Raw genomic sequence first — 144,179 nt, forward strand, 5'->3', positions numbered from 1 at the left:
CTTTTCCACTGTAAAGATATTTTCACAGAAACAAATGTAATTTCGTTAACAAACCAAATAAATCATAACTACTTTATTACTTTGTAACGAGCCACCCGACACTACGTGTTCAAATGGTTCAAATGGCTCTGAACACTATGGGACTTAACATCTGTGGTCATCAGTCCCCTAGAACTTAGAACTACTTAAACCTAACTAACCTAAGGACATCACACACATCCATGCCCGAGGCAGGATTCGAACCTGCGACCGGAGCGGTCACGCGGTTCCAGACTGAAGCGCCTTTAACCGCACGGCCACACCGGCCGGCCACTACAGGTTCCGTTACACTAAATTACTCAGAAATTTTATGGTTTGAAGATGAGGCGATGTTCTTTTGTCGAAATATCGGAGGATGTCGAATACGACACGTTGGGGCGGGGGGGGGGGGCGGAGGGGGGGGGGGTGTTGATGTAGAGGAAGAGACGAAACAGCGAAGTCATCGGTCTCATCGGATTAGGGAAGGATGGAGAAGGAAGTCGGCCATGCCCTGTCTAAGGAACCATCCCGGCATTTGCCTGAAGCGATTTAGGATGGCCGGACGCGGGATTGAAACGTCGTCGTCACGAATGCGATTCCAGTGTGTTAACCACTGCGCCACCTCGCTCGGCCGTCACATTGGCGCATTCCCGTACGTTAACATCTTACATGCCGGAAGAAACCAAAAATTGACAGGGGGGGGGGAGGGGAATTACTGTCACTATTCTCACAACGAAGCTGTTGTTTTTTTCAGGAGGCGCCCATACAGTCATCCAATTATGACGATACAAAAGTAAGAAAGAAATCGCCGGTACGGCCGGGAATCGAAAGCAAATCCCTTCGTTTATCAATCCGCATTGCCGAAGGCACAGCTTGCGAGGCGGAGAAACAAAAGGGTTGCCTGGGTTTCTCTCAAGGTTATAGTCGGTAAAATTGACATTCCGACATTCCGTGTAGCAAAACAGAGTGCTACTCTGTTGAACCCACTAGTACGTCGATGCGTACATTTTAAGTAGGAACTCACGGGTTTCTTACGTCGAATAGAGGGTTGCTTACTGGAGCTCACAGGCGGAAGGATAACAGCTGGACGATTTACTGGACGCATCGTGCATGACGTCTGATTTAATTACTTCTGTGCTACTAACTATATTCGCAATAACTTTCGCATAAACCATCCACATATGTCGCTAAATGACCTACAAAATTATACCATGGTACCATGCATAGTTCAAGAGATATGACGTCATAAACACACATGCGCGAAAAACTACCATATTGTGTATGATGTTTAAATTTATTACTGCTTTGCTACTAACTCTATTCGCAACATATTTCGTAGAGAGTATCCACATACGTCACTGAATGTACCTGCACAAATCTATCGTTGTACGACACGTAATTCAAGAGATATGATGTCATAAACACTGAGATGTGGAAAAAAATGCACAACATGCATGAAGCTTTAATACATTTATTCTGTACTACTAAGACGCTCCTAGCGTCGAGTCAAGGAAATCCTTCATACCTGGCAGCGCTTTTGACAACTTTCAACTACGAAGAGCAAACGGGTATAGGCGAAAGTAAAAACCGTCTATAGAGCTATGAAGAGGAGAGTCGTTGCCATACAGACGTTCACAAAATCCTTTGTAAACAGGCGAAACAGCTGTGCCCAGCGTGCAGGAACTGTCTGGGATGATCTTACACCGAGTCTACTGCCTAATTTCAAAGGTGTTTTCACGAATTCATTGAAATGAAATTTTTTCGATACTGCACTACTAGAAGAGTTAATTTTTTTTCGTTTCTAATAGAAAATTGGCAAAATAAATACCTGGGTAGTGCTGGGTTTGTCAGCTAGTAAGATATATGGGTTTAGCATAAATTTAATTTACGAAGTAACTGTTGAGACCACAAAGTATGTAAGTAGGCTGTTTAGGTTTTTATATTGGTAACGCCACGTAGCGCTCTGTATGAAAATCACTGGCTGTGCTGTGTGCAGTCTGTGGCTGGTTTGCATTGTTGTAATATTCGCTATTGTAGTGTTGGGCAGTTGGATGTTAACAGCGCGTAGCGTTGCGCAGTTGGAGGTGAGCCGCCAGCAGTGGTGGATGTGGGGAGAGAAATGGCGGAGTTTTGAGAGCGAATGATCTGGACGTGTGTCCATCAGAGACAGTAAATTTGTAAGACTGGATGCCATGAACTGCTATATATATTATGACTTTTGAACACTTTTAAGGTAAATACATTGTTAGTTCTGTATCAAAATCTTTCATTTGCTAACTATGCCTACCAGTAGTTAGTGCCTTCAGTAGTTTGAATCTTTTATTTAGCTGGCAGTAATGGCGCTCGCTGTATTGCAGTAGTTCGAGTAACGAAGATTTTTGTGAGATAAGTGATTTGTGAAAGGTATAGGTTAATGTCAGTCAGGGCCATTCTTTTGTAGGGATTATTGAAAGTCAGATTGCGTTGCGCTAAAAATATTGTGTGTCAGTTTAGTGTTGATCAGAATAAGTAAAGAGAGTAATGTCTGAGTACGTTCAGTTTTGCTCAGCCGTTTGAAAATCAAATAACATAAGATGTTTATCAGCACAGTAATTCATTAATTTTTCTAAGGGGACGTTTCTTATTTGAGAAAACGGTGAGGACGCAAAACCTGGATCTACAGTATTTGCAGGATTGTGTCCTGTCATTTCGGAATCCTGAGGCGAGCCGTTGCTTACCGATCGATCGATAATGCTTCCCTGTTCACTATTTGTTTCACTGTCTACGCCATTATTTGCCGCCCGCTCCATTTCCCTATGCACAATTACCAAATTACTACTTTGATTGTCTGTTAATTCATTACACAGTGGTGCTGATAAGCAACGCTCGTCGTCACTATTATTTCTGAGTTTACTTTGGAGTCTAGTGTTACGTTATTCACACGCCATTATTGTCACAATATTTCACACGATAACACAGAAAAGCACAATTTGAAGAGCAAAATAAGAAAACACATTAACATAGCACTGAAAATAATATCTCGTTAATTGCAAGCGCAGCTGCGAAATACTTGGTGCAAATCTACATGCATGCCACAACTGTTTTACTGTACAACAATGAAAAACTACAACTAGAAAGGAAATTCTCTATATAATTACGCGCTAGTAATAAACAATAGCTACACTAATTACACAAAATGGTTCAAATGGCTCTGAGCACTATGGGACTTAACATCTATGGTCATCAGTCCCCTAGAACTTAGAACTACTTAAACCCAACTAACCTAAGGACAGCACACAACACCCAGCCATCACGAGGCAGAGAAAATCCCTGACCCCGCCGGGAATCGAACCCGGGCGTGGGAAGCGAGAACGCTACCGCACGACCACGAGATGCGGGCACTAATTACACAAACTACAAGAAAAAAATCAGAAGATTCCAGTGTGGTATCCTCGGCTAAGGGTCGACATATGAAACGTCCCCTTAGAAAATTTAATGAATTACTGTGCTGATAAACATCTTATTTTATTTTATTTTCAAACAGCTGAGCAAAACTGAACGTACTCAGACATTACTCTCTTCACTTATTCTGATCAACACTAAACTGACACACAATATTTTTAGCGCAACGCAATCTGACTTTCAATAATCCCTACAAAAGAATGGCCCTGACTGACATTAACCTATACCTTTCACAAATCACTTATCTCAGAAAAACCTTCGTTACTTGAACTACTGCAATACAGCGAGCGCCACTACTGCCAGCTAAATAAAAGATTCAAACTACTGAAGGCACTAATTACTGGTAGGCATAGTTAGCAAATGAAAGATTTTGATACAGAACTAACAATGTATTTACCTTAAAAGTGTTCAAAAGTCATAATATATATAGCAGTTCATGGCATCCAGTCTTACAAATTTACTGTCTCTGATGGACACACGTCCAGATCATACGCTCTCAAAACTCCGCCATTTCTCTCCCCACATCTACCACTGCTGGCGGCTTACCTCCAACATCCAACTGCGCAGCGCTACGCGCTGCGCTGTTAACATCCAATTGCCCAACACTACAATAGCGAATATTACAACAATGCCAACCAGCCACAGACTGCACACACCACAGCTAGTGATTTTCATACAGAGCACTACGTGCCGTTACCAATATAAAAACCTAAACAGCCTACTTACAAGTTTCTTGCTGGCCTGTGCAAGTAACTGAACGTCGAAACTCCTTTGCTTCTAGAGAGCAGTTATAGTGTTGATAAAGGAAAGGGATACAACGGTGGGTAACTGATTCACGAAGATCAACTGTTCTGTCAGGCAGCGGTAGCAATGGCCTTCGCGCCTGGTTTATCTAACAGCTTGGTCACGTGACTTTAGAGACGTTGCCTGCTGTAGTGCAGTATTGCGTAACTTGAACGCTCCGCGGTCAGCTCTATAAATAGCAACCATTGATGCTAAAGGAGAGGCTCAGAGGCTCAGCGGTAGACAGTTGTCGCAGCAGCAGCAGCAGCAGCAGTAGACAGCAGCATCAGACATGGGCATCGAGAAGTACACAGGCCGCGTTGCCCTGGTTACTGGCGCCAGTTCCGGCATGGGCGCCGCTATCGCTCAGGAACTGCTCAGGCACGGCATCAACGTCGTCGGTCTCGCCAGAAGAGTGGAACTGATCAAGGTCGGTCAGTGGAATAGCTCCTAACTAGATTTAAGTTCCCACTGAAGCAGAATACGAGAGGTTTCAGCAATTCATATCGGAAAGCTCGCACATGTTTCCTGTGTAGAAGGGACCATTACTAGACTGACATATTCCCGTTTATGTTCAGCAAGAGACGCAACAGTTCATCATTCTCGAAAAGTGCATAGTAAATTCTACATACAGTATCGACAGTAATTAACTGTCGCGACGAAATGTGTAGACATGCTGCATGTGTCAATTCTCTAGCTCTCCCAGTGAGACCGTATTAATGTTTGTACGATCACTAACTTAAGGTAGTAAGAGCAAGATGCCACTAATTAGCCAACAGAACGCCCACTCCAACCATTTCACTGTAGAAGGGATTGTTATTGTTGAGCTCAGGCATAGTGACATATGTTATCAAGATAAATCAATATTTGTTCCATCAGCTATTCGGCAATAGATACGACAATGCATCGTTCCTGAAACGTGTGTAGCACTTATACATACGACCTCGGCACTGAACGATCACTGAATCTTGCCAGTGTTGCATGTTGCATCTGTCTATTGTTCTAGTTTCTCGAGAGATTGGCATTTGCCTAAATTTTTGAATCAGCGTTACCAGACGTTGCCCACTTGCTTATTTATAGCAGTCTTTGGTTAAATAGTCAAAAGGAATTAAAATTGTTGTATTCTGTGGAGTCAAAGAAAATGCACTGAATGTTTAATAAAGTCATTATAACATTAATTTTAAGTAAAGCTTTCTTTTTAAATACCTTTTTTTATTTGCATGTAAAGGAAAATACATCCACCCTACAGCAAGTAACCTAAAGTTTGGCAGTGAACACATAGTGCATAGTGGAGCGATCACACTGTTGTAGAAATAATTCAAAAGCCAACATTGCTTAAATACTGATTACTGGATAGCCGATTTCAACACACTAAAGGTGCCACAATCGGATCTGAATATAGATTATAAACCATTTGTATCGTTATATCCAAATGCTTTATTAATGTTAATCTACTCTCAGATCCGATGATGGCACCTTTAGTGTGTTGAAACCGGTTGTCCAGTAAACAGTATTTAAGCGATCTTGGTTTTTGAACTATTTCTACAACCGAAAGTTGCCTGGGAGAGAAACGTGGAGGCTTCTAGGCCATTCTCCTTGAGCAGCCAAAATGTACGCCAAAACCTTAAAAATCAGGCTACTGACCTTAAGAACCATGTATTCGACTCGTGTGTTACATTTCGATTGTTTTTATATGTCGTCGCATTCCTTCCCAAGCCACCCCTAGATGCACTATCTTAATAACAGTATTCTTTCCTTTAGGACGTATACGTGACGTGCCCTCGACAGAACACACACAAAATCACACACACACACACACTTAGACTCATACAAAAAATACAGCTCGCACTCGCATCCACTGATGTAAATTTGTATACGTTTCACCTTGTTTAAATAGTACTCTTCTTTCGCTGTATGACAATTTTGAGATTGTGTCTCTTGTCACCTCCCGTGATCACCTTCCGTGATCAGGTGTAATGGACTTATTACCCTGGATATGTTCAGTGTGTTGATCGCTCATCGGAGTATATAGTTTCTTCCTGGTCTTCTACTCAGTTTTTGGGAAATTTCTTCGGGGCCAATTAGTTTACTGATTCCTAAATTCAATGCACCATTAATCTCTAACTGTTTCGACAATGTCCATAAATTTCCATAAAAGTCGAAATTATTTTCTAAGGCTCATTTCAACCCCACAGAAAAAAGTTATGTAATTAGAAAAAAGTAGACGGTGTAATAAATCGGCAGGTACAGACTGTAAAAATTACTTTCGTTTGTTAAATACTCTGCCCCTTTATTCATAATTTCATTTGCCTCATCAGACAGGTTAGATGGATCTTTCTCTCCCGTGACAAATTCTTCATTTCTTGATAAGTAACCGAGCGAGGTGGCGCAGTGGTTAGACACTGGACTCGCATTCGGGAGGACGACGGTTCAATCCCGCGTCCGGCCATCCTGATTTAGGTTTTCCGTGATTTCCCTAAATCACTCCAGGCAAATGCCGGGATGGTTCCTCTAAAAGGGCACGGCCGACTTCCTTCCCCATCCTTCCCTAATCCGATGAGACCGATGACCACGCTGTCTGGTCTCCTTCCCCAAAACCAACCAACCATCTTGATAAGTCGTTATATTCTAGTCTGTCTACACTTACAGTTTTTGCCCTCTACGGCTGCTTCTGATACCATCGAAGTCGGTCCTAGATCCCATCATTTTGTCCCATCTTGTAATCAGTGTTTTTCACATATATCTTTCTTCTTCGATTCTGCGAGTGACTTCCTCGTTTGTGATCTTATCAGTGGACACTGCAAACCAACCGTTATAATGCTATCAATAGATAGCGCGTATCGTTTTCCGAATTTTGCACACCAACCGAGAGCATAAACTCGCTAGACGCAATTTCTGTGATTCTCTTAAAATAGGACTCTGGTAGCTCTGGACTGCTCTCAATGACGCAGAACCAAGCGGTCATATAACCCTCTAATTCTGTCATGGTAGTGAGGCAGCGTACAGAGAGATGCATTTATTTTGACCTTCCCAAATAACATTTTGTCCATCACGTATGAAGCAAATGTTGCTTAGCTACCAGGGAGAAATTAAATAGCACGATTGCCCTTCTTGTATCTGTGTCCGTGTCGAAGATACGAGCAGCAGTGCGTCTGTTTTAATTTTTTTATTCGGTAATCCCGCCATCCTCGTCGCACACGTCGACTGTACTAGCCCTAGACATAGAAGTGGACACACCTCCGTAGTTAGTAGGAAACTTCTCGTGCAACCAATAATGCTCAAAAAAGTACTTTTTAAGTTAAAAAATTGTAAACGCCACATGCTGTTGTAAGCGTATTGTCATACCGCTGGATGGGTTGCGGAGTATCTTTGCGAGCGGCTGTTTCTTTTGAGAGTCGAGCACGGTACAGGAAGCTGCTACGTTGTGTTGTGGCTAGCTCTGCGTGAGAAAGGCATTATTATGGAAGTTAAAGTGTGCCTGCAAGTACGAGGGCTGTTCAATAAGTAATGCAACACATTTTTTTTCTGAAACAGGGGTTGTTTTATTCAGCATTGAAATACACCAGGTTATTCCCCAATCTTTTAGCTACACAACACTATTTTTCAACGTAATCTCCATTCAATGCTACGGCCTTACGCCACCTTGAAATGAGGGCCTGTATGCCTGCACGGTACCATTCCACTGGTCGATGTCGGAGCCAACGTCGTACTGCATCAATAACTTCTTCATCATCCGCGTAGTGCGTCCCACGGATTGCGTCCTTCATTGGGCCAAACATATGGAAATCCGACGGTGCGAGATCGGGGCTGTAGGGTGCATGAGGAAGAACAGTCCACTGAAGTTTTATGAGCTCCTCTCGGGTGCGAAGACTTGTGTGAGGTCTTGCGTTGTCATGAAGAAGGAGAAGTTCGTTCTGATTTTTGTGCCTACGAACACGCTGAAGTCGTTTCTTCAATTTCTGAAGAGTAGCACAATACACTTCAGAGTTGATCGTTTGACCATGGGGAAGGACATCGAACAGAATAACCCCTTCAGCGTCCCAGAAGACTGTAACCATGACTTTATCGGCTGAGGGTATGGCTTTAAACTTTTTCTTGGTAGGGGAGTGGATGTGGCGCCACTCCATTGATTGCCGTTTTGTTTCAGGTTCGAAGTGATGAACCCATGTTTCATCGCCTGTAACAATCTTTGACAAGAAATTGTCACCCTCAGCCACATGACGAGCAAGCAATTCCGCACAGATGGTTCTCCTTTGCTCTTTATGGTGTTCGGTTACACAACGAGGGACCCAGCGGGAACAAACCTTTGAATATCCCAACTGGTGAACAATTGTGACAGCACTACCAATAGAGATGTCAAGTTGAGCACTGAGTTGTTTGACGGTGATCCGTCGATCATCTCGAACGAGTGTGTTTGCACGCTCCGCCATTGCAGGAGTCACAGCTGTGCACGGCCGGCCCGCACGCGGGAGATCAGACAGTCTTGCTTGACCTTGCGGCGATGATGACACACGCTTTGACCAACGACTCACCGTGCTTTTGTCCACTGCCAGATCACCGTAGACATTCTGCAAGCGCCTATGAATATCTGAGATGCCCTGGTTTTCCGCCAAAAGAAACTCGATCACTGCCCGTTGTTTGCAACGCACATCCGTTACAGACGCCATTTCAACAGCACCGTACAGCGCTGCCACCTGTCGGAAGTCAATGAAACTATACGAGACGAAGCGGGAATGTTTGAAAATATTCCACAAGAAATTTCCGGTTTTTTCAACCAAAATTGGCCGAGAAAAAAAACGTGTTGCATTACTTATTGAACTGCCCTCGTACTATTATTTTGAATTAATGAGATATGGAAGTGGATTCAGTGAAAAGTGCATAAAGAAGTAATTAAAATATGCGCAGTGCCGCCGGTAATGTATTTGAGTATCCACCCGTTTGCGTGTCGTACCGTACAACATAAATCATCTGGCCTCCCAGAATGAAACTAATGTGAATCAGCAAAAAGGTTTAGCCAGTAAGGAGAGCAATCAAGTGCCAGTGTGTTGTAGAGAGCGTGAGAACATGCGTTCAATCATCGCGTTTCCACATCATCAAAATCAGCTGCGTCGCGACGGTTACGCGCACGCTCATACGAGTGAGAACTGTGAACCGTAAATTAACTTTTATGAACAGCGTTATATTATTATAGGTCTCAAGAAGGACTGGTACGAGATATCTGAGTGTACGTGACGAGCATAAGAACCCTCGTTCGACCATTCGGCTTCCGCATCATCAACAATCACCCGCGTCGTGTCGGTTATGCGTACGCTCGTCCAAGTGATAACTGTGGACAGATAACCATCATCATTGCCTGTGTATCTACTGCCGAAGATTCGGCCTGTGTAAGACTGTGAAGTACGAGTATGATAAGAAGATTGCAGCAATGCACTCATACCAATGGTCATCACTTAGAAGACCTTCTGTAAATGAACGTTCATGCCACCTTTTTTACCTTCGTTGACCTTCAAAGATCTCACTGTTACACATCATTGGATTCGTCTCGATAGCCGCTAACAGAAAATAAGCACCTTACTGTAGCATCCCATTAAAAAAGAAAAAAAAACAAAGTTGACCATATCCTAGCAACAAAAAACCAACGTCATATTATGGCCCCCGTTGTCCCATGCAACTTTTCTCCCACAAACTTTTCAGGTCCTATCATACTTTCGGAGTTATTCTTGGTGGCAACAGTTAGTGACTCACCCTGTATAAAAAATATATGTTTGAGGAAATTTAAGACATATTATTTGGTCTTAACTTTGTCAAAGTGCAGTGCCACGCCTCTTCACACAGCATTCTTCTATCGGACGGCAAACAGGGGTATCTGCCTCGCCCAGCAATTTCAGGGGGCGCCAAGAGAAAAAGAACCTTCAAGAAAAAAAGAACCTTGTTTCACAAAGCGCCTAGCAACCAGCACACGTTGATATATCACTATTCACATGATTTTGAAACGTATCCCTTTTAGTGTTGAACATTTTTAACACATTCTAAGTTGATTTCTGAATGCACAATAAGATAATTTTCGAATGCGTGATGTCTCTGCCAGGGGAATCCCTGTCGCATCTAGAAATAAGAAACTTTCCCGCAGACAAAAGGGGACGTGACTATAGTAGTTGAGCCACATAAACCGGAATGGGTGAATACCAATAGCTGTTTGTTTATGTGGTTGACTGGGTGTTTGAAAGATCAGTGTTGTTCTAATTACTAGCGAAATCATAGATTCAAACTATCAGAGTAGAAACAAACGGCTAACAGGAATAACAGATAAGAAATATTACAATTTAATCGTCTCGTTGTGTCCAATAAATTGAAATTTTAACAGAAAAGTTTTGTAAGATCGCTATACAACTAAGGGCCAGTTGTACAGGCCCCGGTTGGAACCCGTTTAAGTTCCATTCTCGAAATAGAGCGGAAAACGCATGGTATGAACACGTAATAACGCCTAACTAGAAAATAAACGCAGGATAACTGAACCGGTCGTTCTGGCGGGGTAGGTGAAGTTAACTGGAGAGTAATTTTTGACAATGGCAGGGGCAGTTACAGAATTAGTGATGACAAGATTGTTTGTTAGAACGAGGAAGGTGAAGAAATGAGGGATCACACGAATTATGTGGAAGAATATAACGATTCTAAATTTGTATAAAAATTTCGCACTGCCACTTTTGGATCTCTTGCTTGAGAAACTGGAGCGTGTGAATGAAATGTCAAACTACTTTCTAACATAAAACTTCTTGCTTTTATTAGGCCAAACAGACATTTGACGTTGGTACTTCGTGAATTTGCTGCAATATTAGAAAGGCTTATTTCGTTTTATCTAGCAGACAGTGACAAAATAAACGCAATCAAATTGAGAAACTACACCAGTCTTGGGTTCAAAAATGGTTCAAATGGCTCTGAGCACTATGGGACTTAACAGCTATGGTCATCAGCCCCTAGAACTTAGAACTACTTAAACCTAACTAACCTAAGGACACCACACAACACAACACCCAGGCATCACGAGGCAGAGAAAACCCCTGACCCCGCCGGGAATCGAACCCGGGAACCCGGGCGCGGGAAGCGAGAACGCTACCGCACGACCACGAGCTGCGGCCCCAGTCTTGGGTACTATTCGTATTAATAGCTTTTTCAGTACTAGACAACGACATTTCGATTTTTCGTGTAGCAATCCGTTTGACGAACTTTCGCAGAAAGGAAAGCAAGCCGTGTAAAGCAGTTGCAAGATTAGAGAGAAAAAATGCTGGGACCTATGGACTGAAGAAATGTGTACTGTCTTGCTTGTCTCTTGTCTTTACTGGTTTTATGTTTCATATATTTCATTTTATGTGACACAAAAGAGAAAGTTATTAGTTTATAGCCAATAAAGTGTGTAAATTTTCTGAGGAGTTCCTATTTTCCCGGCTACAAGTAATGTCTCGCAGTATTTTATTGTGCGATTTTTTAAAGGAGGTTGGATGTTTAACCGGGAGACTGTGAGCAGGAGAGGCACCACAGGACGTTTTTAATTTCCACTGTCCTGAATATAGGTTTGATGGCTTCCATTACAAAATATACACGTCCGAATTCCACAGAGCGAAATATAGTGATGTGCGATAGAAGAATGTTGTGTGAAGGCGCATTGCACTGCACTTTACTTTGGCATACTTACGTCCAAATAACATGTCTTACATTTCCTCGAAGATGTGCGTTTTATACATCAAGCTTTTCAGAAAGATGTGCGCTACGAAGTGAACGTGTTTTTGAAAAATCTTTTTTTTTTTTAATTTTTGACGTCATACCTGAAACGTTAGATTGTGGGGGGCGGGCACTATCAAGTTTTTGGCCCGGGTCGGAAATATAGACCCTGGGGTGTTCGGCGTGCTTTCCTTACTGCGAAAGAATCTATTACCTCCTCAAAGTTCATTTCATAGGCAGTTTATTTTCAATGGCTAGGATCGCAGGGCTAGATAGATGTTCTTGAAATCAGATCGATTTTAATTATTTTCGGTTTCCTGAAGCTCCGCTCGCAGCTTGCAGAAGTCGTCAGCAATGTGCAGTATACGCTTAAAGCTGTATGCTAATGTTAGTAAAAGCTTTTTGCAAATCATGCTTGCACAGTTGTTGTAACAGGTCAAACACACTTGATTTTTTATTATCTTCGGTTATTAACTTTTTTAATGCGGGGAGTTCCAGGCAAAAATCAAATACATTCAAGTCTTTCAAATATTTTCATGCTAGATTGGCTCCATTTTTCTGCACATTCTCAGTCGACATATTTAAAAATATGTAGCCACTGGGGAAGGCAAAATTTTCGTGTTGACTCTTTGCGCTCTCTTTCTTGTTTCAACTTGTGTTAGGGCCTATAATTTTGTCAAATACTACTTTTATATTGTCCATAACATTACTGCACATCCGAACCATCAGCTTCTAATTTTTCTAGTATTCGCCATGTGATGTATACTCCAGTCTTTCCATCAACTTCTATAAAATCAATAAAGCTATCCTTTGTTTCACATCCTGTTTCTGTTATTTTCATGTGACGATTCACTTGACTTATTTGTTCCGTGTGAGATACACCTGGAGTGCAGCCAAACACGATGGTGAAATAGTTCCTCTCCTCGATCTCACTGATAATGGTATTTCGGACTATGTTTGTCATTATATCGATGATTTCATTGTTTAGTGTGTTCGACAAATATGATACCTTTCCCTTATTTACGTCATCTAATATGTTCTTCAGAGTAAGATTGTATTTGGTAAGAAAATTTAATTTACTAGGTTGAGGAAAGTGAGATCACTCAATATTTCTTTAGAACATCTAAAATAAAGACAGTTTGTGGCAAGATCCATGATTGCGTCCATTATTACAAGCAGAATACGTCTCCATTTTTCTTTCTCAGAATGAATTAATCTTTCAGTTTCACGATCGATGCCCTGGCACGATTTCATTTGCTACAGACGGGTTCTCCTTTCAATAAAAGATTCTTTATGTGTTTGTGAAGCTTCACGCTCAGATAATTTTTCTAAAGATTTTTCAGAATTAATGAGACCCTCCCTACACAATGCTGATGCAGAAAAGCTGCCGTATAGCTTGCAGGTAGTACAGTAAATTGCATTTTTCGCTCTGGAATACACAAGCCAGGATCTTTTAATATTTTCCTGATTTTCCATTGTTCTGAACCACATGTGACATATCAGACGCCTACACATGCGTTCAATGGACCTAACCTCTATGTTATCTGAAAGTTTATCACTTAGCAATGCAGCTTGTTTGCTGATGAATGACTTCTGTTGGTCTGTAATTTTTTGTGTTCTGTCCATGTACCTGCGTCCATTAGATCTATAATTTTGTCTTTACTAACTGTCTGCAATAGTTGCTAGCTCTACGTCATCTTCCTGCTGAGATAATACGGACGATAAAGCCTCTTTATCATCATCTGAGACCTGAACCTTTGACTGTTCAGTCGAATTATCGTGTATGTCAAGATTACAAGAATTGTTCGAGAAACCTGAAGTCGTAGTATCAGAAGTATCAGAGAAGCTTAATGATGACCCTGCTCCGTGAAGTCATCTTCTCATTTTAGAAGTCGATTTATTTATTTCTTCAATTGTATCCTTAGTTCTTTTTCTGTTTTGAGCCACAGAAAGCTTCTTTCTTGATGCGCTCATCATTTGTTCTCTACTGAATGAAAATGTAAATAAATATATATTGTCACTAACTTCTCGTTCTTACATACACAATCATGATCATTTTTGTGTATGTGTGTATATACATACATCGAAAAAGTTTTGCATACCCTCGGTTCCGAGAGTTCTTGAACCTGTACGGAAAATTGGAATAGAGATCAACATAAACATCATTTCCGCCCTTTTTATTGCTCATGAAAACCACACATTACCTGTTGTACCACCAAACAGCAAGACCTTCAGAGGTTCAAAAAATGGTTCAAATGGCTCTGAGCACTATGGGACTTAACATCTGAGGTCATCAGTACCCTAGAACGTAGAACTACTTAAACCTAACTAACCTAAGGACATCACACACATCCATGCCCGAGGCAGGATTCGAACCTGCGACCGTAGCGGTCGCGCGGTTCCAGACTTAAGCGCCTAGAACCGCTCGGCCACAACGGCCGGCTCCTTCAGAGGTGGTGGACCACACTGCTGTACTCACTGGTACGTCTAATACCCAGTAGCACGTCCTCTTGCATTGATGCGTGCCTATATTCGTCGTGGCATACTATCCACAAGTTCATCAAGGCACTGTTGGTCCAGATTGTCCCACTCCTCAACGGCGACTCGGCGTAGATCCCTCTGAGTGGTTGGTGGGTAACGTCGTCCATAAACAGCTCTATTGAATCTACCGCAGGCATGTTCGATAGAGTTCATGTCTGGAGAACTTGCTCGCCACTCTAGTCGAGCGATGTCGTTATCCTGAGGGAAGTCATTCACAAGATGTGCACGATGGGGCGCGAATTGTCGTCCATGAAAACGAATGCCTCGCCAATACGCTGCCGATATGGTTGCACTATCAGCCGGAGGATGGCATTCACGTATCGTAAAGTAGTTACGGCGCCTTCCATGACCACCAGCGACGTACGTCGACTCCACAAAATGCCACCCCAAAACAGCAAGCACCTCCACCTTGCTGCACGCGCTGAACAGTGTGTCTACGGCGTTCAGCCTGACCGGGTTGCCTCCAAACACGTATGGCTGAATGCGTTTCGACACTCATCGGTGAAGAGAACGAGATGCCTATCCTGAGCGGTCGATTCGTCATGTTTTTTGGCCCATCTGTACCGAGCTGCATGGTGTCGTGGTTGCAAAGATGGACCTCGCCATGGAGATCGAGCGTGAAGTTGTGCATCATGAAACCTATTGCGCACAGTTTGAGTCGTAACACGACGTCCTGTGGCTTCACGAAAAACATTATTTAACATGGTGGCCTTCCTGTCAGGGTTCCTCCGAGTCATAATCCATAGGAGCGGTCATCGACTTCATTAGTAGCCCTTGGGCGGTCTGAGCGAGACATGTCATTGACAGTTCCTGTCTGTCTGTATCTCTTCCATGTCCGAACAACATCGCTTTGGTTCACTCCGAGACGCCTGGACACTTCCCTTGTTGGAAACCCTTCCTGGCACAAAGTAACAATGCGGACGCGATCGAACCGCGGTATTGACTGTCTAGGCATGGTTGAACTACAGAGAACACAAGCCGTTTCCCTCCTTCCTGGTGGAATGACTGGAACTGATCGGCTGTCGGACACCCTCCGTATAATAGGCGCTCCTCATGCGTGGTTGTTTACATCTTTGGGCGGGTTGAGTGACATGTCTGAACAGTCAAAGGGACTGTGTCTGTGATATAATATCCACAGTCAACGTCTATCTTCAGGAGTTCTGGGAACCGGGCTGCAGCAAAACTTTTTTTGATGTGTGTATAATATATGTTTTTATATTGATATCATATATGCACTTTTCACTGTAGCCTATTTAAGGCCAGTTATACAAACTTATGGTAAATCCACAGATAGCCGTCGGTGGAATAGGCTAACTCGGGGCGCACATTGTATGACGGCATTTTATTTTCCGGTTAGCTATCCCCGGAACAACGTATCCGCCAGTTAGGCTGACATCAAAAGTAGAGCACGCTGCGTAATATTGCGTACGTTATTCGTGTTTAAAGCCCCTATTACGCGTTTCACCTATGAAATACAAATCTGGAGCAGCGTGGCTAGTGTACACGTCTGGAACTGCAGAGTGGTTCACGTCTAACGATTTCACAATACATGTGGCACGTTCATGGTGTGAATCCACGCATGTTGACTAGAATAACCTGCGAAACTAGAAGGGGAATGAATGATTTCTTATAAAGCCATAATAACAGTCACATAAAGAACACGGCTGCGGTTACACGAATGCTTTTCGCAGTAAGAGCCTGCTGGGATGAGGGCATTTTTTATTATGGTAGGGTGCCTCAAGGAAAGCAAGAGGGTTACTCCAACGCCTCGTCCTCCTGACCTCACACCCCAATGCGTCCGCAGTTTCGCCAGCACCGCCATGGATATTCTACGGATTTGCAAAGAAAGGACACGGGAATCCTCTTGGAATCTGCACTTTCCGTAATGCGTACGATTTCGAAATCCTGAAACATTGGGAGAAAAGAAAAAAGAAAGAAAAAAGCACCTTGTGACCGCAAACTGGGCTCTACACAAGAAACCTACAGTGGTCGTATAGCAGACTTACTGCGCGGTGCTGTGACCTGAGGTTTATCAGATTTATATGCTTATTTCTTTCCGCTCACATCGTTTCAATGTGAGAATCAAGAACCGGGAGAGGGCGTCCGCAGACGCGTGCTGTGCAAGAGAAGTCGGTCTGCAGTCAGGGCATTGCACTGAAAGGGTAGGCTCGTGAATATTGCAGTAATGCCAGGGAGTAATTCGAATGAGAAAAAAAACAATGATGGACTCTTGCTACCTCTACCTAAAGTCGTTGACTGAACAGTGGAGCCATTAAAAATTAAAAAAAAAGCGCTGTTGTGAGAATTGGGAAAGGACAGTACAGAACAGAAGAAAGTGAAGCTGTACTAACTCAACATTCGAGGAAAAAAAGAAGCAATGCGAGAAGCGTTTGAATAATATGGATGGTTTTCAGGGAAATGCAATTCGTCGTCATATTTATAGTTACTATACGAGAAATTAACATCCGGCCTTCGATAAACTGAAGGACTCTTTTAAAGAATTTTCAGACGCTGCAAATCGTCACTGTGGTATGTGGTGCACGGCTTCTCCTTTAAATATAAAAAAAGTTAATAGAACGAAGTTCATACTGCAGAGAGATGACATTCTAGTGACGTCGATTTTTCAGAGCAATATCAAACGAAAATTTTGATAACATTGTTTGGCTAGATAAAACATGGGTAAATTCAAGCCATTCAATGAGCACTGGCTGGACAAATCATTCAATGTCTGGCACCATGCCACAACCCACTGGAATAGCAGACTGATTCTTCTCTATGCAGGTAGGTCTGCACGGTTTATGGAAAACTGCATATTGCTATTTAGATTTAAAAAAACTAATCACCACGAGAAATGAACGCAGAAACATTTCAGCGTTGGTTTAAGGATTCGCTTTTGAAAAACTTGAGCAAGCCCTCAGTAACAGTTATGGGCAACGCCTCAACTATCCTTGACAAGTCGCCTACAGTTGCTTCCGAGAAGCAAGACAGTATCGACAGGTTACAACGAAGAAACGTTCCCTAACCAGACGACTGTAGAAATCGTTTCTTCTGTATACTGACTCCTTGAGCAGCCTACAAGCTATCGACCACTGCTAACCTTGCCATCCTCTGGTAGCGTCTATCCAGGAGTCCATCTATGCCCTGGACCAGTCCCGTCGTCCAATGGTGTTTTGTGTGGATCCTAGGACACGTCAGCATCCCAGCCAATGAACTTGCCGACAGGCTGGCCAAACAGGCAACGCGGAAACTGCTTCTGGAGATGGGCATCTCTGAACCTGACCTGCGTTCTGACTTACGCAGTAGGGTTTTTCGGCTTTGGGAGAAGGAATGGCATAACAGTACACACAGCAAACTGCGTGTCGTTAAGGAGACTACGAATGGGTGGAAGTCTTCCATGCGGGGCTCTCGCAGGGAACCAGTTGTCCTCTGCCGGCTCAGCATTGGCCACGCTTGGGCGACCCACGGTTACCTACTGCACCGTGAAGATCCGCCTGAGTGTCGGTACGGTGCCCGGTTGACAGTGGCCCATATTCTGGTGCACTGTCCCACTTTGACTGCCCAGCGACGAAATCTTGGGTTACCGGACTCGTTGCCGCTAATTTTATCTGACAACGCCTCATCGGCTGATTTAGTTGTACGTTTTATTCGTGAGGGTGGGTTTTATCATTTGATTGAAGTTTTAGCGCATGTGCTTTCTCCCTCTGTGTCGTCCACCCTAGTGCTACTAGGGTGGAGGTTTTAATGTGTTGCAGAGTGGCTGGCTTCTCCTTTTTTATTCTCATGGTCAGCCAGCCATGGTAAGCTGCTTTGTCATTTTACTCTCTCCATCCTGTTTCTTGCGTTTCTGTGGTTTTCTTGTCCCCTTTTGTCCATTTACATGTTTTTTGCCCTTCGTCGTTCTTGTGGTTTTTCCTTTCATTCCGTTTTGAGTTGTCAGTCTCGTTTGTTTTATTATGTTTGTATTATTATGGAAAAGAACCACCGTGGTACAACAACCGAGTTAGAAAACTGCTGCGGAAGCAAAGGGAACTTCACATCAAACATAAACATAGCCAAAGCCTTGCAGACAAACAAAAATTACGCGAAGCGAAATGTGGTGTGAGGAGGGCTATGCGAGAGGCGTCCAACGAATTCGAAAGTAAAGTTCTATGTACTGACTTGGCAGAAAATCCTAAGAAATTTTGGTCTTATGTCAAAGCGGTAGGTGGATCAAAACAAAATGTCCAGACACTCTGTGACCAAAACGCTACTGAAACAGAGGATGACAGACTAAAAGCCGAAATACTAAATGTCTTTTTCCAAAGTTGTTTCACAGAGGAAGACTGCACTGCAGTTCCTTCTCTAGATTGTCGCACAGGTGACAAAATGGTAGATATCGAAATAGACGACAGAGGGATAGAGAAACAATTAAAATCGCTCAAAAGAGGAAAGGCCTCTGGACCTGATGGGATACCAGTTCTATTTTACACAGAGTACGCGAAGGAACTTGCCCCCCTTCTTGCAGCGGTGTACCGTAGGTCTCTAGAAGAGCGTAGCGTTCCAAAGGATTGGAAAAGGGCACAGGTCATCCCCGTTTTTAAGAAGGGACGTCGAACAGATGTGCAGAACTACAGACATATATCTCTAACGTCGATCAGTTGTAGAATTTTGGAACACGTATTATGTTCGAGTATAATGACTTTTCTGGAGACTAGAAATCTACTCTGTAGGAATCAGCATGGGTTTCGAAAAAGACGGTCGTGTGAAACCCAGCTCGCGCTATTCGTCTACGAGACTCAGAGGGCCATAGACACGGGTTCACAGGTAGATGCCGTGTTTCTTGACTTCCGCAAGGCGTTCGATACAGTTCCCCACAGTCGTTTAATGAACAACGTAAGAACATATGGACTATCAGACCAATTGTGTGATTGGATTGAGGAGTTCCTAGATAACAGAACGCAGAATGTCATTCTCAATGGAGAGAAGTCTTCCGAAGTAAGAGTGATTTCAGGTGTGCCGCAGGGGAGTGTCATAGGACCGTTGCTATTCACAATATATATAAATGACCTGGTGGATGACATCGGAAGTTCACTGAGGCTTTTTGCAGATGATGCTGTGGTGTATCGAGAGGTTGTAACAACGGAAAATTGTACTGAAATGCAGGAGGATCTGCAGCGAATTGACGCATGGTGCAGAGAATGGCAATTGAATCTCAATGTAGACAAGTGTAATGTGCTGCGAATACATAGAAAGATAGATCCCTTACCATTTAGCTACAAAATGGCAGGTCAGCAACTGGAAGCAGTTAATTCCATAAATTATCTGGGAGTACGCATTAGGAGTGATTTAAAATGGAATGATCATATAAAGTTGATCGTCGGTAAAGCAGATGCCAGACTGAGATTCATTGGAAGAATCCTAAGGAAACGCAATCCGAAAACAAAGGAAGTAGGTTACAGTACGCTTGTTCGCCCACTGCTTGAATACTGCTCAGCAGTGTGGGATCCGTACCAGATAGGGTTGATAGAAGAGATAGAGAAGATCCAACGGAGAGCAGCGCGCTTCGTTACAGGATCATTTAGTAATCGCGAAAGCATTACGGATATGATAGATAAACTCCAGTGGAAGACTCTGCAGGAGAGACGCTCAGTAGCTCGGTACGAGCTTTTGTTAAAGTTTAGAGAACATACCTTCACCGAAGAGTCAAGCAGTATATTGCTCCCTCCTACGTATATCTCGCGAAGAGACCATGAGGATAAGATCATAGAGATTAGAGCCCACACAGAGGCATACCGACAATCCTTCTTTCCACGAACAATACGAGACTGGAATAGAAGGGAGAACCGATAGAGATACTCAAGGTACCCTCCGCCACACACCGTCGGGTGGCTTGCGGAGTATGGATGTAGATGTAGATTCTCAGACTTTTGGCATTGTTTTATGCGGAACAATGGACTGATGACCTCGTAGTTTGTTCCCTTTCCCCCTCTTTTAATCCAGCCAACCAACCAACCATGTCTTCCACATTTTTCTCAATAAGAAACATCGCCTATGTCTTTTATTTCAACCATCCTGTGTGTTGTGGGAGCACAATAGTTGACATCGTGCTATGTCCAGCCTTCTGTGAGAGCCAATAGATCGAAACATGTTAATGCCAGTTTAGCACCTTACACAGACCTCAAAATTATGGTAGAAAAACAAAAATGTATGGTTATATATACAGTTGCAGCCAAACACTGCATCGATGTGATACAGCAATATGTATCAAACAGCTTATGAAACAACAACAATGCAAGGACCCTATCCCTGTGGCTGATAGTCGATATGGTCTTCCTCCAGTACAGGCAAAAACTTTACACGGGTCTGTGGAAGCGATTTCGATCACTGGTCGCCTGCTCCAGCAGACCAATACATGTTTATTTAATGGGATTATCACATATGGTCGATTTCAGCATACGGACGGTATTTGTTTATCGATATACTGGAAGCGAGAAACGAGGTAAAGTCTTATTGAGTTCTCTACCATGTAATGCTAGCGAAGTTTTTATAGTTTGTAGTTTTACAAGTGACGAGGAGAGAGAGAGTGAGACAGAGTAAAAGACTGTGCAGCCAACTAATACTTGGACACCACGACACTGTCGTATTTCTGGTGTAATAATGACAAGAACATGATGAAGGAGATTAGGACGTGTACAGAGGGATAATTTATAGACGTCATTCGATATCGATGAATTGTGGATATTATGCTTCTGAATTTCCTTGTACGGTCCGTGAATATTCTGCAAGGTTGCGAATTTTCTCTTGTACCTTAGTGTACTATTATTACCGTCGTGATAGCTCTCTGTCAGCCTTCTAACTAATGGAACAGTGCTGTCGGGTCGTGATAGGATTTAAAGAATTAGCAGAGGTCTATAACTTGGCGAGGGATATCTCTTTCTTATCGAAATCAGGTAGATTCAGATGCTATATATCAAATACTGGAAGATTCGTGAGAATACGGCAGATAAGCGATAATTTGGCGAAAGGTGTGTTGAGGGGTGACTCGGTACTGTTCCTTGTAAGTACTGTTCGCAAACATATTACAACATCTCACATACATCTCGTGAAGAGAAAAATTTGGGGCTAATACGAAAGTTTCCACAGAGAGACAATCAGTTGCAGAAGTTCTGTCTTTTGTTTTCTCGATAAATAAGAGAGAACGTTTTTAGGTGAATTTTGTGTGCCTCTAAGTGGATGGACTGACAATAGGTACACTAAATTTACATTTACATCACAAGCCATCGTACAGTGTACCACTACTAATAGTTCCCTTTCCTACTCCATTTGCAAATAGAGCGAGGGAAAAAGACTACCTATTCCTACCTATGAGTGCTTTCTCGTATCTTATCTTCGTGGTCCTTGTGCGAAAGGTACGCTGGTGACGGTGGAATCCTTCTGCGGTCAGCTTCAAATGCTGGTTTTCAATAGTGTTCCTCGGAAAGAACATCGTCTTCCCTCCAGGGATTTCCATTTGAGTTCTCAAAGCATCAACCCACTAATTGGGCGGGACGTAATAGGAACGCTTCTATAGGGCTACATTCTGTGGGAAATCTAGGTCTACAGTCTTATACACGTTTGGGATGTGGCGGTCAGTAGGCAGGTATTTTGTTATTGCTCATTGTGTCAGCCTTTCCAGGATGTTTCGAAAACCCATCTCACAACCATTCAGTTTGCAAGAAGGATGACATCAAGCATATTGTTCAACATGCTGGTATTTATCCCAGCGATATTTAAGCACCCAGTCCTTTTGAGAAGGATAGGACAACTATTGCCAGTCTAAATGTTTAACAGCTGTCTGGCACAGAGAGCGGTGGGTTGTTCGCCTGGTACAGTACAGTCCTGATGCGCGGGCGGAGGTTCACGACGCGGTAGCAGCTGTCCACATGCAATCCGATGGCGGAGACGTCGTGGTGCTGGAGACGAGAGTGAAACATCCTACACCTCGCATGTACCGAGCAGTATACCGGAATTCTAAGTGACTTACTTCCACCAGCAAGAAAAGACAACCGTTTTCAGATGTTTGACGACGGTTACCACCCAGTTTGGAATCAGGGGAAGTGACTACCTAACCTGGGGGAAGCTTACAGAGACGTCACGCAAGCATTTGTGATGTTTACCTGCCGAGGGTAATCCGGCTTCATCAAACGTTACTCATCATGCAAAGGGACTCACATGATCAATTTAAAATTCGTAAAAAATATCGTACGATGTATTTCCCATACTTCTGTTGGCTACAGTGCAACTTGTAAAAAGGTATAAGTATGCTTCATTCCCAGATGATGTCGCTACAGGTGCCCAGTATATAGGGGTAGGGTGTTACAGGTGCAGTGCGTCTGTTGCCGCCGCCGCCGCCCTGTCTTCTTGTACCTATCTCCTCACTGACCCCATCTTCGTTCTCTCTCTGTTGCCATTAGACCCCACACTCCACCATGGATAACCCCACCACCACAATCATTTACAACTCCCCTCTTGCAGTACCTCCTTTGGGCTTCCCCGCTCTGCTCCACCTTCCCTCGTCCCAGTCTCTTCCTCCTCCATCTCCTGTCTGACCCTGCCCCTACTCCTGCTCTTCATCCTGCATCTGTTCATGCTCCTGCCCCCACTCCCGCCACTTTCCCCCATCAGGACGACTTTGTCCCACTCTCCACTCACCCTGCTATGATGCCACAGGTTCCATGTCACTTTCTGCTCACCATAGTCGCCACCACAGAGCATCCACCCCCCCCCCCCTCCAAAGTGCCTCCACCTCACATGAGGGTCCTGCCTCCCTTCAACTCCCACTTCAAACAGTCCTTCACCCCTCCTCCCAGGCCACCCCCTTCAAAAAAAAACCAAATGCCTGACAGCTGACCTCACCTCCACCCTCTCCTCCAAGAAACCACTGCCCAGACCTCTTCCTTCTGATCCCCCCATGGACACCAACACTCCTCCCACATCCCCAGCACCCACTCTGCATACATTCACCCTTTCCAACCCTGATCCCAATTCCTCAATGCCTGCAAACTCACACTAGAAATCTGCAACTATATCCTCAGTGTCCCCATTGCTGGGTTTATCCCTCACAGAGACGCCATTCTTATCAAATCCCCTTCTCCCTCTTTCCACACTGACCTACTGAAGAAACTTCCCCATATCACCTTTAGCTCACAGTGTCTCTCACAGCTTTCCTTACCCACTCCTCTCCCCACTGGCCCCAAACACATCATCCACCAGTCCTCACTGTCATGATACAAAGCTCAGCCCCATGGTTACAGTGGCAGAGGTGTTGGCGGAATTGAACTCCCACCCACTCTGGAAATCAGCATGCATCTATAACAGCTCAGGCCTCACCTTCCTGATGTGCATGTTCACAGAGTCTGCCTCCTCCATAGATCATTTCCTCAGTCAGGGAGCCCTAATTTGTAAATGTCGCCACTCCCTTGAACTCTCCCATTCCCCTCCTCAATCCTACTGCTGCCAATGCTGTCTCCTCTACAATGATCACCTCACCCAAAACTGTAAAAGAAACCCCACCTACACCCACTGTAAAGCCTTCCACTTCCTTAATAATCTAACTTCACCTCTCCTCCTTCTGCAACATCTGCGACGAATCCCTCTGCATCTACTCCTCCAAATGCAAGGCCAAACCCCCTCCAGCCAACCCTGAGCATGCCATTCCTGTCTGCTCCATCGATAAGCCTATCCACCCAAAAATTCTGTCTGCCCACCAGGACATCCACCCCTCCAACTCCCTCACACCCAACAGCAGACGTCAGCAGACCTCCTTTGCTGCATGCTCTGTCTTCCATTTGAACACCTACACCACATACTTGCAGAACCAGGCCCACCTCACATTCACCCATCCCAACACCCTCATTTAAACCTCCCTCTTCCTCCCTCCACTCACTTCCCCCCTACCCACCCTGGCACATCAACAGTATTGTCTCCTGTAACTAACCATTCTCTTCCTCCCAGCAAGCAAATACCCCTTCATGCATACCATATCCCAGAACCGGGTGGACTCCTTCATCCTTAATGAAGCCCTCCTCCAACCTCACCGTGTTGTCCTCGCCCCTCCCTATCTCCTTCACTGCATTGACAATCCCCTTCCCCTAGCACAAGGTGGTATCACTGTTGGCCATCTCAAGCATATTCCTGTCCGGCCACAAGCCCTGCCAATGCTCCAACTGAAACCCTCATCCTCAGTGCCTTTTTTCCCTCTTTCACCATCACCTGTGCCACTGTCTATGTCCATCTAGCAGCTTCTCTCCCCAGTGAATCATCTCCTATGTTGACTGCACCTTCTCCGACTCTGTGGTTGCCACAGACCTCGACATCCACAGCTGCGACCCTGCCACCCTTTGGCGATGCCATCAGATCCTCGCTACCCTTCAAGGTAACCTTATTCTTCTCCCACAGTGCACCCAAAAGTAACTCCACCCCCATGTCATCCTTGCTTCCCGCAACCTCCTTGGTCACAGATGCCCTAGACCCCACTGGTAGTGACCATCTCCCAGTCCTTCTCACCATCTCCTCAGTCCATCGCCCATCTCCTGCCCCCTACCCTGCTGCCCCTCTGAAGTCCATCCATGACTACTGCCGAGCCGACTGGGATGCCTACCAGGCATCCATTGCCTCCCAGGTCGAAAGCCACTCACTTACGTTTCAACGTCCCACTGACATCACCCATGCCTTGTCCTTCCTCCAGAAGACCGTCACTGATGCTGCAGAGGCCTATGTTCCTATCAAGCTTATCCACCCTCACTGCCCTACTCTTTTTCCACAGGCTGTCCTTCTCCATGAATCCCACAGGCCTTGCCATCCTTCCTCCACACCCATGGCCGGGTTACACTCCTCTGCCACCAGTAATTATGACAACATGTACGTAACCTCTTAACAGCAAAGAAAAGCCAGGACTGGCATCAGATATGTACATGACTCAACACCACCCTCCCTGTCAACTCTAAGTATTCGTCTGCCTTCCACCACATTACTGGTAGCCATCCCGTCCCGCATTATCCCCTTCTACTCGACGACTGCCCCTCCCCTGACAACCTCAATAAGGCTAATCATTTAGCTTCCCACCGCTCTGAGCTCTTCTCCATTCCTGACGATCCCCACTGTGGTTCTGCCTCGTGCAGTGGTTTTAATAGTGCCGTCATTCTGGGGCAGATTTTTATTACTGTGGCCAACTTTTACCTTCTGCTTTTGACTTCAGTGCATTCTAAGTCCTATGCACTTCACAAACAGTGTTTTTATCTTTGTGCCCTTTTCATTAACTGTCTCTCTCCATGAGTCTCTGTGTAAGGGTGTATTTTAACCCCCATGGCCTCCCCCCATATTATGTGTGTTCCCCTTTTTATCGCCTTTTCTATATACATCGTTTCATCTTCTTTCATATCTGTAATGTCCCTCGGCTGAAGAGCAGCAGATTGTGTCGCTGCCCTCCTTCCCCCCCCCCCCCCCTGCCCATATGGGACAGCGGAATGAAATCACAATGAAGAAAAAAAAAACAGCCTCAGTAAGCACCTGAAGATGACGAGCAGTTATTTCGTTGAAATATTGTGCAGTTTCCATGACATTATCTGACACGACGTGCGTGAATCAATGAAGCAGTTATTACGTCGAGAAACTCTCAGACAGCACACTTACCTAGTTTATTAATAACAGAAGCCAGGAAATCAAAGCAAATGAGCATAATAAAAACAAAAGGGCATATTACTTCCACTTAAATGCAACAAATACCCATGAACTTGGCCTACAACATAAAACGCCAGCCCAGAAAAATTTCTGGCCCTTAAAATAGAGTCAGCTTTGCAAGAACAGGAGAACACAAGATACATCAAGAAGACTTTGCCTAAGTAGCTATACAAGCTATAAGGGATAATAATGTAATAGACTAGCTAGGCACCAGTTCAGATGACAATTTACAAATAAAATACAAATGAGAACTGCCAAAAAGAGGTAAAGCTAATATTAATTCCCTCAATTAACTAAACAATACAGAAGGATGCATATATATAGGTTCAGCAAACCCAAACACTAGGCCAACCGACTAGGTACTCCTATAAGACCATCCATTTAGGCACATCTCGACAATAATACAAGAACACAGTCCAAGAACTAATTCACATAAATCTTCAATAACTGAAACACATTTCAGCCAAACACAGTTAGGCCTTGCAACGCATGCACTGACAATAACGAGAAGGAAATCACGGAACCCTCCAACCGTCAGCACTGCTTCAGCTTCAGTCATAACCAGCATGCAAGCGACGGCACAACCTATGTTTTCGTCAAGCACTACCAGCATGACACTCCTCTGGCGCACCGCCACTCAAGAGCGCATACCACAGGTAGCATCCACTTGTGTAGCTTCCATTTGGGTATAGTCAGCTCGACCTCCCCTGGACACCAGACGCATAACCTCCACCCACTCGGAACAGGAACCGATGTCCGAGAATTTGTAACAAGATTCGCTGGCTGCTATCGCAGGCCTTGGTTCAAATGGCTCTGAGCACTATGGGACTTAACATCTATAGTCAGCTCGACCTCCCCTGGACACCAGACGCATAACCTCCACCCACTCGGAACAGGAACCGATGTCCGAGAATTTGTAACAAGATTCGTTGGCTGCTATCGCAGGCCTTGGTTCAAATGGCTCTGAGCACTATGGGACTTAACATCTGAGGTCATCAGTCCCCTAGAACTTAGAACTACTTAAACCTAACTAACCTAAGGACATCACACACACCCATGCCCGAGGCAGGATTCGAACATGCGACCGTAGCGGTCGCGCGGTTCCAGACTGAAGCGCCTAGACCCGCTGGCCACACCGGCCGCCTCGCAGGTCTTGATTCGATCACACTGCTGCAGTGCTGGCCAGGTGAATCACAACACTTCGCATACTACTCAAACCATATCAGTTGCTCCCTTACTGGCCGCAGCTCTTCACGGACTGCCTCCCTCTCTGCCCAAGGCTTCTCGCAGCCCGAGCGTGGCGAACTCTGGGTGACTGGGTGACAGGCAAACACATCGGAATGGGAGCGAATTTAACATGCCGTAAATCGCGACACAGTTGCTTAAAGCGAAAAATCCATTTTGTATATTCCACACATGTTCTGTATTAAAAAAATAGTTTATCCTCTACTACTACGCTGAGTCACGTACTTTGTTCAAGTGCATCTTCTTGTACATTATCCTTATTTTTGTGATTTCATTACACTGTGGCCACCAGTTTATAATTGTTTCTGACGAATTGTCTTTCTGTTCTTGAAAGTGACTTCAATGCATTTTTTTTCATTTTTTACTCTTATAAACTATTGTTTTCATACTGATGGTCAAATCGTACGTGTTGAAGGTGTCGGCGAAAGAAATTACTCTCAGTTAAGTATAGTAAAAGTTAAAATTAGCTTGATAGTATAAGCTGTTGTGTTCTTGAAATGCACTACTTTCTGGTAACAAGTACTTCACTATGTAGTGGTAGGAAGCATTGTCCGCTTCATTTCTTGCTTTGTTTTATGGTATATACGTCTTGTCTTTAAGTGTAAACAAACTGTTAAAACAGCATACCTGAAATTGCACTCTTGTGGGTTAACACTTTTTTCAGCCGACCCTTTCAATTACACGATAAGTACAAATGCGTTATCTGACGTGTACCACTACGATGCTAAGCGGGAATCAACGAACAAGTAGGCAGGCCGCTGTCGGGAAGAAATTTCCTATCGTCAAACTATTCTGTCAACAAAAAAAGTGCTGGTGGCGTGTGCTTTTGACCTGCTTGTAATAACTGTCTTTTAATCAGTCATTAGATCTCCGAAAAAAGGTTGCAGTATACTGCTCGTGTTCCCCTATCAGAAGTCATGGTTTGGCGGAAAAGAAATGGTTCAATAATTCGCGTTGCACTAATTGCTCACCACGCAGAGGTTTGAACGTAATGTAAATGCTCTAGATGTAACTCAATAGGATCTTCAAAATTGTAGCGTTCATTGTACCGTTACTGTTTACAATGTGTTCATGATCTTGCAGAAATCGTGGGATGCTCTTTTAAGACTGTTTGCAGATGATGCACTTGTCTATAAGAAAGAAGCAAGGTCAGAAGACAGTATAATTTGCAGAATTTTCTGCAGAGGGTTGATCAATGGTGCAGTCTCTGGCAGTTGACCCTGAACGTAAATAAATGTAACATATTGCGCATACATAGGAAAAGAAAGTCACTACTATTGATGAGAAACTGCTGAAAGCAGTATGTGCCGTAAGATATCTAGGACTAATTATCCGGAGCGCCGTTTGTTGGAATGATCGCATAAAATAAATAGTAGGAAAAGCAGATGTCAGAGATTCATTTGAAGAATCTTACGGAACCGCGCTGCTGCAATGGTCACAAGTTCGAATCCTGCCTCGGGCATGGATGTGTATGGTGTCCTTAGGTTAGTTAGGTTTAAGTAATTCTAAGTCTAGGTGACTGATGAACTCAGATGTTAAGTCCCATAGTGCTTAGAGCCTTTTGAACCATTTGAAGAATCTCAAGAAAATATAACTTATCCGCGAAGGAAGTGCCTTTTAAGGCGCTTCTTCGAGCGATTCTCAAGTAATGTTCATCAATATAGGGTCCTCACAAGGTAGGACTGACAGAGGAGATCCAAGGAAGAACGGCGCGTTTCGTCAGGGGATCGTATATTGGGCGCGAGAGAGTTCCCAGGATGCTTAACCAACCCCTTTGGCAAACAAGAGAGGCGTTGTGGGTCACTAAGAGGTTTACTGATGAAATTTCGAGAAAGCGCGTACCGGGATGTGTCGGAGGACCTATTACCTCCTGCCATATACATCTCGCACTATGACCACGACGAGCAAATTCGAGAAATTAGAACGAATACAGAGATGTACCGAAAATCATTCTTCCACTCGACATTCGCCTTAGCAGTGTGTGAATTGATCAACGGACACTATGGTTACTCTGTTTGAATTCGTGCACAGCTGTGTGTGTAGCAGAGGCCACTGTCACACAAGTATGAAGAGTTAAACGGGACAAAGATTTTCCCGTTCTTCTTACAAAGGCCGCTCCTCTCTCGTTAAAACCGATACGGTACATGGCACACTGCCCGCATAAAGGGCCGAAGAGTCACACAGCTGCAGACTGCCTGCAGTGGTACTGATTCCCACAAAACGGACCAGCGGCTGCGCCGTACATGAAACAACTTGTCTAACCACCCTGTGTTAGAGCAGCATACCAGTGTCGTGTTTCGCATAGCTTTGACATTATTACCTTATGAAGAACTTAAAAGCATTCTTTCTGTTTTTGCTTAGGCTCTTGAAGTGAAGGGGTCGCCGGGCAAACTGTACGCTATTCAAGGAGACGTAGGAAAAGAAGAAAGCATCCTCTCAGCTTTCAAGTGGATTAGGGAGAACCTCAATGGAGTCGACATCCTGGTCAACAGCGCTGGTGTCGATCACGAAACTGATTTTGTATGTACGTATGCAAATGTAAAACCAAATATTTCAAATTTGAATGTATTTACGTTTAATTAATTTGTAAATGTCAGCCTGCTTAGCGGAGTGGTGAAGTGCTTGCCTCCCATGCAGCGGGGCCCGGACTGGAGATTTTCTCGGCTCGTGGACTGGGTGTTGTGCTGTCCTCATCATCACTTCATCCGCACTACTAGCACGCAGGTTGTCCAGTGTGGCGTCGACTTGCACTTGGCGGCCGAACTTCCGGACTGGACCTCCCAGGCCGGTCGCGGTGGCCGAGCGGTTCTGGCGCTACAGTCTGGAACCGCGCGACCGCTACGGTCGCAGGTTCGAATCCTGCCTCGGGCATGGATGTGTGTGTTGTCCTTAGGTTAGTTAGGTTTAAGTAGTTCTAAGTTCTAGGGGACTTATGACCTCAGCAGTTGAGTCCCATAGTGCTCAGAGCCATTTTTTGGACCTCCCAGCCAGCAAAGCATACGCGCATTTCACTTTTTTTTTCCAATTTATGAATGGCCGGAAATGTGAAGGAATTCATTGTCAACTACAGCAAAAAGTTACAGATATTACAGCATATGTGTGCATTTTAATGTGGACAAAGAAATACTATGAAACACCACAAATCATGGACGCGAATCACACGTGTGTTGGTACTGCGACCATAATTAACGATTACTGGTCGGGACGGGTACAGCCTCAAGGCCTCTCGCCCACACTCGTGTGGCGAATAGCGGGCTAGCTTCTTGAACTGTTGTTCCACAGAAACACGACAAATGTTTAATACAATTTACATGATTCACAGAATTATTTCCTCTACTATGGTGTGTTAAAACTGTGGTGACAATGATATTCAGATATGTATTTAACGTAAATAGGGCTGGCGAGTTGAAAATTATGAATAGAAGGTTGAGCATCCTTAGTAGTTCATGTAACTTCATATTTTTAATCTGTCTTTGCCGCACAGAATATCGTCAAAACAGGAAGATTGCACAGGCATTATTGCTCTATAAGAATACTACAGGAAAATTAAAGAGACCTTTGGAGACAAGAGAACCACTTGTATGAATATCAAGAGCTCAGATGGCAACCCAGTTCTAAGCAAAGAAGGGAAGGCAGAAAGGTGGAAGGAGTATATAGAGGGTTTATACAAGGGCGATGTACTTGAGGACAATATTATGGAAATGGAAGAGGATGTAGATGAAGACGAAATGGGAGATAAGATACTGCGTGAAGAGTTTGACAGAGCACTGAAAGACCTGAGTCGAAACAACGCCCCGGGAGTAGACAAAATTCCATTAGAACTACTGATGGCCTTAGGAGAGCCAGTCATAACAAAACTCTACCATCTGGTGAGCAAGATGTATGAGACAGGCGAAATACCCTCCGACTTCAAGAAGAATATAATAATTCCAATCCCAAAGAAAGCAGGTGTTGACAGATGTGAAAATTACCGAACTATCAGTTTAATAAGTCACAGTTGCAAAATACTAACGCGAATTCTTTACAGACGAATGGAAAAACTGGTAGAAGCGGACCTCGGGGAAGATCAGTTAGGATTCCGTAGAAATGTTGGAACACGTGAGGCAATACTAACCTTACGACTTATCTTAGAAGCTAGATTAAGAAAAGGCAAACCTACGTTTCTAGCATTTGTAGACTTAGAGAAAGCTTTTGACAATGTTAACTGGAATACTCTCTTTCAAATTCTGAAGGTGGCAGGGGTAAAATACAGGGAGCAAAAGGCTATTTACAATTTGTACAGAAACCAGATGGCAGTTATAAGAGTCGAGGGGCATGAAAGGGAAGCAGTGGTTGGGAAAGGAGTGAGACAGGGTTGTAGCCTCTCCCCGATGTTATTCAATCTGTATATTGAGCAAGCAGTAAAGGAAACAAAAGAAAAATTCGGAGTAGGTATTAAAATTCATGGAGAAGAAGTAAAAACTTTGAGGTTCGCCGATGACATTGTAATTCTGTCAGAGACAGCAAAGGACTTGGAAGAGCAGTTGAACGGAATGGACAGTGTCTTGAAAGGAGGATACAAGATGAACATCAACAAAAGCAAAACGGGGATAATGGAATGTAGTCAAATTAAATCTGGTGATGCTGAGGGAATTAGATTAGGAAATGAGACACTTAAAGTAGTATAGGAGTTTTGCTATTTAGGGAGTAAAATAACTGATGATGGTCGAAGTAGAGAGGATATAAAATGTAGACTGGCAATGGCAAGGAAATCGTTTCTGAAGAAGAGAAATTTGTTAACATCGAGTATAGATTTAAGTGTCAGGAAATCGTTTCTGAAAGTATTTGTATGGAGTGTAGCCATGTATGGAAGTGAAACATGGACGATAACTAGTTTGGGCAAGAAGAGAATAGAAGCTTTCGAAATGTGGTGCTACAGAAGAATGCTGAAGATAAGGTGGGTAGATCACGTAACTAATGAGGAGGTACTGAATAGGATTGGGGAGAAGAGAAGTTTGTGGCACAACTTGACTAGAAGAAGGGATCGGTTGGTAGGACATGTCCTGAGGCATCAAGGGATCACAAATTTAGCATTGGAGGGCAGCGTGGAGGGTAAAAATCGTAGAGGGAGACCAAGAGATGAATACACTAAGCAGATTCAGAAGGATGTAGGTTGCAGTAGGTACTGGGAGATGAAGAAGCTTGCACAGGATAGAGTAGTATGGAGAGCTGCATCAAACCAGTCTCAGGACTGAAGACCACAACAACAACAAGAATACTTCATGGGAGCAAACTAATTTATACTCCTCAGATATTGTACGCCACGGTTATGCACAACAGACTCTGTAAGTGAGGCCTGGTTACTGAAGAGCAAATGCGTTTTAGGAAAGGATATTCAACTCCTTATAATATTTTCATATGGAAAATTGGAAATTTGTGGTAAGTTCTGTGGCACCAAACTGCTAAGGTCATCGGTCCCTAGGCTTACACACTACTTAATCCAACTTAAACTAAATTACGCTGAGGACAACACATACACCCATGCCCGAGGGAAGACTCGAACCTCCGACAGTGGGAGCCGCGCGAATCGTGGCAAGACGCCCTAGACCGCACGGGTATCCGCACGGCTTTTCAGTTTGACTTCTTCATGAAATCAATGATGCTGTAACCAAGATAAACAATTTTATACACAGTACAGTCACGTTCATGTGACCACCGCCTGTATTCGATGTCAACATGCAATAACCACTCACAGACGGCATGTGGCAGAACTAGCAGTGGAGGGTATATAGTGTCTTTTCGAGGGGTGCAGACAATAGGTCAGCCGCTGTCGTAGTGTGGAAATGGAGCGATTTATCTGACATCCGAAAGTATTTGACCATCGGCTTCCGGGCCAAGGGTGGGAGTATTTCTGAAACGGCTAAGTCTGTAAACTGTTCGAGTGCCGTCTTGGTTAATGTATGTCATGCATGGCAAACGAGTGCTACCAAAAACCGGCGACGGGGCGACTACGGTGCACCACGGGTCATCGATGACAGGGGTGGACGACTGCTGTAGAGGTGTATACGGGTGATTAGACCTGCAACAGTTGACCCACTGACCACCCAGATGAGTCAAGGCGCTACCAACAGTGTCTCCTCAACGACCGTTTAGCGAGTGTTGCTGCGTATGGGCGACCGCAGCAGGTGCTTGGTTCATGCACCCAGGCTGACTGCCGTTCATCTGCGGCAGAGGCTGGAATCTACTTGTCAGCACCACAATCGGACGTCCATTGAGTAGCTTCAGATGGTCTTTCCAGATCATTTTCTTGCTCTATCGAAAAAGTGGCTGTTGGAGTGAAACGTCTGAAGGCAGACAGTCTGCAACAATCGTTGGAAGAGTCCAGGCCGGAGGAGGGAGCGTTATGGTCTGGGGAATATTTTGGTGCCATTCTCTGGGTGCATCGTCATTGTGGAAGGCTCAACAGATCAACACAAGTATGCATCTACTCTTCGGAACCATGTCCCCCCTCCCCCCAAATGCAGTATATTTTTCCTTGGCACTATGGCAGCTACCAGCAGGACAGTACAACGTGTCACACAGCTCTCAGTGTGTCTCCGTCGTTCGAAGAGAGCCAGGATGAGTTTACCGTACTCCCCTGGCCCCCAAACTCCCCTGATTTAAATCGAGAATCTGTGGACCACATCGACCTGTCCGCACTCCGAATCCTCGACCGAAAACCTAGAGCTGGTGTCCATAGAAATGCAGTCGGCACAGCTGCACATCCCTGTCGGTATCTTCCAGATCATTGTCTCTGTTCCTGCCTATCTGCGTTGCAAAAGATGGCTATTCAGGCTTCCGACAGGTGGTCACATTTATGTTACGCTGATGTATGTTTTATGTAGAAAGACTTTGTAGTGACTTACGAGAAAAAAAGTATAGAAGTAAATAGAGCATAGAGGACAACTATTAAATCTGATTTCAGGACCCGAATGGATTTACCAAAACACTCGATTCTGTCGGGTCTCTATGGAATATGCAAAGAGGACTAAAAACAGTGAGCATAAATCTATACAGCGTGTTACAAAAGGGTACGGCCAAACTTTCAAGAGCCGGCCGCGGTGGTCAAGCGGTTCTAGGCGCTTCAGTCCGGAACCGCGCGACTGCTACGGTCGCAGGTTCGAATCCTGCCTCGGCCATGGATGTGTGTGATGTCCTTAGGCTAGTTAGGTTTAAGTGGTTTCTAAGTCTAGGGGACTGACGACCTCATATGTTGAGTCCCATAGTGCTTAGAGCCATTTGAACCATTTTTGAAACTTTCAGGAAACATTCCTCACGCACAAATAAAGAAAAGATGTTATGTGGACATGTGTCCGGAAACGCTTAATTTCCATGTTAGAGCTCATTTTAGTTTCGTCAGTATGTTCTTCCACCTACGCTCAGTGGAGCACGTTATCATGATTTCATACGGGATACTCTACCCGTGCTGCTAGAACATGTGCCTTTACAAGTACGACACAACATGTGGTTCATGCACGATGTCGAAGTGTTCGTACGCTTCTCAACAACAGATTCGGTGACCGATGGATTGGTAGAGGCGGACCAATTCCATGGCCTCCACGCTCTCCTGACCTCAACCCTCTTGACTTTCATTTATGGGGGCATTTGAAAGCTCTTGTCAACGCAACCCCGGTACCAAAGTAGAGACTCTTCGTGCTCGTATTGTGGACGGCTGTGATACAATACGCCATTCTCCAGGGCTGCATCAGCGCATCAGGGATTCGATGCGACGGAGGGTGAATGCATGTATCCTCGCTAACGAAGGACATTTTGAACATTTCTTGCAACAAAGTGTTTGAAGTCACGCTGGTACGTTCTGTTGCTGTGTGTTTCCATTCCATGATTAATGTGATTTGAAAAGAAGTAATAAAATGAGCTCTAACATGGAAAGTAAGCGTTTCCGCACACATGTCCATATAACATATTTTCTTTCTTTGTGTGTGAGGAATGTTTCCTGAAAGTTTGGCCGTACCTTTTTGTAAACCCTGTATACAGGTGTCTAAAGCTGGTCATGGTTTGAATAAGGGAAATCTTTTTCAGCAAAATGATAAAATACTGCTGCAATTATTAACTCTTCTGAAACCTACACGTTGTACGTTTAAGAATTTTTCCTTTTTTTCTACATATCCCCATAATTATCTCTGTATTAATTCCGTCTGTAACAATTTCTTTCTGTTTTATGCGACATCTATCCGCCGCAAATTCTCCTTCATTAATTTTATTCGGTCATTTCGATTCCCCACATAAATACATTTTTTCTTCAGCCACTCGTACATTTTAATCATGCCATTAACAAGCACTTAACGTTTGACCAACTCGTGTCTTGCCGTGTTGCTTTGCTCGATTCTTTCTCTTTTCTGGAATTTTGTTTTCTACGTTATTAGTGCAGCCAAGCATCCTAGTGGATTCTTTTAAGGGGAGACACGAAGCAGACAATAAACATAAAATCAATTCTTTTGTTTCATCAAAATCTATAAAACCACGTTAATTACTTACTTATCAGGTTTGCCAAACAAAACACAGTCAGTCTGCGACCTCGCCATTCAGCTTCCTCCGTCTTTCTCGCTCCATGTATTCTTCCCCAACTGTTCCCATCATCGGTCTGTCGCCTCTGATGTCTTTTTCCATCCCCTGCCCTGGCCGTCTCGAAACGCTGTGTGCCCATACCACTTCAGTCTCCTGTCTCTAATCACAGCCACAACGCCCAGAGATTTGTACAGCTACTGCAATTCGCTGTTTTTCCTTTCTCTGCAGTCGTCTCCAGTCTTCAATGTCCCATAAATCTGTCCCAGAGTAGCATTTTCAAACTCCAGGAGTTTTCTTTCTCTATTTTGTGTTATAATCCAGGGCAGGTTTTATTGCTGTCCTGCAGATCCCAATTTTCGTGCTTCTTGGTAGAAGCCGGGACTTCAGCAGCTTTCAGAGTGCAAAGCTTGACCTGTTTCATGCTTGAATTCTTACCTTTATTTCCTGGTCTCGTTTCTTTCACTGAACACTGCCCCAAGATATTTTTTGCTCTTTCGAAGATCTTACCATCCACATCCAAAGGTCTGTCATCATTCTCTCTACTCCGTGCTCTTACCCATATTCATCTTCAAGCCTGCTCTCATTGCCTCTTCCATTAACACTCTTTCAATCTGAACCAGATCGTGCTCATTCTGTCCTGTTAAAACTACATTATCCGCATAGATCAGGGTGTTGATCCTTCTCCCCAGTTGCATTCCTGTCTCCAAGCTTGTTACCTTTCCCAATGCTAAACAGGAAATGGGGAGAGCCAGGCTGCTTGTCGCATTCGGGTCCTCAACTTGAACTGCTCTGACATCTTTCCATTCGCTTTCACTGTGCTTGTTGACTCCTGTACATACGCTTGAGTTAGTTTTATTAGTTTCTTGAGAATCGTCGTCCTTCCCAGTTCTTGCTTGCCTGTGCACACAGTCATACGCTGTTTGGATGCATTATTGAATGTAGTTGGTGAACGGTTGAGTTTCTCTTTCTAAATCCTGTTTGTTGGAATCTAAGTACCTCCTTAGTGTATGGTGTTAGCCACTTCAGCAAAAACATTCTCAGGATTTTAAAAGCTTTGCGCAATAAGGTAATTCCTCCACAGTTACTGCATCTCACTATATCTCCTTTTCTAAGTGTTGGGCAGATGAAATACTGCTTCCATTCTGCCGGGATCTCTTCTCTCTTCCAAATTAAACAGATTAAGTGATGCACTCTTTCTCATAGGATATCTGTTCCCTCTTTCAGCATCTCTGCAGGTATTCTGTCTTTGAGACCACCTTAGTATTTGTATGTACTATTTATTGGGAGTAAACATTATATTTTTGGTTTTATCGTCTTTTTGTTTGTGATCTACACTGTCACTATGCCACGAATTACGCTGACTCATTTCGCCTGACGTATTTGCTAAACTATGTGCAATGCTGTGGTTGGTTGCTTGTTTGGGGGGGAAGAGACCAAACAGCTAGGTCATCGGTCTCATTGGATAGGGAAGGATGGGGAAGGAAGTCGGCCGTGCCCTTTCAGAGGAACCATCCCGGCATTTGCCTGTAGCGATTTAGGGAAATCACGGAAAACCTAAATCAGGATGGCCGGACGCGGGATTGAACCGTCGTCCTTCCGAATGCGAGTGCAATGCTGTGGATTTCGTTGTTTTGTAGCGGACAGCCTCATCTAGACAGTGGTTTGGTTTCACCTGGTCACGAATTATGTTTACTCATTTGGTTGGGTGTATTTTCGATACTATTTATAAGGCTGCAGACTTCGCTGCTTTTTATCAGATAGCGTGCTTTGGGTAATCTTTTGTTCTTGATAGTCTTTGTTTAATTGGCACGGCGTCCGCCGTAAAGAATACTCTTTTTAGTGTTCTTGGTAGTGCAACAAGTGGACGTGGTGTGTGTTTTCCTAGAGGAAAGCCGGAGGATTATTTAAGAAGCGTGCAAATGAAGGTAACAACAGGTTTTACCGAAAATGTGTATTTGATACTCAGAAACACGTGGTTGAATGTAACTCTGGAAACTGAAAGTCATAATTGTGGCAAGATATCTGTGAAGTTTGGGATATATTTTTTCAGCCCATTTCCTTCTCTGAAATTGTTGCGTGAAAACTGCTGTTTAAGTTACGTAACCATATTTAGAAAACTACCTGCCTGATGCTCAATTGTCTTGACTTGTTCAGCCGGTGAAACAGAACACTGGAGGCAGATGTTTGAGGTGAACGAGCTTGGCCTGGCCATCTGCAGCAGGGAGGCGGTCCAGGACATGATGAGGAGGGGCGTCGACGACGGCTTCATCATCCACATCAGCAGGTAGGAGCCAGCGCTTATGTGACGACGCTCGTAACACACACACACACACACACACACACACACACACACAAACACAAACACACATATCAGTACATATGAGATGGCGCTTAGATAATTAGGCTGGTATAGGCGGCCACACATACACATACACACACACACATGTACAAACCTCTGTGTATAATTCGGTAAGTAGGTACGGCAGTAGTGACTGTTGTGGAACTGACTCTAATAGTGATTCATCTGTCACTCGATCAGTCCTTTACCTCGCTGTTGACATTTAGCTATGTGTTGTTTCTCTTCTTTTAATGACAGCCAACGTGGACACTTACGTTCCCAAAATTCTTGGTAGGCACAAACCAAATGTTCACTGACATAAAGAGTTCGCAACCTCGATAATGATTGGAAACATTGCTACACTCTTAGTTCTCATATGACGTCTCACTCAGTACGTGGCATTGCACATTCGGACATACAGTATGGTTGTCAATTATACGGTGTGATATTTCACACAAAATGACCTCGATTTTAGTCCCACGTGGTTCGAACTTCAGGCTTCTTACATGGATGCAAGAACAGATCTAAATCTACAAAATATGTCGTCCCTTGATACAGAACATGAAAAAAATTATTAATGTGTCAACACAAGTCCGAAGACTCCTTGCCCACACTCATCGACTCACCCACACTGTTGTGGAATTTCATTGAAAATGGCATCCCTGTCAAATGCTTGAAGTTGTAGCTACTCGGCAGTGAAATCTGCAACAAGTAAGTCTAACAAATATAAATACAGTTGAGTGGAAAAAAGAGAAAGAAAAACAGCGGAAAATTAAAAAAGGCTTCAGGTTTTTTAAAACTTAGCCTTTTGCAAAACACAATTTTTTTTCTTTTCGTTCTTTAAACAAAGATATTTTGACACCTATGTGTTACCTCGCTTTTTTCTGTAAAATATTATTAGCACTTTTGGTTAGTTTTGTACTTCAGATCTAAAAACTATGGCATGTGCATTTTCATTTTTTTTGTGATAGCTCATTTGAACTGTTTTAAGTTTACAATAAGGATTGCACAGGTCACCCTGCTTTTATGAGTTTTATGGCTAGACAGCTTGCCATCTTCAAGGCAGTCATAGGAATATCTTTCTTTGCCTGAAGAATATTGATTTATTTTTGTATACTGTTTCCGAGAGTAACAGTAGTAGAAATATCGTTCTAATGCTATCCGTCACACATCAAGGTGCACAATACGACGGAAAACGTAGCTGTAAAAACATTACGCGGCAAAACACATTTATATGTCCTTGAATCGTTTTTAAATGGCGTTAGTCGATCTGACTCAGACTATTTTTAAAAAATTTTTTATATCGCTGTTGATTAATGTCTGAGCTATTCTCAGTGGGGATGGGAATTTTCCATCCTATTGTGGAAGCGCTAGTGACAACATGTGTACTCAATTACTTTGGAACCAGGGAAGACCACTGACATCAACAATTTTATTCCATAATTCTCTTCAACATCTGCTGAATGATGCCAACACAAATAAAAAGCATCAAAATATCTATCGATAGATGTATGATTCTGAACACAAGCATTTGATCCACGGTCAGATAATGTTACAGTCGTCTAAAATTGTAAACTGATGAAATTAATTAATTAATTATTATTATTATTATTATTATTATTATTATTATTATTATTAACACATGATCGCTAAAAATTTACCTGGGGAACAGCGTTTTACGACGTTTCTCGACAATACGTATGAGAACGATCTAGTAGACGTAGGATATATACGCGTGCTGCAGAGCAAGTCATAGGAAAGTGTACGTAACTATTTCATGAAGTCGTGCAGTTTGTCGAAATGATAAATTTAGTCGTAATGACGGCTCCTGAATTCAAATCTGTTTCATGGATTTTTTGTGGTAAGTTCCTATTGGACCAAACTGCCGAAGTTTTCTATCCCTAGGCTTACACACCACTTAATCTAACTTAAACGAACTTCCGCTAAGGACAACACACAACACACACACGCCCATGCCCGACAGAGAACTCGAACCTCCGACATGGGGAGCTGCGCGTACCGTGACAAGGCCCCCTAGACCGCGCCGCTACCCCACGCGGCTTCAGGCATTTATTCCTCGTTTTCAGGAAATAAAAACACACTGGTCCACATCTGCTAAGGAACAATTCTAACTTGCTAAGAAACAACCGCCAGTTACTGCGGAAAAACCGACCAGTGCCAGTAAAATGAAATGTGGACGTGTTAACTTCAGCGAAGCCTGTGCACGAACGCTCTGTACGCATTCGATAGTTCGTGCAGTACGGTGTTTGACGAGGTTTTTGTGGCACGGATTGGTGAGACATCCTGTGTGGTACAGCAAGACATCATTTGAGAACTTCAGGTGCAATTGGACGGCTCGGAGAGGGTGAAAGTTTCACTGCTGTGGACACAGTAATGGGTGCGTCCCGAAGTGTCATCTTGCGATTACACTGCTGGCCAAGTAAGAGAAGGACTTACGTAATGAGGGTACCGTGCAAACTTAATAACGTATATAGGCGTTTGATTTATTCCGGGAATCGAGAGTCTCTACTATTTTTGTCTGTTATCAACATTGGTACCAGTGAGACATCGATCTCAGGGATTTTAAGATTTCCGAGAACGAATATCAACAATATAAATGTGACATAAAGTCTTGTAGGAGGCAGGTGAACATTATTGCAACAATCAGGAGTTCTCCATTCAGCCTGACTGGGTCGCGAAAGTCAAACATAGGGCAGCCGGCCGTTGTGGCCGAGCGGCTCTAGGCGCTTCAGTCTGGAACCGCGCGACCGCTACGGTCACAGATTCGAATCCTGCCTCGGGCATGGATGTGTGTGATGTCCTTACGTTCGTTAGGTTTAAGTAGTTCCAAGTTCTAGGGTACTGATGACCTCAGATGTTAAGTTCCATAGTCCTCAGGGCCATTTGAACCATTTGAAACATAGGATAAAGATGCCTTTATTTGTCATAAGACGCGTTTCGGAGTTTCTCCATCATATATCCAGGAGCAATTACTGCACATAGATATGGCGTTTCAAGTTGTACGTGAAACAAACATTCGCAGTCTCCCAACTGACTTATCCAATTCATACAAATACTCGCACGTAACAGTTTGTGGTGACATGGAAAGGAATGATCACATAGGCTCAGTCATAGGCAAAGCAGATGACAGACTTCGGTTTTTTGGCAGGAAGATGAAAACTGAACTGTCAGGCACATGAAGACAGACACAAACTATCCCAGTAAATCCTATCAACAAAATTTCAGGATCAGTGTTGAGGAATCTAGGAAAATTCTAGCGCCACCGACGTATCGTTCTATAAGGGAATGGGAAGACAAGGCTCGATTAATTACAGCTCACTTAGAGGCAGTTTAGTAGTCTGTCTTGCCGCCCTCCTTTGGTCTGGCACTAATTTCACAGTATTTTGCAGATTGGGAACTTGTTTCGGAGCAACCTGCGTTCTGACGACGCTGTATGGGCGACTTTCTTTTCCAGTACAGCGGCGCACGTCCCGGTGTTCAGTGATGGCCTCGGGATGCACTCAGTCAACAAAACAGCTGTGAGGGTCATGGCTGAAGGACTCAGGAAGGACCTCGTCGCCAAAAACAGCAAGATTCGTGTTGGGGTAAGAAAACATTTCTCCTCATGTCAGTGAGATGTACAAACGTAGAATTTTTTTTGTTTAATCTGTTGTCACAATGATCTTAAGTCCGAAGACTGGTTCAACGCAGCTATCCACACTAAGCTATCCTGAGCACGTCTCTGAATAACAACCGGTATGATACTCTTCATTTTTCCCACATTCGACTCAGTACCTCCATATTAGTTATGCGATCCACCCATCTAACGTTCAATATTTCAAAAGCGTCTATTCTCTTCTTGTAATTACTGTTTAATGTATGCGTTTCGCTTCCATAAAAGGCTACATTCCAGACCAGTATCTTCAAAAAACATTTCCTAACATTTTATGTTCTATACTGGTGTCCAAAGTTAAAGCAACAAACGGAAATTTTATAAGGATGCGCTTATTTTGACACAAAATAGCACAAACGGGTGATAGCAAAGTAGAAACAATGATAAAGAATACAATGTAACAACATAATCAGCTGTAACATGTATAACAGTAGACGAAAATATTCTTCGGCTTTTCCAACTTAATTGATCTGCACACACATTCCGACAACTGGTTAATGTGCTCACTATGGAGTGTAACCACCTCTGGCAGGAATACAACGACAGAGCATGGTGTGACTGATCTCATCAATAACGCCCATTCTTCCTGCAGAGCTGCTGGTGGATACTGACGTGATGCAACCCGTCTCTCTAAAGCAAACCGGGTGTGGCATTTAAATCGGGAGAGCGAACTGGCCCTGCCATGCGTACAGTACTTTCCGTTTCCAAGACAACGCCAACCACTTGTACACCATCCTCGAGCAGCACCTAGCAACAACCGCACATGATATCCCAAGACCTCTTCACGATACGTGACAACAGTTAAACCACTCCGATTCACCTACGCAACTTCATGAAGAGGTATTCAAGTGGTCAATATAATCGCTGCCCACACCATTAGCGATCGTCCTCGATATCGGTCTCTCTGCACAATGTTGGGGTCTCTCTCACTCTCCTGACCAAATCGGGACTCATCTGTAAAAAGAACATTGGCCCACTGTTCGACTGTGCAGATGGCATGTTGGCGACTCCACTCTTGACGTTCCTTTCTGTGAAGACGTGTCAGAGGCACACATACAGCAGGTCTCCGACAATAAAGACCACTCTGTCGAAGCCTTCTGTACACCGTTTGCCTCGATACAACACGTCCAGTGGATGCTGCTTGGTCAGATGCCAGCTGCAATGCGGTACTAAGGCGGTACTTTCGTGTCCTTACAGCCAAATAACGGTCCTGCCTTTCTGATGACACACGTGATAGGCCCTGCCCTGATCTTCGGGATGCGGTTTCGCTCTCTATAAATTGTCACCACATCCGAGAAACAACAGGACGATTCACATTAAGCCGTCGGGCTACATGAGCTTTCGACTGTCCTGCTTCCATTCTTCCCATGGCCCTACACCACAGAGAGTCTGGTAGGCGTCTTCTCTGTGCCATACCACACCGCCTGTGGCTGTGTACACAGGGACTGTGGATGTGGAACTACCCGATCGATAGGTGCCCTGACCTCATCGACCACATGCCATCTTCTGTGCAGAACACGATCGTACGGACATCTGTTGACAGTTGGTATGATTATATCGTGAATTAGGCAAAGGACGTGGAAATAGAAGTCTGTTGCTTAAATTTTGGACTCCAGTGTATATTAACAGATTTCTGTTTTTCAGAAATGCTTTCCTTGCTATTGGCAGTCCCGCGTTTTGTACCCTCTTTGCTCCGTCTATTGTCAGTCATCTACTACCTTCAGCGTCTCATCTCCTAATTCAATTCTCTCAGCACTGCCTGATGTAATTCGACAACATTATCTTGCTCTTGTTTTCTTTTTGTGATTTTAAGGTACTATCCATTCCGTTATCTGCTCTTGCAAGACTTCTGTCGTTTCTGACAGAGTTACGATGTCACCAACAAACATCAAAGGTTTTTCTTCCTGCATCCTGCATTTTGGCTTCAGCCCTATCACAGTCCCTTTTTAACTACTGCTTTCCATTCATGTCCTTCAGTTCTTATAACTGCAGTCTGGCTTCTTTGCAAATTGTAAATATTCTTTTGCTCTCTGTATATTTTTCTCACTACTCTCAGTTTCAAGTAGTATATTCCAGTTAAAGAACATATTAAGTACCACGAACGCCACACGAGGCTAAAACAAAGTATGAAATCAGCAGTATCAGAACATCAAGATAACTGATATCGATTTCAATAACGCACCTGTGCTGGCAAGGCAAAACTAACATTTCTAGAAGTTTCTGAGAACGCGTGTAACTTCGATAGAGAGGACGGCTATAGGCTTCCGGCATCGTGGCTTGCCGCCATCAGGCAAATGAAAACGCGACCGTGGCGTGCGAGAAACACAAACAACGCACTGGAAGCCTCCTCTGCGGACAATAATATTTTGGATAAACGTTCCCTTTCTCTTGCTCTGCCCGTTTCGCTTCTAGGCGGTGATGTTAGCACACCAATAGCAGCAAGAGGAATTTTAAGCAATAACTCTTCTCCATCATAAGTGAGGCAAAAATCCCCTTCTAACCAATGACATTGGCCCACCAACGGTAGCCACAAGAGTTTTTAGCCTATAACGCCTTTTTCAGCATTAACGCGGGAATACTTTTCTTATCATCCACTGAGGATGGCCCACCAATGGTAACCACCTGACTTTTACCCAAGAGTCCCATTTCTTCAGCATAAGCTCGGGAAAACTCTCCCTTATAAGAGAAGACGACACTGGTCTTTGAAAGTGCTTAATCTACAGTGAACACCACAAGATCCTGTGAAAGATCCCAGCAGAGGGATCGAAACGTGGATCGTTCGAACAAATATGACGTGGCCTGACAATCCAGAAGATTTTAACTTCACTGCTCCAGTAAACATTGTCAAAATATTACTCTAATTCTATGAACGCTGTATAAGTATGCTAGTCTTTCTTCAGGCTACCTCATAAGACTGTAAGATACGTCGTAAGGTCGGTGCTGCCACGCGTGTTCCACCATTTCTCCAAAACTCTAGCTGACCTTCCACGAGGTTGGCGGTTACCAGGTTTTCCATTCTTCTGTAATTAATTTGCGTCTGTATTCTGCAACTAAAACTTATTAAACTGTTGCTTCTGCAATATTCGCAACAGTCAGTTAATGCCTGCTTTGGAAACGGAATTATTACATTATTCTGGAAGGTTCGGGATATTCCACCTGCCTCAGAGATTTAGCATACTAGTTAGAACAGTTTTGTTATGTTCTCCTAAAGATCTCAGTAATTCTGAATTAGTGTCGTCTTCTCAAGTTGCCTCTTTTTCACTTCGGTCTTTCAGTGCTCTGTAAAATTATTCTGGCAATGTGGCATTCCCCATCTCATCTTCATCTACTTCTTTGCTTCTTTCTCAAATATTGGCTTCAAGTTCGTTTTCCTTATACAGCCCAGTTAATACTACTTCCATCTTTCAGCCTTCCCGTGGTTGCTTAGTACTGTCTTTCAATCTTAATTCTTGATATTCATACAGCTGCTTCTCGTTTCTCCAGCGGTCTCTTTAAGGCATTTATATTACCCATAGTTATGCTTGAACTACAACTTTGCATTTCTCTTCCAGCCATTCTTGCCATTCTTTTCTTTGTCATATTGGATTTTCTGTCAATCTTCTTTTTAGACTTGTGTATTACCTTTCTCTGCTTCATTTGCTGCATATTTATATTTCCTCCTTTCAACAACTAAATTCACTATCTCGTGTTTATGCAACTTGCAATTTGTAACTGGAACTTGCCCTTTGGCTCTTATCATCAGCTGCCGTCACTTTTTCATTTCTCACTGCTACTCATTCGTCTTCCCCGTTTCAATCGATCGTTGCCTAATGCTACTTTTGAAATTCTCAACAAGTTCTGATTCTTTTCATTATACAAGTCCCACCTTCGTACAAAAGGTAACTCATTAAGTGTTAATCTCGAGTTCGCAAGCAATAAATAAAGTCATAATCCACGTACGCATCTAGTTTCGAAATATTTGTGTTACCGTTACATAGTCTGTAAGCTATAATTAAGTACTATATTGAGTGTAAAATACGTTCCACCTTCGTAATAAACTCAGTAATATAATTTTTGTGATTGTACGTTTTGTAAAATGTGTTGCATATGACTAGGGACAGATGTGTTCTTAAAATAAATAATATACAACAGTAAACTAATACGTAAGTAATAAAGCTGAGTGCTGTATTGAAACAACAAGCCCCATATTTGGCCTTCCATTGGGGAAAGCGACTTCGAGTCTCTGTATCAGACATAATTTTGTCAAAATCACTAAGCACAGGCTAAGGACAAAAGATTTCAACTCAAGTATAGCTGTGTTTGGTAAAAAGGTACCTCTCCAACGATAGGTATAACAACAAACCATACTGTTGCCATGTGACTGAATTTGGTTTATCTGAATTTTAAAAAATTAAGAATACCATTTATTGCGAAACTGCAATATTTGTGACATTATACAACAAAATTCCTTCGTAGCTATGTTAGAATTCAGACATCGTCTTATACCACTGTCCATATATTAAACATTTACAACTAGTTTCTCTGTTTGCAGCAAATTTCTCCAGGGCTCGTGAAAACCAATGCGATTAACCAGTCTGAGAAGTGGGCACAGATCTTCGATACAATGCCTTACCTGGAAGTGGAAGACATAGCAAAAGCCGTGGTCTACATGCTTTCCCAACCTCCAAGGGTTCAGGTGAGTTTGCTTCTGCCACTGCAGCTTGAATGTGCGGAGATTTCCATGTACATTTTATTAATAGTGCAGTTGTGTGTAGTTTAAACATTACTCCTAAAACAAATAACTACGGAGAAGGTAATCATCCACACGTGCAAAGATATTGATCCAAGCATAAACGAATTTCAGTGACCGCCAAGGGAAATCGTCAGTGATTTAGTGACAACCGTGTGAGCAGAGGGGACACGTTCCGCTGGTAGTTCTTCGCTAGCGTAACAGGGGTATGGGTGCTTGCTCTGATCGCAGACCCGTGGGGTCCCACTTTTGAGACAGCGAAAGAAAGTTATAATGGCAAAAGAAGGAGGGACGAGGGAAGATGATACTGGAGGTGGGGGGGGGGGGGGGGGGCAGGAGGGAGAAGGAAAAGTGTTGGATGAAGAAGAAGGGAATGGATTTGAAGGTTCTAAAATGGGGATGGGACAAAAATGCATCGAACTGAATCATCAAGAGATTTGAATAGGACTGTGTTGAGCAATAGTTCCCTAAGAACTGACTTTCCCTGGTATGTAGGTGCTTGTTTCTTATTTTCGGCTACTAGATGAGGCAACTCCTTTTCTAGCAAGTGCGGCAACACAACGAAGTGTAAATAGTATGTTTTACGTTTGTTGTTATGTTTGATACAGACCTGCGTTGATCAGCAATGAAAAGAAGGCAAAAGGAATCCACTGATTGATGCAGGCATTGCGACGGATTGTGTTTTGTTCAGTGGTATGAATCCTTTCATACAAGAGATAAATGTGTTTCTTTTACTTCATTGTAGAGATAAACAAATATATAGGTGGAGCAGAGGTGAGGTTTAAACAAAAGAACGGGATAAAGCCGACAGGTTGAGGGAGTTGGAATAATGGCGAATTTTGCCCTGGGTGCCATTTATCCAAGTTGTCCTTATCAGGAAGTTCGTGATGAGATACTGAAGATGTAGTTTATTTACCTTAACACATCCCGGCACAACCACTTGCACTAGCAAGAAAATGAAGGCAACGGAAGCTCAGATATACTTGACAAACATCTTTTCGAAATTCAAGGTGGGAGTAGGATTTTATAACTCAACGATCACGTAAAAATAGTGATAACTCTTCATGTACATTGCGATAAATGCTTTAGGAGTTGTTAGTGAGGCCTTAGGCATGACACCTCCCTTCCGCTGACTATAAGGGATATAACTATTGAGTTATAAAATCATTGGGCGTAGAAATATTTCAAACAACTTTGTAAGAATTATAATGGTGATAACTGTTATAGAGGCTGGCGACACATAAAATCTCACAGGTCGAAACACTGCAATTTTTAATAAAATCGCAAAGACAGTTTTCTTCCGACAGAACATTGTTAGTAAAATGTGATTCTGCTAGAAGAATAAAATACCTTGTTCGATGGTTCTGTGAAATAAGAATAAAACAGAGCCAAATTTGAGAAAGCACAAACAACAAAGTTTTCCTTTAACGCAGTCATTCTTGTACTCCTACCCCATACAGGTTAAGTTACTTTGCCATCGGTCTAGTGTTTTTCGTTGCTTCCCCACCAAGAAAAACTGCCAACAACAGTAGTTTAGAAGTACATATCCTTAAAGCATTTAAGAAAGCGAAGTCTTATGGCCCAAATAGCATACCAATTAGGCTGCTTTAAGAGCATGCTGATATAATAGTTCCGTACTTAGCAATCATACACAACAGCTCGAAAGGACTGGAAAGTTTCCTAGGTCACACCAGTAATCTACAAAAGAAATCGGAGTAATCCGCTGAATTACAAAAAATGGTTCAAATGGCTCTGAGCACTATGGGACTCAACTGCTGAGGTCATTAGTCCCCTAGAACTTAGAACTAGTTAAACCTAACTAACCTAAGGACATCACAAACATCCATGCCCGAGGCAGGATTCGAACCTGCGACCGTGGCGGTCTTGCGGTTCCAGACTGCAGCGCCTTTAACCGCACGGCCACTTCGGCCGGCCGCTGAATTACAGACCCGTGTCAGTAACGACTATTTACAGTAGGATTTTGGAACATATGCTGTATTCGAACATTATGAAATACCTCGAAGAAAACGATATATTGACACGTAGTCAGCACGGATCCAGAAAATATAGTTCTTGCGAAACATAACTACCTCTTAATACTCATGAAGTAATGAGTGCTATCGACAGGGGATGTCAAATTGATTGCATATTTTTAGATTTCCAGAAGGCTTTCGACACCGTTCCTCACAAGCGTCTTCTAACCAAACTGCGTGCCTACGGAGTATCGCCTCAGCTGTGCGACTGGATTCGTGATTTCCTGTCGGAAAGGTCACAGTTCGTAGTAGTAGAAGGAAAGTCATCGAGTAAAACAGAAGTAATATCCGGCGTTCTTCAAGGAAGTGTTGTAGGCCCTCTATTGTTCCTGATCTATATTACCGACATAGGAGACAGTCTGAGTAGCCCTATCAGATTGTTTGCAGATGCTGTAATTTACCGTCTTGTAAAGTTATCAGATGACCAAAACGAATTGCAAAATGATTTATATAAGATATCTGTATGGTGTAAAAAGTGGCAATTGATCCTAAATAAAGAAAAGTGTGAAGTTATTCACATGAGTACTAAAAGAAATCCACTAAATTTCGATTACGCGATAAGTCACACAAATCTTAAGGCTGTAAATTCAACTAAATACTTAGGGATTACGATTGCAAATATCCTAAATTGGAACGATTATATAGATAATGTTATGGGTAGAGCAAACCAAAGACTGCGATTCATTGGCAGAACACTTAGAAGGTGCAACAGGTCTACTAAAGAGACTGCTTACACCACGCTTATCCGCCCTTTTCTGGAGTATTGCTGTGCGGTATGGGATCCGCATCAGGTGGGACTGACGGATGACATCGAAGAAGTTCAAAGAGGCGCGGCTCGTTTTGTACTATCGCGAAATAGGGGAGATAGTGCCACAGACATGATACGTGAATTGGAGTGGCAACCATTAAAACAAAGGCGTTTTCCGTTGCGACGGGATCTTCTCATGAAATTTCAATCATCAGTTTTCTCCTCCGATTGCGAAAACATTCTGTTGGCACCCACCTATGTAGGGAGAAATGATCATCAGGATAAAATAAGAGAAATCAGGGCTCGCACAGAAAAATTTAAGTGCTCGTTTTTCCCGCGCGCCGTTCGAGAGTGGAGCTGTAGAGAGGCAGGTTGAAGGTGGTTTATTGAACCCTATGCCAGGCACTTTTTGTGAATAGCAGAGTAATCACGTAGATGTGGAGAGACGCAGATGTTCGATAGAGAGCGGAAAAGGTGAAAATTCTGAGGGCGCGAGATCTAGTGAATAAGGTGGGTTCGGAATAACTTCCCAAACCAACTTCTGTGTAGTGTTTGGTGTCAGTCTAGCAGAACGTGGATGGGAGTTATCATGGAGTAGCATCACTTCACTCAGTCTGCCTGGTCGTTGTTCTTCGATTGCGTCTCAAAGACGTCTCAGTTCTAGACAATAAATGTCAGCAGTGATTGTTACATGACGCAGAAGCAATTCGTAGCACTCCACGCCGTCGCTGTTCCATCAGATGCATAACGTTGTTTTTTGTGGATGCGCAGTGCTCTTTGTACGGGGAGTTGCTGCTTCATTCGGGGTCAACCATTTCTTTCTTTCCCTCGTGTCAGCATAAAGACGACATATCTCGTCACCAGTAACGATACAGGACAGGAATGGGCGGTGTTGTTCACGAGTCAATTGATGACGAGCAAGCAGAGATGCACATATGACACCTCGCTGATTTTTGTGATTTTGGCTTAGAGCATGCGTACCCATACACCTGATTTTTGAACCTTCCCCACTGGATGCAAATGTCGCACGATGGTGGAATGATCACAGTTCATCACATTTGCCAGTTCTAGAGTACATTAACTTCGAGCAATGTGGATTTATGCCTTTAAATGATCTTTCATCAAATCTCGAAGGTCTTCCTGAACTTGGGCAGTCACTGATCACAAAACGATCGTCCTCTCAACGAGATAACCATTTTGTTGCCGTGCTCTGTCCAACGACATGATCCCCACACATGGCGCAAATGTTTCTGGCTGTCGCCGCTGCTGTCACCTCTTTACTGAACTAAAATAGAAGAATATGTCAGAGATGTTCCGATTTCTCCACTTGGAATTCCATTTTCTAGGGTCCACAGCTCCACTCACTATCTCCAAATGACAAAATGACAGTATATAAACTCAGATAGCAACAGTGAACTACAAATAAAAAATGACAATCGATAAAAAAAGCCATAGCACCCGGAACACCAACACGCAAAACAAAACCACTGCCAACGTAAGCACAACCTATTCTTGAAGTTTAAATTCCACAGGAAGAAAGTGCGCTGGAAGCCTGCTTGTGAACGGGAAGGCTCCAGGCGGACTTCTCTGCATTCAAACCCAGTAGTAATAGCTCTCATCTCAACTTGTCGAAATTTCGAGTTAGCTGACCAGCTGGAACGTACTGATAGTCTGCTGACCGCTCCACATGCCGGAACCAAAGAAACACGTCAACTTCCTGTGAAACGTAACCGGTTCCTTATTGGCACAAAGTAATGAGTGCTATCGACAGGGAATCTTAAATTGATTCATTATTTCTAAATTTCCAGAAGGCTTTTGACACCGTTCCTCAAAAGAAACCACCAATCAAATAGCGTACCTACTGCGTATCGACTCAATTGTGAAACTGGATTCATGATTTCCAGTCAGAAAGATCACTATACGTAGTAATGACAGGAAATCATAGAATGAAACATAAGTGATACCCGGTGCTCCCTCTGATGTTCCTAATCTATATAAACGAGACAATCTGAGTAGCCCACTTATATCGTTTACAGACGATGCTGTCATTTACTGTCCAGTAAAGTCATCAGAAGATCAAAACTAAAACCACTCAGACACGTCATCATTGGTTTGAAAAGTGGCAATTGTCTCTGAATAAGGGAAAATATCAGGTCATCCACAAGAGTACAAATAGAAATCCGTTAAGTTTCCGTTATACGATAAATAACACAAATTTAAAGGCTGTCAATTCTACTAAATACCTAGGAATTACAACTCACAACAACTTAAATCGGAACGATCACACAGATAATGTTGTGGGGAAGGCAAGCCAAAGACTGCATTTTATTGGCAGAGCATTTAGAACTCAACGTCTACTAAAGAGACTACCTACATTACGCTTGTTAGTCCTCTTGTAGAGTATTCCTGTGTAATTACGGATCCTTACTAGGTCGGAGTGACGGACGACGTCGAAAAAGTTCAAAGAAGGGCATCTCGTTTTCTGTGATGGCGAAATAGGTGAGATAATGTCACGGACATGATACACAAATTGGGGTGGCAATCATTTAAAAAAAGGCATTTTTCAATGGGGCAGGATTTCTCATTAAATTGCAATCACCAGCTTCCTCCTCAGAGTGTAAAAATTGCTTATTGTCGCCAATTTACATAGGGAAAACTGATAATCGTAATAAAATAAGAGAAATGATAGCTCGTACAGAAAGATCTAAGTGTTCATTTTTTCCAACGCTGTGTTACAGTGGGACGATAGAGAAATAGTCTGAAGATGGTTAGAAGTAGCATCTACCATGCACGTAAGTGTAAATTACAAAGTAATGAAGTAGATGCACATAATATATACTCCAAGACAAACGCACCATGAAGGAGAAATTATGGAAATGGGAAGGAAAACGATAGACGTCGTGTACATATACAAACAAATAAATAACCATAATTTCAGAAAAATTGGACGATTTATGCACAAATTGAGCAAATCAGTAACGTGGTCCGCGTCTAACTCTAATGCAGGCAGCTATTTGCCTAGGCATTGATTGACAGAGTTACTGGATGTCCTCCTGAGGGATATCGTGACAAATTCTGTCCACTTGACGAGATACATCTACACCTACATCTGCAATGATACTCCGCAAGTCACACTCAAGTGCCCGGCAGAGGGTTCATCCAACCAGGTTCACAATAATTCCGTATTATTGCTCTCTCGAACAGAGCACGGAAAAAACGAACATCTCTATGTTACCGTGCGAGCTCTGATTTCCCTTATTTTATCATGAAGATCGTTTCTACCATTGTAGGTCGACATCAACAAAGTATTTTCGCATTCGGAGGAGAAAGTTGGTGATTTCAATTTCGTGAGAAGATCCAGTCGCAATGAGAAACGTCTTTGTTTTAATGGTGTGCACCCCAAATCCTGTATCAAAAAAATGGCTCTGAGCACTATGGGACTTAACATCTGAGGTCATCAGTCCCCTAGAACTTAGAACTACTTAAACCTAACTAACCTAAGGACATCACACACATCCATGCCCGAGGCAGGATTCGAACCTGCGACCGTAGCGCCTAGAACCGCTCGGCCACCCCGGCCGGCTTCTGTATCATGTCTGTGACACTCTCTCCCCTATTTCTCGATAATACAAAACGTTAGTTCGTCAAACTCCAAATATGGTTGGACGGCGTTGCCATATCGGAACGTTTTCAATAGTAAATGTTTGGTAAGGCCGAAGACAAGCAGTAGAAACTCTCGCCTGTGGATGCGAGTAATATTCTGCAGAAATTTAAGCCCAGGATGACTTGCAGGAACAGCAACAAAAAGGGTCGTAGAATACCATCGACGTAGTGCTGTGTTGTAAAGGTGACACGGATGATAACCAAAGGTGTTCTGCTATGAAATGAAATAGCACTCCAAACCATCACTCCTGGTTATTGGGTCGTATGGTGACAGTCAGACAGTCAGGTATCCCACCGCTGTCCAGAGCTTGCTGGGACATGTCTTTGCTGGTCATCGGGACTTACTTCGAAGCGGGATTCATCACTGAAGACAATTCTACTCCAGACAGTGAGATTCCAGGTCGAAGCCTTATCTGATGACGCCCCGGACAGTGGTGAGACACATGGTCCGACAACCAGGAGTGATGGTCTGAGGTGCCATTTCTTTTCATAGGAGTATCCCTTTGTTATCCGAGGCATCCTTGCAGCACAACGGTACGTCGACGCTATTCTGTACCCCGCTTTCTTGTCCTTCGTGGCAAGCCATACTGGGCTTACATTTCAGCTAAATGACGCCCACCCGCACACGGCGAGACTTTCCACTGCTTGTCCTGGTGCTTCCCAAACCCTGCCACGACCACCAAGATCGCCGAATCTCTCCACAATTGAGAACGTTCGGAGCACTATGGGCAGGGCTCTACAACCATCTCGGTATTCTGACGCTCTTATGCGTCATCTGGACAGAATTTGTCGCGATATCCCTCAAGAGGACGTCCAACAACTCTATCAATCAGTGCCAAGCCGAACAACTGCTTTCATAATGGCCAGAGGTAGACTAACGCGTTATTGACTTGCTTCATCTGTGAAGCTCGTTCTCTTTGAATATAAGGGCCGCTCAAAAGGAAACGAGCTGGAGTCTGGAATGCGCAAACCTGTGACAGGAGCGTAATATCGTGGCGTGTGTAACGAGGTGTGGTTCCGACCAGAGCGTGGAAGTTCACAGCCCGTCGCTAGAGGGCACGCGTGCACGTCACGTGACAATACAGAGCTAGCAGAAGCATGCATCAATCGTCCAAACGCTGCCAGATTTTGCAAACAGTGACACGGAGGGGTAAAACGAAGGGCAAAGAGGTGTTGTCGTTTTCTAACAGCGGAAGGAGAAGGAGGAACGTACATTCATCGACGAATGTCGCAAGTGTATGGCGAACATTGCATGTCCCTTGCAAGGGTCAAGGCGTGGCACAAGCGCTTCAGGGAAGGAAAGGTGTCGTTAGCCGATGATGCACAGTCTGGAGCAACACACTGCATTACCGATAACATCGTCCAGCTGGTGGACGCACTAATTACCTAGAACCGCCTAGTGACAGTGAAAGCCATAGCTGCCGTGGTCGGATTGAGCGTCGTAAGTGTCCATCCCATCGTGAAGGAACGACTGCACATGCGCAAAGTGTGTACTCAATGGGTGCCTCACAGTCTTCAACCACACCAGGAAGCATGTCGAATGACCCACTGTCTTGCTCATCTGCAGCGCTATGCTCGGGGAGGGGATACGTTCTTGGTACGAATGTTGGCTGGTAATTAGTCATGGCGTCATCACTTCGAACCAGAATCAAAACGACAAAGTCTCCACTGGAAGCATCAGGGTCACCATCACCAATAAAAGACTTAGGCCATCCACACGAGTGCAGGAATGGTTATGCTGACGTCCTTCTTTGACCAAGATAGCCTCCGGCTGATTCACTTTCTACTGCACGGGACAACAGTGAATGCCCAGTGTTATTCGCAAACCTTGACCACCCTTCACCAAACGATCATATAAAAACGACCAGGCAATCTCGCCTGTGGGGTCATTCTGCTCCACAACAATGGAAAGCTTCATATGGCCAACACGGTCGCGGCGCTCCTGCAGAAATTCAAATGGGAGGTTGTCGATCACCCTCCATACAGTCCGGACCTGTGTCCCTGTGATTACGCCATTTTTGGTTCCCTTAAAAAGGCTCTGAGTGGCAAACGATTCACCCCGGACGACGACGTCCAGCTGTACGTGTGGAACTAGTTAACATCGCAGCCCTGGGAATTTTATGAGAAATCCATTCACCGCCTTGTGTCACAGTGGGACAATTCAAAATTGTTGAGGCTTTCGTGGCCACTTGTTGACAAACTGCCTATTGGCTTCTGTCTCGGGTTCTTCGGCCGACGTTCATCTAATGATTTTTCTGACGTTTCGCCAGCACGAGTGGCTGGCATTGTCAAAGCTTCACCCTCCATTGCCGCCACCGGCAATGGAGGGTGAAGCTTTGACAATGCCAGCCACTCGTGCTGGCGAAACGTCAGAAAAATCATTAGATGAACGTCGGCCGAAGAACCCGAGACAGAAGCCAATAGGCAGTTTGTCAGTGGGACAATTGTCTCAACAGCCAGGGTCAATACTTCTAACATACAGGTACTGGTTTCTGTAATTATGTCTCCGGCTCGTTTCTTTCGCCCCTTATACATCACACAATTTTTCTAGAACTGTAACCACTTGTTCCATTCAGATAATTCATCCGTGGTGCGACCTTTTTTTTTCTTTTTCTTTCTTCTAAGAGTGTATTTTAAAACTATGTTCTGATTTGTATGCGTACGAGGCAATTGGTGATTTATGTGGTGAAAGTTTGCTATTTGAGAAGGATAAAGTGCCGACATCTTGCGCATAATATTTCGTAACCTGTAAACTAGTTCAGTGCAACGCATTCATTCGTATGAGTTTAGATAAGAAACGAACGTCTTTGGAGGTATTACTGTTTCTCAATGTAGCCTCATACGTCCTTCCTTTTCTTCATAGTTTGATTATTTTGCTCTACTTTATAAACCTAGAACTACTCCATACGGCGGCGTGCCCACGTACGTTGCCATCAGCGCAATTGCAGAGTTCACGTTTGGCGCAGCCGGCGACAGAACGAAACGATAGCGCCTGCTTCGCTTGCTGCCGGTACGTCTCCGGCCAAACTCAGGCACCGCTACCGGCTTTCTCTCGCCTCGTTCGCGTTCCGTGAAGGTTCTGCTTGCCGTCTAGAATTGTTCAGTGACCTGTAATGCCGAAAGCGCTTGTTACCGGACTTGACCTGCGCTGTTTTGGCCCACTCTTTCTGTCCGTGTATGAGCGTAGTCTCTCGTTCTCAGTCACTGCAATTGTACTTACTGGCCGGCCGGAGTGGCCGAGCGGTTCTAGGCGCTACAGTCTGGAACCGCGCGACCGCTACGGTCGCAGGTTCGAATCCTGCCTCGGGCATGGATGTGTGTGCTGTCCTTAGGTTAGTTAGGTTTAAGTAGTTCTACGTTCTAGGGGACTGATGACCTCAGAAGTTAAGTCCCATAGTGCTCAGAGCCATTTGAACCATTTTTTTGTACTTACTGTGTATCTTGTCATTTGCAATAAAATGGTAGATAACACACTCCGTAGGTCATCTTATGTTTCGTAGTTGAGGGTAATTCTGCTACTAGGAGAAGTAAACGGAAGTAATGTGTTGCCCGACTCTCCTTGGAATATACGCTCTCAGAATCTCAACGGCATACCTCTCCGTAATACCCAACTCCCATCTTGTAGCTACTGCCTCTGCAGTTTGTTCGGTATCTGCAACACGTATTAAGCCATACCATGACAAAACGAACAGTTCTTCGTTTTTTCTTCTCTATCTCTTCCATAGATACAACACGGTAAGTCTCCGATACTGCTGAGCAACACCCGTGAATCGGCCTTACAAGTGTTTTGTAATCCACTTTCACGGATGAATTACATTCCCTTTACACGCTTGTGTCACAAGTGTAATGTGCTGCGAATACATAGAAAGATAGATCCCTTGTCATCTAGCTACAAAATAGCAGGTCAGCAACTGGAAGCAGTTAATTCCATAAATTATCTGGGAGTAGGCATTAGGAGTGATTCAAAATGGAATGACGATATAAAATTGTCGGTAAAGCAGATGCCAGACTGAGATTCATTGGAAGAATCCTAAGGAAATGCAATCCGAAAACAAAGGAAATAGGTTACAGCACGCTTGTTCGCCCACTGCTTGAATACTGCTCGGCAGTGTGAGATCCGTACCAGATAGGGTTGATAGAAGAGATAGAGAAGATCCAACGGAGAGCAGCGCGCTTCGTTACAGGATCATTTACTAATCGCGAAAGCATTACGGAGATGATAGATAAACTCCAGTGGAAGACACTGCAGGAGAGACGCTCAGTAGCTCGGTACGAGCTTTTGTTAAAGTTTCGGGAACATACCTTCACCGAAGAGTCAATCAGTATATTGCTCCCTCCTACGTATATCTCGCGAAGAGACCATGAGGATAAAATCAGAGAGATTAAGAGCCCACACAGAAGCATACCGACAATCCTTCTTTCCACGAACAATGCGAGACTGGAATAGAAGGGAGAACCGATAGAGATACTCAAGGTACCCTCCGCCACACACCGTCAAGTGGCTTGCGGAGTATGGATGTAGATGTAGATGTAAAAAACTTCCAAATCTTTAGGTCCTATTAATTATATAGAAATAAACAAAATACACTTCTGTATGATAACTAAAGATGAAACTACAGTAATGGTTATAGTGATGGGCATTTCTTGAGGGCTACATTTCTTAGGTCTCTATCAAATCCAGTGCAGCACCGCGGCCTATACAGGATTTGAGGTGCCTCGTGCAATGTTTCTACTTCAACAGTGAGGTACTGTACGGATCAAAGAAACGTCATGGTAGCCAAGTACTGTCCAGGCTTGACTTTGTGTCACATCCGTACGTGATACCTCATATTGATCCGTGTCACTTTGCCTTGTAAAACAGTTATTATAAAATGAGTTTAATATTCCGTCTAGTCATGGTTTGCAGCTGAAAAATATTCCGATGTTTTTAATTGATGATAATCTATCGCACAAACAGTCGTAATTTGCATCAGAATATCCTTTCATTTATCTTGTTCATAACCGCACAAAATCGACTGTGTACCATTTTCAAGTGTATGGTATAGTCCGTCTATCGGACATTTTGGCCTTACAGTTAGATCTTTCATTGGCCATACATTGTTACTATGGATATGAATGATTTCTTTTTAAAACAAACATGACACCAAAAGTCCCAAAATCAATATCTCTAAGTTACGAATGTCTGCTGGGTAGCTTCGTATGGCTGCTTTCCTTTAAAAAATAAAAAAACTTTTTCCACAGCAAGGGTACAAACTTTTCTTCTTACTTCATCAGTTGGAGAAGTTGTTATCAGTGTTGCAGACCACGTAAAAAAAGTTGCGTCGTCCGTATTGTGCACAGAAAAAGAACAATGTAATTATATTTCAGATTTTTCCGCAAGGAGTTTCATGACCCTGATGTACCAGTAAATACCAATAAATTCCTTAAAGATATAAAAGAAATACTTTATACTGAAAAACAAAACCATTTGCATCTTCCCGTTAAGCATATCGCTTTTTTTTCAGTAACAGCTCCTCGTCGCCTATTCTGTGGATGATGGAATCGCCTAGTTAATGTAGGCGTTTTAAAGAAAATAATGTATTTAGGCGTAGACCAAGGTAGAATTTTTGTAGTCTAATTTTTAGTGGCTTAAATTGTTCCTTAGGGAGTCTATTTTTAAGGTTCATTCATACAAGGTGAGCTACAAATGTTAAAATATGCTAAACCCGTGATTTACTGCCGCATCCGAGTGTTCGAATGCAACTGATGTAATACTATAATAGTCACCGACGAAATTCGGCTCCTGTTAGTTTCGGATAATATCACAGATGATAATATTTCTCTTCGAAACATGATCCGATTATGGTAAACAGCCTGAAAGCACGTGTCCGTCTCTCGTCTGCTTGCCTTGTCATTTGGCTTGTTTTTTATACGAAGTAAAACGTGAGTGCTTGAAAATAACAAACATTTATACGGAGAGAAAAGGTTGAAAAGTATTCCCAATCATGCAAAAAACGCTTCGACCGGTAAGCGCATGCCAGTTAATCGATATAATTTTATCAAAATGAGAGCAGTAAGCAGCAGAGTTGAAGAGGAATAATAATCACAGAAGTTGCAAAGAAAAACACATGCACAAAAAAGGTAACTGCAAAGAAACTGTGGGTAACAGAAGAGATACTTCAGCTAATCGATGAAAGATTGAAGTACAAGAATGTTCAGGGAAATTCAGGAATACAGAAATACAAGTCTCTGAGGAATGAAATAAATAGGAAGTGCAGGGAAGATAAGACGAAATGACGATACGAAAAATGTGAAGAAATCGAAAAAGAGGTGACTGTCAAAACGACTGACGCAGCATACGGAAAAGTCAAATCAGCCTTCGAAACTAAAAGAAAAGGTGCCAACATTAAGAGTGCAATGGTAATTCCACTATTAAATGCAGAAGAGAAAGCACGTAGATTGAAAGAGTATTTAAGGCCTCTATGAGGTAGAATAAGAACTTAAAAGAGCTTTAGAAAACTTAAGATCGAATAGGGCAATTGGGATTGATAACATTCCATCTGAATTTATAAATTCACCCGGAGAAGTGGCAACAAAAGCGACGATTCACGTTGGTGAGTAGAATGTATGAGTCTGGCGAAATGACATGTGACTTTCGGAAGAAACATCATCTACACTATTCCAAAGATTGCAGGAGCTGACAAGTGCGAGAATTATCAGACAATCAGCTTAACATCTCATGCATCCCATTTGCTGACAAGAATAATATACAGGAGAATACGAAAGAAAGCTAAGGAGGTGTTAAATGAAGGTCAATTTTGCCCTAAGAAAGGTAAAGGCACCAGAGAGCCAGTTCTGAATTTACGGTTGATAAAGAAACCAAGCTTAAAGAATAATCGAGAGACGTTTATAGGAATTGTCGACCTGGAAAAAGTGTTCGACAATGTTAAATGTTGCAAGATGTTCGAAATTCTGAGGAAAATGGGGGAAAGCTGTAGGGAAAGATGGGTAGTATACAATATGTACAAAAATCAAGAGGGAACAATAAGAGTGGAAGACCAAGAACGAAGTGCTCGGATTAGAGAGGGTGTAAGACAGGGATGTAATCTTTAGCCCCTACTGTTGAATCCACACATCCAACAAGCGATAACGGATACAAAAGAAAGGATCAAGAATAGAATTAAAATACAAGGTGAAAGGATATCAATGATAAGATTCGCTGATGGAACTGCTATCCTCAGTGAAAGTGAAGAAGAATTACAGGAACTACTGAATGGAATGGACAGTCTAATGAATACAACATATGGATTGAGAATAAATCGAAGAAAGACTAAAGTAACGAGAAATAGCAGAAATGAGAATATCTGGAAGTAGAAGATTTTAAGGAATCCTGCTGTCTAGGCAGCTAAATAACCCATGACGGAAGAAACAAGGTGCATATGAAAAGCAGAATAGCACTGGCAAAGAAGGCATTCCTGTCCAAGAGAAGTATACTAGGCTTTAATCTGAGGAAGAAATTTCTGAGAATGTACGTTTGGACCACAAGATTATATGGTAGTGAAAAGTGGATTGCGAGAAAAATGGAAGAGAAGAGAATTTAAGCATTTGGGATGTGGTGCTGCAGACGAAAGTTGAAAATTAGGTGGACTGATAAGGTAAGGAATGAGGAGGTTCTGCGCAGAATTGGAGAGGAAAGGAATATGTGAAAAACACTGACAAGGAGAAAGGACTGGATGATAGGACATTTGATTATATATGAGGGAATGACTTCTATGGTACTGGAGGAAGCTGTAGAGCGCAAAAACTGAAGAGGAAGACAGAGACTGGAATACATCCAGCAAATAATTGATGATGTAGGTTGCACGTACTACTCTGAAACGGAGAGGTTGGCACAGGAGAGGAATTCGCGGCGGGCCACATCAAACCAATCAGAAGGCTTATGACACAAAAAAAGGAAAGAAAGATAGAGAGAGAGAGAGGGAGGGAGGGAGAGAATCTCCGAATACACCTATCTACATCTACGTGATTACTCTGCTATTCACAATAAAGTGCCTGGCGGAGGGTTCAATGAACCACCTTCATGCTGTCTCTCTACCGTTCCACTCTCGAACGGCGCGCGGGAAAAACGAGCACTTAAATTTTTCCGTGCGAGCCCTGATTTCTCTTATTTTATCGTGATGATCATTTCTCCCTATGTAGGTGGGTGCCAACAGAATGTTTCCGCAATCGGAGGAGAAAACTGGTGATTGAAATTTCATGAGAAGATCCCGTCGCAACGAAAAATGCCTTTGTTTTAATGATTGCCACTCCAATTCACGTATCATGTCTGTGACACTATCTCCCCTATTTCGCGATAATACAAAACGAGCTGCCCTTCTTTGTACTTTTTCGATGTCATCCGTCAGTCCCACCTGATGCGGATCCCACACCGCACAGCAATACTTCAGAATAGGGCGGGCAAGCGTAGTGTAAGCAGTCTCTTTGCTAGACCTGTTGCACCTTCTAAGTGTTCAGCCAATGAATCGCAGTCTTTGGTTTGCTCTACCCACAATATTATCTATGTGATCGTTCCTATTTGGGTTATTTGTAATTTGTGTAATATGTGTCCCACACTGGCCAAATGAAAATGAGTTCAAGTCCAGACTCAGACAAATTCAGAGTCGAAATGAATGAGGATTATTACTGGGACAGGGGGAAAGGCTGAACTTGCCTGGGCAAGGCAGGATTGAATAACTAGTATGTGCTGGTGGGACTACCGGTTTTTCTTCTTAGTCCTCGCTCTTGGCACCACATATATGATGCGTTGCCGATCCCGGGGCGTGAAGATGGGATGAGAATTGATTAGGGCTAGGTCTTTCTTAGAAACGATGTTATGCAGGTTTGCGGCTGCCCAACCGAAGACGTGCGGTTGGTGCGGAAGAGGGGGTTTGGGAGTATCGGGAGGGGCTAAAGGGGTATGGGAAGTTGAGGTACGGATACGTACCATCTCGCAGTGACTCCGCTAACATGTCCATCACCATCTTAGCGGCTTGCGGGCTGTCTGTCAGCGGCAGGTGGTCGCGTTTGGCAGCCTCTTCTTCAACCATAGCAACGGTAGCAGCGACTTGTGTTGCTTCTTCGTCCTCTTCTTCCGGCTGCTGTGCCGTCTCCTCCGTCTCCCCGACCACCTCTCCAGCAACCTGCGGTTTCGCATCTGCCAGAGAGGAGGGCGTCTGGGTTTCCGCGCCTACGACCTTCCTGGTGGGGGTCGACGCCTCTTCTTTGCGAATCGCAAGGATCAAGGCTTCCGTCACTTGCCACACCTGACGGCACGCCTCTTCCAATTCCTCCCTCAGTGCCGCCCTCTCGTCCAGCATGGCGGATTTGATCGTGGCTTTCTGTAACGATTCACGGAAACTATCGTAGTCGTCTTCTTGGCGGGGCGCGGCCCACTTCCCCCTCTTGGACAGGGGGCGGGGCGGCCGCCTTGTCTCGTTGGCCCACTTCTTCAGGTTTAGCCGACTCAGTCTTCTTGTTCTGCTTGCTCCAATTCTTGGTACAGCTGGAGTGACGATGATTTGCAGCATGTGCACCACCGCAATTGACTAACTTCGGAGCAGCATCTCGCGGCTTATTGCAGTCGCGTGTATCGTGTGCCTTTGGGTCTGACAGGTGCGCGTGGAACGGCCTGCCACTGTCGGAGCAGCTACGAAAACAATGGTGTGGTGTACTACGAGGTGCAATGATCATTGCTGCCATTTTTTTTCAACAAAACAACTGAGGCGTCTTGCAGATTCAGTCCAAGAACAATGACCAGGAAGACTGCATGAAGTAACATTGTTGTTGTTGTTGTTGTTGTTGTGGTCTTCAGTCCTGAGACTGGTTTGATGCAGCTCTCCATGCTACTTTATCCTGTGCAAGCTTCTTCATCTCCCAGTACCTACTGCAACCTACATCCTTCTGAATCTGCTTGGTGTATTCATCTCTTGGTCTCCCTCTACGATTTTTACCCTCAACGCTGCCCTCCAATACTAAATTGGTGATCCCTTGATGCCCCAGAACATGTCCTACCAACCGATCCCTTCTTCTAGTCAAGTTGTGCCACAAACTTCTCTTCTCCCCAATCCTATTCAACACCTCCTCACTAGTTATGTGATCTACCCATCTAATCTTCAGCATTCTTCTGTAGCACCACATTTCGAAAACTTCTATTCTATTCTCGTCTAAACTATTTATCGTCCATGTTTCACTTCCATACATGGCTACACTCCATACAAATACTTTCAGAAACGACTTCCTGACACTTAAATCTATACTCGATGTTAACAAATTTCTCTTCTTCATAAACGCTTTCCTTACCATTGCCAGTCTACATTTTATATCCTCTCTACTTCGACCATCATCAGTTATTTTGCTCCCCAAATAGCAAAACTCCATTGCTACTTTAAGTGTCTCATTTCCTAATCTAATTCCCTCAGCATTACCCGACTTAATTCGACTACATTCCATTATCCTCGTTTTGCTTTTCTTGATGTTCATCTTATACCCTCCTTTCAAGACACTATCCATTCCATTCAACTGTTCCTCCAAGTCCTTTGCTGTCTCTGACAGAATTACAATGTCATCGGCGAACCTCAAAGTTTTTATTTCTTCTCCACGGATTTTATTACTTACTCCGAATTTTTCTTTTGTTTCCTTCACTGCTTGCTCAATATACAGATTGAATAACATCGGGGAGAGCTACAACCCTGTCTCACTCCCTTCCCAACCACTGATTCCCTTTCGTGCCCCTCAACTCTTTTAATTGCCATTTGGTTTCTATATAAATTGTAAATAGCCTTTCGCTCCCTGTATTTTACCCCTGCCATCTTCAGAATTTGGAAGAGTGTATTCCAGTCAACATTGTCAAAAGCTTTCTCTAAGTCTACAAATGCTAGAAACGTAGGTTTGCCTTTTCTTAATCTAGCTTCTAAGATAAGTCGTAGCGTCAGTATTGCCTCACGTGTTCCAATATTTCTACGGAATCCAAACTGATCTTCCCCTAGGTTGGCTTCTATTAGTTTTTCCATTCGTCTGTAAAGAATTCGCGTTAGTATTTTGCAGCCGTGACTTATTAAACTGATAGTTCGGTAATTTTCACACCACAATAATGCGTTCACTATGCTGTTTGTAGTAGCTTACCCGCATTCCTATTTTTTTATTCATTATTAAACCTACTCCTGCATTACCCCTATTTGATTTTGTATTTATAACCCTGTATTCACCTGACCAGAAGTCTTGTTCCTTCTGCCACCGAACTTCAGTAATTCCCACTATATCTAACTTTAACCTATCCATTTCCCTTTTTAAATTTTCTAACCTACCTGCCCGATCAAGGGATCTGACATTCCACACTCCGATCAGTAGAACGCCAGCTTTCTTTCTCCTGATAACGACGTCCTCTTGAGTAGTCCCCGCCCGGAGATCCGAATGGGGGACTATTTTACCTCTGGAATATTTTACCCAAGAGGACGCCATCATCATTAACCATACAGTAAAGCTGCATGCCCTCGGGAAAAATTACGGCTGTAGTTTCCCCTTGCTTTCAACCGTTCGCAGTACCAGCACAGCGAGGCTGTTTTGGTTAGTGTTACAAGGCCAGATCTGAAAAGGCTCCCACCCCTCTTCAGGAACCAAGCGTTTGCCTGGCCTCTCAACAGATACCCCTCCGTTGTGGTTGCAACTACGGTATGGCTATCTGTATCGCTGAGGCACGCAAGCCTCCCCACCAACGGCAAGGTCCATGGTTCATGGGGGGGAAGTAACATAAAAAAAACACTATTCAGGAATTGGGCTGGGAAGTCATTTCGTACCCACTTTATTCACCTGGCCTTGCGTCCTCACACTTTCACTCTCTATGGAACAACCTTGAAGGAAACTTCCTGACGGATTAAAACTGAGTGCCGGACCGAGACTCGAACTCGGGACCTTTGCCTTTCACGGGCAAGTGCTCTACCAACTTTCTTTTATATATATATATATATATATATATATATATATATATATATATATATATATATATATATATATATATATATATACTCCTGGAAATGGAAAAAAGAACACATTGACACCGGTGTGTCAGACCCATCATACTTGCTCCGGACACTGCGAGAGGGCTGTACAAGCAATGATCACACGCACGGCACAGTGGACACACCTGGAACCGCGGTGTTGGCCGTCGAATGGCGCTAGCTGCGCAGCATTTGTGCACCGCCGCCGTCAGTGTCAGCCAGTTTGCCGTGGCATACGGAGCTCCATCGCAGTCTTCAACACTGGTAGCATGCCGCGACAGCGTGGACGTGAACCGTATGTGCAGTTGACGGACTTTGAGCGAGGGCGTATAGTGGGCATGCGGGAGGCCGGGTGGACGTACCGCCGAATTGCTCAACACGTGGAGCGTGAGGTCTCCACAGTACATCGATGTTGTCGCCAGTGGTCGGCGGAAGGTGCACGTGCCCGTCGACCTGGGACCGGACCGTAGCGACGCACGGATGCACGCCAAGACCGTAGGATCCTACGCAGTGCCGTAGGGGACCGTACCGCCACTTCCCAGCAAATTAGGGACGCTGTTGCTCCTGGGGTATCGGCGAGGACCATTCGCAACCGTCTCCATGAAGCTGGGCTACGGTCCCGCACACCGTTAGGCCGTCTTCCGCTCACGCCCCAACATCGTGCAGCCCGCCTCCAGTGGTGTCGCGACAGGCGTGAATGGAGGGACGAATGGAGACGTGTCGTCTTCAGCGATGAGAGTCGCTTCTGCCTTGGTGCCAATGATGGTCGTATGCGTGTTTGGCGCCGTGCAGGTGAGCGCCACAATCAGAACTGCATACGACCGAGGCACACAGGGCCAACACCCGGCATCATGGTGTGGGGAGCGATCTCCTACACTGGCCGTACACCACTGGTGATCGTCGAGGGGACACTGAATAGTGCACGGTACATCCAAACCGTCATCGAACCCATCGTTCTACCATTCCTAGACCGGCAAGGGAACTTGCTGTTCCAACAGGACAATGCACGTCCGCATGTATCCCGTGCCACCCAACGTGCTCTAGAAGGTGTAAGTCAACTACCCTGGCCAGCAAGATCCCCGGATCTGTCCCCCATTGAGCATGTTTGGGACTGGATGAAGCGTCGTCTCACGCGGTCTGCACGTCCAGCACGAACGCTGGTCCTACTGAGGCGCCAGGTGGAAATGGCATGGCAAGCCGTTCCACAGGACTACATCCAGCATCTCTACGATCGTCTCCATGGGAGAATAGCAGCCTGCATTGCTGCGAAAGGTGGATATACACTGTACTAGTGCCGACATTGTGCATGCTCTGTTTCCTGTGTCTATGTGCCTGTGGTTCTGTCAGTGTGATCATGTGATGTATCTGACCCCAGGAATGTGTCAATAAAGTTTCCCCTTCCTGGGACAATGAATTCACGGTGTTCTTATTTCAATTTCCAGGAGTATATATATATATATATATATATATATATATATATATATATATATATATATATATCAATGTGCGAACAGTCATAGTTAATCAAGCCTGGAAAACTAAAACAGAATGAAGACGCCATCGAAGATATGAAACATAAATAACATGAAAAGAAAGCTACCACGTCGTAGTGAGGCTTCCCAGCGACTGCGCCCACTGATAAGGTTGTTCAATATATGGTCGTTTGCAGTTAGTTCTGACCTCATCTGCCACTGCCTGGAACATTCCAGCTACACGGCGGGCTGTGAAAGGCACTCCATAGGTAGTTTGCGAAGCACTGTCGATATCTGGTATGCCCGGAAATAGCATGATGTCTTTCTTGCAAATAGAGCCAGAAGTCAAGGAAATCCTTGTGTCCGTCACGACAGAGGTAATGGACTGCATGTCCACGTATCCAGGTGACAGAGTTGGTTCGAGTCTTGGGGTAAAATGTCTCATCCGGAAACAATAACGTGCGTGCAGATATATGCTCCGGCCTAACTCGCAAGAGATAAGCCAGCATCTGCCGCACTAGGTGCCAAACCGTTTACGCCTCTCCACAGCTGAGGCGGTGCTCGTCAGAATCTACTGTATTACAACCCACACAATTGGGAGATTCTGCCATGTGAATATTGTAGAGACGTTCTTGCGTCACGAGCTTCCCATTAACGACTACGTACCATTGAGAAACAACATCGGAATCAAGCATGGCATCGTGTACAGTCTTCCAAACCACGCGCCACCGTACGTCAGGATATTTTAGTTCGACCCCATTTAGGGGGCGGCGTTGCAGCATGTCATGATATAGGCGTCGAGTTGTGGCCATTTGTGGTGTCGTGAGCGCGACACTGCAATAACTTTGTTCTAAATAGAAACGTCCTATATAAAAGAGGGGCGCTGGGATGTCCTGTAGTGGCACCGGCGCTCTTAGTGAAGCAGGTCGCAGCGCCGTCAGAAGCAGACTCGTGAGGCTCGTAGGACAACGGCGCAGCAGACATAAATGTGAGCTAACATAGAGGGCAATGGCCCTATCATGGACGTTAACTAGACCGAGACCACCTTACCTTCAGTAACATACCAGCGGTGGCGAAGTATCCCAGCGCTGCCATAATGCTACGAGCCAAGGGCTTCGGAACGGGTAGCGTTTGGGCGACATGCGGTATGCGGGACGCAAGGTATACATTGGCATAATACGCCCGCTGAACGATGTTGAGGGATCGCAAGCGCTGATTTGCAATTCCGGCCCTAATTTGGTTAAGAAGGCGTCGATAATTGAGCGTCGTCGCGCGTCGCATGTCGTTCATGAAATCTAAGCCCAAGCAGCGTACAGTATCACTGAAGCGTAAGGGGGCAATGTGTTCCTGCGGTAGCCCAATCCCGATGCTCAAGGCGACGGACTTGTCAACGTTGATTTGGCTACCAGAAGCTGTACCGTAGGTTGCAATCCAGTCCAAAGCCGCGGCCATATCGTCAGCTCCTCGTATGACGATCATCAAATCATCCGCATATGCGGTGCAACGATAGATGGAGCCGCCGAACTGTATCCCAGTGAGCCTGTCTCGGAGACCACACAACAAGGGTTCTAAGGCCAATGCAAATAACAATGTTGATAATGGACATCCCTGTCGTACTGATCGGCGGATCGGCATGGGTGCCGTCAGTCTTCCATTGACAAGAACTCGAGAAGTTGCACCATGTAGTAGGCGTGTCAACACTGTGATAAAGGGGTCGGGGTATTCCATGCGCCGTAGAACGGCCGTGAGGAAAGTGTGGCCCACACGGTCAAAAGCCTGGCTAAAGTCGATAGACGCGAGGGCTGCCGGCAAACGTCTCACCCGTGCAAGGGAGATGAGATCTCTGTAACGACATAACGCAGTTCTGATGTTGTTGGGTCCCCCCAAGGACGTCTGATCGCCGGACAAGACGTGAAATAGTGTGCCGCGAATACGTTCTGATAGCAGCCTCGAAAAGATCTTGAAGTCGCTGTTCAATAACGTTAAGGGACGATAGTCGCGGACATGATTCCGTCCCTTCGGCTTATGGATGGGTACAATCAGACCTTCCAAGAATGGTGCAGGCAATGTTATACCCGGGGACATCAATTCCTGGCAAATTTCAATCAAACACGGTAGCAACAGTTGTTTAAAGGCTCGATAGAACTCTAATGGTAACCCATCGATTCCTGGTGATTTATGGGGAGCACCTTTACCAATGGCGTCGAGCACTTCCTCTTCTGTCACTTCTCCCAGTAAAGTCGGTACCATGTCTGGTGGAACTGTACCGTGGACATGTGCTGAAACGGTGTCTACCGTCGCCATATCAGGGAGCACTGCTGAATAAAGTTGAGCGTAATGCCCATAGAAGGCTTCTGCTATATCTGCTTGTTCTACCACATGTCGACCGTCGTCGGTTATCATGTCGGTTACCAGTGCCCTACGGCGCCTCCTGCGTTCTATGAGCACGTGGTGCATAGATGGCCTTTCTGATTGTATCATGTCTGGAGCACGCGACCGTATAATAGCGCCTTGTAAATGATGGCGTGCTAAGGAGACGAGCTGCGCTTTCGCGCGATTGACTGTGATCTGCCTGTCAGGTGAGGGCTCCAAAGCAAGACATTCCCGTAGGACGGTGTAATAAAAGTTTTCCGTGCTCCTCCTCCATGCCGCTGCTGCCCGGCCGTAAGCCATGAAGGTGCGTCTAAGTGCAGGCTTCGCACATTCAATCCGCCAACTGAGGGTCGATCGGTAACGACCACGACGCCGTAAGGACGCGTTCCACGACTCTTCGACAGCACCTTTACATGCCGGCTCGTCCAGATGGACGACGTTCAGTTTCCAGGGGGACCTACTGCGCCACACACGTGCAGGTTGGAGGGCAATGGTGCAAATATAGGCTGTGTGGTCGGTGAATGCAGTGGGCCAGAGCTCTGCTCCTCTCGTCGCCGTCGAAAGGGTGCTTGTGACGTAAATCCTGTCCAACCGACTTGATGAATGGCTTGTATAATGGGTGTAACCAGGAGCTGGGCCATGGATGTGGCGCCACGTGTCAATCAGGTGGAGGTCACGCACTAGCATTTCCAATTCCGCACACGGGACGTGATGTGGCTGCTGATCAGATGGAGATAAAGTACAGTTAAAATCTCCTCCGATCACCATATCGTCTTTGTGGCCCATAAATAGACGCGTAATATCTTCCGAAAAAAAGCGGGCCCGATCTCTCCGTCTCCCTGATCCTGAAGGGGCATATACATTGATGAGTCGTACACCGTTGACAGTTACTGCCATGGCTCTTGCACTCGGTAAGTACAGTACGTCCGTAGCCGCCAAACCGTCCCGTAGCAGAACAGCCACACCACAATCGGTAGAAGAGGCGTGGGAGATGTGGGCGGTATATCCGTAGAAGTCAGGGAAACTAGCGACACATACTTCCTGTAAGAGGGCCACGTCGATGTCCGCCGCATCAAGCATGCGTTGTAGCATTGTCAGTTTGTGTGGTGCCCCTATCGCGTTGATATTGATTGTGGCAAGGCGAAAGGTGTGCTGCCTAGCCTCTTCACCTAGGGTAGACGCCATGGCAATAAAAGCTAACCGCAAGAGATGCCGGACCCACCAAACCCGTTACAAATTATGAGTCTTTCACGCTAGGAGTGGCATCCCCAATGCCGCCCCCTCCCCTGTCACCCGTGCCCTCTTCAGGAAGTTCCTCAACATCGTCCGACCACAGTGGGTGCAACACGATGCTGTGTAGCTGATCGGCACCTAAATCTCTCTCACGTACGTCGTCTTTGGTAGAGGTAGACGGAGCACCATCCATCGACGCGACCTGCCGCGTTTGTGGTGCAAGAAGTAACTGGGCACTCGTAGTATGGGCAAGTGAACCGTCTACACCACTTAGATGCTCAGCAGGCGCAGCATCCATGCTGTCTGATGAGATGTCACCTTCTTGACCGGCCGCGTGTAGGAGGCAATCGTCAGAAGGGGTCCGCCGACGTCGCTTGCGTCGTCGAGGCGAACGTTGCTTTCGAACGTGGACATCCGTATCCGAATGTGGGAGGCAATCCAGCGTCGTATCACCTTCCGCTAGGAAAGCCGCGGTCGGGACAATGTTCGCGTCCACGTCCATCGCGTTCTGAATGTTATGTTGCGTCTGGAGTCCGTGGGACTGTTGCTGCTGTTGTTGCTGTGGAGGGGGCGACATATGGGTTGGCACCGAGGGTCCTTCCTCTTCCTCCCTTGGTACTTCTGGTGTCGATGGATGTGTCTGATCGCCCGTTTCGTCTTCAACTATGGTGCGCATCGTCGTCTGAGCGTACGTGAGGGGCAGGATTGTCGTCCCCGTCGGGGAAACGGAGTCTCCCACTGGTATCCGCGTAATCCTACGTTGTAAGCAGCTCGATCGAACATGGCCTTCCTGCCCACATCCGGAACAGGTACGCGGTTGACCGTCGTACATGATGATTGCACGACAGCCACAGATGTTCAAATAGGACGGCACATGTTTAATTTGGCGCACACCATTGTAGACCTTATACGTCGAGAAAGTTTGCCACTTTTCTGCAACGTGGCTGATAACATTGCCATATGGTCGGAAGGCGTCCTTGACAACTTCCTCTGAGACCTCGAAGGGGAGCTCAAAAACTCTTACAGTCCTTAGGCCCATGCCTGCATGATCCACCGTCACTGCACCGATATGCCCGTCAGAATGTTTGAATCTGAGAGAGTTCGAGTATTTAGAAACCACTGTCGCGCAGACCTCTGCACTGGTCATTTTAACATAAACCACGCTCGCCGTTATAGAAAAATGTATTCCGACGACAGTCGCCGGATCTAAACGTAGATCGTCGCGTATGAACTGTTCTATTTCATAGGCTCGAGGACGCGCGTGATCTGGTTGGAAAGTAATTTTGATCGTATCGTGGCGCCGTGTGTGTGCCATAATCGCACTGAACTTGGAACAAATACAACTCGCGCCGCGAGAAGGTAAACACAAGCAAGCGCTCACGGTCGCGCACGGCGGGGCGCAGCGGACGTCCTCGCCCCACCGCAGCCGAAAGCAGGCGCTGAGCTACCCAAGCACGTCCCTTCCTCACAGCTTTTCTTCTGCCAGTACCTCGTCTCCTACCTTCCAAACTTTACAGAAGCTCTCCTGCGAACCTTGCAGAACTAGCACTCCTGAAAGAAAGGGTATTGCGGAGACATGGCTTAGCCACAACCTTGGGGATGTTTCTAGAATGAAATTTTGACTCTACAGCGGAGTGTGCGCTGATATGAAACTTACTCGCAGATTAAAACTGTGTGCCGGACTGAGACTCGAACTCGGGACTTTTGCCTTTCGCGGGCAAGTGCTCTACCAACTGAGCCACCCAAGCACGACTCACGCCCCGTCCTCACAGCTTCACTTCTGCCAGTACCTGGTCTCCTACCTTCCAAACTTTACAGAAGCTCTCCTGAGAACCTCCTGAAAGAAAGGGTATTGCGGAGACATGGCTTAGTCACAGCCTGGGGGATGTTTCTAGAATGAAATTTTCACTCTACAGCGGAGTGTGCGCTGATACGAAAATCACGTGACATCTACAGTCGTGGAATCAAAAAGTTACCCCTGCACTCGCAGAACGTTGTACAAAGTGAAGAAGAACATATTATTGATGACTAAAGTCTCTGTTATATGTATCTGTTGCATTTACTAAAACTATTGAAAAACGCTACAAACTTATGCACCAACCTTTTACTTTCTTCCCTACTTCTCCTCTTAACTAAAATGTTTAATCTGTTCCAGGTTCACGACATCATTATTCGGCCAACAGGAGAGTTTTACGATTGATTTTGCACTGAATGTTCCTTTCAACGTACTGTAATTTCTAATTCAAATGTTAACAAAACATCTGTTTTAAAGCTGTATATATATACTGTCAGAGTACTTATAAATGATCTTCACACTGTCAAACCTGTCACACAATACAAAGTCCTTTCCTAGTTCTATGTGTTGTACTGCCTTCCCTGCGCAATGAGCACTACAGCCATCCTGATGGCCAGTGTGTAGCCTTTTCATTATTTCTGGAGGGGGACGAAGGTCATCTCTCTCCAGGAAAGCTGACCACGTATGTTCTACTGCCATTCCTACGCAGTGTCCAACACCACGACGAGCTGCCGTCTGAGAAATGTAAGCATCTGAGATCTGATAAATGTTCCTAAAAAAAATAAACTGGCTATTGGGTAATGAGCTGACCTCACATCTAGCATCGCCTACTGAAGTAATAACCTCATAAATATTTTAGATTTTATCTGAGCTAATGAAACATCCAACCACCATTAAAACATTATCACGCATGCATATCCACTCATGAATATTCACCTCAGTACTATAATAAACTCGCAGGTTCGAATCTTGCCTCGGGCATAGATGTGTGTGATGCCCTTAGGTTAGTTAGGTTTAAGTAGTTCTAAGTTTTAGGGGACTGATGACCTCAGAAGTTGAGTCCCATAGTGCTCAGAGCCATTTGAACCATTTTAACTATAATAAACAGCCTTAGCAAAGTGAATATCACAGGGCGTAAGTTCAGTATATGTTTACTCTTGCAAATCAGGATTAGTAATAAAAGCTATTGCTCTCACATGAATTGTAACCAAAACAACCGTCAAGACAGCATTGCAAATATTTGAATAAATACTATTAGATAAACAACTGAAATGTACAGAATCCTCCGCTTGGACCCACAAGAGCACACAAGTACAAGAAGTAATTCTCAGTACCTGGCACTTTAAAGCCTTCTACAGTTTATCATTCATGATTTTGTTTAATTACTTCACTTCTGCTTCTATCTGAGTAGTTGTAAAGTTCACAAATATTGACGTATGATGTTCTCAATAGCAGCATCGTCACCACTGAGTTTCACAAACGACGAGATACCTTGAGATTACGTACATAACTTCTCTGAGGCTGCAATAAAATCTATGATGCCCATACAAAACACACGATCTGCCACCAAAGTTTTAAAAAAGCACATATAATTCAGCGTGCTGGCAATAAAACATTCGACATTCTGAAAGTCTTAAGAATTTAGTGCACCCATATATAATTATGCGCTATAAACAACTGCATCACAGCACAAACAAGTGGAGAGCACCACTGACTGATTACCAACTGACAGTGTCTCTGAACTGTGCCTCAAGTAAGTGAAGCTTTTTACTTCGCTGATGAAATGTTTATCAGAGAAAAAATAATGTTAAATGGCTTCATTATGCGAATGTAAACTCCCGATAACAAGGAGATATTCTGATGGAGACTTCCAGGATATATGGCCACACTGCACCCCACAAGTGAAAGAGACCAAGAGACCTTGTTGACAGGATAGAGTAACTGACTGTGACGTGTGTCCTAGCACACATTACTCTATGTAAATGCTTGCTGTCATATGCAAATGAAATGTTTAACAAAGAAAAAATATATACAACTTCACTTCGGCTACCTGAAAAGGAAATTAAAACGTCATGCATAATGCAACCATTTTCAAACATCTCTGTGTTTATGACAGTATTGGAACAACCTGTGTTCTAGCACAAAGTACCGTTATCCAAGATGGCGTCGATGACGTCACCTAACACCAACCTGCATTCTAGCACAAAGAACGATTATCCAAGATGGCGCCCGTGATGTCACAGACACACCCCAGTGACATCATCCAAGACGGTGGATTTTGGCGGCAAGTTTGAATTTTGGCGGGAAAGCGCCACGTCCCCCTTGCCCAGAAAAATGGCGGGAAGATCAAATTCCAACATGATAATGCGTCACACCTAAGAAAAAAAAAATCGCCGGCCGAAGTGGCCGTGCGGTTAAAGGCGCTGCAGTCTGGAACCGCAAGACCGCTACGGTCGCAGGTTCGAATCCTGCCTCGGGCATGGATGTTTGTCATGCCCTTAGGTTAGTTAGGTTTCACTAGTTCTAAGTTCTAGGGGACTAATGACCTCAGCAGTTGAGTCCCATAGTGCTCAGAGCCATTTTGAACCTAAGAAAATCGCAGGAAGATAGGTCACTTGCGCTTTCGCTACCAACGTAAGAAAATTGTGGAAAAGAAAGGACACTTGTACTAACCTCAGCCACCGGAACGCCACTTCCTCTTACGAACTGGCGCCAAGTTTGAATTCTGACAGTAAAAAAAAGGTCACTTCTGCTTTCGCTACCAAAGTAAGAAAATTGTTGCAAACGAAGCTCACCACCACCACTAACCTAATTCACCAGGCCGCCACCTCTTCCTATGGGTTGCTGGTAAAAGGACTCAGCCTGCACTAGGCTGATGGGGAGAGGAAGGAATGTACTTTATTTATTTGGGGGCAATTTATTTAGGGACGGCGTATATTTATCACAGAACCCATGCTCTGATATTTCGCACAGCATTCAGACCTGCAAACTATTCCTACATAACTCATGTATAAGATTGTGCACACACACGCTTGCTAATTGTAAACAGTAAAAAATAACCCATTGCACAGCCTACAGACATGCGGACATGTAAATAATGCAATACCATTCAGCAAAAGAACTCTTAAATAATAATAATCCATCTAAAAGACTCTGCTTTCTAATCGTCAACTATCGAAATCATACACCAGCCTTTATTTAAGGAGTTAGAGGCTGCACCACCACCCAGTATATTCGCCACTGAGTCCAGAGCCCAACTGACTGAGTTCATATCTGTGCCACTAGAGGACGCCTGTAGTGACACTAGGTGATGACGCCAGTACCGTAATCTAAGATGGCATCACCTAATGCGTTCACCACGAGCTACAGACCCCAACTGTCTTAGTACAGTTCGTCACCACCAGAGGACGTCTCCGTGACACCAGCTGATGACAGAAGTACAGTTATCCCTGATGGCGGCAAACAATGTGTTCTCCACGAGGTCTAGTACTCAGTACCACCAGCAGTGGACGCTGTCATCCTTTTCGTGATGTAAACCAAGATGGTGAGGGAAAATGGTGTGAAAACCACTCAGCCTGCTCTTGGCTGCTGGGAACAGCAAGGATGGAATGCAATCTATTTATTTTCAAACAACTTATTTAATCGTAGAGTATGTCTATCACACTGATACAAAACATCCACCCTAGCCGGCCGCGGTGGTCTCGCGGTTCTAGGCGCGCAGTCCGGAACCGTGCGACTGCTGCGGTCGCAGGTTCGAATCCTGCCTCGGGCATGGATGTCTGTGATGTCCTTAGGTTAGTTAGGTTTAAGTAGTTCTAAGTTCTAGGGGACTGATGACCACAGCAGTTGAGTCCCGTAGTGGTCAGAGCCATTTGAGCCCATCCACCCTAATGTGCTTGGCGTCACAATACACACTCTGCAGACACGCAAACAACACCCAGTTTTCCGAAATAATTTCAGTACACACCTGCAAACTGCTCGTAAATAATATAGCACAGTGATGTGTACACACACTAAGTACTCGTAAACTGTCCAAATAGCGCATATCACGGCCTGCAGACCCGCTCCCGAAATAATGCAATCAACGTGCGCAAGCACAGTCCACCACGCCCTGTCCATTAGAGTAGACAGGAGGTAGCGATAAGTGATGTATCCCTCAGATGTCTAACCGATCACAGCCCTGCTTGGCTTCTGCAAGCATGAGGTGGCGGCACCCCCATTCGTACGTGACACCTGAGAAATTCCTATCCAAATACGTGTTCACCTACACACATGTGCTGACGTGATCGAGCAGGAGCGCAACCGCGACCTGCATCCGAAAGCTGGCCAAAGTTGTATGTAGGCGCCGTTAATGACCAAGGGCTTATTTACATAGCGTGCAATCCAAGCAGACCCACGTGCGTGGGATGTTCCTAGCTACCCTCACTCTAACTGCAGTCTGGCGAAGACACTGCAGAATTCCATTCAACAATAGCAGAACCTGCTTTCCCCTTAGTGATTCTAATGGACCATAAGTGACGACTCGCCATCTAAAACGTTCTCAACTTTATTCTTACGTCACACGGCACTGTAAAAAAATAACACCCAAGTCAACCTCGCAGAAAGTTTATAATGTCCCAGAAATAGTTAACGCTCGCTTTCTAAATGTGTCAGCTTGTGTGCACGGGAATTCTTCCCATGACAGAACCTGTTTGCGAAAATAACATCGAACGCGCTCTTCCCAACGCTCCTAACTTGGTAGCCTTGCAGCTCTCAATATATGCAAACGTTCCCTCCTATATCCCACCACAATCAATCGAGCACTCTGATTGGCACTTATCGAATTTACATGCCGAATTAGGCACCATACGCCTTTTCTTTCTGGGACTTTCTGTCGTTATTTTGCACAGATCAACAAATTGCACTGTCAGTTAAACACGCAAGGTTGCATACACATTATCAGATACATATGAGATTCACAAGAATGTTGGACGCGAGGAAGATATTTACCAGTTTAACTAAAATTAAATATTACCATTGCTGCTACATTCTGACACCGGACAATGTACAGTTAATCTCTCCTCTTCCGATTGCGCTTCAGTATCTATAGCGCATATAACTTTCCACGTAAAAAATCGCTCAGCATTATCCATGTACTCAATCTATATGTCATCACGATAGGTCACACAGTCATCCTCTCCAGTCATCCCAAAACATAAACAATAATAACTTTATAATGCAATATATACACAGTTTACACAGTGTAAGCCACACTAACATTAAAATTGAGAGGAATGTCGTTACACGTATTGCCAAATGCATTGAGGTTAACGGATATCATTTTGAGCATTTGTTGCATTAATGTGGTATTTCTACATCTACATACATACTCCGCAATCCACCATACCGTTCGTGGCGGAGAAACTAGCATCTTCTCTCCCTGTTCCACTCCCAAAAAGAACGAGGGAAAAATGACTGCCTATATGCCTCTGTACGAGCCCTAATCTCTCTTATCTTATCTTTGTGGTCTTTCGGCGAAATGTAAGTTGGCGGCAGTAAAATTATACTGCAGTCAGCCTCAAATGCTGGTTCTCTAAATTTCCTCAGTAGCGATTCACGAAAAGAACGCATCCTTTCCTCTAGAGACTCCCACCCGAGTTCCTGAAGCATTTCCCTAACACTCGCGTGATGATCAAACCTACCAGTAACAAATCTAGCAACCCGCCTCTGAATTGCTTCTATGTCCTCCCTCAATCTGACCTGATAGGGATCCCAAACGCTCGAGCAGTACTCAAGAATAGGTCGCACCAGCGTTCTATAAGCGGTCTCCTTTACAGATGAACCACATCTTCCCAAAATTCTACCAATGAACTGAAGACGACTATCCGCCTTCCCCACAACTTCCATTACATGCTTGTCCCACTTCATATCGCTCTGCAATGTTACGACCAAATATTTAATCGACGTGACTGTGTCAAGCGCTACACTACTAATGGAGTATTCAAACATTACGGGATTCTTTTTCCTATTCATCTGCATTAATTTACATTTATCTATATTTAGAGTTAGCTGCCATTCTTTACACCAATCGGCCGGCCGAAGTGGCCGTGCGGTTAAAGGCACTGCAGTCTGGAACCGCAAGACCGCTACGGTCGCGGGTTCGAATCCTGCCTCGGGCATGGATGTTTGTGATGTCCTTAGGTTAGTTAGGTTTAACTAGTTCTAAGTTCTAGGGGACTACTGACCTCAGCAGTTGAGTCCCATAGTGCTCAGAGCCATTTGAACCATTTTTACACCAATCACAAATCCTGTCCAAGTCATTTTGTATCCTCCTACAGTCACTCAACGATGACACCTTCCCGCACACCACAGCATCATCAGCAAACAGCCGCACATTGCTATCCACCGTATCCAAAAGATCATTTATTTAGATAGAAAACGACAGCGGACCTACCACACATCCCTGGGGCACTTCAGATAATACCCTCACCTCCGATGAACACTCACCATCGAGGACAACGTACTGGGTTCTATTACTTAAGAAGTCTTCGAGCCACTCACATACTTGGGAACCAATCCCATATGCTCGTACCTTAGTTAGAAGTCTCCAGTGGGGCACTGAATCAAACGCTTTCCGAAAGTCAAGGAATATGGCATCCGTCTGATAACCTTCATCCACGGTTCGCAAGATATCATGTGAAAAAAGGGTGAGTTGCGTTTCGCAGGAGCGATGCTTTCTGAAGCCGTGCTGATGCATGGACAGCAACTTCTCTGTCTTAAGGAAATTCATTATGTTCTAACTGAGAATATGTTCGAGAATCCTATATTTAGAGGTAATCACGTTGTAACAGCATGCGTTCTCAGAAATGATAAGTTCACAAAGGTACATGTATCACATTGGAACAACCGAAATAAAATGTTCAGACGTACCTACGTTCTGTATTTTAATTTAAAAAACCTACCTGTTACCAGATGTTCGTCTAAAATTGTGAGCCATATGTTTGTGACTATTACAACACCATCTATCACAAAGCGAAAAAAGTGGTCCAACTAAAACATTCATATTTCTTTATGTACTACACGAATATGTAATAAAAAATGAAGGTTCCTATTTTAAAAAACGCAGTTGATACTAGTTTGATCTATGGCATCGCCATCTAGCGGCCCAACCACAGCACCATCTGGTTTCCCCATTCAAGCTAGACGAGTTTCGTTCTTTGTAGTTTTTTCGTTTGATTCTTATTTCGTGAGATATTTGTCCCGGTCACTATTAATGGAACACCCTGTGTGTGTGTGTGTGTGTGTGTGTGTGTGTGTGTGTGTGTATTGTATGTGTGTATGCATATGTAGTCTGAATCTCCTAAAACTTCCACAACAAATATTGTAGAAATAGAAAGTGCTATTGACCTGTGTTTTCTACAGAGTGGATTTGTAATCGAGAGCTCGAATTGTTAGCCAAGCAACAGTTCATAATAATACTTACAAAGTGTATTTTTTGCATTCTGATGCGAGACGTTTTCGAGATATCGTGTTTTGAAAAGATCCTATACTGACACTTCTATAATACCTGTGGTACCATATACTAAAGAACAATACAATGCATACAGTAGTTATGTGAATTCTGACTGGTAACAAGACAACTGAACATTACAGGTCTTATCCAAAATGGGCACTGACAGTGGCAAAGGACGCTTCCAGTCTGGTATGAAACGACTGCTGCACATATGGTAGCATTTCAGCAGAGATGTCCAAAGCAGGTTGCACTAATACGCCGTTGTATATCATCGGATGTAATGGTATGGCCTTGTAGATAACGTCTTTCCCACAGAGAAAAGTCTACAGGTGTCAAATCCGGGGAATGGCCTTCTGAGTCCAATCCAATGATTTTTAAACAATTCATGAAGACATGCTGTTGTTTTTCATGCACTATGAGCTGGACAGCCATTATGTTGGTACCACAGGTTCCTCCTCCTAATCAGAAGAGAAACTTTTTGTAGCATCCGTGGGAGATGGCCTGTTTGGAGACTGCATACTTGCTCACATTCAGTGCTTCGTTTATGAAACATGGCCCGAGAAGTTGACGGTTCATTATCCCACACCACATTTTACACTGTGTGGATGCTGATGTTCCACCTGATGAAACCAATGGGGATTGTCAACAGACCAGTAGGGCATGTTTTGGCGGTTTACCTGGCCATACTTGTTATCTATCGACCCTTTTGGGATATCTTGCTTCAAACACTGTGCAAGAACGATATGCATTCCTCCTCCACTCTCCATATACCATGAGCTTTTTCTGCAATGGTACATTCCATCGTCCACTCACGACCTGCTACTTGGACTGTTACGCACTGACTAGCAAGACGCAGTGCACTCAAGGAACGCACGAGTACACTGTAAGGAAACCTGCCAACATCGTACCTAGCAACTATACGGGTTGAAATGAACAAACAAGTGTCAATGTTGAAAATGTTCAAAATTTCGATATCTCGTAAACAACTTGCACTTAAGTCCAGCAACAAACACCACTGACATTCTAATTCACCTTAATTTTACTATGTTAATGTCAACAGCCTCTGACTACCATCCATTCTATGAGAACCGCACATCAATAGCTCTTTTCATTTCCACAATTTCTGCGGTGCAAATTTTAGGTGATTCGAGCAGCAGGCCTGCCAGCAGAAAAGGAGGTGAGAATTATCGTATTGTTGGTAGAGAAACAATAGCATCACAATGGATTGGTCGAGAGAGCTTTGTGATTGCGATTGTGAACTAGTTGTAGGGTGTCACATGAATAAAAAATTCTTCAGGGACATTTCAACTCTTCTACAGTTGCCCAAGTCCATTGTAGGTGATGTGTTTGTGAGGTCGAAATGCGAAGGAACAACCACAGCAAAACCAAGACCAGGGTGACCTCATGTACTATGAACAGGGACTGTCGAGCATTGCGGAGGGTACTTATAAAAATCGCACGAAATTAGCGGAAGGAAACAGAAGTGCAGCAGTCAGAATGACTATGCATAGGGAGTCAAAAAAAGTGGGGTCAATGGTCGAGCAACTCCTCTAAAGCCAAACTGTCGTGTCGTCTGTGCTAAGCGATGCATGAAATGGCATAGAGAGAGACACCACTGGACAGTGGATGACCGGAAAGCAGTGTTTCGGAGCGACGACACACGCTATTCCTTGTGGCAATCCGATGGAAGTGTTTGGGGTTGGCAGTTGACTGCAGAACGTTCTTGACAACGTTACCTGCCATTAGGTATACTGTCAACAGTGAATTGCGGAGTTTTTCATGGTTTTTCATGGTTAATGTGTGGTCCCCATTTTGCGTTTACGAAAACGGTAAATGCCTAAGGATAAGGACACATTTTACAGCATTATGTTCTGGGTCCAGTAGTGGAACAGTTCCGCAGTGATTATTGTATCAGTATATCGGTGCACCTTGTCATAAAGGAGCAGAATGGGGCACTCCGCAGAACTCACGGACTTTTAACGAGGTCAGGTGACTGGGTGTCACATCTGCCACACGTCTGTACGCAAGATTTCCACACTCCTAAACATCCCTATGTCCACTGTTTCCGATGAGTGAAGTGGAAACATGAAGGGACACGTACAGCACAAAAGCATAAAGGCCGACCTCGACTGTTGACTGACAGAGACTGCCGGCAGTTGAAGAGGGTCCTAATGTGTAATGGGCAGACACCTATCCAGATCATCACACAGAAATTCCAAACTGCATCAAGATCCAGTGCAAGTACAAAGACAGTCAGGTGGGAGGTGAGAAAACTTGGATTTCATGCTCTCTCATGATGTCTAATAACCACTGAGGTCACTGATATGGAGTACCTGCCAGTAGGTGGCAGCAAAATGCACCTAATATGAAAAACGTATGTTTTTGGGTGTGTCCCGATACTTTTGATCACATATGGTAACTCCACCAATATACATTACAGTAAGCAATTTTGAAAAATATGGCTGTCTCTCAGCAGCAATAAATTAGTTTCAGCATAGGGTTATACAGCCAACCAGTTGGCTGTATAATCCCATCCTGGAAAAGATTACCCTATGCATAAATTCTCTTGCATGCCACATATTCAGCTAGAACAGCTGTCTGTAAGTCAACACATCATTCAGAGTGATCGTGTAAGTCTCAGGGATATGAATGCTCAAGGAGAAACATTTATTTGATATGTTAACTCAAAATTCGAAACTAGCATTCAACATATCAAAACGAAATTTGAGAGTTTCTGGAGTGGAATCAACATGGTAACTTTGTGTATGGCGGCATAAAGACATTTATTTCTCTCTCGCTCTTTTTGCGAGTGGAACAGAACAGGAAATGGCTAGGAGTTGTACAGGGCGCCCTCCAGCACGCACTTTATGGTGGCTTGTGGAGTATGTAACTAGACGTAGATGTAGCTGCATTTTAACTCTAGAACGATTCTTTCAGAATGGCAACATAAATGACGGAAAAGAAAAGTTTAGTGTTAGCAGGGAAGTACCCACATGCTGGACACTACATTCATAAGTGTACCCAATCACACTATATGGATCATGGACAGAGAATTTGGAAGTAAAACTGTTTTATTGAGCCTAATTTTCTTAACAACTCCGAAACATGATATGTATTTAAAGTAAACCTTAAAAATATGTAGAGAAATGTTATGTATTACCAATGTACATAAAATAAACAGTACCCCAAGTATGGATAGAAAACCCTCAAAGTAATAAATAAAAACATTAAGAAACCAGCTTTTGATCATTATTCTGACTGTGTTATTGACATCCAGTATGACGAGTACATTGATCTCAGGAGTAAATATATTATGATAACCACAATGAAATTGTAGAATGATGAAATCTTCCCATAGTATCGATCACTGCCTGAAATACCAGTCATTTGAACGAAATCATTTCAATCATTTTGGGTATGATAAAGTGGCATGTTATCGAATTATGATATATGGAGGTGGTGGTTTGAGAATTCCACAAACCAACATGCAAAACATTCCTGTGTAGACATGTCAAAAGTTAAAGCTGACAGGCAGATATTGTACTTTAAATGCATTTTAGGAGTTATAGACATGAAAGCAAAATTTGCAAAGATGGAAATGGTAGTTGCACAGATGATAGATCAGATACTACAGAGAGAAACGAATCACTTTCCGATAAACCTTCAAATCAATCATGGTGCTGACTTTTGTAATAGATTTTTCATTGTGGTACTGGGGAAGTATGGTACACACCACTATTCAACACTCCAGATGAAAGCAAGTATTGTGGAACATCTTAACACAATGATAAAAACTAAAATGTCGATCCATATGAATCTTCATAGTTCATGCAAATGAACTGATATATTCACACAAACAACTGATCAGTATAACAGAACCATACATTTAACAATAAAATGAGGCCAATTGACATTCATGATAACAGACTTCTAAACATGATATGAAGTCATTTTAAAATACTGGAATCTCGCAAACATAAATTTAATGTAGGTGTTCTCTTCCATATTTTCTAATACTTACAGCATTCCAGAAATATCTACGAAAAGAGTTTGTTGAGATTTTCACAATATCTGAGGTGCAGCAGGCGCATCCAAGAACACATCTCTTAAAGGATACCAGAAGTAACAAGTACTGATGAGTTAAAGGTCAGGATATTTCAAAGAAGGGTTCTGCATTAAATTTATGAAGCATTTGAGGATAATAGTGGTTTCGGGATATCTAAAGCGAATACAGAGTTTGACTGCCTTATGCATGGAGCGGACATTATAAGAATAATAAAAAGAGGGAGAATAATGTGGGCTGAACATGTGCTTAGTGTGGATCCTGGAAGAATGGCTAAAAAGGCTTTGGAACGAAAACAATGAGAAAGGCACCAAAAGCAGTGGATATAAAATCTCTCCAAGGAAGGCAGAGAACCGTTCTGGGGACGGCAGAATGGAGGTCACACACATTTGTGATGCCATGAGAAGAAGAAGAGGTAACTTTCGTTAGTTCACAGTTTCTGCACTTAATGGTTAGAGAGAAGTTTTATATTAGTTGTGTTTATTGAAGTATGTGGTGTGAGACATCAAGGAAATAAGGCAACTATTTGATAGCATGGATTTCCATTCCCTCACAACAGGTAGCTAGTTATCGAGGACAAGCCATATAACAATGCTTGTAAATACTTTATCTTTGCAGTATCTTAGCATGCCTCATAGAAAGGGCATCACACACGGTTGTGGTAGTCTTCCAGACAAGCTGCCAATATAGTTGCACATTCCAACTTAGCTGGAACAAAGCTTGAAAAAAGACTAGCAAGTGGTGGTAAAGAAATTAATATGTTAGACGACACTTGCCAAGGCTACTGTATTACATATACCAAGACTAAAGATCAAGCAGAATGTCACACTCAAAATTGAGTTTTAAATGATGAAGCTATCATATATGTGGAAGAAGAGACATTGTTGTAGGGCAGTGTAGTACAGCATTCACCCTAATGCTATAATTAACAGAGATCTGGTGCAAAGAACATTTTCGAGTAAAATTTCCATGTTGCATACAAAGAATCTAATTTTGCAGTTTTCCCCAACCAAGAAATCTCATTTGCCTATATCAAAAAACTATATTCTATGTAAATAAAATGAAAACATGAATAACAAAGAACTTGAACTGTTTAAGAACTTAGAAAACTATAGTAAAGGTAATTTTTAATTAATTAAAAGAAAAATACAAAATTTTAAGAATTATTCAAATTCAATAGAATGTATAGGTCAATTTTTATCTTTTTTTACCATAATAAATATATTTTTATCCCACAATTTTATCTAATTTGTCATTATCCTTTTTAAAGATTGTAGTATAACGATTGGAGGAGCAATTTTATGTTTTGCATATAAAAGTAATAAAATTTTATCACCAAATTTAATTAGTACAAATTCAGCATTTGAGATAATTTCTGAACAACCATTACTGCACATCTTAAGTTCAGTTAATAGATTTTCAATGTTACCATTCTTGAACATTTTTGTTTATAGAGAAAAAATTAAGAAATGCAAAAAATTAAAACATTTAAAGACAGGAACGGTTTTCCAGATTTTATCTCCTCTAGTTTTCTGAACATATTTCTAAAGGAAATGAATACATGAAGTTAAAAGATCATTAATTTTTTCTAATTTTACATTCATTTATTTAATTATAAATTTTCAGTCAGCATTTTATGTTGTGAATCATAAGTTAAATTCTTTTTACCATGAATAATAATAACACAATCAATTATATCATTCCATTAAATAATGCACATCATTTCACTGCTGTTTATTGCATAGCCAAAACATTCATTCTTCTAGATCCATTAACTACATAAAAGGGATAATTTTGAATAAAATTGAATGGACTTGCATTTATATTACTATTTAGTTGATTTATTCTTTTAAAATATCTAACGTAACAGAATCAAAATTTGTTAAGAAATTATTTGGTTGTTCAAGATTCCGTAATTCTTGTGGTAAACCTCCAGTTCTTCCATTTTTAATATATATATACACACATATATATATATATATATATATATATATATATATATATATATATATATATATATATATACTTTGGAAAATTACAATAATAAAGTAAGGGATGTAAAATACTCCAGAATAATAATAATTCGAAATCCCTATTTTAAATTTTCTTTTTCCTTGTAATCCACTCCAGCAAATTCAATTGTTTGAAGTTCCAAGAAAGAAATTGCAATTATTGGACTTTTATGTCAGTCTATTTCAAGTGAATATTCTGGTTCGCACTTAACAAAAGGCAAGTGAATATTCTGGTTCGCACTTAACAAAAGGTACAGGAATTGAAGTCAATTAAATTATCATTTCATCAGTTTATTTATAAATTATCAGTTGTATAAAAAATTGTAACTTTATTGGATGATTTGCTCATAAATTATTGGTCCACCAAATTTAGAATTAGGTTTCAGTGAAGCAATAATATTAGTTTCTCTATGCAAATGATCATTATGCTTAACAAACATTCCCTCAGCCAAATTAAAATTTAAATTGATTAATTCAAATGGAATGATTTTCGAACATCTTCAGCAACTGTTTTTTTTTATTAGGTTCAATATTTTGATTATTAAGTAGTAACACACATGCAATATTATTTTCCTTTATATCCACTTATAATTTTTCATCATCTTCAGTAAAAATTTTATCTGCATTTATATGAATGTTTGGATTTTTTGAATGAAAAAATTTCCTAATTTTTTCTAACTGTATTGACTAAGAGTAATTTCTATAGTTTCTCCATCACAATTAGGTTTATTATTTTTGTATATGTAAGGGTCTACAGATTCCGCACAGCCGTACAGTGCATTAACATGCACTCGCCATCTGACCTGTCTGGAATGCAGACAATTTGCTTGGTCAGTAGACACGCGTCTGGCAACACTGCGATGGGGAGTACACAACTGGCGGCCGTCCGCAGCAGACAGTATTAACTAGTGCGGCCTCGGGTGCAAATATGTCTCTTTTCTTAGCTCACCATGCAGCCTTTCGATACAACTGTAATTGGCCGCTGTTAGAATGTCAGACACGTTGATGATGGGTGCATGTAGTGTGCCTGTTTTATAATCCGTCTTTGTTAATAAAACTGTTTAAACTTAATTCTCGTGTTCGCGTATTGCCATACTTCAAGGACCCACTGCTTACAAATCCTGACAAAATATTCGTGGAATCATCATCCGGGTCTACAACACAGACTAACCCCCTTATAGAAGTAGTGTCAGAAGTGGGATAATTATGGAAAATCTACAGTCCTGAAGAGGCGCAGTACAATGTGAACTTCGAGCAGCAGCAGTGTGAACATCTTCCAACTATGCAGGGGCATCCAACACTGGAATTCAGGTTGGTCTAGTCCAGTTTGGCTAGAATACGAAAGGCCGTGATGGATTTTTATTTTACATTTGAGCGATCCGAGAACAGGATAAATTGAAACCGCCATTATATAAAGTGCTAGTGTTGAACGGAAGAAAGCAACGTAACTATGGAGAAGTTGTAGAATTAATTCTCAGCCAAGGCCAAGATAGAGGTAAAAATAAAGATAAATACACAGCAAGGGTGCAAGTAGTTTCAAATAACGAAACGCATTGTGATGGTGTACTTGGATTTGATTTCTTGTCCGCTCAAGAGGCAGAGATATTTGTCACAGAAAGAAAGATCAGACTAGGCCATAGTAACTACAACCTAAGAAATCGTACTTCAAATCGTGCTCAAAAGATCAGAAATACTGACGTCGTGGGAATGGATCGCCCAAACGATGCATCAGTTCAAACCGTCCAAGTCGATGTTCAAATTGATCAGCCTCAGCAAATTTCCAAGTGAGCAGGAAAGACAATCTACATTGAAGTGAAGTCACCCCGATGCAAGGAAGGAGCTTTGTTATTAATTGAGCGATCTGAGAAATGCATTGTTATGTTGCTAGAAGTGTAGGTGTAGCTACAATGGTGAAACAGATAGTTGCAAAAGTCCCAGTTACAATAACGAATGTGAGCAATGAGGATGTTGTTTTGCCACAAGGAAGGAAAGTTGCTGAAGTATCGAGCATAAGTAAAAATGACGTAATACAGATTCCAGACGAGGCAACAAATGCTGCAGTTATAAACACAGATTTTTGTAACAGTACCGCAAAATTGCAATGAGGAGACGAAATTAATAATGAACTGAAGCGCAAGATTTGGCAAAAGATATAACATTTGACAGTTGATGAAGAGAAGATTTTAGCGCCTGTTTGGCTGGAGTATGCAGATTTACTCCGAGAACGTGCAAATTTACCTGTCACTCATTTAGTTCAGCATCATATCCATACAGGGAATGCAGCCCCAATCACACAGAAACCTTACCGAATACCATTTAGTCAGAGTTGGTAGAAGATATGGTTAATGAACCGTTAGAAGCCGGAATTACAAAACCAAGAGATCCTTCAGACCCACCATGGTGTTCGCCTGTTGTAATTGTAAAAAAGAAATCAATTTCAGTTGAACCACAGTTCCGTTTTTGCGTTGATTACCGATCTCTGAATGCTGTGACCACACCTGACATTTACCCCTTCTCAAATTTAGTGGAAACCTTGGATTACTTGGGCAGATGTCGAACTTTTTCAGTATGTGATTTAACAAGTGGTTATCACCAGTTAAGAGTGCATCCAGATGATCAAGGAAAAACTTCATTTGTAACAGCAACAGGAGTATACAAGTATCTTTGTATGCCATTTGGACTTCGTCATGCTCCAGCTACATTTCAACACCTGATGGATTCAGTTTTATGAGAGCTCACCCCAACAGAAGAACTTGTTTACCTTGATGATGTAATAATTTTTGGTGAAAACATGAAGCAGCATACTGAGAGACTGCAAGCTGTTTTTGAGGATATAAGAAACGCAAACCTCTCTTTATCAACAAATGAATGTCATTTTGCACAAATTAAAGTTAACTGTGATGGTCATGTTATAACCAGTGAAGGTGTTCGACCTGATCCAAAATTAACTGAAGATGTAAAGAATTTTCCTGAACCATAGAATTTGAAAGAACTACAATCATTCTTGGGATTGTCAAATTTCTACAGACGATTCACAGCCGGTTATGCGAATGTAGCAAATCCAATTACACAGCTAGTGAAGAAAGGAGCCACATTTAATTGGTCAACATAATGCAAAAAGGCAATGGAAGAGCTTAAAACTTCTCTAACCACAGCCCCAGTGCTAGCCTATCTGTATTTCAGTAACCCTTTTATTCTTTCAACCGATGCATCCAATTTTGCCATAGGTGCAATCTTGTCTAAAGAAGTTGATGGTCATGAGCATCCAATCTCATTTGCTTCCAGACAATTAAACAAAGCAGAATGTAATTATACTACAACTGAGAAGGAGCTTTGTGCTTTGGTTTTTGGTATAACACATAACAGATGCTTCTTAACAGGAAGAGAATTTACAGTTATTACAGATCATGCCGCACTTAAATGGTTATTGAGCTTGAAGGATCCAAGTTCCAGATTAATAAGATTATTAAGACTGAGTGAGTACCAATTTAAGGTTATGCACCAAACTGGTAAACAACATGTGAATGCTGATGCAATGAGTCGAAAAGTCAATGTTTGTGTTACAATAAGTCGAGAAGAAGAGTTAAAGGCGGCTCAAGAAGAACATCCACAGTGCAAATTATGGAATAATGATCAACGTTTTGTCGAAAAAGATGGATTATTCTACAAAATCACTAGTAAAGGAAACCGCCTAGTTATTCCAGAGAGCATGAAACAGCAAATCAAGAGAGAGCAACACGATTCTTTATTATCAGGACATTGCAGTAAAAAATCAACAGACATTAAAATAGCTCAAATGCTTTGGTGGCTGAGTCAAAAAGCTGACGTTTTCGAGTTTGTTTCACAATGTGATTCCTGTAACAGATGGAACAATGTAGGAACAAGTAGAACGCTATTGCAAGAACTGCCAGAAACAAGTGAACCATTTGAATGAGTAGGACTAGATGTCATAGGACCGTTGCCTAAGACTAAAGATGGAAACAAGTACATATTGACAATGTTAGATCATTTCTCTAGACACCTTCTCATGATTCCAATACCTGATCAGAGCGCTGAGACTATAGCTAAAGTTTTTATAAAGGAATGGATTCGTAAGTTTGGATCGCATTAAGTACAATTAGTGATCAAGAAACGAATTTTATGAGTGAATTACTTAAACAGACTTGTAAGCTCATGCTAATAACTCAGTTAAGGACTACACTGGCACACCCTGAAGGAAATGGAAGAGTCGAGGACGTCCACAGAACAATTATTAAAATGGTTAGCCATTATGTGAGCAGCAAACATGACAATTGGGATGTCTGTTTACTGTACTTGGTAAGTTGTTACAATGCCAAAATGCACAGCTCAACTAGCCTAAGGCCATAGAGATCGCGTACGGAAGAAGAATGTATTCACCCTTGGATTTTGCATGATCGACTTCCGGAATCAGCAATGAACACGTAAAGGATCTAGCACGCAAGCTAAAGGAAGCATGGAGGGGAGTGGAAGTGGAATCATCAATCCTTTCTTCAGCAAGCAAGACAACATGACCACCAAGCAGCAGTGCCACAGTATCGAGTTGGAGATATTGTGTATCTGAGCAATGTGGTGTTAATGAAGAGTCAAGTCAAAAAGTTTAAAAACTTTTGGAAAGGACCATATCCAGTCTTGGAGGTGTTGTCGCCAGTCACTGTTAAGTTCCAACTGCCCTTTCGTTCGATTGTCGTTCATGTCAATCGTGTAAAGCTATTTATGGGTAGATTTCCTGCAGTGTTGCAAGACGATGAGGACTGACCGAGAGACAGACCTGCTGTTCTCAAACCCAGGAAGCGAGGATTGTGAGGTCGCAGTCCAGGATTTGAGGCCGAGGCATCGCCACGTTCCAAGAATTCTTGTTCCAGACACCCCTACAATTTGTTTAAACGTGTGTTGTGTGTGAGAGTGCAATGTGTGTGTTAATTTCAGCCATGTGCTTATGTGAATGTGTTGTGAAAATTTAGTATTGAAGCTACTGCACGAGTGCACAAGTGAAACTAACACTTTTATTCCACAGGTTACCCCATGAACTCATTTATTTTGTGTTCATTGTTAATTCTAGTATTTAGAACTAATTAAACATGTTCATTTTTATTCTAACGCTTGCTATGATAGCTTATTCTACTAATGCTGTAGTAATAGTATCACAGAGTACAGGTGTTTTGTTTGAACCACGATCAGACATGGTAGTTTCAACAAGTAATACAAAACTTGTCCTCAAGTACAATCTGAGTGAAATCCAGCAACAGTTCAATTCTGTAAAGAAGCAAAGTGACCTAATTCGTTCTGTTAAGAGTAATGATACAATTTTGGAAATGGGTATATCTTGGTATAATAGCTGGATCACAGCCAAAATGCAGGTAGAGTCTACATTTGCTAATTATGCACAAGAGATTTATTGTTTTTTAAAGCTTTTGCCACATAAAATTTTAACTAGGCATAAACGAGCCTGGTTTGATTTTGGAGGGAGTATCCTTCATACTGTATTAGATACTTTAACTAGTCGAGACCTACTGGAAGTTAAACGCAAAATATTAGCTCTTGAACAACAGTCCACTACAGATTCAACTAACCACTCTAATGAAATTATCGTATTAAAGAATATGCAAAGAACCATTACTAACCACACAGTTTTCATCGAACAGATTTTAAAGCAATTATGTCACATTTCCACGTACTTCATAATGAAACGAACGCAAATATCCAAGAACTATTCCAAGGATTAAATGCTGTGATTCCACACTTAGATTTAAACATTCTTTTGTTAAGGAGTACTGATAGTTTATCAAATGCTAGAATTGATGTCCTTAACTTAAGAACAGCCTTAGAAAGTAGTTCAAATGATTGTCTGAGCAGCGTACTGCTACATCCAGAACAATTATTATACATCCTACTATCAACTGAACGAAAGGTAGATGCAACATATACCATGATTTACCCTGTAACTCTTACAATTTATATGCTTGCTATAAATTAATCACTACACGCCCCTTAATGATTGAAGATGAATTAACTGTTATCGTTCCTATTCCCATTGTTAGATCAAAGCATAATTTTGAAATTTATAAGATTTATACTTACCCTGTGAAATGGAGACAGGCAGGTATTCATGTAAAGTATGTACTGAATAATTATCTACTGATAAGCAAGGATCGAAGATATTTTGTGTCCCTAAATGAAAATGATTTGCATATGTGTAAACGTAGTCATAAGTTAATTTGCCCTGAATTGGCAGTATTCTTAGACAGTAGAGTGTACAGCAGTGAGAAAGAATTGTTTATGAATCATCCCCAACAGATGATTGCCCTAGGATTTTAATGCATCTTCATCATCCATTTGTTAAACGATGTTCTGAAGATATAATTTTCTCATTTAACTCCAACAGTGATGGCGCATTTACATGTGATAACTGTGATACGTCTGAGCTACCCTTTACACTAAAATTGAACAATAGTGGATTAATCTTGAATGCCACACATTGTGATTTATCATGTGAACTATTTGATATGCCTAGTGTGTTGCCAACCACATTTCATGCAACTGGACATTTGCTACTAACTAGAATGTTCTCTGATTATTACAACGATACATATGTATTAACATATGGAAAGCATTCCTTATCAAGTTTTTCTGAAGACAATAATTTGATTAAGGACATCCATGAAAATGTAATCTCTTCAAATAATGACTTAAATTTCATTGAAGCAGTAAACAGAATTAAGTCCTTCGATTGCTCCTGTAATGTTATTGCTTACTTGATTGTCAGTTGTGTTTTTATTGCTTTTATTAATTTGTCTTTTATCAACAACATTTGTCATGTATGAAATTGTCATTTTGAAGGCACGCTTCTCTGTACCGAATGTTACTGTGTATGCAAATGAAATACATGTCTCAATGCCTTCTGATGCCAGAAATGGAGAAATAGATTCATAACGCCCAGGAGGTCGTTTTGAGCTCTTTTTCTCTGGGGAGAGTGATGTAAAGGTCTACGGGTAGCGCATAGCTGTACAGTGCGTTAACATGCGCTTTCCAGCCGACCTGTCTGCAATGCCGACAATTTGCTTGGTCAGTAGATGCACGTCTGGCCACACTGCAACGGGGAGTATGCGATTGGCCACTGTATGCAGTGGGCAGTATTAACTAGCACGGCCTAAGGCGCAAATATGTCCCTTTTCTTAGCTCACCATGGAGCCTTTCGATACCACCGTAATTACCCACTGTTAGGATGTCAGACACAGTGATGATGGGTGCACGTAGCGGGAGTGTTTTGTAATCCGCCTTTGTTAATAAAACTGCTTAAACTTTTTTCTCGTGTTCACATATTGCCATACCTCAAGGACCCACTGCTTACAAATCCTGACAAAATATTCTTGTAATCATCATCCAGGGCAACAACACAGACTAACTCCCTTATATATATATATATATATATATATATATATATAGTTAAAAAATGAATAAAAACCAGCAAGTGAAACACTTTTATAAGCTTCTATTATTGGAACAATTAACCTTTTTTCCAGAACAGAAGAATTATCACTCAATTAAAAAACACTAATTAATATTAGTAAAAATAATGTAAATAAATGACAGATTGGGGAACCAGAATTTCAGAAAAGAAATTAAAAAACAAATATGATAAACTTTTACCAATTCAATTTGACGTGCAATTATATGGCCAAATGGATTTGGAAAAACAACATCAATAGTTGACAATTGTATTTTAGAAACACGTTTGTTAAACTGGAAAGAAATAATCATTTGTATGTTTATTCAAAATTTATATCAACAAAAATATCAAGAATTTATAAAAAGATGTAAAAAATTGAAGTTAAAATTATGGAAAATTATTAGTTTTATTAAAAATAATGATGAAATAATTCTAACACATGAATGTGAAGATAGGTCAGTTGCAGATTTTCATGATTTCATTCTTGAAAATCAAGGTATAGTTAAATATAGATATAGAAGTGGAAGACATAAAGGAATACTTAAATAATTAAGTATAACACATTCTAAAATTCCAAAACGATTAGTTAGCGATTATTTGCATTTTGTAAATATTTTTAGACAACATGATATAATTTTACCATTAATTTAGTGGTGGTAATTTAAAATCTGATGAAATTAAAGAAACACGTAATAAATGTTGGACAAAGGATAAATTTTGTTTTATAAGAACATATATGACAAGAAAATTAATGAATGTAAATATAGAGAAAAGATTAAGAATTTTTTACATGTTGAACATAAACTTTGAACATATACATTAAACATAAATGTTAAACGTAAGTGTTAAGCATAAACGTAAGCGTGAACATTTAACATGAATGTTGGACATAAACATTAAACATAAACACTCACAGTGAATGTTACCATTAAATATAAAAAGTTGAATGTAAATGATAAACAGAAACGTTAAATATAAAATTTTAAAAAAATACGTATTTCTTATTCTTAATAAATGTGTGCAAAATACACTCCTGGAAATTGAAATAAGAACACCGTGAATTCATTGTCCCAGGAAGGGGAAAATTTATTGACACATTCCTGGGGTCAGATACATCACATGATCACACTGACAGAACCACAGGCACATAGACACAGGCAACAGAGCATGCACAATGTCGGCACTAGTACAGTGTATGTCCACCTTTCGCAGCAATGCAGGCTGCTATTCTCCCATGGAGACGATCGTAGAGATGCTGGATGTAGTCCTGTGGAACGGCTTGCCATGCCATTTCCACCTGGCGCCTCAGTTGGACCAGCGTTCGTGCTGGACGTGCAGACCGCGTGAGACGACGCTTCATCCAGTCCCAAACATGCTCAATGGGGGACAGATCCGGAGATCTTGCTGGCCAGGGTAGTTGACTTACACCTTCTAGAGCACGTTGGGTGGCACGGGATACATGCGGACGTGCATTGTCCTGTTGGAACAGCAAGTTCCCTTGCCGGTCTTGGAATGGTAGAACGATGGGTTCGATGACGGTTCGGATGTACCGTGCACTATTCAGTGTCCCCTCGACGATCACCAGTGGTGTACGGCCAGTGTAGGAGATCGCTCCCCACACCATGATGCCGGGTGTTGGCCCTGTGTGCCTCGGTCGTATGCAGTCCTGATTGTGGCGCTCACCTGCACGGCGCCAAACACGCATACGACCATCATTGGCACCAAGGCAGAAGCGACTCTCATCGCTGAAGACGACACGTCTCCATTCGTCCCTCTATTCACGCCTGTCGCGACACCACTGGAGGCGGGCTGCACGATGTTGGGGCGTGAGCGGAAGACGGCCTAACGGTGTGCGGGACCGTAGCCCAGCTTCATGGAGACGGTTGCGAATGGTCCTCGCCGATACCCCAGGAGCAACAGTGTCCCTAATTTGCTGGGAAGTGGCGGTGCGGTCCCCTACGGCACTGTGTAGGATCCTATGGTCTTGGCGTGCATCCGTGCGTCGCTGCGGTCCGGTCCCAGGTCGACGGGCACGTGCACCTTCCGCCGACCACTGGCGACAACATCGATGTACTGTGGAGACCTCACGCCCCACGTGTTGAGCAATTCGGCGGTACGTCCACCCGGCCTCCCGCATACCCACTATACGCCCTCGCTCAAAGTCCGTCAACTGCACATACGGTTCACATCCACGCTGTCGCGGCATGCTACCAGTGTTAAAGACTGCGATGGAGCTCCGTATGCCACGGCAAACTGGCTGACACTGACGGCGGCGGTGCACAAATGCTGCGCAGCTAGCGCCATTCGACAGCCAACACCGCGGTTCCTGGTGTGTCCGCTGTGCCGTGCGTGTGATCATTGCTTGTACAGCCCTCTCGCAGTGTCCGGAGCAAGTATGGTGGGTCTGACACACCGGTGTCAATGTGTTCTTTTTTCCATTTCCAGGAGTGTATTATCAAGAAAATGTTAAAAAATGCCAAACGAAATGCAAAAGTAAATAACAATAAAAATAAGAGTTCAGAGAATGCAAAAAAAACCAAGAACAGAGTATGACAAATTACAAAAAGGTCTACCATTTCTCAATGCAATTAAGAAGGCTAACCAAAGAATTGAAAGATTAGGAGAAAAAGTTTTAAAAGCATTGAAGAAAATAGAGAAGTTAAGAAACAAGTGGTTCCCTATAATCAACTTTAAGTAGAAGAATTTAATGACCAATTAAACACTATGAAAGTACACAGTTCAACAAAACATTAAGTGAATCGTGAATCCATGATTTATTTAATAAACATGAAAACAGAACCCAATTAAAAGGAAAGATAGTGTAAAAATAAATATGAGTGAAAGAATGTTAGAATTTATCAATCATAGTGCAGATAATGTTTTTGGAGTTACACCTGTTGGACGATTTAAATAAGTAGCGAATTACCAGTAGAATTCAAGGGTGATTGTGAAACAGAATATGCATGAACAGATGGACTAATGAAAAGTTTGACAACAAAACAAATAACAATTGATGATTTGGGTACAGAATTTGATTCTGCTGATTTACAAAATCTTGCTAGAATTTTATTCAACTCAAATACTGAAAATAATTAAAGTTATACAAATGAAATAAAAGCAAGTAAAGCTAATAAATACAATAATATGGTTAAAACAATTGGTCAACAATGTTTCTTACTTTTCATATAGAAATGTTAATAATTTGTTAGAAAAAAAATTCAGGAAACGAGTTGAATATATTTGGCTGAATGATTTGGAGAATTAATTGACAGATTAATACTAATTCATGATAGAAGAACTTAACAGGGAATAAAAATTACCATAATGAAAAAGTTGGAATAAAGTGAATATTTTACCATATACATTTTGGAAGAGTGAAAAATATGGGAAAGGCTTGCTTAATAATACTTTCATTAACAAATTAACATTTGAAATGCATCTTCGAGGCTATCGATTTTGTGACCAGGGAAACAAATTAGCAGAAAGATTAGGTAGAGGAGATCAAGAAATTAATCCATTAGAAGAAGCATGTAAAGAATATGATATTGAATGTAGAGATAATAAAGATTTAGAAAAAAGAAATGAAGCAGATAAAGAAATACAAGTATTTGCAAAAGAAACAATTCATACATGTCATGCTTCATCAACAGAAAAAAATTGCTGCAATAGCAGAACTATGTATGCAAAACCCAAATTAGGAATGGGTTTTGATAAAAATGGATGGCATTAATAAGAATTCTTTATTACGTTATAATCTATACAAACGAATAACTTGTCTATTGATTATATTTCGGTACCTAGTGGCAGAACTAAATCAAAATCAGTTACACTTAAACTGCATAATCAACAATTAAATGTTATTGAACCATTTTAACTGTTGTTCAAAAAAGAAAGAAAGAGAAAAAGCAGGTCGAAATTTACTTTTTCATTAAATATACCTGTTGTGAAAAAGATCGTTGAATATTTAACGAAAAAAAGGAAAATAGAACATGAAGGTGGATTCCTACCATTTCATAAGCTTCATTAACTTATTCAGCAACAATTGGTTTGCTTGCTAGTGGATCTGCAGCAATTGCAATTGTAGTTATAAATAAGTAGAATGATGATAGAGGATTAGAGGAACAAAAAAACTATCTTTAGAAATGGAAAAGAAAGGAAAATGGGTAAAACAACTAAAAAATAATCGAAAAAGTTAATAACCCATTATCCTATTTTGACATTGAATAATTAGTTAAGCAATTAAAGCTTAATGATTTTCATAACGTTTTTTGACTGATGAATAACCTAATGAACCAAAAAATTGGGAATAGTAAATTTAGATACTTAAGATCATGTTGGAACTCAATGGATTTCTTATTATAAAAATAAATATACAATTTCCATTTTCGATACATATGAAATACACCTAAACAATTGTACACTCTGGGAAAAAATGTACAAATACAAGTCTTTGATGAAGTAATTTGTGGATTTTTGTGCATATTTGTTTTGACATTATAATGTATGGATTATGAGTTTAATGATATTTTAAATTTACAAAGTGTCCTTTTTGGAAATGAACTCGAAAACGATTTAGAAGAAGTTCAATGACTTTAATGATTAGAATGAAAAATTTATTCTCGAAATTTGAAGATGTGCTGTGAAAAATCAAAGATTGTCAATCATCAATAGATCCAAAATTTAATGAAAAATAAAAACGTCATTAGACTCGATAGAATCAAAATTTAAATATTTTCAATCTTCAACATACGCAAAAATAAATGATGCATTGGAAAATTTTCAGAAAAGTATCCAAATGTATTTTTAAAGTAGCTAAATATTATTTTGATTCCAATAATAAAAGAATTGTTAATAATACTGATCCACTTGACAGAGCGAGAGAAAGACATTTGGAAACAAGACATTTAGAACCTCACAACAATATCTATGTTTTAACTACATTTCAAAATTATTTTTTAAGAGATATCTTGAGAAAATTTTATTAAATCTCATTACAAAACCTGAATACAGTAAAATTTTAACACTTTTAAAGCAAAGAAATGGTTTTTATGACGATATCACACAACATCATAGTAAAAAAAATAAGTAAAATGAAAACAAGTCTTCATCACACATTAACTGAAATTTTTAGATTAGAATAATTTTTAAATTTTTCATTTAACCTGTTTTGTTTGAAAAAATCGGTAAACTTGTTCGACACTTTCCTTGTCAACTCCTGTTAACCCAGACACTGCTCTGATTGTTAAACGGCGATCTTGTCGAACAAGTTTACCGATTTTTTCAATGTTTGCATCAGTTTTTGCTGACAATGGTCTGCCAGTGCGAGTGTCATCACTGGTGTCTTCGCGGCCATCTTTAAATCGTTTAAACCACTCAAACACTTGTATTCGCGATAAACAATCATCGCCGTACACTTGTTGTAACATTAGAAACGCTTCACTTGCAGATTTTCCTAGTTTGAAACAAAATTTGATGTTAACACGCTGTTCTTTCTGTACACTCAACATTTTCCGACGCACAGACAAAACGTCAACTACTTAAAACAGACGCCACGGGCAGACTGAGAGCAGGAGGCAGATGAAACTCGAGCAGTAGGCAGAGCGAGAGTCACGTGACAGGCCACGCGACTTTCAGCCTTATTGCATTCGTTTTATTGTTTTACCAGTACTAGTCCGGTTTTTTTCTAGCCACACCTCGTATGTAGCATATTCTGGAGTGTAGGTTTGTTCGGATCGATCAATTCCGCAGTTTTCCCTATTATGTAAACAACAACCCGCGCCTGCTGTTAATTTTTATTGCCCGTATTTGGCTCTAATGAAGTTGACGGGTGTATGAGGATGGGAGACAAGGAAGGGTTCAGTTCATGCAGTTTCTGGCACCCTAAAAAACTCTTTTACTGGGTTGTCATTTTCAGCAAAACTACCACACTTAACAACAGCATTTAAGTGGGACTGCTGGAGGCGGCTAAACTCTGTTCTTATCTGATGGTAAGAAATTAGCAAAAAGGGATTTGCAAACGCACAAAGGACGTAGAACATATTCGCAAACGAACTCTAACAGTACACAACGTTTGTAAGTGAACATGTGACCAGTTACTGCACTTAATAAACGAGTCGTTGTAGTCAGGATAAATCGCGCACCTGCACACACTCGGGAGTTTGGACAACAGTGCGCGGAGATAACACCGACGAGTCTTTACTTTCACATGCTCATTTCGTGCGAACAACTCCATTAATGTTTCTGAAGAGAAAATTGCTTTCCTTATTAACAAACTCTAGAAACTGAATTGCAAAATTATAGAAGTTCTCGTATAACGTTTGTGTAGGCAGTTTTGATTTAAATAGCACGTGAAGTACATACATCTCCCCCTTCTCCATAACGATCGCCCACTTCCTGACAACCTCAGTAAGGCCAACCACTTCGCTTCCCACCTTTCCGAGGTCTTCTCCATCCCCGATGATCCCCACTTTGATTATTCTCTTTTCCCCACGGTCATGGAACGTGCCGATACCTCGGTCGCTCCTCTTGCTCCTAGTCTCCAGTACTTGGGGCAGTTGCCCCCCTCCGACATAAACACTCCCATCACAGCACAAGACATTAAACTTATCCTCCGGTCCAAACGCAACACGGCCCCTGGTCACGACTGTGTCACCTACCGTCACCTTCGCGAAAGCCCCTATTCCTTCCTGACTGTCCTCGCCCATCTCTATAATGTCGTCCTCTCTACTGGCTTCTACCCTGACCTGTGGAAGACCTCCCGCGTCCTCTTATTCCTCAAACCCAACAAACCCCCTTCTGCCGCCTCTTCCTATCGTCCCATCTGCCTCACCTCCGTCTTCAGTAAGGTCTTTGAATCCATCCTCTCCCGCCGTATCCATCAGCACCTTGCTCAACACCACCTCCTCCCCCTTACCCAGTGTGGCTTCCGACCCTCCTTCTCTGCTGACGACCAACTCCTCAACCTTGTTCACCTTCTGTCCCTCCAGCTCAACTCCCGTCGCTCCGCCATTTTTGTTTCCCTTGACCTCCAAAATGCCTATGACCGTGTATGGCATCCCGGTCTCCTCTTTAAACTCCAAACCTACGCCCTGCCTATCAATTTTGTCCGTCTGATCGCTTCCTTCCTCTCGCACCGTCCTTCCTATGTCACCCTCCACAACACCAACTCCCGTATCTTTTATCCCACGGCTGGCGTCCCCCAGGGTTCTGTCCTCTCCCCTCTCCTCTATCTCTTGTATACAGCTGATATGCCCAAGCCACCCCCACCAGTCCACCTTCTCCAGTATGCTGATGACACCGCCTTCCTGGCTCTCTATCCTACCCTTCAACGGTCTCAACGTACCCTCCAAACCCACCTTAACCAGTTCACCACTTGGTGTAACCAGTGATTCCTCCGTCTCAACCCCTCCAAAACCCAGGCAATCATCATAGGCCGCACCACTCGCTCCTTCCGCCTCCCTGATTTCTACCTTACCCTTTATGGTCGTCCTATCCAACTCACCCCCACCCTGAAATACCTTGGCCTCACCCTTGACCGCCACCTCACCTGGACCCCTCATCTCCTGACCATCCAGCAGAAAGCCCATTCCCGCCTCCGCCTTCTGAAACTCCTGTCTGGCCGGACATGGGGTTTGCATCCTTCTACCATCCTCCACACCTACAAATCCCTCATCCGTCCTATCCTCTGTTATGCCAGCGTTGCCTGGATCTCCGCCCCCACCCGCTTTTACAAGGCCCTCCAAATCCTTGAACGCCATGCGCTCCGCCTTGCCTTCAGTATCCGCCTTCCTTCCCCCACACGGCTCCTGTATGAACTGATCCCCTTCCCCCACCTCCTCCTGTTCCTCCAACATCTCCGCATCCTTTACATTGTTCGCAGGCTTGATCCCCCCCACCCTCTGGTTTCCTCCTTCCTCTCCACCCCCCGCCCGTTGCCGCGCCTCTATCGCTGTATCCCTCCCTCTCTCCACCTCCACACCCTCCATCTCCTTCGTCAGGGCAATTTCCAACGCCTCCCCCTCCCGGATGACGAACTTCGCCGTGACATCTACCCTTCCTTCCAACTATAACCTGGCCTTGTTCCCCCCCCCCACTCCCCAGGGCCCCTTTCCCTCTTTCCTCCTTCTCCCAGAGCGGATTTTCCTCAGTCCCCCCCTCCCCTGAGACCCTGCACCCCATACTTGCCTCTCTCCTTCCCACTTCCCTCCCTCCCTGGCCCTCCTCCACGCGCCCCCCGGTCACCTCCCCCATCTCTTCCCCTCCCTCCCTTCTTCAGGTCTCCCTCATCTCCTAGCGCCTGGCAGATCCTCTGTGTTGCTCTTCATCAGTGTGCCACATCAGTGTTGTTTAGTGCTGTTTCTCGTGTGCGTCAAGAGGTGTGATTTTAATTGTGTCCTGCCTTGAGGTTCGCCGTCAGTGTTACATTATGTGCTATGCCATACGTCGCTACCTTTATGCTCCAGTCATACTGTGCCTCGTGTTCTTTTAACCGTCGCAGTGTGTGGCTTTTTGTGTGTGCTACTTTTAAACAGTTTTTTATCTCCATTTTACAGTCACCCCGTTTTTTGTCTATTGCCTTCCATGATGTTCCCCTTTTTTATATCTATGTTCACCTTATTCTCTCCTTTGCTGTTTTTAAATGTCTTCTATTGTTTTGTTCTATGTCTTTCGGCTGAAGAGCAGCGCCTATGCTGCTGCCAGCCCGCCCCGATGGGGAATTGAAATACAATAAAGGAAAAAAAAAATACATACATCTCATCCAGTTGAGCTCCGCTGGTCCGGTGTGCAGGCTTCAAACCTGTAGATGACTAACGTCAGAGTGGTTCGACTTCACTTGGTGGGCGACGTTCTCTGAGACGCCTCAGCACGTTATTGTAACCTGCGTGCCTTGATTTATACCATTGGTGTAACTTCGACTGGTTTTAGTCCATTGCTTGGTTTTTTCGTTACCATTACCCTTATTACGCACCCTAAAGGTACACCGTTTATTAAACGGACACCCTAGCTGTAAACAGGCGTTGATATACTTCATTGGGGACATGTTGAAAATGTGTGCCCCGACGGGGCCTCGAACCCGGGATCTCCTGCTTACATGGCAGACACTCTATCCATCTGAGCCACCGAGGGCACACAGGATAGTGCGCCTGCAGGCACTTATCCCTTGCATGCCCCCCGTGAGACCCAAATTCCCAACAAGTCCACACCACTACATTCGTAGTGCGCCTGATGTAGTGGTGTGGACATGTTGGAAGTGTCTGCCCAGTGAGACCCACATTCCCAACATGTCCACACCATTACATCAGGCGCACTACGAATGTAGTGGTGTGGACATGTTGGGAATTTGGGTCTCACGGGGACTGTGCAAGGGATAAGTACCTGCAGGCGCGCTCTCCTTGTAAGTAGGCTGTTTAGGTTCTTATATTGGTAACGCCACGTAGCGCTCTGTATGAAAATCACTGGCTGTGCTGTGTGCAGTCTGTGACTGGTTTGCATTGTTGTTGGCTATTGTAGTAGTGGGCAATTGGCTGTTAACAGCGCATAGTGTTGCGCAGTTGGAGGTGAGCCGCCAGCAGTGGTGGATGTGGGGAGAGAAATGGCGGAGTTTTGAAATTTGTAAGACTGGATGTCATGAACTGCTATATATATTATGACTATTAAGGTAAATACATTGTTTGTTCTCTATCAAAATCTTTCATTTGCTAACTATGCCTATTAGTAGTTAGAGCCTTCAGTAGTTTGAATCTTTTATTTAGCTGACAGTAGTGGCGCTAGCTGTATTGTAGTAGTTCGAGTAACGAAGATTTTTGTGAGGTAAGTGATTTGTGAAAGGTATAGGTTAATGTTAGTCAGGGCCATTCTTTTGTAGGGATTATTGAAAGTCAGATTGCGTTGCGCTAAAAATATTGTGTGTCAGTTTAAGGACAGTCATGTACAATTGTTCAAAGGGGACGTTTCATATGTCGACCCTTAGCCGAGGATACCTCACTGGAATCTTCAGATTTTTTCTTGTAGTTTGTGTAATTAGTGTAGATTTTGTTTATTGCTAGCGCGTAATGGTAGAGAGAATCTCCTTTGTACTTGCAGTCTTTCATTGTTGTTGTGGCATGCATGTAGATTTGCACCAAGTATTTCGCAGCTGCGCTTGCAATTAACTAGATATTATTTTCAGTGCTATGTTAATGTGTTCTCTTATTTTTGCTCTTCAAATTGTGTTTTTCTGTGTTGTCGTGTGAAATGTTGTGACAATAATGGCGTGTGAAAAACGTAATACTAGGCTCCAAAGTAAACTGAGAAATGACAGTGAAGACGACAGCAGTGTGTTAGTGCCACCATGTAATGAATTAACTAATGTTCAAAGTAGTAATTTGGTAATTATGCATAGGGAAATGGAGCCCGCTGCAAATAATGGTGTAGGCACTGAAACAATTAGTGAACAGGGAAGCATTATCGATCGATCAGTCAGCAATAACTCGCCTCAGGAATCCGAAATGACAGGACACAAGTTCGCAAATACTGTAGATTCAGGTTTTGGGTCCTCACCGTTTTCTCAAATAAGTCAAGACATATTTTCTGCTTGTCAAAATGTGAATGTTGCCGGTGCAAATTCATTGCCGAAAAGCACTGAGGAACATGTTTCAGACACCAGTGCACTGTTATTACAGTTAATGCAACAAATGGGACAAAGGCTTCAAAAGTTAGACACAATGGAACAAAATCATCAAAATTTAGACACAATGGGACAACACCAGAGACAAACACAGCTACAGTTAGACACAATGGAACAAAATCTTCAAAAGTTAGACACAGTGGAACAAAATCTTAAACAGTTAGACACAATGGAACAAAATCTTCACAAGTTAGACACCACGCTTGAACAAACACGTGAAGATTTAACTACTGAGTTACATAACATCGAATCGAAATGTCAAAAAGTCTGTAATGACGTAAAAACACAAATTTGTGAGCATTTCCAACCTATTTTTTCGCGTCATGAAAATGCATTACAGAATCACGAAGCAGCCATAAAAGAACTGCAAACTATTGTTCATGAAAATCACGACACCTTGCAAGCTAAAATTGACTCAGTTGCATCTACCGATTCGGTTACGCAACTTGCAAAAACTCAAGAAAACTTAAAGGACACAGTAGATACGATTTCAACACAAATGGACACTCTGAAACTTGGTTCAGAAAAACACACAGAGGAAATAATTTCACTATCGGATAAAGTAGCCGAACTTTCAGATCAGTTCACTATCTTATCTACAAAGGTAGATGATGATCTGAGTGACACAAGACCTGTAGCCTTCACGGACACTGAAGAGTATGAACAAATTAGAAAATTCAAACAAAATCAAAATCAAATCAATACACAGTACAAAAGAGAAATCCGGGAGGTACAAGATCAGTTGGCACAAGTAATACAAGAATTACATATCTCAGAGGACACTCGCGCTCCAGTACGGGAAGAGGGACATAGAAATACGGAGCAACCACAAAATAATAACACAGGAAACTTCGGAAATTATGAAAGAAATTGGCAAGGTGCATTGAATTTTGAAATGGAACCGCCGAAACGACGTAACAATGACCGATATGCGACTCGCCGAGATGATGATTTTGACTATAAGCTGTTCTTCACTACACGTAAGTTTAAAACATTTAAGAATTCTGGCAACGACATTCATCCACAAGCGTGGCTCCATCAATTCTCTCATTGTTTTCCTCCCAACTGGTCATTAGAGCACAGATTAGAATTTATGTGTGGCTACTTAGAGAATGAACCAGCTGTAAGAATGCGATCGGTCATTCACGATTGTCACAGTGAAGGAGATTTTTATCATGCCTTCCTCTCAGCATATTGGTCTCAAGCTACACAAGACCGAGTAAAACATAGCATCATAATGATGAAACATTTCGAACAATCTGAATTTTCCAGTCCTGTGAAATATTTTGAAGACATGTTGCACAAGAATCAGTACCTGTCAAACCCATACAGCCCCTCAGAACTCATCCGCAATTGCTTAATCAAACTGCCTGAACATTTACGACATATTATTTTAGCAGGACGTTCCAAAGACGACATTGAAGCTTTTCAGGGACTGTTACAAGAACTGGAAATTGACACTGACAATCGCGGAACGCGAAAACAGGAGCACAACAATTACAGGTCACATCTGTCACAATTCCGCGATGACAGAAATAATACACGACAAGGCTACCCTTATAACGTAAATCGTGACCAAAACAGGCACCACCCATATGACAACCGTTGGCAGAGTAGTAATAATTACAGGGAAAGATCACCTCTCTGCGGTAATGACTATCACAGAGACAATCAGAGAAACAGACAATACGGAAACCAAAATAATTATTATCAAGGGAGACAGAATAACTTCAGACGCAACAGTTCAGCGCGCAGTTACCATTCAGGGAGAAATTCTCCACCACGTGACCGACAAGAAGGAAACTATGGAATCTACCGACATGACGACAGACGATACGATCGTAGCGACAGACCTGAATTGCATCAGAACTGGCGAGATTCAAACAGAGCAGGGCACTCTCGACAAGGTGAATTTGTAGAAGTTAAGGTGCGTTTACACTGCGATTTGTATCGGCACGTGTATGAGATACATGTATCGCGACTTGTATGAGTTGACAAGTATCAACTTCATACATGTATGAGAGTGCGTTTAAGGTGCGTTTACACTGCGATTTGTATCGTCACGTGTATGAGATACATGTATATGCGACTTTGCGACATGTATTGCGACTTGTATGAGTTGACAAGTATCAACTTCATACATGTATGAGAGTGCGTTTACACTGATTGATTTGTATCACTGTGCGATGGCTTCCGACCACGATTTGGAATATTTCACATTTTTATGTGCTGGTACACTTGCTCTTTTGGAAGATGATAGGAAGAAAAGGCGGAGGAAGCGTAGATGGTGGCAGAGAGAGTTTCTTCGCAAACGCGCTACTCACGGAGCTTACGCAATGCTCGTTCAGGAATTAACGCTAGAGGATGGCGCATATTTTAGAAAGTATGTTAGGATGAGTATGGAGGATTTCCGCGGTTTGTTATCTCTTGTTGCTCCTCTTGTGTCCAAAATCAATACAAACTTTCGGGAAGCGATTCCACCAGAGGATCAGTTGGCAGTAACACTCCGTTTTTTGGCCACTGGGGATTCCTTTTCGACGTTATTGTATCTGCATAGAATATAAAAAAGTGCCATATGCAACATTATTCTTCGTGTTTGCGAGGCCATTGTGCAAGTTTTATCCGAAGAAGTGAAGGTAAAAGTTTTATATATATCAGAGTATGCAATACATTATATAATTTTTTGATGCATCTGGCACGTATATCAGTTTTTTGCTGTTATTCCGGCGGCCTCGCGTGATAATGTTGACAACGGATGCTAATGCCGACAATCGTGTGTGAGACGTTGGCATTAGCAATCGCGCGACAATGCAGATGTTTTGTCATGAAATCTTCGTTTCACGAGGGCAATTACTTTTAACGAGAGGACGATGGTACATACAAGTAACTGTCAACCAGGAACAGCAGCACAAATTTTCTACCGCGCCTTTGATGTTGCCAACATAACCACGTGAGGCTGCTGGAATAGGAACTAAAATTTTAACGGCACATACATTTTGCAGCATAAATTTCTCAAATTTTGCTGAAATGGCTTAGCTTTTAGTTCTTTGGAACGACTGACATGCTTCACTCAGTAATACAATATCTCAATTTCTGAGGACACTTTCTGCACAGTAAAGATATCCAACAACATTAATTTGTATTTAGTTTTATTAAGTAGTAGGTGACAGCACATGACATGCATATTTCAACATTTATACATGTTTTTAAAGAATCCATATATTATGTTGCATTTGCATCTGTTAGTTCATCGTTTGCCTCCTGCAAACATCTGTATACAGGGTGTTACAAACATTCCGGACATGTGTCCGGAAACGCTTAATTTCCATGTTAGAGCTCATTTTAGTTTCGTCAGTATGTACTGTACTTCCTCGATTCACCGCCATGATTTCATACGGGATACTTACTCTACCTGTGCTGCTAGAACATGTGCCTTTACAAGTACGACACAACATGTGGTTCACGCACGATGGAGCTCCTGCACATTTCAGTCGAAGTGTTCGTACGCTTCTCAACAACAGATTCGGTGACCGATGGATTGGTAGAGGCGGACCAATTCCATGGCCTCCACGCTCTCCTGACCTCAACCCTCTTGACTTTCATTTATCGGGGCATTTGAAAGCTCTTGTCTACGCAACCCCGGTACCAAATGCAGAGACTCTTCGTGTTAGTATTGTGGACGGCTGTGATACAATACGTCATTCTCCAGGGCTGCATCAGCGCATCAGGGATTCCATGCGACGGAGGGTGGATGCATGTATCGTCGCTAACGGAGGACATTTAGAACATTTCCTGTAATAAAGTGTTTGAAGTCACGCTGGTACGTTCTGTTTCTGTGTGTTTCCATTCCATGATTAATGTGATTTGAAGAGAAGTAATAAAATGAGCTCTAACATGGAAAGTAAGCGTTTCCGGACACATGTCCAGATAACATATTTTCTTTCTTTGTGTGTGAGGAATGTTTCCTGAAAGTTTGGCCGTACCTTTTTGTAACACCCTGTATTCCGTTCTCAAGTCTTGCCATAATTTTAGTATGGCCATTTTCATAAAGAAATCTGAGCTTATTGGCGACAAAGTCACCCAAGTGGGTAAACTGATCCCTTTTTCTGCTGCTAAATTGTCGCCAACTTTTCTTAAGGTCTGTAAAAGACCTTCTCGGTCTTCATCCAGGTCTCTCCTGGCTCTCTTCAGTGCACTTGATCTACCACTTCCACTCAGACTTGGAATGGTACAGGGTGACACGGTTGCAGATCCACTTTCATGTGGAGGCACAGAGATGACTGGAGTGGTTTCCAATTCCACAATGTCTTGTGGTGGCGTGGCAGATGTCACCTCCTCCATTTCTGTTACATCGAAAGGGAAACTAATGCTTCCTTCTCCTTCTCCTTCACCATCTCCTTCTGTGGCTGGGACTTCCATCTTTAAAATACATAAGACATTTCTAAGACAAAGTGAGCTATATGTTATACATACATTTAATCAAAGTATCTTAATGTATTGAGAATTTTTTGAGTGTCCATGCGTAAATTAAATTGAAAAAGTAACAATTTTCTTTCCAGCTTCCTGCTACTGCAGACGAATGGCTGAAAATTGCCAAAGAATATGAAGGAAAATGGAATTTCCCCAGGTGTTTGGGAGCTTTAGATGGGAGGCACATTGACTTTGTGGCACCACCCAACAGCGGAACAGTTTATTTTAATTATAAAGAGCGCTTCAGCATTGTTTTGCTAGCAATTGCAGATGCTAATTATAGAATAATTTACACTGATGTTGGCACGCAGGGGAGGATTTCAGATGGTGGTGTCCTTAAAGACACCACATTTTACAAAATGTTAGAAACCAAAACTCTAAATATACCACCATCAACTCCTCTTCCTGGTAGGAGCAAGCCTGTTCAATATGTTTTCGTCGCTGACGAAGCCTTTGGCCTAGAGGAATATATTGTGAAACCATGTCCAGGTCTGCATGAAAAAAATAGTTGGCAACGTATTTTTAACTATAGAGCATGCGGGGCAAGAAGCGTAATAGAAAATGTATTTGGGATTATAAGTGCTGTTTACAGAGTGCTGAGGAAGCAAATGCTTCTCAGTCCGGAAAAGGCTACAGTGGTGGCACTAGCCTGTGTTTATTTACATAATTTTCTTCAAAACAGAAAATCTCAAAGGTATTGTCCAGCAGGAACATACGACAGAGAGGGAGATGATGGCAACGTAATGCCTGGGTCCTGGAGGGACACCTCTACTGTGCTGGAGCCACTGCCCAGAACTGGCTGAAGAACTTCATTGGTGAATGACAACAGAAGAGAATATGCTGAATACTTCTGCAGTATTCAGGGCTCCATCCCACGGCAGTATGGAAAATAAGTTCCACATCATTGTTAAATGATGACATAAAGTAATATGCTCTATTCTTCTGCAGTATTCAGGACTTCAAACCATAGCAGTATGGAGAATCATGTATTTTCAGTGAAATTGTAAATATTCACATTATGTAAAGCATTAGCACCAAAAAATGTTGCTGAATATATGATTAGTAAAATAATATAACAAATTTACTTACTGGTACTACTTCATGTGTGCTCCTATGAGAGAGTGGTTTGTAATTGTCTCTTATGAACTGCATACTTTCAAAAGCATACCATGAAGAGTGGTACACATTGTTTGTAGCACTTCCAGTTCCTTTGCTGCTCTTCCTTTTCGCTAACTCGCGACTATATTGGCTTTTTAAATTATGCCACTTGTCCTCACATTCCTTCCTTGATACATTAAATGCCTTGGCAATTTCCTCCCACTCGTCGTACCTTGAGTGTTCTTATAGTCTCCTAGTTTCACATCCCATATACAGGGATGCCTGCGCAATGCCTCTATAAAATGCAGTGTATTTTGTTTTGACCAAGAAGTCATGGCAAATTTTAAAGTATTACACGCGGGCACAACACACGACACAATAACTACACAACAAACGACAGTCGGCACCTCCAAAACTCAAACATCCGCCAAAGAGCCTGGTACTACGCATGTGCTAATCTTCAAAATAAGCGGCAGGCGATAAGACGACAGGAAATGATAGTACTGTGCATGCGCGAGTTCTTAAAATGTCGCTCATACATGTCGCGTATATGGCCAAAAAGAGATATACAAAATGTATACGCGACATGTATGAGCTCGAGGGTCCGCATACAAGTTCCGTGAATTTTTGTATGAGGTGATGTATCGCGACATGTCAAATTGACATGTCGCTCATACATGTCGCGATACATATATCCCAGTGTAAACGTACCTTTAGGTCTCCTAATCCTAATAACGACGCGCGCCAACAAAGGAACAGATAATGATTCGCACTGCAGGCAGCCGCGTGCGCCGGCTGGCTCAGAGAAAAATAACATAGACGCTAACCTTGAGAAAAATTTGAGTATTCCTTACCGACGTATACTGCATGATAATTGCGTTCAAGTTGAAACTCTGCGTGTAAGGAAGAGTAAAGTATTCCACAACATTTCACATGTAAAACCGTTTATTGAGAGATAATCTGCTTTTTAACTTTGTCTTTGCCATAAAACTTTTCACTTCACATTTCTAGTATGCATTGTCAGACTTAGAAACTGTTACCATGCAACAATGTTTGAAGTTAAATATCCAATCAAGAACCAAGAGAACTTATTTAAACAGAAAATTACGAATGCATTGTTATAGTGAACAGACGTCAGAGTGTTATTGTGTGTGTACATTCTTGCTTGTTAGTTGCACGATTACCTAACGACTATAAGGCTTACATACTTATAACATATACTGGTACTGCTAATGAGATTTTAATGCAACATTTTGGTTTACTTGAAAATACATTCTCGATTTAAAGTACTTTCTGTGAGATACCAGATGACACAGTGGTTAGTTTATGTGAGAGCTACACGATTTTATCACGACGCTACTAATGAGTGACAATTTACAATGTTGCTTTTGCGGTGTATCTGTTTTATATCTGCACAGTTTTCCTGTATTATTCTGGAAAGTAAAACGTGTTTTAGTAGTAACTTTTGTGGCATAGCTACAATGAGACAGCCTTTTTCGTAGCACAACAATACTTTACATTATAGTACTTTCTTGATCACGGTAAGGTACGTAATAACTACGATATCTATATGCAAAGCATTTCACTTTCGTTTATGATGAGGTAAGTACATTGATTTCAGCAGAACTTTGCTTACAGAGGACGATAACTACGACAGTTCCACAGAATTATCTTACAGCAAGACGCACATTTAGCGCTACAGGACACACATTTGAGTGATTAATTTTGTACTTAAACCGTTTATTTTTCAAGATTTTTGAATTACAAAGAAAGTTTTCTGTGATACATTTCATTCCATTGCTGTAATCTGTAACACCTAAGGGTATAATTACATTAATCCTCAGGGGGATACAAGCTTACTTTGTGTACCATGTGTTTGGCAAGCACAAGGAGCCCTAGCTAATATGGTATTTGCTTATACAACTTTACACATCGGTACCATATTTCTCTAACACACAAATTACACAGCTATCTCATCATTTAACTGAGAGATAAACATTTTTTTTACTACATCAGTGACACATGTTTACGCAATTACACAGTTGGGTAACTTCACACTTACGGAAGTTGTATTTTGTCTGTACTTTGTGAACTGTTCATATTTTTCCGGACCCATTGTGATATTATGAGAGCTTTGAATGATATATTTGGTATGGGATCACGATTTTTAAAGTACGTTTGAGGCACATGACACTTTTGACATGTCCAGAGAATTTTTTTTAGGTTTTGAAATTATTGGAGGAAGCTACGACGATTTTGAGAGTTGACTGAGGTATTATGATGTTATTATTACGATGACTATGTGTATTATGCTGTTGCGGTATGTTTATGATCAATAAGCTGATGCTATATGAGTTATTTGATTATGCTACGTATCTGTTATGATGAAATATTGAAGAAGTGTCGACGAATAAGGTAAGGAATAATGAGTAGTGGTTAGGGACTCTGGTTTGTGAAAAAGGTTGTTGGAAACCAAGAATCGTACTTAAAGAGTTATGAAATGTATGTAAATGCGTGAATGTATTACAATGCTGACGAAAATTTTTTGGACACTGTTTCATTTTTAAGATTTTGTTTCTACACATTTGTAATGCTAATTCTCGACCTGTGAAATATTTTATATGAGACTATCACTGTAGCGGAAACTGCTGTTGTAAATATTTCTGTAAGAAAGTTAAGTGACCACCTGCACGTAATGCGTCATGGGCAGCTGCGTGACAGTCGCCTGGAAAAAAGCCATTAGTGTGTGCCTTTCAGAGGCACAGGTGGAAAAAAAGAGGCCATTATCCTCACTATTGACATTCCTTTGTAGAAAGCATCGCAAATACGACACGCTCAAACTTGAAAACATATGATTATACTGTGGAGCTCTTAATTTATGATATTTACTAAAATGCCTAATGAAATGATGAGAAACATTTCACGGCTATTGTCTTGCTAGTTGAGAGAAATGCCATATGGCTTGCTTTATGTATTTATTTATTCATTTTGTTTAATATCTAGTTTCTAGCTGCACTGCAGCATTGGTTAAAATAAAATTAATAGATGTACTAATATAAATATTTTATGCCTACAGATCCAGTAAATAATTTTATGATCTGTTCAAAAAAACGAAGGAGCATAAAAAGACATTTCCCTTCACAGGAATTGCATACGGAATTTTCTTTTCAACTACTTGGTAATTTTTTGGTAGAATAACTTCTTGTGGTGCACCACTTTAATTACATAGACATGAAGATGTGAATATACATTTCCCTTGTCTGCATTGTTGTCTTTAGTGTAATATTTTTTCTGCTTGAGCTATGTCATGTTCAGATATAAGTTATTGCATTTGCTGCTTCTGTTTGCCAGGCATAGTGCTACTAAATTTCACTTTGTATTACTCTGTTAAGACAGTTTTACTACTGATTTATTTTTCTTGTTGCTGCACATTGGCTCATATTAGTTGTAATGTTGTATTGCTTGGTAATTTAGATTTACTGTAGCTTGCTTTGCAATTTTCAATTTTTTTTTTGTCATTGCTGCTTGTGTTAATTGTTTTGTGCTGCTGCATTGCCTCGTCCCTTAGTTTAGAATCTGAGCTCAGTAGATTTAAGTTAGCTTAAGATGGGGTAGGCCATATAAGAGAACAAGTTGTGATGAATTGGAATAAATGCATTGAGAAGCTATAAGAAAATGGTTTGGCCAAAAAAGTATTTTGAAAGAGGATATGAACCAAAAAAGTAGGGTTTAGGGACAACAGGTTTAGGTAGGATTTTCTTGGAAATAAATGATGAGATAAGATAACGGAAAATAAATATTGAGGTACGAAATGTGTGAACATATAAATACAGAAAGCATGCTTGGATAGAATTTTTTTGGTGGAAACAAATGTTGAAATAAGAGGAAAGATATATGGAATGAAGTTTTGGGGTGGACTGCAGTACCAAATGTCACACTGAAAACAAACCCTGTCCTGTATTTTTGTGTTATTACACTGTGTGAATATATGTTTTTCCTGTCTTAATGTGTTTAGCTAATAAGAGTTATGTTGTGGAATTTTTCTGATAATATGTTATTTTCTTTGTAAAGATGTTTAGACATTATTTAATCTGTTCTGTTTGAATGCTCATGTGTGAAGTTGATGTTTCGAAAGTTATTCTGATCTTTTATGTATGTACTCATGTCATAAGTCCTGTAACACTGATGTATATGTTATTTCGATTCTTTTGTAAAGCCTGTACTACAAATGTTATCTGTATTCTTATGTTCTTTAATGATGTATTTTGTACCTTTGTAATTGTATTCTTATGTTATAAAATTGTAATTGACACCAGTTCATCATATTATTAACTTGTAAGTTCCATTTCACTGCACACGTTTCTGTTGGTCATAGTATATGGACAATATGTGAGAAGTAGGGACTGTTAGTGTTTGCAAGTGTGTTAATAATTCAGCAAGGGACTGGATAACAGCATTGCTGATTCTAAGGACAGTTCCAAAAACTTTGTGAGTGCACAAGTGGTGGTTATGGACTTGCTATATTATCTGCAAGACTCTTCAATGGTGATTGTGCACCTGCACAGTCACAACAGATGGCTGCTGGCCATCTCTACAAGGACTACAGTGGGTCTGCATCTTTGATGACCCAACAATACCATTATTTCTACAAGGACTACAGTGGGTCTGCATCTCTGATGACCCACCAATACCTTTATTTCTACAAGGACTACAGTGGGTCTACACCTTTGCTGACTCACCATTATTTCTACAAGGACTACAGTGGGTCTACTCTGTGATGACCTACCTACCAATATTCTTCAAACCTTCGAATGACTCTGCTGTGGGTTTGCTCTGTTGTGGCCCATTACCTGTCTGCATGTCGAGAATCAGCACTGTCTTTCCGTTGGAAGGACAACACTACTTCTTCAAGACTGCATGGAAATCCATTACTTCCGTATGCATTTTCTTTTACTGCTCAGACTTTGAGAAAAACACTGCAATTTTACTGTGATGAACGATCAGGACTGTCTTTATGGACTGTGAGAAAATTTTAGCTTTTGACGAACATTGTATCAATAAGTGTGGGCATTTGATTTCTTTGTTATTGTAATTATGAAAAATTTTATCAAATCATTATTGGCTACTGCCCAAAACAATTTGTAAAATTTTTTGTGGGGAGCATGGGGGCTATGTAAGTAGGCTGTTTAGGTTCTTATATTGGTAACGCCACGTAGCGCTCTGTATGAAAATCACTGGCTGTGCTGTGTGCAGTCTGTGACTGGTTTGCATTGTTGTTGGCTATTGTAGTAGTGGGCAATTGGCTGTTAACAGCGCGTAGCGTTGCGTAGTTGGAGGTGAGCTGCCAGCAGCGGTGGATGTGGGGAGAGAAATGGCAGAGTTTTGAAATTTGTAAGACTGGATGTCATGAACTGCTATATATATTATGACTATTAAGGTAAATACATTGTTTGTTCTCTATCAAAATCTTTCATTTGCTATGCCTATTAGTAGTTAGTGCCTTCAGTAGTTTGAATCTTTTATTTAGCTGGCAGTAGTGGCGCTCGCTGTATTGCAGTAGTTCGAGTAACGAAGATTTTTGTGAGGTAAGTGATTTGTGAAAGGTATAGGTTAATGTTAGTCAGGGCCATTCTTTTGTAGGGATTATTGAAAGTCGGATTGCGTTGCGCTAAAAATATTGTGTGTCAGTTTAAGGACAGTCATGTACAATTGTTCTAAGGGGACGTTTCATCCTGTGTGCCCTCGGTGGCTCAGATGGATAGAGTGTCTGCCATGTAAGCAGGAGATCCCAGGTTCGAGTGCCGTTTGGGGCACACATTTTCAACATGTCCCCAATGAAGTATATCAACGCCTGTTTGCAACTAGGGTGTTTATTTAATTATCATTTCATTTCTAGCTAAGCTGCATGGTCATCAACGGTAACTGTTCTTTCAGGAACAGATACTACCGTCATATATAGTACACCGTTTAGTTTTCGTTCCAGGTACCAGAACTAAACTACTTCTCCCCGTGTCTCTGACCATCTCCCCCTCCCCATTGTCCATCTCCTCCTCCTCCTCCTCTCCACACCCTCACCTGTCCCTTTTACTGGCTTTGACTTTCTTTCACTGATGTTGCAAACTAAACCTTGATTGCCTTGATTGGTAATTGAAGTCACTTAAAATGAATACACCTTATATATAAGGCAGAATCGATTACTCAAATGGTTTAAATACCCTGCTATCGTAGTTCAAACGATAGCAAGGAGCACTTTTTAACAGAATTCCACAATACTTTCTTTCTCGCAGTTGATTTTAAAAAGGAAACCTACACTTTGTTTATTACAGTGTTGTGACAAACTTTGATGTATATGTAAAGAGAGAGAGAGGTGTAAACATGATTAAGGTGCAACGGTAACGGCTTAATGCGTACGGAACTGAACCACCAACGAGGACAATTTATCGTACTCCGGTTCACCAAAAATACCAACGAGTCCAGTTCCCAGCGGCACCGTGTTGCAAGAATTTACTGTGTCACCCTGTGAAGCATAGAGCACGTGAAAGTTGGGGAAGCCCATCAAGCTTACGACGAATTGTGAAGGCTGAAAAGTGATACTTTCCAAGATCGCTGCACGCTATGAACGAGAACGATGTGGATCGAAGGATGGAGTGCTGCCAGTGGTCTGGTGGCATGCTTCACGAGGATGAACGGTTTTCCAAGACGGTTATCTGGCATGACGAGGCGCAATTCAAAACAGAACGGTACTGTAAACTGTCGCAACTGCGTGTGCTGGGCTCCTGAAAATCCTCACCACACATTAACACCCGGTAGATTAACATGTTTTGTTGCGTGTGCGACATCGATGCGGACGACGACTTGTAATATAGAAAACCAGAACCAAAACGGCAACAACCAAATCCATACATATATTTACCCGGATCACCCACGCAAGTTGACCAATATTGCTTCGACCTCATTAAAATTCATAGTATCGAATTCTGCTCTGAATGTCCCAAAGATATTTTCTCTTAGCTACATTAATACGAGGCCTGTTCAGAAAGTAAGCTCCGATTGATTGCCAAATTGAAACCACAGTGAACATCAGAAATGTTTTACTTGTAACAATTAGCTACACCTTTCAGCTACTTCTCTACGTAGTCGCCGTTCTGACTTAGAGTTTTGTCATAGCGTTGTACCAACTTTTCAATAGCCTCATCATAGAAGGCAGCCGCCAGTGCTTTCCGCCAATTCTCCACGCTGGCCTACACCATGTTGTCTGTGTCAAAATGTTGTCTTCAAAGACAGCGGTTCATGTGACCAGAGATGAAACTCAGGGGGAGACAATTGCGGACTGTATTGTGGGTAATCTCACATTTCCATTTAAAAACTATGCAGGAGCATCTTCATTGCCCCTGCAGAATGCGGCTGAGAATTGTCTTGAAGAAGAAACAGCACGACAGTTATGTAATGTTAGCTGCATAGCTTCAGGCGAAATTTCTCACCAGGCCCTCGTACTTGACGGCAGACACTATTTTCTAGACATCTTTACGCACTCACTGCGAGCTCAGAAATGAGAACAGCGACGTGATGCTAACTGGGGTTATACTAGAGACACTATCCAACACATCTGTGCAAAGCTTTATCGGATTTTCATAGTCGTTTCCATTTCGCGACCAATCGGAGCTTACTTTCTGAACGCCCCTCGTAGATAAAAATATCTGTAGAGGGCATAATTTTTGCCATAAGAGTATTTTACATTTTCCTATGACTTTTAATTAATTAATTACGTATCACATGTTCTGTTAACGTAGCACTGTTTGATATAGCACTACGAGATGATTTTTTAATTGATCAGACATTGTTGTGTCCAAATAACGATTATGGCTGGTATAGTTCCATTTAACATTACTAATTATTTCAAGTATCCAAGAGCAATTAAATTAATAATTTCGTAGTCTGAATGTTACCTCAACTTTCATGATGGATTTACCTAGCCTGGATCTAGGTGCAGTGACGTGAATTCAGTTGCTGCCAAATCTGAAACTGTGCCAGAAAGTGCGATGGTACTAACTACAGAACAGAAAACGAACAACGTGAGGGCAACACTAGAGTCTATAGTAGGTCCCGTGAATCAGATTGCAACGAAAGTAAATATGTTATATTCCATAATGAAAGAGGTAGACACGATAGATTAAATCGAGGGAAAAGTAAATACGATAGATTCCACTGCTGAAGAAGCAACGCGCATTGTAACCAACCAAAATGAGATAGATTCTATGCCGGAAAAAGTGAATACGATATACACTACTGCAGATTAAGTCAGTATGAGCGAATGTAAAATGGGCAAGCAAAAATTGACGAAGCTGGTACAGAGCTATCTCACTGAGTAGATGAGATTTCAATTGGAATAGACAGACAGATAGACAAAAAAAGACAAAAAACTAATTGACAACGTTTCTTCTAAGAAGAAAGAAATGTCCAATTGGGTAGCTCGCCAAAGTAAATAAGCTGAGGAAACCACTGAAACAACATTCTCCATAATGGAGCAGATGTATAATGATCACATAGTGCAATGGAGTGAAGACCAAAGGAAACGTATTCATGCTTATGTCGAAACGGCGTGCTATAAACATTTACATGATATGGAAGTGCACGCTTATGAAATCATGGAAAAGAAACTATCAAAGCATGATATGGGCCATAGAAATCTCTTGCACCAATTATGTGAGGAAATGCAAGTCGTACACCTTGGAATTACTGACATAAAAATAATGTGAAACTACTAGAAGATGGCACATCTGTCTTTGGTGCAGATGATGCATCTAGCGTAAGCAGCCACGTCATGTGCAATAAGCATAACAATGGGCACACGGCTAGTGGACCCCCCACACATCATGTTATGGGAGCAGTGCCATGTGTTTCTGCCTATCTCATGGAAGAAAACATGCACCAGGTAACTCAGTTCGCCACTTTCTCGCTGGACGTTGGGAGACGCATAACATCGTACTGTCACTCAAATATGTCATTCCGAATATCTGGAATGACACACAAAAGATTAAATTAGTGGCAGATTTCATGCACGGTGATCCAGTCTTATGGGCTACTGAGGTGTCTGAAAAATATCTAAAGTATTACGATTTCCAAAAAGGGCTTTCTTGAATAACTATTGTTCCAAAGGCCAACAAGGCAGAGTAAGAAAACAGGCATTTAACCCTTCCACCTATCAGAATAGGCAAGGTATTTTGCGTGCTTGCTTCTAGATATATTCAAATGAGACAAACTATTGGGGCCAAAAACTAGAACCCACAGATGTTCTAAGAATTTTGGAGGCAAAATTTCCCCTTGATTTCGGAGAAATCTTGTGATTGTTCAGGATCACAACGTTGATGAGTTTCTTTCTGCAATCGATGTGCTGGTGGAAGATCGGTGCAGTGCCAATAATAATATTGTGATAAAAAATATATATCGCATCACTGGCCAGCATAACTGGATACGCGGATTAACTGAAAACATAGATGTATATATATATATCGCATCAGTGGCCAACATAACTGGATACGCAGATTATCTGAAAACGTGTCAACAGTCTAACCATTGGTGGTTAGAGTGCTGACACCCAAGTTTTCCGATAATCTGCGTATCCAGTTACGCTGGCCACCGATGCAGTATATACAGGGTGGTCCATTGATAGTGACCGGGCCAAATATCTCACGAAATAAGTATCAAACGAAAAAACTACAAAGAACGAAACTCGTCTAGCTTGAAGGGGGAAACCAGATAGCGCTATGGTAGGCCCGCTAGATGGCGCTGCCATAGGTCAAACGGATATCAACTGCGTTTTTTAAATAGGAACCCCCCATTTTATATTACATAACCGTGTAGTATGTAAAGAAATATGAATGTTTTGGTTGGACCACTTTTTTCGCTTTGTGACAGATGGTGCTGTAATAGTCACAAACGTATAAGTACGTGGTATCACGTAACATTCCGCCAGTGCGGACGGTATTTGCTTCGTGTTAAAATGGACCGTTTACCAATTGCGGAAAAGGTCGATATCGTGTTGATGTATGGCTATTGTGATCAAATGCCCAACGGGCGTGTGCTATGTATGCTGCTCGGTATCCTGGACGACATCATCCAAGTGTCGGATAGTTACGTTATTTAAGGAAACAGGAAGTGTTCAGCCACATGTGAAACGTCAACCACGACCTGCAACGAATGATGATGCCTAAGTAAGTGTTTTAGCTGCTGTCGCTGCTAATCCGCACATCATTAGCAGACAAATTGCGCGAGAATCGGGACCCTCAAAAACGTCGGTGTTGAGAACGCTACATCAAGATCGACTGCACGCGTACCTTATGTCTATGCACCAGGAATTGCATGGCGACGACTTTGAACGTCGTGAGCAATTCTGCCACTGGGCACAAGAGAAATTACGGGACGGTGACAGATTTTTTGCACACGTTCTATTTAGCGACGAAGCGTCATTCACCAACAGCGGGAACGTAAACCGGCACAATATGCACTATTAGGCGACGGAAAATCCACGATGGCTGCGACAAATGGAACATCAGCGAACTTTGGCGGATTAATGTATGGTGCGGCATTATGGGAAGAAGGATAATTGTCCCCCATTTTATCGATGTCAATCTAAATGGTGCAATATATGCTGATTTCCTACGTAATGTTCTACCGATGTTACTACAAGATGTTTCACTGCATGACAGAATGGCTATGTACTTCCAACATGATGGATGTCCGGCGCATAGCTCACGTGCGATTGAAGCGGTATTAAATAGCATATTTCATTATAGGCGGATTGGTCGTCGAAGCACCATACCGTGGCCCGCACGTTCAACGGATCTGACGTCCCCGGATTTCTTTCTGTGGGGAAAGTTGAAGGATATTTGCTATCGTGATCCACCGACAACGCCTGACAACATGCGTCAGCGCATTGTCAATGCATGTGCGAACATTAAGGAAGGCGAACTACTCGCTGTTGAGAGGAATGTCGTTACACGTATTGCCAAATGCATTGAGGTTGACGGACATCATTTTGAGCATTTATTGCATTACTGTGGTATTTACAGGTAATCGCGCTGTAACAGCATGCATTCTCATAAATGATAAGTTCACAAAGTTACATGTGTCACATAGGAACAACCGAAATAAAATGTTCAAACGTACATACGCTCTGTATTTTAATTTAAAAAACCAACCTGTTACCAACTGTTCGTCTAAAATTGTGAGGCATAAGTTTGACTATTACAGCGCCATCTATCACAAAGAGAAAAAAGTGGTCCAACTAAAACATGCATATTTCTTTACGTATTACACGAATATGTAATAAAAAATGGGGGTTCCTATTTAAAAAACGCAGTTGATGTCCGTTTGACGTATGGCAGCGCCATCTAGCGGGCCAACCATAGCGCCATCTGGTTTCCCCCCTCAAGCTAGACAAGTTCGTTCTTTGTAGTTTTTTTTTTTTTTTTGACGCTTATTTCGTGAGATATTTGGCCTGGTCACGATCAAAGGACCACCCTGTATAGGGATAGTGTCAACACATTCCGCATCAACTACAGCCTGAACGTGGCACAATGAAGCGCCGAAACTCGTTGCAACAAAATAAACAAACCCATAAGGACGGCTGCAGGTGTTTGATTTTCTCACAATAGTAAACGACCGTCGTTCTCCAGATGGACATATCACAAACAGCAGTCGCGCATCACATGACAGCAGTCGTGGGCACGGAAGCAACCATTATAGTAGACAATCGGGCAGTAACTCGCACCAGCGGCAAGATCCATCATCCCAACAAAACTCGCGAAGTGAGTGGCAAAACACCAACTAAAAGGAAAGGAACAGTAAGAGATGAAATAACGGGAGATGGCGTAATGGATGTGTGTGATGTCCTTCGGTTAAGTTACGTTTAAGTACTTCTAAGTCTAGGGGACTGATGACCTCAGCTGTTAAGTCCCATAGTGCTTAGAGCCATTCTCTCTCCTCCTGGCAGACGCCGTCGTGTCGAAGAAAAACAAACTGCATGTAGGAGTGGAAATGCATACTTGTGTTGATTCATTGTGCCTTCCTGTATGGCGAGGTCACCCAAGAAATGCCTCGAAAACATTTCTCAGGCCATAACGATCTATCCTGCAACCTAGACCCTTCCAACGATTGTTGAAGGGTGTTTGCTTTCAGACAATTCGCGCTGTACGCGCCATCTGTCCGATAGAGCATAAAACGTGAGTCATCTAATAAGGCTACCTGTCGCCACTCGGTTATGTCCAGTTCCAGTACTGGCCTGCAAATTCCAGTCTTCGTAGCCGACGGACAGAAGTTAGCATGATTGCAAGAACCGGGCGCCATCTGCGGAGGCCCAAACGCAGCAGTGTGGCTGAACGGTCGCTGAGGAGACACTGTTGGAACCCCTTCGTTCATATGGGCCGTCAGTTCCTGAACAGTAACACCTCTGTTCGCCTGCAAGCATGTCAGCGGCCGTCGTTCAAGCTGTCGTCTTTGCCTCAAGGTGCACCACAGTTCCCTCGAAGCCGGTTTTGGATAGCACCGTTTTGTCATGCACAGTATACTTTAACCACGAGGGCAACCGAACAGTTTACGAACTTAGCCGTTTCGGGAATGCTTCCACCGGTGGCCCGAAAGCCAATGATCATGCCATTTTGGACGTTGCTCCGTTTCCGGATTACGACTATGTTGTGCTCCGAGTACCCCGGACATGCTTTACTTAATCACCACTGCTAGAGCTACCACCTCCCATGTGTGACTGGTTATTGCACTTTGATGTCGAACATCAGGGGGGAATGATAGGGACTGAATGATATTTTGCAAAACTCTGAATGGATATTGGCAAAATTTTAATCGGCATGTGAACTGGCACTGTCTGGAACAAGGCATCTTTTATAGAGAATGCATGAGTTTCGAGCAGGTAATAGTAATAACATTACAAAATATGATGAAATGAGGAAAGCATTATACAAACAATACAAAAATTCTTTAAAAATGGTTCAAATTGCTCTGAGCACTATGGGACTTAACATCTGAGGCCACCAGTCCCCTAGACTTAGATCTACCTAAACCTAACTAACCTAAGGTCATCACACACATCCATCCCTGAGGCAAGGTTCGAACCTGCGACCGTAGCAGCAGCGTGGTTTCAGACTGAACCGCCTAGAACCGCTCGGCCACAGCTTTAAATCTTTGTTTGAGTCAAGAGGTTTTTACAGTGCATAGTAAGGACAACGGTACAACATATGCATTCAGGGACTGAATTTTTAGCCTTTCACTTTGCCCAGCAAATGGAATAAAAGCACGCGAAGTTACAAGAATAACTATACGAAAACAGAAACCAAGAAACGGATATATAAGAATAACTTGCTCCGCCGTCTCGTACTATATCGCCCAGCAGGTGGAATCGAACCACTCTGACGTTAATCAGCTACAGGTTTGAAGCCTGCACACCGGACCACCGGAGCTCAGCTGGGCAAACAGTACTTCTTTCGCGTGCTTTTTAAAGTAAAACTATGTATACAAACATCATATGAGAACTTCTATAAGTTTGCAATTCAGTTTCTAGAGTTTGTTAATAAAGAAGGTAATTTTCCCTCTAGCAACATTCATGGAGCTGTTCGCACGAATTGTGCGTGTAAAAGTAAAGGCTCGTCGGTCTTCTCACCACGACCTGTTGCCCACCCCAGCCGCGCAAGCTCCCGAGTGTGTGCAGATGCGCGACTTATCCTGACTGCAACGACTCGTTTATTAAGTGCAGTAACGGGTCAGATGTTCAGCGGCAAACGTTCTGTACTGTTACAGTTCGTTTGCGAATAACTTCTACATGTTTTGTACGTTTTCAGAAGATGCGTGTATCGTTCTCATAATTGCACCAGAGCTTGAATATACATATACATGCAGACTAGTCGACGCCTGTAGAAAACGAAAAACTGTTCTTTTTAGACTATAGTTCACCTAATAACCTACGATATTTTGGAAGTATTGTAGGTGGCAGAAGGTCTGAATCAGAGGCTCAGACGGTTCTCCGACCATGTAGGCTGCAGATTCCTCTACATGCGCCATAGGGTGGTGGGGTTTCGGGTTCCGCTAAATAGGTCAGGTGTCCACTACACACAGGAGGCGGCTACACGGGTAGCAGGGACGGTGCGGCTTGGACTGGGCGGTTTTTTAGGTTAGACAGTCTCGGGAAAAATAAAAAGGGCTCCAGTCTCAAAGGGTACAGGGCAAAGAAATGACGAGAATCGACCAAGCAACTGTCGGTATTGTAGTTGAAAATTGTCGTAGCTGTGTTAGAAAAGTACCAGAGCTTCAAGCACTGACAGAAAGCACTGAAGCTGAAATGGTTAGAGGAACAGAAAGCTGGCTAAAGCTGGAGATAAATTCTGCTGAAATTTTTACAGAGGCGCAAACCGTGTTCAGAAAGGATAGATCGAATAGAGTAGGTGGTGGTGTGTTTGTGTCTGTTGGTAGTAGTTTATCTTGTAGTGAAGTTGAAATAGATAGTTTCATCGAGTTTCTATGGGTAGAAGTTATACTCAACAGCCGTACCAAAATAATAATTGGCTCTTTCTATCGACCCCCCCCCCCCCCCCCCCGACTTAGATGATATAATAGCTGAACTCTTCGAAGAAAACTTGAATCTCACTACAAATAAGTACCCCACTCATAGTTATAATTGGTGGAAACTTCAATCTATCCTCGATTTGTTGGCGAAAATACATGTTCAAAGTCGGTGGTAGACAGAAAACCTGTTCTGAAATTGTACTAAATGCTTTCTCTGAGAATTACTTTGAACAATTAGTTCATGAGCCCACACGAATTGTAAATGGTTGCGAAAACACACTTGACCTCTTAGCCACAAATAATGCTGATCCAATAGAGAGCGTCATGACGGATACAAGGATTAGTGAACACAAGGTCACTGTAGAGAGGCTCAAAACCATATCAAACAAAAACACTAAAAGTTAACGCAAAATATATCTATTTAAAACAGCAATTAAAAATTCGCTTTTGATGCCTTCCTAAGAGAGAGTCTCCATTCCTTACAAGATAATTATGTAAGTGTAGATCAGATGTGGCTCAAATTCAAAGATACAGTATCGACAGCAATAGATAGATTCATACTACATAAGTTAATAAGAGACGGGACTGATTCACCATGGTACACAAAACACTGTTGCGGAAGCAACGAAAAAAGCATGCCGAATTCAGAAGAACGCAAAATCCCCAAGACTGGCTCAGTTTCACGGAAGCTCCAAATTTAGTGCGGACGTCAATGCGAGATGCTTTTAATAGTTTCCACAATGAAACATTGTCTCAAAATATGGTTGAAAACCCAAAGAGATTCTGGTCATTTGTAAAGTACACCAGTGGCAAAAAAACAGTCAATACCGTCACTGCGCGATAGCGATGGAAATGTTACCGATGATGGCGCCACTAAAGCGCAGTTACTAAATAAGGTTTTCCGTAATTCCTTCACGAAAGAAGACGAAGTAAATATTCCAGAATTCGAAACCAGACCAGCTGTTAGCATGAGTGACATAATTGTAGATACCTTAGGTGTTGTAAAACAACTCAAATCACTTAAAGGCAAGTCTTCCGGTCTAGATGGTATACCAACCAGCTTCCTATCAGAGTATGCAGACACAATAGCGCCTTTCTTAGCAATCATATACAACCGCTCACTTGACGAAAGGTCTGTTCCTAAAGACTGAAAAGTAGCACAGGTCAGACCAATTTTCGAGAAAGGAAATAGGAGTAACCCACTGAATTACAGACCCACATCACTGACCTCGATTTGCAGTAGGATTTTGGGGCATATACTGTACTCGAACATTGTGAATCACCTTGAAGAAAATGAGTTACTGATACATAACCAACATGGATTCAGACAATAACGTTTTTGTGCAAAGCAACTAGCTCTTTATTCCCATGAAGTAATAAAGGCTGTCGATAAGGGATCTCAGATCGATTCCATATTCCTAGATTTCCAGAAGGCTTTTGATACCGTTCCTCACAAGCGACTATTAATCAAATTGTGTGCGTATGGAGTATCGTCTCAGTTGTCTCACTGGATTCGTAATATCCTCTCAGAGAGGTCACAGTTCGTAGTGATAGACTGTAAATCATCGAGTGGAACAGAAGTTATATCTGGCGTTCCGCAGGGTAGTGTCATAGGCCCTCTACTGTTCCTGAACCTTCCAGTAAAATCATCAGACAAGCAATTCCAATTACAAAATGATCTAGAGAGAATTTCTGTATGGTACGAAAAGTGGCAATTGAAACTTAACAAAGAAAAGTGCGAGGTCATCCGTATGGGTACTGAAAGAAATCCGATACATTTTGTGTATACGATAAATCGCACAAATCTAAGGGTTGTCAATTCGACTAAATACCTAGGAGATACAATTACGAGCAACTTAACTTGGAAAGACCACATAGATAATATTGTGGGGAAGGCGAAACGAAGACTGGACTTTGTTGGCAGAACACTTAGGAGATGCGACATATCCACTAAAGAGACAGCCTACATTACACTTGTCCGTCCTCTGCTGGAATACTGCTGGGCGGTGTGGGATCCTTACTAGGTAGGATTGATGGAGGACAACGAAAAAGTGCAAAGAAGGACAGCTTGTTTCGTGTTATCGCGCAATAGTTGTGAGAGTGTCACTGATATGATACGCGAGTTGGGGTGACAGTCACTGAAACAATGGTGGTTTTCTTTGCGGCGAGATCTATTTACGAAATTTCAATCACCAACTTTCTCTTCTGAATGCGAAAATATTTTGTTGATACCCACCTACGCAGGGAGAAATGATCATCATAATAAAATAAGAGAAATCAGATCTCGAACGCAAAGGTTTAGGTGTTCCTTTTTCCCACGCGCCATTCGAGAGTGGAATGGTAGAGAAGTAGTATGAAAATGGTTCGATGAACCCTCTGCCAGGCACTTAAGTGTGAATTGCAGAGTAACCATGAAAATGTAGATGTAGATGCAGCGATGTGTCGGTGGATCGTACTTCAGACAATGAAAAAGACCACGATATCCCTATTTCCTTATTCCTTACTTTCGGTTTTAGGTCAGATTTGCACTCGTAGTCTATACCCACTTCACACGACGGGCGAGCAGGTCCTGCCTGTTCCCGCCATTATCGTAGCAAAGCGAGAGCTTCCTTGTTTGTCCTCACAAGGGAACCTCCCCATCGCACCCCCCTAAGATTTAGTTTTAAGTTGGCACAGTGGATAGGCCTTGAAAAACTGAACACAGATCAATCGAGAAAACAGGAAGAAGTTGTGTGGAACTATGAAAAAAATTAGTAAAATATAAAAACGGAGTAGTCCATGTGAAGATAGGCAACATTAAAGACAATGGGAGTCAAGGAGCGCCGTGGTCTCCCGGTTAGCGAGAGCAGCTACAGAACGAGAGGTCCTAGGTTCAAGTCTTCCGTCGAGTGAGAATTTTAATTTTTTATTTTCAGTTTATGTGACAAACTCTTATGTTTTCATCACTTTTTTGGAATGGTTATCACATCCACAAGAAAACCTAAATCGGGCAAGGTAGAAGAACCTTTTTACCCATTCGCCAGGTGTACAAGTTAGGTGGGTCGACAACATATTCCTGTCATGTGACACACATGCCGTCACCAGTGTTGTATAGAATATATCAGACGTGTTTTCCTGTGGAGGAATCGATTGACCTATGACCTTGTGATCAAATTTTTCGGTTCCCATTGGAGAGGCACGTCCTTTCGTCTACTAATCGCACGGTTTTGCGGTGAGGTCGCAAAACACAGACACTAAACTTATTACAGTGAACAGAGACGTCAATGACCGAACGGACAGATCATAACTTTGCGAAAATAAAGAAAGTAAAATTTTCAGTCGAGGGAAGACTTGAACCAAGGACCTCTCGTTCCGCAGCTACTCACGCTAACTACGGGACCACGGCGATGCAGAGTTCAGATTCTCCTTCATGTTGCATATCTATCGCATGGACTACTCAGTTTGTATATTTTACTAATTTTTTTCATAGTTCCACACAACTTCTTCCTGTTTTCTCGAATGATCTGTGTTCAGTTTTTCAAGCCCTATCCACTGTGCCAACTTGTAACCAAATCTGAGGGGGGTGCGATGGGGAGGTTCCCTTGTCAGTGTCGTTTGAATCGTTGTGTACGTCACATCGTTAATTGTGTCTTGGCGTCTCGTGGTTGTGATTCAGTTCTGACGCGGCGTTTTTTTCCGCCGCGTTGTCGTCCAGGGCTCCCAGGAACATTCCAAACACAGGTACCTTCAGTTTTAGTTCTGACAAATCTCCGCGACACATGCAACCAAGTTCGTAGGAAATATGATTGGCTTGTGGACACGATCAAAGTCACATCAGAACGAGGTCCACACGGCTTATTTCGATCTGAATTGCGTTTTACGTCAAGTTTCTAGCCCGCTTCAGGTTGACGGTTCCTTTTGCGGCACGGACAAGTCCCTTTCACTCACTGCAATGGCTCTAATAGTACGGATATTCTGGCGAACGCGGAGGTGGAATCTACGATTGTTTGGTTTTTAACCTTCCACCCGAAGTTGATGACAGTTTCCTCACAACCGTCCTGCTTTCTTTTTAGAGACATACGGAGTATACGGCGTGAACACTGGTCCGTTCGACATCGTTTACAAGTCTATAGTGGTGTTCGATCCGTGGACATGGTGCCCAAGCAGAATATATATTTTTAAAAAAATGGTTCAAATGGCTCTGAGGTCATCAGTCCCCTAGAACTTAGAACTACTTAAACCCAACTAACCTAAGGACATCACACACATCCATGCCCGAGGCAGGATTCGAACCTGCGACCGCAGCGGTCGCGCGGTTCCAGACTGTAGCGCGTAGAACCGATCGGCCACATAGCCCCCCCCCTCCCCCCCCCCCCCCCCAATGTGGCTCCCGAGATCGAGACCGCCTCTTCGGAATCACATGAGGATAGACCTGTTCCAGAGCTCGGTACTATATTCACGGACTTGCCAGACCTCTCAGAGTCTGTAACGTCTTCTCACCCTTCTTCGGCGTCCCTGGATGGGAAAGGCATACCACAGACCGCTGCTGCTCCTCAGAACCAGATCTATACATGTGTGCCACTGGAACATGTGATGACGGTAAAATACATACTGTCAGTTTCCGTTTCCGTTGATTCCCACGAGTCGTACGGCCCATCTGAGGAAGAGTGAGGTGTATCCTATGCACCTGATACTAAATTTCCACAGGACGTCACCCCTCCCCCCCCCCCCCCCCCCCCCGCACACACACACACGTTGCAATACGCGGCAGTCGCTTTCCCGCACAGCCGTAACATAGAGCGTTTCCAACCTGTGCATGTGGCATCGCGAAAAAAAGGAAAAACAGTAAGATGGTGGAAGAGAGGGATCCACCTCTTTACATTCGGTCTTCATCCCTTGAGTCTGTCATGGACTGTGATACTCTACTTTAAAGGTCACTTGCTCGTAATGTACAGCATAGTTTTGATAGTAAATAGGTACAGGCTGTAACGGGACATCCTCCTCTAGCATTACTTCACCTCAACAGTAGTTGTCGATACCAATATTATTTTTCGAATTTTGGACAGGTCAGAATTATCTCAGTTGCTTTTCCCGAAAGCTTTCATATAATTTATACACAGTATGTTATATTTCAAGCTAAAATTTATGAAAATAAATTACTTTATAAAATGGTTTAGTCTCAATGTTATAATCGATAAGTAATAGTTCTGAATGCAAAGTTAAAATTATTTTTTTTACAAACATTTGAAGTTACGAACTATTGGCACACTTAGAACTTCTATTATTAATTATGGAAAACTGTACTGGTTACCATGTTTATTCCTGGATTCATTTATGAAATAATAATCGAAAGTAGTAATGTAACAGAAACTAGTAGATATTCATTTGTTAACAAAAATTGTGAACCCTTTGGAATATTGTTGTTTCCGCAGAGTGTGAGAGTCGTAAGCATACCTCTTATGTGATCGGAAGTATTTTTGCATTTTGTGAGAACAATGTAATTTCGGCTTTGTTAGTGTGAAAAATCATTAGACTGTATGATATACTAAAATGTGAGAAAATATATTTACGTAAAAACAAAAATTCTGCCGGGACAATCGTCAAATTTATTTAGATCGACCGTGAGGTCCTAAAAAGTGACATTTTCAGCTTCAAGAATCAGACCCCTAGACAAGAAGAACTGGAGCCAACTCCACATGACAAGCTAAGTAAACTAGAAAATTTATTGTAATCTCGGCTCCTCTCAGATCTTCATAAAAGACTAATGTGGACAATAGATGGAATTAAAGGAATGAGGGGGGAGGTTACAAGACATATACCTTTCTCACCTTGACTGTAAATAAGATTAGTTCCGAGATCAGACGTTTTGCGATTCAAGTGCAGAGTTGACATTTTAGCAAGACGTGTTATTTGACCATTTTTCTATTCCCAGCTTTTCTTCTTTTTTTAATATGACTCCCGAATCATCCACTGGTACTGCGTTATTTTACAGGGGGAAAATACCACTACTGATTTCGAAGTTCTTGATAACGGTTGAGGAATAGGCTGCATCTTTTGTGACCTTACTTTAATTCTTCTTTATTCCCCTTCAGGATCTGGCATTTCCACTGATCGTCCCGATTTTTATAAAGAGAACATAGTTTATTTATTTCGCAAAACTCCGCAGAAATTTTAATTGTGCTTTGTGTCCCTTGGATCAGACCCCTAACTCTAATTTCAGTAAGTAACTAGACGATTTGGCACGCTCTTCGTGAATACGCGACGCGTGGATCTGTCACTATCCCACTTTTATGCGCTAGCGCATTTTACAGCTGCTTCCAGCAGCGGACTCGATCACTTTTATCTTTGTGATTCTTTATGTAGACAGCTGTTAGCGACAGACATGATACGCACTTGTTTCACTGATCACTGTTGTAGCACTTCTCAAGTTAAGAAAAATAGAAAAAAAGATATTTTATATTATTATTAGTGAGATAGATATGACTTAATTAATTAAAATGGAATGTTAATAGATTTTATCTCTGCTAGTAAACATGACAGCTCCCCCCGTCGAAGATCGAGTCCTCCCTCGGGTATGGTTGTGTGTGTTGTTCTTAGCATAAGTTAGATTAAGTAGGGTGTAAGCTTAAGGACCAATGACCTCAGTAGTTTGGTCCCACAGCATCTTACCACAAATTTCTAAATTCCAAAAACATGACTTTTAAGAAAGCATTGAGTAATTGGAAAGTACTGGTTGAGAACACTACATGAATGTTTCTTGCTTTGCTGGAGGCAATTCTATTTAAATGATAAAACATGCCACAGAAAAATTTTACTCCCTTTTCTAATAAAGCTGAACTCTGCCTTCCAGCATTGTCATTAGATCAGACCGGCGAGTGCGTTGGTAGGCGGCATCGTTTGAATGCCAATAACCGATCTGAATACTACACGGTTCGCGCAATAACATTGCCCGGATTTTGAGAGAACAAGATCGGTAAAAATGGTCTCAGGGACGTATGAATTATATTCTGATGGATTAAACTGCAAGTACCACTAACAGTGTTCAGCCATGACCACCAAACAATTCGCCAGCAACTTTGCTTTGATGCAGCCTGAAACTGGACTAAAAAGTGCTTAATAAAATCACATGAACATAATTATTCAACAAAAGCGTACAAGTGACATTCACACAGCTTGTCTCGGTAGCGGAGTACAAAAGAGAGGGAGAGAGAGAGAGAGAAAAAACAAGTTGTATTCCTCTTTTGTATATCATTAGACAACGAATGTATTTATTACATTTTTTTCATAGAGTTTTCTTTAAATATTTTAACTCTTCTTTACAAAATGTTTTAACTCTTCTTTACAAAATAATTCACGAATAACTGAAATACGTCATGTCATTAGTACATTGTTTCTTTCAGTTAACATATGAATTTATTTATATATGTCAAATTATTTACAATATTTTCAGGCGTTAATTAAAATTGGCGCTACTTTATTATACATTTATAGTGTAACATTGCACTGTGCCTTAGCTGTAACTTTAAATCTGTGCCGATACCGGACAAACTGTATCGCATACCCTGGATGTTAAACACATCCCCCTTAAACGATCCTTCTCTCCTCATTATCGTTCGAGAGGTTTTGGCCCATAGCTTACGTTCCCAGGACCGTCATTCTTCTCTTCTGGAATGGTGGTCAGGGCACGCCAAACCTAAGCTCCGGAAAGCGTTAATGCGTCACGGCGCAGGGAGAGCGAGGGACCTCCGTCGAACCCAGGAATTTTATTATTCCGTCTTGCGACAACTTTATGATGAGGGCAGATACGCTCCCTTACGTATACCAAGTTAAGGCGAATTTTCATCAGTAAAGGAGACAACAAATGGAAGGACTCAGGGTGCGATCAAAATCCCGCTCCTTCCTACAGCCGGAACTGACCTCCTTAAATCACTTTATCCGGTTGCGGACGCGTCGGAAAAGAGCGTGCATCACATCCCTTAATCACACCGATGCTCACATACTGACATCCAGACATGACATTTCCAGAGGAATCTATAATTACTTTGCCGACCTTTATGATGTCCCTGCTACTGATACGATCTGCATCTTTGATAGCGTGACTACTCCCGCATTAAATGATGAATTTCTAAGTGATTTTACTTGCGATGATATATATCGCATTACTGTTAGTTCACCATCACAAAAATCACCGGAACTAGACTGTATTCCTAAGGAATTTTATGTGCCTTTTTGCCCTCATACACGTGATACCATTACATTAGTGGTGAATGAGATGATCCGTGGACTTTGATTCCTGACACCTTCAAGGTTGATAAAATAGGTCTAATTCCGAAGACAGCCGGGTGTCCAGACGCTAATTAATTCCGCCCGATCACACTATTTAATAATGATTACAAAACTGTCGCCTGGGTGGTTAATAGCCCTTTATCGATACTGCTGTTTACCAAAGCAGTGTGTCCGGGCACGCGATTCTGACTTCCGTTGTCGAATGCCAGGAAGCTGTCTCGGTGCCTGCAGCGACTTATGTCCCTCGAGCCTTGCTTTTCATTGATTAAAATAATGCTTTTGATCGGGTAAGTAGCGGTTTCTGTTGTGTCTAGACAAGGCGAGGAAACCGAAAGGCACGCGTTAATCTCACGTAGGCTAGAGAGAGGTCTGAAACAGGATACGTAATGAATGCTATAAAGAAAAGTACGTAGCTGCTATAATATTTAACTTTAATCCATCATTTTTTGTATACAGCATTCTTGATGATACAAGTGAGACTCTATCTTGAAATGGTTAATGGCGCCTTGCTAGGTCGTAGCCATGGACTTAGCTGAAGGCTATTCTAACTGTCTCTCGGCAAATGAGAGAAAGGCTTCGTCAGTGTAGTCGCTAGCAAAGTCGTCGTACAACTGGGGGTCGAGTGCTAGTACGTCTCTCTAGACCTGCCGTGTGGTGGCGCTCGGTCTGCGATCACACAGTGGCGACACGCGGGTCCGACATGTACTAATGGACCGCGGCCGATTTAAAGCTACCACCTAGCAAGTGTGGTGTCTGGCGGTGACACCACAGTTTCTCGATGTAAGTGCTCAAGGTGACGGGTCTCAATCATACTGCGAGTCAGGTACTGTCCAGTCTTTTCACTGTTATTCATGCATCTGTCGTCCTGAATGGACAACTTACTGCCCAGAACACCGTCCGACAGGACTTAACTCATGGGATCCCCTTCTCAATGTCGCTTTGTCTCTTATAACCCCTGCTTCACCCTATTGCTGATCAGTTATGTGATTGAAAGATATTAGAAGAAAAATGTTTTTTATTCCAATCTTTAATCACAAAATCAGTTCTTTAGACGATGACTGGTTTCAGTCCGTAATGACCATCCTCAGATCTTTTTTACACCACGTCCTTATCACTTTAGGATATAGTGTAAAAAAGATCTGCGGATGGTCATTACGGACTGAAACCGCCCTTCGTCTAAAGAACTGATATTGTGATCAAAGACTGGAATAAAAAACACTTAACAGTATTGGATCACTATTTGTAGTCGCGACCATGTCGCAGTTGGTGATATTAGGAGAAAATTTCTCGGTACGAGCGTACGATGATGATGATGGTATTGCTACGTCATATCGATCACATATCCTTTCTCAAGGACATATTGGATTCCTTTTGTTCTCTCTCTGGGGCCCGCATTAATAAATGGAAATGAATTCTATTACCATTTCAAAGTTTTCCACACGTTGTCATTCCATGCACAACGGTAGTTGCCACGAATCGTTGGGGATTACCGTGGATCGCTGCCCGATTAAAATGGTTGCACTCAGTTGGTAGGAGGTGACGAATCGAAGTCAAGGGGCAATTCGTAACCACGAACGCCACTCCCTTAGTCTTCGTCACAGAGTGCGGATGTTAGAGTCCTACATTTTCAGCAAAGTGTACTATGTTGTACAAATATTTCCGCGCAATATGATGCAATTGTACGCTCGTTTGTACGGCGTAACGTTTCAACAAGTACTTGAGCTATTCTGTTACAGCTCGCTTATTTACGTGTCTTCGACCCGGGCAGTCTGACTCCTGCCGATGTCGGCCGGACCAACTCTAAATTGCGACATGTACGTGAGTTTTAACTTATAATAAGTTTTCTGGGATTCGACATTTTAACGACCTTACCACCAGATTTTGCTTTCTCGGTGGGGAATACAATTATCCCCCTCGCCAATTGAAATGGCCACGCCTTTGATATCCTGATATCCTGGAAAACAGTGTGGTTTCATGTTAGTATTCTGCGTGGTGTCTGTTTGTTCTATATCGTGTCTCCCTACCACTTTCGCGCAACGACGCTCTGAGCATGTTTTTTAGGGAATTGACTAGTTGAACCTGGGACCTGTTGCTGGTAAGGAGACGCCAGACCACACATGACGTGTAGAGTTCAGAAGAGTTCAGTGAGACTAGCGATGATATAACCAAATAGTTAATGATTTCAGCGTCAGCTCCACTGCACTCCCTGTAAAAGAATCTTAATACTAACTAAATTTAGTGGAAGGGGTTCAAGGCTCTCCTATTTTTAGTTAGCTGGTAAAATAACGTCGAAAAAGCAGTTAAGTTTACCATTGGAAATATTATTCTACTCACAAAAATATTGTTTATAAATTGCACTATTGATAAAAGGAAATGTTTTAATACAGGATGATAAAAATCAACTGCGTTCAACAAAAATGTGAACGAATATTCCCTGAGTGGGTTTCCCAGTTCTACAGTGGATCGAAGGATGACCTATGCCATATCACATCTATAACCTAGGTTTAAATTAAGTTTCACAAGAGAAAAAACTATCAAAATGGTCTACAGTGACCCTCAATTATCTTCAATTATTTATCTAACTTGTCGTAAATTACAGTGGCTGATGTGGCTTCTCAATAACTATATAACAGAAAAATCATCGCGTTTCAGATTTTTACTTCAAGTGGCAAATGTGAACACCATGAGCTTTAATTCACGATCGACACTAGTATTACGCAAAAAGGGGGTGTAACAGATGAGACTTCTGCAGTTCTGAGTGAAGCTTTATGCGCTGTTATGCGGCATCGCGTGCGTTCATTACCTTGTCGGTGTTCGTCAGGGAGCAGCGGGCAGCACAGCTCCGCTCACCTCGCCGTCTCGGAAGCAACTCTCTCCTAACTTCTCCTTACTACAATTTACCGAAGTTGGTTTAAAAAAAAAACTATCTGGCTGTTTTTTCATCTGACCAATCAGGGTCTCAATGTTAACCTTAAGCTCCGCCTACAAAAATTCTGTCTATCCAATGAGAAACGTTATACTTTTCGTGGTGGGGCAATGTTTTTTAAAGTTTGCAACGTAACAGAGACGCGAAAAAGTCTCACGCTAAAACTTGCAGCTGGTTTGGTCCTTTTAGCGTTGTCGTAAGATCTATACTGTTCTTCTGGAGTGCTCTATCTTTTCACATGGGCTGAGGGGTGGTCCTGACGTAACAGAGACGCGAAAAAGTATCACGCTAAAACATGCGGCTGAGGTGGCACTTTTTGTGTTATCGTAAGATCTATACTGTTCTTCTGGAGGGCTCTAGCTTTTAACGTGGGCTGGGGGGTGGTTCTGACGTAACAGAGACGCGAAAAAGTCTCACGCTAAGGCTCTAGCTTTTAACATGGGCTGGGAGTGGTCCTAACGGTTAGCTGGCGACGTGGGTGTCCGTCCCTTATCGTAGGGCCTTATAACTTAACACGGTCCTGCTCTCGGCTTCTGTTCTCGTTTCTCCCCTCGGAACTGCGTCTGTCTCACGGTGGGCAGGTATCACATGCATTTAGGCATTCTTGTGTTAGTCTGTGGTATTCCATTTGCTCACTCGTTACTCGTATTACTTTGGTTAATTTAATGTGACGATTTATTCGGAGCTATGTGACATACTACTGGATTTGGTTATCATTTCAGGATTTTCATGGAAGGTGTTGGATTTGCCTGACACAATACAGTATTCCTATCTTCTCTGTGGAAGTCGCCTAATCGTGGTATAGGGTCAATCACGATCTGATCCCGACCAGCGAACCCATCCATCCAGTTGGTGTTAGCGCGACTGGTCTTTCCGATACTTGTCATCAACCTAATACATTACCACGTAGATTTGACTCTCGTTGATAAGAACACTGGCACTGGATTCGCCGACCAATGGCTTTTCTTACCCGGCCTGCTGCAGCTGCTTTCTCGGTTGAACTTCTTCTGTGCCCGGACTTCTCCATCTTCCCTCGGACGAAGACTATTTCGACAGTATCGCTTCTTGAACACTGCGTCCACTATGGACTTGGGCGTGACAACGATCACGACCCGCAATTTTATCGCCGATCCGTTGTGAACCCTTATTGGAAGTGGCTAATGGCTCTGAGCACTATGGGACTTAGCTTCTGAGGTCATCAGTCCCCTAGAACTTAGGACTACTTAAACCTAACCAACCTAAGGACATCACACACATCCACGCCCGAGGCAGGATTCGAACCTGCGACCGTAGCGGTCACGTGGTTCCAAACTGAAGCGCCTAGAACCGCAGGTCCACATCGGCCGGCCTATTGGAAGTGGCAGAGGCTTCCACGTTATCGTACAAAAAATAGCATTGTAAACAATGATTATGTAATAATGGTTAAATTCAAATTGCTATATTTGTCACTTGTTATTTATGATTGTTATCTGTAATTAATTTTGTCATGCTCTCTCTCTCTCTGTGTCTGTGTGTGTGTGTGTGTGTTTCTGCTCCTTTCGCAATTTTCACTTGTCTTATATTCAATGTACTGTTTAAGTATGTAATGAATCAAATGGACCAATAATTAAATGAATAAATGAGTGAGTGAATTTGCGAATATGTTGCACATTGTCTTCTATCGTCAACGAATTGGACAGCTTTACTTTTTTCCTTGTTTTAGAACATTCTTTCATTGTGTTCTTCCTAGAGAAATAAGTTTTTTGCTTTGAGTCCTGGAATTGTGGAATTTTTGTCTACCAAGTTTTCTTTTCATAAAAAAATGAAAACAAAAATCATGAAAAATTTAAAAACACTAAGTTATAATAAAAATAATAAAGCAACATGAAAAACCAACCTACTACCATCTCCACGTGACGGACCAGAACAGTGACAGGTGAGTGGAGGCATCGTGACCAACCCTCAGGGTTGGACTTCTGCCCACCTAGTCTCCACCCAGCGAGAAGCTTAAATGTTTAAATCTGTGTGAATTCCCATGGGGTCAAACTGCTGAGGTCATCGGTCTCTAGACTTACACACTACTTAAACTGCCGGCTGGAGTGGCTGAGCGGTTCTAGGCGCTTCAGTCTGGAACAGCGCGACCGCTACGGTCGCAGGTTCGAATCCTTCCTCGGGTATGGATGTGTGTGATGTCCTTAGGTTAGTTAGGTTTAAGTAGTTCTAAGTTCTAGGGGACTGATGACCTCAGCAGTTAAGTCCCATAGTGCTCAGAGCCATTTGAACCATTTTTGAACTACTTAAACTGACTTATGCTAAGAAAAACACACACACCAATGCCCAAGGGAGGACTCGAACCTCCGGCGGGAGGGACCGCGCAATCAGTGATGGTTCAAATGCCTCCGAGCACTATGGGACTTAACTTCTAAGGTCAACAGTCCCCTAGAACTTAGAACTACTTAAACCTAACTAACGTAAGAAAATCACACACATCCATACCCGAGGCAGGATTCGAACCTGCAACCGTAGCGGTCACGCGGTTCCAGACTGTAGCGCCTAGAACAGCTCGGCCACCCTGGCCGGCGCAATCAGTGACATGGCGCCTCTAACCGCGCGGCCACTCCGCGCGGCCAGCCTGAAGCTGACTGTGTCCGCTCTTTCCTGTATGAAAAAATAAATAAATAAAAATTTTAGAAACACTGTCTAGTGAGCAAAAAAACGGTAAGGCGTCCACTCGCGATAAGCGGGAATTCCGGGTAAAAAAAAATTAAAAAATTAAGTCTAGGGGTAGCGTCATTTATTAGTAATCAAAACGCCGAGCGATCGAACCCCACCACCGCTTAAGATTTCAATTACAACAAGCACTGGCGGCGGAAGACTTCCGGTATAAGAGTCACCCGCATTGAGCCAACAGCCTCGTCAAAGAGGTTAGAGCAACGGACAGACGTGCTGGGCACTCTTTCGCCTCTGGGGCGGGAAACCGTCGGTGAAGGCGGAGAATCAGCAATAATCAACGGCATTAGTCTGCAGAAGGCAATGGAAACCACTGCATCAAAGACACATAATAAGTATCCACAGGACATATGGCCTCTAATTGAAAAAGTGTCATGATGATCTCTCCATTGGCAAAAGATTCCGAAATAGCTCTCATTCGGATCTCCAGGAAGGGACTGCCAAGAGGGAGGTGACTGTGAGAACTATAACCAACAAAAGGCTAACGTTCTGCGAGTCGGAGCGTGGTAACAAGCTTGAATGTGGTAGGGTAGCTAAAAAATCTGGAAAGAGAAATGCAAATGCTCAATCTAGATATAGTAGAGGTCAGTGAAGTGAAATATAAAAAAAAAGAAAAAGAATTCTGGCGAGACGGTTATATCAACAGCAGCAGAAAATGGTATAACGGGAGTAGGATTCGTTATGAATAGGAAGGTAGGGCAGAGAGTGTGTTGCTGTGAACATTTCAGTGATAGGGTTGCTCTCATCAGAATCGATAGCAAACCAACACCGACAACGATAGTTCAGGTATACATGCCGACGTTGCATGCCGAAGATGAAGAGATTGAGAAAGTATCTGGGAATATTGAACGGGTAACTTAGTATGTATGTAATATGAAACGTCCCCTTAGAATAATTTATACAAGACTGTGCTTAACCTGACACACAATATTTTTAGCGCAACGCAATCTGACTTTCAAAATTCCCTACAAAAGAATGGCCCTGTCTAATATTAACCTATACGTTTCACAAATCACTTACCTCACAAAAATCTTCGTTACTCGAACTACTGCAATACAGCGAGCGCCACTACTGCCAGCTAAATAAAAGGTTCAAACTACGGAAGGCACTAACTACTGATAGGCATAGTTAGCAAATGAAAGATTTTAATAGAGAACAAACAATGTATTTACCTTAATAATGTTGAAAACTCATAATATACATAACAGATCATTGTATATCTTACAAATTTCCAAACTCCGCCATCTCTCTCCCCACATCCACCACTGCTGGCGGCTCACCTCCAACTGCGCAACGCTACGCGCTGTTAACATCCAGCTGCCGCTGCCCAACACTACAATGGCAGACAACAATGCAAACTAGCCACAGACTGCACACAGCACAACCAGTGATTTTCATACAGAGCGCTACGTACCGTTGCCAATAAGAAAACATAAACAGCCTACTTACAGTAAAAGCAGGGGACTGGAATGCAGTTGTAGGAGAAGGATCAGGAGAAAGGGATACGGGAGAATGTAGGCTTGGTAATAGCAATAAGAGAAGAGAACGACTAATCGAGTTCTGTAATATTTTTCAGCTAGTAATAGCGAATACTGTGTTAAAGAATCACAAGAGGGGGAGGTATATTTGTAAGGGCGGGGTGATACGGGAAAACTTCAGTTGTTTTACATCTTGGTGAGACAGAGATTCTGGAGTCAGATCCTGCATTGTAAGGCGTACTCAGGAGAAGACATAGACTCTAATCACAATGTAGTATTGATGAAGAGTAGGCTGAAGTTCAAGAGATTAGTCAGGAAGAATCAACACTCAAAGAAGTGCGTTACGGAAGTAATAAGGAAAGTCGAAATACCTTGAAGTTACGTAAGGCTATTGATACTGCAATAAGAATAGCTCAGTAGCCACTACAGTTGAAGAGTAATGGACATCTCTAAAAAGGGCAGTCACAGACGTTGGAAAGGAAAACATCGGTACAAAGACGGTAACTGCGAAGAAACCATGAGTAACACAAGAAATACTTCAGTTGATCGTTGAAAGAAGGAATATAGAAATAAAAGTCGCTGCCGAATTAAATAAATGGGAAGTTCAGGGAAGCTAAGATGAAATGGCTGCATAAAAAAATGTGAAGAGATCGAAAAAGAAGAAATGATTGTCGGGAGGACTGACTCAGCATAAGGGAAAGTCGAAACAATCTTCGATGAAATTAAAAACATGAGTAGTAATATTAAGAGTGGAAAGGGAATTCCACTGATAAATCCAGAAGAGAGTAGATAGTTGTAAAAAGTATATTGAAGGCCTCTATGTAGGGAAAGATTTGTCCAATATGATAGAAGATGAAATAGGAGTCGATTGGATCCAGCGTTAGAATTTAAAAGACCTTTGGAAGACTTAAGATCAAATAAGGCAGAATTTCTAAAATCACTGGAGGAAGTGGCAACAAAACGACTATTCAAAAGTGGCTCTGAGCACTATGAGACTTAACATCTGTGGTCATTAGTCCCCTAGAACTTAGAACTACTTAAATCTAACTAACCTAAGGACATCACACACATCCATGCCCGAGGCAGGATTCGAACCTGCGACCGGAGCTGTCACGCCGTTCCAGACTGAAGCGCCTAGAACCGCACGGCCACACCAGCCGGCAACGACTATTCACTTTGGCGTGTAGAATATATGCGTTTGGCGATATATCATCTGACTTTCGGATAGACGTCATCCACTGTAACGCATCAAAATTAATTTTGAACAGTTTCATGTCGTTACGTAAATAACGTGGTCGTTTCAGTCTATTATGACAGCAGCAAAATGTCTTAAAGCTGATAAAGGGTGTAAAAATGCTTAATTTCATGTAACTCAGGTCAATGTGCGTGAATATGTTCTAGAAAAACCAGTAGTGTAACCGGCTGTACAAAGGTTTACCCAGAAGCGGCAAGGACTATCTATGCAGCGGTGGCTGACAGCAGCAACGCGCCAGAGGTCATCCTGGGCGCTAGACAACGAAACGACAGCCACAGGAAATTAGACACTGATTCTAAAAGAGTGATGGTAGCGCCCTACGTTTGTCTAGATTTATGGTTCAGGTATGGTTTTGGGGAAAGAAGCAGTGAGTCACTATCGAGGAGCCGAAGACTTCGTGAGCTTTAGTCGGTAAGACGACTCTTGTGTTCCTGCATGTGGGTCGAGACACGTTAATGTGTGTCTCTATCGATACTTTGATATGAGTATTCGGTATCGACTATCAAGACAGTTGGAGATTTTTCGTGAATTGCGTTGGAAAGGTTCTAGAAGCTTCTAACGAGGCATTTTGATTTTTTAATGCAGGATTAGGTGATGCAGTAACGATACAAGGGCACAATCAGTGCATTTACTTGACAGATTTTATTGGAATATTGGGCCTCATAATTTTGTTTTGTGCGTGACCTGTGGTCAAGAGATCTTTGAGCGACGGGCTTAGTTAGCGTTGCTGGTACGCTGTGTTAGTTTGAAGACTGGTACCTGTGTATCGTAGATACGACCGTAAATGAAAGTTTTGTCAGCCATTGTGTCTGACGGGGTCCGATTTTGCTGCCTATAGTTGGTCTCACATGTCAAAGATTTGGGTGTTGCGCATAGTTTGAAGATTTTGGAATAAGTAAACTATAAGGTAGTTGCGCGTTAGCTATTTGTGTAGATTTGTGGAGGATAGTTTTACTACAAGCTAGTAACTGGTTGTATACTGTGAATTATTTAACAATCAAGGGGCGTTCTCGAGTTTTTCTTCATTGTAGGATGAAGGGCAGGAACAAACGGACCGAAAGTGAATTGTGATTACCATTGTATTTAGAACGTACTCATTGTTCGTGGCGCAAGCAATTATAGACATCCCTTTGCTGTAGGTGAACCATTTCAAGACGGAAAATCTAACTGCTACCATTATTCCAGTAGTAAGTGACGAATGACATTCAATTAGATTTATAGTGGGCACGCGAGAAACCAACACCTGTAGTGTTTGAGTTTTGAAAGTCTGATTTTAAGTTAAGCTTGAAAGTCATGGTGGCGCGTAGGTTTTATGTTGTGGGCTTTTTTATCTCATTCCGTGGGGTGTTAGATTCGTGCTCACTCGCTCACATCAACGTTTGCAGATCTAAAGATCTCCTTCATTTTAAATAAACTCTGATTCGTTAAAATTAAAACCCAATCCCTGTTTCATCATTTTACGCACTATTCTAAAAAAAAGTGAAGTCCAATTTTGAACTTCGAAGAAAAAAAATAAATAAAAAAGTCCGAAAGTTTAGTGTTCTGACATTTAATAAGTAGAACAAACAAGCTCATAACAGCGATATAATATAAATAAATGAATAAAGAGTCTTTAAAAAGAAAGCGGAGAAGTATTTTATCAAAATTTAACGACTCAAAGTTTACTGTTTACGCAATGTCTCGAAAGATAACATTGCAGTTACCGTTAAAAAATATTGACAATTACAAACCAATGCGCAAATATTTTCTTATGAAAGAACTGTGATTTAGTACAAAAGACCATATTTAAACTTTATTAGCAGAGGTATCGATAATCAGAGAATGTAAATAACTGTTGTTTGTTTCCATAGTAATCAACACATCTTTGGGTTGAGACGACAACTACTTTATAAAAAATAATACACTGCTGAAACATTTAGACATTTTTAACGCATAGGTGCTGTAATTAAGAAATAGGATTGATTTACTAAATAATTTAATGCCAAATACAACGTCGTTATTACCTGAGTAACGAGCTAAGTGGTGTCAGTATTACGTAGTAAGGTACGACTGTTCCGTATAATTTTCATTAATAGTAATTTGTACGGTATTCACGTTTGTGACGTTTTGATGATCTCTATAATTATTTATGGGATTAACTCAAAAAGATCCGTGGGATCGTTGTAAAGCTACGATATTGGAAAGCGTACTAATCAATTCGATGAGGCACACGAGTGATCATTGTTTTCTGAATTGATCATCCAGTGGTTGTGAGAACCTGTTATCTTCTGAGAGGTTAGATTGAGATCTATTTAGCCTCTCCACTACTTATTAGCAATTTATTGCACATATGCTTCATTTTTTCTCGATTTACTCCTCCAGTGTGTTACGCTGGCGCCTGAACATTTCATCAGCGCTAGATACGTGGACACTCGTAGGCGGCAATTCCGGTACAGTGCACCACACAACTCAGAAGACTGCAAGAGTGACTGATGCGAGGATTATCGCACAATCTGCTTAACAGCTCATGCTTCCAAGTCTCTGACAAGAATAATATACAGATGAATGGAAAAGAAAATTGAGGAGGTGCCAGACGGTGGTCAATTTGGCATTAGCAAAGGTAAAGGCACCGGAGAGGCAATTCTAACTGTGCGATTGATAATGGAAGCAAGACTAAAGAAAAATCAAGACACGTTCATAGAATTTGTCGACCTAGAAAAACCGTTCGGCAATGTCAGATGGTGCAAGGTGTTCGAAATTCTGAAGAATATAGGGGTAAACTATAAGGAGAGACGGCTAATATAAATATGTACGAGAAACAAAAGGCAAAAATAAGAGTGGACAATCAAGAACCAAGCGCTCGGACTAAAAATGGGTGTAAAACAAGGATGTAGTCTTTCGCCTCTGCTGTTCGATCTATACATCGAAGAAGCAATGATGAAAATAAAAGAAAGATTCAGGAGTGGAATTATAATTCAAGGTGAAAGCATATCAATGGTATGGTTCGCCGATGACAGAGCGCTCCTCAATGAAAGTGAAGAAGATTTACGTTATCTTCTCAACGGAATCAACAGTCTAATTAGTACGGAATATGGATTGAGAGTAAATCGAAGAAAATCGAAAGTAATAAGAAGTAGCAGAAATGAAAACAGCAAGAAACTTTACATAAGGATTGATGGTCAGGAAGTAAATGAAGTTAAGGAATTCTGCTACCTAGGCATCGAATTAACCAATGATCGGCGGAACAAGGAGGACATCAAAAGCAGACTAGCACTGGCAAAAACGACATTCCTAGCAAAGAGAAGTATACTAGCATCAGACATAGGGCTTAATTTGAGAAAGAAATTTCTGAGACTGTACGTTTGGAGCGTAGCTTTGTATGGTAGTGAGACATGGACTGTGGGAAAACCAGAACAGAAGAGAAATCAAGGTTTTGAGATGTGGCACTACAGACGAATATTGAAAATTACGTGGACTGATAAGGTAAGGAGTGAGGAGATTCTGTGCAGAGTCAGAAAGGAAAGGAATACGTAGAAAACACTGACAAAAAGGAAGGACAGGATGATAGGACATTCATTAAGACATGAGGGGATGATTTTCGTGGTACTAGAGGGAGCTGTAGGGGGGAAAAACTGTAGAGGAAGGCAGAGATTGGAATACATCCCGCAAGTAATTGC

General features: G+C 42.5%; 1 protein-coding gene and 2 non-coding genes across 3 annotated transcripts; 2 read left to right on the forward strand and 1 right to left on the reverse strand.

Moving 5' to 3' along the window:
* The first annotated feature begins 4,457 nt into the window (after positions 1–4,457).
* LOC126237183 (dehydrogenase/reductase SDR family member 11-like) lies at positions 4,458–72,614 on the forward strand. Its single transcript, XM_049947059.1, has 6 exons — positions 4,458–4,672; positions 29,803–29,965; positions 38,140–38,269; positions 41,799–41,928; positions 46,528–46,671; positions 72,414–72,614. The coding sequence occupies exons 1-6, from the start codon at positions 4,535–4,537 to the stop codon at positions 72,456–72,458; spliced, it is 750 nt and encodes a 249-aa protein (XP_049803016.1). The 5' UTR covers positions 4,458–4,534; the 3' UTR covers positions 72,459–72,614.
* Positions 72,615–101,844: 29,230 nt separating this feature from the next.
* On the forward strand, positions 101,845–101,931 carry Trnastop-uca (transfer RNA opal suppressor (anticodon UCA)). The gene has a single exon. It is a non-coding gene; the product is annotated as a tRNA-Sec (tRNA).
* A 20,783-nt stretch (positions 101,932–122,714) lies between these two features.
* On the reverse strand, positions 122,715–122,801 carry Trnastop-uca (transfer RNA opal suppressor (anticodon UCA)). Its single transcript has one exon. It is a non-coding gene; the product is annotated as a tRNA-Sec (tRNA).
* Between the last annotated feature and the right edge of the window lie 21,378 nt (positions 122,802–144,179).

Source organism: Schistocerca nitens, chromosome 2, assembly GCF_023898315.1.
Source record: "Schistocerca nitens isolate TAMUIC-IGC-003100 chromosome 2, iqSchNite1.1, whole genome shotgun sequence".
Taxonomy (NCBI): domain Eukaryota; kingdom Metazoa; phylum Arthropoda; class Insecta; order Orthoptera; family Acrididae; genus Schistocerca; species Schistocerca nitens.

Bases quoted from the DNA above. Each gene is read 5' to 3' on its own strand.
- LOC126237183 (XM_049947059.1), top strand. From the start codon at position 4,535: ATGGGCATCGAGAAGTACACAGGCCGCGTTGCCCTGGTTACTGGCGCC. The intron at 41,929-46,527 runs GTAAGAAAACAT...CTCTGTTTGCAG, and splicing joins ACAGCAAGATTCGTGTTGGG to CAAATTTCTCCAGGGCTCGT. The intron at 46,672-72,413 runs GTGAGTTTGCTT...AATCTGTTCCAG, and splicing joins CCCAACCTCCAAGGGTTCAG to GTTCACGACATCATTATTCG.